General features: G+C 33.9%; 3 protein-coding genes across 3 annotated transcripts; 1 reads left to right on the top strand and 2 right to left on the bottom strand.

Annotated features, from left to right (window-relative positions):
- Positions 1–16,001: 16,001 nt before the first annotated feature.
- On the bottom strand, positions 16,002–43,278 carry LOC147068266 (pickpocket protein 28-like). The gene is made up of 15 exons (XM_085952684.1): positions 43,095–43,278; positions 36,365–36,574; positions 34,609–34,738; positions 32,124–32,236; positions 29,613–29,721; positions 28,933–29,084; positions 27,597–27,708; positions 27,339–27,429; positions 26,225–26,366; positions 25,719–25,849; positions 25,195–25,254; positions 22,565–22,796; positions 19,072–19,158; positions 17,219–17,392; positions 16,002–16,584 (listed from the first exon to the last, which is right to left on the bottom strand). The coding sequence occupies exons 1-15, from the start codon at positions 43,112–43,114 to the stop codon at positions 16,503–16,505; spliced, it is 1,845 nt and encodes a 614-aa protein (XP_085808810.1). The 5' UTR covers positions 43,115–43,278; the 3' UTR covers positions 16,002–16,502.
- Positions 43,279–63,984: 20,706 nt separating this feature from the next.
- Positions 63,985–143,841, top strand: LOC147068264 (maltase A1-like). Its single transcript, XM_085952683.1, has 11 exons — positions 63,985–64,119; positions 135,244–135,513; positions 137,735–137,914; positions 138,162–138,325; positions 139,076–139,201; positions 140,262–140,714; positions 141,992–142,099; positions 142,188–142,436; positions 142,525–142,622; positions 143,156–143,296; positions 143,669–143,841. The coding sequence occupies exons 3-11, from the start codon at positions 137,812–137,814 to the stop codon at positions 143,736–143,738; spliced, it is 1,512 nt and encodes a 503-aa protein (XP_085808809.1). The 5' UTR covers positions 63,985–64,119; positions 135,244–135,513; positions 137,735–137,811; the 3' UTR covers positions 143,739–143,841.
- Positions 70,602–121,012, bottom strand: LOC147068265 (pickpocket protein 28-like). The gene is made up of 15 exons (XM_085952681.1): positions 120,405–121,012; positions 101,291–101,488; positions 95,478–95,607; positions 94,065–94,168; positions 92,278–92,374; positions 90,647–90,798; positions 87,603–87,714; positions 85,214–85,306; positions 83,624–83,763; positions 81,860–81,990; positions 79,587–79,646; positions 78,056–78,293; positions 74,271–74,378; positions 73,231–73,404; positions 70,602–71,837 (listed from the first exon to the last, which is right to left on the bottom strand). Exons 1-15 carry the CDS (start codon positions 120,422–120,424, stop codon positions 71,771–71,773), a joined length of 1,824 nt encoding a protein of 607 aa, XP_085808807.1. The 5' UTR covers positions 120,425–121,012; the 3' UTR covers positions 70,602–71,770.
- Positions 143,842–144,179: the final 338 nt, after the last annotated feature.

Here is a 144,179-nt window from a genome sequence, read left to right as displayed (position 1 = left end):
CTGGCGAGGAAGTTTCTTAACATTTTTATTTTATGAGACATGGATGAATACCAGCTACTTGTTCAATCTATTGGATCAATGCTCTAGGTCCAAACACGGGAATGGGACGATTTGGCACCGCGAACTGGCCTCCGCCGATTGGCCTCCGGTAATTGGCCGCCGGTACAATCGGACGCCGGCCCAATTGGACGCCGACCCAATTCGACGCCGACCCAATTGACCTCCGGGAGGATTGGACGCCGCACAGTTGAATTAAATGCGCAAAGGAATAGACGTACGTTACGATTTGTTGGAGTAAATAAGCAAGTCAGTTTAATATGCTTCTATCTTCTCAGTAGTTGTACCTTATACATTTTGCGCTTGACACATTTTTAATATAGATTGAGAATAATTATTATGCTTTATGATGTTAATTAAAAGAAAACAATTCTTCACTCGCTAAAACTTAAAGATGTGCATAAACAATTAATTTATAGTCTATACATGGGTAGTTATTTATATTTACAACAAATATTAAAAATAATGTTAGATGTTAGAATGAAAATAACATTATATTTCAGCGTTTTATCGACTTAATATTATAATAAAGCTTAAACATGTATATTATTATGCATAAATGCGTATTTTAAGATAGTATGATTGATAAACTACTTAGATACTGGGTGCCGGACGAAATCCCGAAGGCCGAAATCCCGAATGCTGAAATCCCGAATGGCCGAAATCCCAAAAAATAAAAAAAATACAAACATCAATAATTGCGCAATTTTTGCAAGAGAGACAAAACCCATTTTTGCGGAAAATGGGTTTTTCCGATTGCGCAATTTTTTTTCAGGAGAGACCGTTTTGTAGAACGAATGGATTTTGTGTCTCTTGTAAAAATTGCGCAATTCACAATTGCGCAATTATTGGTGTTTGCATTTTACATTTTTTTTTATTTCCACAAAAAATGGGTTTTTGTGTCTCTTGCAAAAATTGCGCAATTATTGATGTTTGTATTTTTTTTTATTTTTCGGGATTTCGGCCTTCGGGATTTCGTCCGGCACCCAGTACCTAAGTAGTTTATCAATCGAACTACTGAAACATTTATACATTTATACATAATAATATACATGTTTAAGCTTTATTATAATATTTAGTCGATAAAACGCTGAAATATGATGTAATTTTCATTCTAACATCTAACATTATTTTTAATATTTGTTGTAAATATAAATAAGTACCCAAGTATAGACAATAAATAAATTGATTATGCACATCTTTAAGTTTTATCGAGGGAAGAATTTTTTCTTTTAATAAACATCATAAAGCATAATAATTATTCTCAATCTATATTAAAAATGTGTCAAGCGCGAAATGTATAAGGTACGACTACTGAGAAGATAGAAGCATATTAAACTAACTTGCTTATTTACTCCAACAAATAGTAACGTACGTCTATTCCTTTGCGCATTTAATTCAACTGTGCGGCGTCCAATCCTCTCGGAGGCCAATTGGGTCGGCGTCGAATTGGGTCAGCGTCCAATTGGGCCGGCGTCCGATTGTACCGGCGGCCAATTACCGGAGGCCAATCGGCGGAGGCCAGTTCGCGGTGCCAAATCGTCCTAGACCCCCAAACACACCTTTCAACCCGGAATTCAAACTCAAGTTCCACACTAATTTTAAAACATTACCGTTCGACTACCGCGGAATCTGTATTAATATTAAGTTTCTGTCTATTGTATATATTAGTTACCTAAGCACAAGATATTGTGTTTTTCGGATGTTTGTTTGTTATGTTATTTAAGAACTACTGAACTTCACATGCAATATGTCATCTTCATAGATGTAGCAGTTCAATGGCTTGGGACGTAACACGTTTGTTACATCGAAGCGAATTATTTCTTGCCTTGCACAATAATTCTTTTACTAATTTCAATGTTATAAGCTTCTTTCTAATTAATTAATTATTCTTTATTTTATTATTAATTCTTAATAGAGAAAACTTATTGCTGTGCACCCTGAAATTGTCGCACATACTGTACGGTCCTCTGGATACAACCAGGCCCACCCAAGGAACTCTGCCGCCTCCAGCTCGAAATCAACAAAAAGCCGCCCTACTATTACTACTTATACAGAAGTACATATACTTTTTTTTACTATCACTACTACTACAGAAGTATATAGACTTTTTTTACTATTACTACTACTACGGAAGTATATACGCTTTTTTTACAGTAACTACTACTACAGAAGTACATAGACTTTTGTTTACTATTACTACTACTACAGAAGTATAAAGACTTTTTTTTACTATTACTACTTCTACAGAAGTACATAAACTTTTTTTACTATTACTACTACTACAGAAGTATATCCGCTATTTTTTACAGTTACTACTACTACAGAAGTACACAGACTTTTGTTTACTATTACTACTACTACGGAAGTATATACGCTTTTTTTTACTATTACTACTACTACAGAAGTACATAGACTTTTTTTACGATTACTACTACTACAGAAGTACATAGACTTTTGTTTACTATTACTACTACTACAGAAGTATACAGATTTTTTTTTACTATTACTACTACTACAGAAGTATTACAACTACTACGAAAGTATATACGCTTTTTTACTATTACTAATACTACAGAAGTACATAGACTTTTGTTTACTCTTACTACTACTACAGAAGTACATATACTTTTTTTTACTATTACTACTACTACAGAAGTATATAGACTTTATTTTACTATTACTACTACTACAGAAGTACATAGACTTTTTTTACGATTACTACTACTACAGAAGTACATAGACTTTTGTTTACTATTACTACTACTACAGAAGTATATAGACTTTTTTTACTATTACTACTACTACGGAAGTATATACGCTTTTTTTACAGTAACTACTACTACAGAAGTACATAGACTTTTGTTTACTATTACTACTACTACAGAAGTATAAAGACTTTTTTTTACTATTACTACTTCTACAGAAGTACATAAACTTTTTTTACTATTACTACTACTACAGAAGTATATCCGCTATTTTTTACAGTTACTACTACTACAGAAGTACACAGACTTTTGTTTACTATTACTACTACTACGGAAGTATATACGCTTTTTTTTACTATTACTACTACTACAGAAGTACATAGACTTTTTTTACGATTACTACTACTACAGAAGTACATAGACTTTTGTTTACTATTACTACTACTACAGAAGTATACAGATTTTTTTTTACTATTACTACTACTACAGAAGTATTACAACTACTACGAAAGTATATACGCTTTTTTACTATTACTAATACTACAGAAGTACATAGACTTTTGTTTACTCTTACTACTACTACAGAAGTACATATACTTTTTTTTACTATTACTACTACTACAGAAGTATATAGACTTTATTTTACTATTACTACTACTACAGAAGTACATAGACTTTTTTTACGATTACTACTACTACAGAAGTATACAGATTTTTTTTTACTATTACTACTACTACAGAAGTATTACAACTACTACGAAAGTATATACGCTTTTTTACTATTACTAATACTACAGAAGTACATAGACTTTTGTTTACTCTTACTACTACTACAGAAGTACATATACTTTTTTTTACTATTACTACTACTACAGAAGTATATAGACTTTTTTTTACTTTTACTAATTCTACAGAAGTACATAAACTTTGTTTACTATTAGTACTACTACATAAGTATATAGACTTTTTTTTTACTATTACTACTACTACGGAAGTATATACGCTTTTTTTACTATTACTACTACTACAGAAGTACATAGACTTTTGTTTACTATGACTACTACTACAGAAGTATATAGACTTTTTTTTACTATTACTACTTCTACAGAAGTACATAAACTTTGTTTACTATTACTAATACTACAGAAGTACATAGACTTTTGTTTACTATTACGACTACTACAGAAGTACATAGACTTTTGTTTACTATTACTACTACTACAGTAGTACATATACTTTTGTTTACTATTACTACTACTACAGAAGTATATAGACTTTTTTTTACTATTACTACTATTACGGAAGTACATAGACTTTCGTTTACTATTACTACTACTACAGAAGTATATAGACTTTTTTTACTATTACTACTTCTACAGAAGTACATAAACTTTGTTTACTATTAGTTACTATGTTGTATGTTGTATTTGTTATGTTTTATATTGTATGATGTATGTTGTTTGTTGTATGATGTATGATGTATGTTGTATGTTGTATGTTGGATGTTGTATGTTGGATGTTGGATATTCTATGTAGGATGTAGGATGCAGGATGTATGATGTTGGATGTTATTTGTTGTATGATGTATGTTGTTTGTCGGATGTTGGATGTTATTTGTTGTATGATGTATGTTGTATGTCGGATGTTGGATGTTGTATGTTGGATGTTAGATGTTCGATGTATGATGTTGTATGATGTATATTGTATGATGTATGTTGTATGTTGTATGATTTATGTTGTATGTTGTATGTAGAAAGTTGTATGATGTATGTTGTATTATGTATGTTGTATTTAGAATGTTGTATGTTGTATATTGTTTGTTGTATGAAGTATGTTGCATGTTGTATGATGTGTGTTTTATGTTGTGTTTTGTATGTTGGATGTTGTATGATGTATGTGGTATGTTGTATGTTGTATGTTGGATGTATGATGTTGGATGTTCGATGTATGATGTTTGATATTAGATATTATAAGCCCGAAAAGGGTTCAGCGTCACCAACAACACCTACCGACTCATGTAGTGAAATGCTTGCCTTTTGTTATCTCGGAAATCAGATCGACGGCTCTTTATATTATATTTTTTTGCCTAGAAATCGACTAGAAAGAATCGATTGACTAAATTTTTTGATCGATAGAACCAATAATTAAAAAGATATTCGCCGATTAAGCACACGCCTCTAACGGCGTATGCTGGGTGGACTGCTTGCGCCTGCCATATTAGTGGGCTCTGCACATTGATATACTACTAGATGAGCAGTTCCCATACAAGTGTCATTTTAAAAATGTACCACAAACGAATATCGTCTTATAATATTTCCTTGTAGGTATAATGCGTTAAGACCATTAACATGGATTCCCGAATTTCACCCGTATTGCCCTGGCTGTAAAACTAAATTTGCGTTCTTGGAATAGTGAACCTAAGGGTGGCTGCAACGCAAAACAGACAGAGCAAGTCGTCATGCGCTGACTATTAGTTAGAGTAAGATGCAAGCTAGACCGGGCTTAGTCAGTAAGTTTTAACAAAGGCCGACTCGCTGAAAATCGGGCGTCATTTTAAGAAGCATATGATTCATCCAGTAGTATATCAATGGCTCTGCAGTATTGCGTATTTACTCTAACTTGTCCTGCCCCACCATTGGGGCATAAGGTAAGCACAAGGTCGCGCTACTTCTTTCTTTCGCCATCTAGCGTGTGATACTTGTAACGCGTAGATCGCTTTTGTAGCATCCCTGATTAGTCAGAGGGGGGTGGTGGTCACGACGTCGGAGCCCTGAAGTTTGTCCCAGAAGGGTATAAGTGTCGCAAACTCTGGCGACATCCGGAGCACATGTCCCAGCCACGTGAAGCGTTTTTTTTCTATTACGACACATTATCTCTATATATATAAAAATCTCGTGTCACGGTGTTTGTGGTCGCACTCCTCCGAAACGGCTCGACCGATTATTATGAACTTTTTTATGTATATTTTTTAGGTATGAGAATAGGCCAACAAGTATATTTCATACCGCTAGGTGATTAGGGTATCTCTATTCAGATTTTTTTTTTTTCTATTTGGCATCAAAAAATACTTATAACCCTAAATTTTCACCCTCGTACCCTTACCCTCCCATTTTTTAATCGCGATTTTAATATTTTTGTATGAACAAATTTAACCGTCGTTCGTATTTCAAACAGAACGAAATTATTTATGTTGTTGAATGACAGATGGCGCTACATCTGAAAAGAATTCAAGAGAAGCGTCGTGTAATTCTGACATTTTTTTCGGCATATCAGAACGCAGTGCGTGCAAAATTTTGTACGATTTATTTGAATTTATCTATTTGTGTGCGTGTATTACTGTGAATAAAGCCAGCAAGACGCAAGGGGGCCCATTTGGGCCATCGAACGAATAAAGCAACAAACTTGTGAAATAGTAGAACAGAAAGAACAGATGAACAAATCCAACAAGATAACAAAAATGTGCGTGTGAGCATGTCGCAATTGCGTGCATCTCAATCACAAGAGGCACGAGCTGAACGAAATCAACAACGACAATTGGAACGGAGCCAAGCGCGCCGGTTCGTAGTTAACACACGCAGAGCAAATGACCGACAACGCCAACAAGTACATCGAACATTTACATCCGCTTCGTTCCTTTGTCTCGCATTCGAGTACGAGCCAGATATTGAATATTCCGCTCATCCGAAACTGCTGATTGGTGCTATGGACAAAGAATGTCCCCATTGTCATGCGCTCAAATTCAAACATTAGTCAGCCGGGATGTGTTTCGCATCAGGAAAAGTGCAACTACCAGAAATTGAGACACCACCAGAACCATTGAACGGCTTGCTGATCGGCACGGTTCCAGATTCAAACCTGTTCCTGAAGTCCATTCGCATATTCAATTCATGTTTCCAAATGACTTCGTTTGGAGCAACAGAAATAGTTCATAATACTGCGGCACTGGTCACCAATTCCATTCAACGTTCAAAACCAAAGGCCAAAAGTATACCACAAAGTAGGCTCATTGCTGCCAATGCTAAACGAACCACATATTTTTTTACAAATCTACTTCATGGGCGGTGAGGACATCAATCGTGTGGATGCACGTTGCGGCTACAATAACCTCAATTCGCCTAATGCCAGGCGCATCGTCGGCAAACTGGACGCCCTATTGAATGAGCACAATGAATTATTGAAATTCTTCAAATCACACATGCACGAATTGCAAAGTGACAATCACGCTTTTGTCATCAATCCTGATAAAACACCAGCTGGAAATCACGTGCGTCGCTTCGATGCGCCTATTGTTGACGACGTTGCTGGAATCATGGTTGGCGACCGCACATCGACGCGAGAAATCGTGATTCGAAGACGAAAAAATAATCTGGAGTTCATCGCTGACACACACCTTTCATATGACGCTCTCCAATACCCGCTAATTTTCTGGAAGGGACAAGACGGATATTGCATAAACATTAAACAACGAGATCCCGCCACAGCTAATTCATTCATTATGAACATCATTACTCATTTTGAATTGAGAAAATGAATGGTTGGTGTTTTTTTGTTTTTATCAGCCGTCATCGTCTACAGCGCTCCATTCCTCTTTCTGTCATAGATCCCATCCCCACACACTTACAATACATTCGTTATTATTTATTTAACAACCAAAATATTCACTAGAAATAATTTATATGGCAGAACAACGTTTGCCGGGTCAGCTAGTAATAATATAATTATTTGAGTGGTTGCGCGCCGGCAAAACTACAGTGTTTTACTCATTATATTAAGTATACGATTTTTATAATAGAGTTAGTTTGATCACGTAAATGCTAGTTCATTAGTCAATTAATTACTTGCCTACTTTATCCTATTATGAGTATAGTGTTTTTAATTACCGGGAATATCGTAAAATAAACTTCGATATTATATTACATGTTTGTAGTAATGTGCTTTGGTTTATGATCCCGCTACCCTTAACGCAATACAGAAACTGCTTCCAAACTCTAGAAAGACGCCAAACAACTGTGAAAATTAATTGAATGGATTGTATTAATGAATATTATTTAAATATTATACTACTCTTTTTTAAATGTATTTGCATCGAGGCATTAAATCGCTAGATAAATCTTGAAAAAATATTTCTGTGGAATATTTAAAATGAGTTTTCAGCACACAATATTTCTTTTACATAACACAGACAATTGACAAATTACTTTTGACTTGTCGACATAATTTTTAAAACTCTTTTATAACTCCTAGACGCGTGTCACTGTATGCCTAAATGTTTACTATGTTTATAGATAGTAAAATTATCATACCTTTGATAATAGGTACAATCACCGATTTGGATTTAGTGCGTTTTAAAGCCAAGGATACGTTAGGGAGCGTTGGAAAATGCTTGAGGATACTAATGCTCAAAAAGGGCATACTAATAAGTAATAATACAACTCGGCACTTTTTCACAAATGTATAAACCATTTTATGTAAACGTTCATGAATAAACAGCATTCAAATTTGTTTTTCATGGCATATATATCACTTTAAGTGGGTTGAATATAAACAATATCTGTTTTTCATGAGTTTAAGGGATATGATAAATTCTGCTTTCTTCTTCTCGTATATTCCCTATCGTATGTCAGACAACATCGGGTAGATCTTTTCTTTGTCGTCTGCTAGCGTTAATAGTTTAGTGGAGTTACACTCGTTGAAGAGAGGAGAGAGAGAGAAGCTACTGTTACCGTTGATCTCTACCGGTACATAATTATATAACAAAACTCGAACTAAGAGCGCGATGCAGAACCATACTCAGGCACGTAAGCTCCAAAGACATGCGTCTATCTTTAAGAGGCCATTATCGGCAACCTAGATTGCCATCGTTTACGGTATCGAAACATAATAATACGTCATATAGCAGGTCAGGCCTACATATAGCATATCTACGGTAAAAATGCAGCGGCCAAGAACAAAACCATTTAAAATACAGTTAAGACAAGCTTAACTAAGTCGAGATAAATTAGCAACTCTAGATGATGTTTATTGCCAGGTTAATCCAGATGGAAGTCAAAATTATTTTTCAATCTATCATTTTTGACTGTATTTATTTAGGGGTAATAAAATATATTTTATAAATTGTGGTTGTAGAGCAGATATTTTTGGAAAACTATTTACATTTGTGGTTAGGAAATTCGGATGCACAGTAATTAAATATCAATCAAATGTTTTTTTAAATAAAATGGTAAAATACTTAATGAGAAGGATACTTATTTCAATTCCGTACATTAAAATTTTGATTTTCTTACAATGAAGTGACATTGAAGCGCTCTGCTAAAAATGATACGCCCACAGCTGAAATACTTTTTAATAAGTTTTAGCTGCTGAAAATAAACCAAAGAGACCTATTAATTTAAAATTGCATTCCTATCGACTTTAGCGTGATGAAGAGCGATGTTTTTTAAGCTCAGGAGAAAAGAACGATTTTAATAGAGCTTCGATCGCCAAGAAAAGTTATTTAAAGCTTTATATAATGCAGTTATATAATCATATTTACTGTTTGGATTTATTGAAACTTATGTAAAGAAGCTTATCTGTACTATAGTAAAATGTATTGGTGTGACTGTACAGGGTTGCCAATTTAGAAAGCGGTTTAATATCAAATTAAGATTCAACAAAATTATTGATAGAACCCTTCTGCCAGACAGACTTCCCTATCGATATTACCCCACTATTACTTGATAAATGAGGCTGCGCAGCCTTTGGGAAAAGTTTCAGTCTACTACAGAGGTTGGGATAACCTGCCCCGAAGGGTAGGCGATGACTGTTCTGACTCAGAATTTCGTATCTCTTGCGCAGTTGAGTCAATCTTTGATCGTATCTCTTCGTAATTTCTTACAAAATGAGTCTTATTTTTTAGTCTTTAGATTTTAGGATAATAAGCCACGCTTGTCTAAGGAAAATGTGACGATGGAAGTTCTTCTTTTAATCGCGAGTGAATGTTATTGGATTTGGTTAAAGAGTTTCGTGTTGCACAAATAACTCCATCTCAGCTTCTTCGAACAATCCGTTTTAATTCATCCATTTAGCTTAATGCCAGCAATTTTATTACTTTTATGTTATAATGATGTTATTAAAAATCGATTTATATCAGATATCTCTATATATATAAAAATCTCGTGTCACGATGTTTGTGGTCGAACTCCTCCGAAATGGCTCGACCGATTTTTATGATTTTTTTTATGTATATTTGTTAGGTATGACAATAGGTCAACAAGTATATTTCATACCGCTAGGTGATTAGAGTATCTCTATCCAGAAAATTTTTTCTTTTTTTTTTTTGAAAATTTCTTTTTGTATTTTTTTTTATTATTTTTCATCAAAAAATACCTATAACCCCAAAGTTTCACCTTCCTACCCTCACCCTCCCATTTTTTAATCGCGATTTTATTATTTTTGTATGAACAAATTTAACCGTCGTTCGTATTTCAAACAGAACGAAAATATTTATGTTGTTGAATGACAGATGGCGCTACGTCCGAGAAGAATTCAAGAGAAGCGTCGCGTCATTTTGACATTTCATTCAGCATATCACAACGCAGTGCGTGCAAAATTTTGTACGATTTATTTTAATTTATCTATTTTTATGTGCGTGTATTACAGTGCACAATGCCATCAAGACGCAAGGGGGGCCATTTGGGCCGTCGAACGAATAAAGCAACACACATGCAAAATAGTAGAGCAGAAAGAACAGACGAACAAATCCAACAAGATAACAAAAACGTGCGTGTAAGCATGTCGCAATTGCGTGCATCCCAATCACAAGAGGCACGAGCTGAATGAAATCAACAACGACAATTGGAACGGAGCCAAGCGCGCCGGTTCGTAGTTAACACACGCAGAGCAAATGACCGACAACGCCAACAAGTACATCGAACATTTACATCCGCTTCGTTCCTTCGTCTCGCATTCGAGTACGAGCCAGATATTGAATATTCCGCTCATCCGAAACTGCTGATTGGTGCTATGGACAAAGAATGTCCCCATTGTCATGCGCTCAAATTCAAACATGAGTCAGCCGGGATGTGTTGCGCATCAGGAAAAGTGCAACTACCAGAAATTGAGATACCACCAGAACCATTGAACGGCATGCTCATCGGCACGGTTCCAGATTCAAACCTGCTCCTGAAGTCCATTCGCACATTCAATTCATGCTTCCAAATGACTTCGTTCGGAGCAACAGAAATAGTTCACAATACTGCGGCAAATGGTCAACAATTCCATTCTACTTTCAAAATCAAAGGCCAAGTATACCAATGTAGGCTCATTGCTGCCAATGCCAAATGAACCACATAAATTTTTACAAATCTACTTCATAGGCGGTGAGGACATCAATCATGTGGATGCACGTTGCGGCTACAATAGCCTCAATTCGCCTAATGCCAGGCGCATCGTCGGCGAACTGGACGCCCTGTTGAATGAGCACAATGAATTATTGAAATTCTTCAAAGCACACATTTACGAATTGCAAAGTGACAATCACGGTATTGTCATCAATCCTGATAAAACACCAGCTGGAGAGCACGTGCTTCGATTCAATGCGCCTGTTGTTGACGACATTCCTGGAATCATGGTTGGCGACCGCACATCGACGCGAGAAATCGTGATTCGAAGAAGAAACAATAATCTAGAGTTCATCGCTGACACTCTCCAATATCCGCTAATTTTTTGGAAGGGACAAAACGGATATTGCATAAACATTAAACAACGAGATCCTGTCACAGGTAATTCATTCATTATGAACATCATTACTCATTTTGAATTGAGAAAATGAATGGTTGATATTTTTTTGTTTTTATCGGCGGTCATCGTCTACAGCGCTCTATTCCTCTTTCCGTCATATATCCCATCCCCACACACTTACGATATATTCGTTATTTTTTATTTAACAACCAAAATATTCACTAGAAATAATTTATATGGCAGAACAACGTTTGCCGGGTCAGCTAGTTATCTGATAAATTGCACAGATTTTTAATACACGTGTAAAACATTAAATATAATTTAATTGCCAGCTATTTATATGTTCGTTCAATATAAAATCAGTAATTCAACAGACCATATCTTCATAGAATCTATCGCCTTTTGTATTTGTGTAACCCGATATTCAGAAAAAATGGCGGACTACCTAGTCACAGCTAATCATGAACCGCCATAATAATATAAAAATATTATTTACATTTCATATATTGTGTAACAGTCTATTAATTGTGCTAGACCTCTATTATGTAATACAATGCATGTTTTTATATGTCCTGGATTTATTTTGGATATTTTATACATTTTTAAACTGAAAATCAATGAAGTCACACGAATATTATTTGAAAGTTTTAATTCCTCCACCATCTTGTTTCATCTGTCATTTAATTTAAAAACCGTATCTGCGCAAAAACCTAGTACAAATTTCTTACTTTTTGTGTAATGTAAAATTATATTATAATAATTTATGTACCCAGGTATGCAAAGTTTTCGTAACTTAACGGCCCACGTGCTCGTCATAGGTCAAAATTGAGTTTTTATTGTATTTTCAAACCATGATCCTGGACACTCCTTAAACGTTGTAGATAATCTATTTATATAATTTTGAAGCCTTATTATCCTTTATAGTTATTTTAAACATTTGATGACTGCATAAAGTATTTTTGTTACATAAAATAGTATTCTTTTAAACCTCTCGCTTTAATGTTTTAGAATATAGTCATATTTCGGTACATAACTGTGCAGTGGTGTTAAGATTTTTTACGTTTATTAATTTTTAAACGCATTTATGAAACCATTAGTATAATTTATTACGAGATAATTTTTGTAAAATATTCACGATAAAAAATTATATTGATAATCTCTGTGATCCCAAATTTGACAAGAATTAGGCATTTTATTATTCAAAAAATCGGCAAGATTAACACATTTGAAGATGATTCTAAAGATACTTATTATAAGCTATGTCTTTGACCATTCAAGTGTGATAAACATCTTATGAATAATGATTGCTTTATAATAATTATTGACCTAAGAATAAGGTAGTGTTTTTTTGAAATACGCCATTTCTTTTGTCATTCCCCAGTGGTTAAGCTACAACATACGACCGTAGCCATAAATTGACAAACTATAATTAAAGTAGGGAGTAAAATGATATTGACGCGCGTGTTTGAAGCTAAAAATTGCGGGAAAACCGCTAGGACGGAATGTTAATAATATCTCTCAACTTTAATTCTAGACGGAAATTTTTTGTTGCGGAAAAACCGGTCAAACGAAAATAAATCTTGCGTTGCGAAACCAAACCATCACGTTAATCTGGATCGCTGCTCAAAAAGTTGTAGAAACCCTATAATATTCTAATATATCTTAATTAACTAGATTTTGTAGATATTTATTATACCTACAATGGAACATTATATTGAAATGTATCTACTTTTATTGTAGCGTTGGATAAGTATAACTTGTAAATAGAATCATGGTTACTAACTAGTAGGTAGGTATAACAAATAATGTTACAAGTAAATTCTAAAATGGACGAAAATATACTTAGTTGTTTTTTAAGCATAGTGTGTAAAATGTAAAAATGTAATGAAAACCGTTACGCGGCGGTGTCACGACTTTTGTTAATATAATGTATTTGTTGGGAGGCTGGTCAGACATACTTTCCCTTCTTCTTTCACCTTCGGCTAAGTAAAAGAGCGCCTGCTTTCTGCTGGTCCGTCAGTCACCCTTGTGGCATCATCAAGGCGGCACGCAAGGAAATTGTTTGTGACTACGAATCATCCTACAAACAACAACTGATTTTTGTCACTTTATTTTGTGTTACTTCGCTGAACGGATTGTATACGACATTATCTGAGAAGATAGTACCAACATAATATATTAATTATTTCAGCATATCTATTGTATACACAAGACTTCTATCGTCCGCTATTAGCGGTTATCGAGAGTAGTTTTTCATATTTTTGTATTTAAGTATTATAATTTTTACAATAAGGTAGTTGTAATTGTTACAATAAGTGCTATATTTTGACAGCTCCTCTCTTGGCTGTGCTAACTTTTAAAGATAGATAGATAATTTTGACTGTGTAGATGCCTAACTTATTGCAACAATTATAAAACCTTAATACAACCACAACACCTACGGTGGCTGCGCGGCTTAAGCGATGGACTATCACGCTGTGGGTCCTAGGCTCGAATCCTGGGTCTCGCAAGTACACATATTGTTTTTCAATTTGTGTGTGAGTCAGCGTATGGACCTAATAGGTTGAGCAAGTGGCTGACTTCCATTTCTCGTAAAAAACAAAATCTGTTAATTCAAACCTCAACTCTGTGGAGGCCCATATGATCATATTAGGATCGGACATAGTCGAAAAAAAAATTCAAACATATGATATACTACCCTTGATAACCGCTGATAGCGGCCGATAGCAGTGTTATGTATAAATAGAATATATGCGCAGCTATCATAAACCCCACTTTAAAATGTGATTTTTTGTATTTTTTTAATTTGCATGTTTGTCTCATTTTATTGTTAAAAACAAAAAAAAACATATTCTTCGTATGATGTTTTTCTGAAAAGTATATAGGTACATCATATTATTCTTATTTTTATATACCAATGTGTAAGATATTATATTTTTAATACCTACTCAGGTACCTCATTTCAAAGTGGCATTTTTTTATTATAATTTTCATGAGTACTTATATATTTTTATTATTTTCTAAAGCATGGTTCTTATTTTCACGTAGTGTATCGAAGTGGTCATTATGAAATAATTATTGTATATCTACGCTTCGAAATGTTAGAGACAACTACCTGCCACTTTCCTCAGTGTTCTGCTTGTTTGACACAAACATAAAAATAATAATAGTTGTCGTAAATGTTGGACACTAAAATCAGAAAGAAAACGTGTCGACATATTAACTACCTACTACATAACATCTAGATCAAAGAAAATGGTTTTCTTTTTCTCAAAGCCAAGAACATATTACAAGAAGATTTCATTGTTTTAGTTTCATGATCCGCTACAAACAACTAATTAAATTTAATACCTACATACACTACTAATAATATATTATTAGTTTTAAAAACGAATTCATTAAGTTATATCATCATCATCAGCAGCAGCAGAGGTCGATCCGCTGCTGGAGGAAGGCCGCCCCTAGCTTACTCACTCCACTCTTCTCGGTCCCTACTTCTTTGCAGCCACGTATATCCACTGAACTTTATGAGTTCATCTATCCGTCGAGTTTTAGGGAGTCCCTGTGGGCGTTTAGTACCCATTGGGTACCACTGTATGACGGCATTTGTCCAGCGGTTGTCCACTTGCCGAGCGACATGCCAGCCCATTACTAGCCAATTATTTCCGCACCATACCGTATATTTTGCAATTGTATATACTTTATTATAAACAATACAATACATAATATAAAATTCAAATAATAGAAAAGCTTTCATGATCTGAAACTATTACCGTCTTCATGACATCTTTAAAGAAAATTTAATTAAACTGTACCTAGAAAAGTAATATCACCCACAATCGTATTTAAAAAAATATCTACTTACTGAAATATTGAATAAAATTAATAATCACTTGATATTACACTTATATCAAAACAATAAAATGTGTATGGTTCACGTTCTTCTTTCACTCACCGCAAATGTTTAATAATATGGATTTAAGTGTCTCATATAGACTTTTACTTAGAGCCAATTTAATCAGTTACACCATAAAATCGTCCATTGTATACGTTCCTAAGTAAAATACCAATCGTAAAATGATCAAAAAAATGGTAAAAGGTCTTGAAATTAATATGCAAATAGTGTTTTTGTCTGCGCTCTATAATCCATGGAGGGAAATTAATTTACTGATTAATTAATTAACCGTCAGTCTCAGATAGAATATATTATTATCACCCCTTTTCTGATTTGTAATCTGGAAGAATACTTTGTTCATGACATCAGTTGCTATAAATGTGTATGGCTTCGGTTTCTCTTCAGTAAGCATTATCCTAATATATATGTTATCAATCGATTTACTTTGCTACCTACTCAGAAATTATGCTATACTGAGTAATATCACGCCATAATATATTTATTTTAAAATTAATAAATCGGACAGACAATATTTTATTATTTGAGTGAGATATATATTTTAACATGCTCAATATTTTGTCATTTGATAAAAATGAACGTTAATAGACCATAAAGATGTTGGAAAGAATAAAACAAATAATATAATTGTATTGACATTTTAACGATAATTTACAGAATCAGATATAATATATTAGGAGCTAGCAACCTATCTAGCATCAAATATATATTTTAATAATTGAAAAGCCAGAGTCCCATAATATTATTGGAAGATCGCATAAAATGATTACTTGATAGTTTCATATTATTTACATAATAGGTTGAGCAAGTGACTGACATCCATTTCTCATAAAAACAAAATCTGTTAATACAAACCTCCACTCTGTGGAGGCCCATATGATCTTATTAGGATCGGACATGGCCGAAAAAAATATCTTTTCGTTTTACATGTCTTATTTTAGTAACATTCGTGTATTTAGATGCGTGCGATTAGAAATATTTAAAATTACATTGTGTTGTATACAAATTAAAGTTGATTTATAAAACTTATGTACATAATTTAAATTATTGTATATTTTTCAAATGTGTATAACAACGTGGAAAATTGTGTAACCATACACAAATATTCAGTCGAAATCATTTGTTGTTCCATCCGTTTCTTTTGTCCTTGTTTTTCGGGAGAACCGCTTGTGAAGATTGCAGCAAGCTCTGAAAATATAAACAATTTAAAATTTAGATGTATGTATAAAACTATAAAATCGCCTTACGGAGGAGTATAATGATACTAGAAACATCTAGACTAATCTAGAGGAAGAATACAAGTCGTGCAATTGAATTCAATTTACTAATCAACACGTATCTAAAAACATTATAAAGTACCTAAAATTGATATTTTAAAATTCAAAGATTAATTTACAATTAATTAATAATCCTTATAAAATATGCGTTTGTTGATTAGCCTCCTCTTTTTACATAATACTATTTCATCTATATTTTTTTCATTAAAATATAGTTTAATTAGTTAATCTTATTAATCTTAATTTGGAGTTGTCACAACTCTACTCAATTCACAGATTTCAAACCACCAAAATTAATTTGTAGACTAATTTCACTTGACCGATACGAAATTTGATTTCTTTTTTCTTTAACGATAGCTACATTTTTTCTATTTGAACAAATATTTGGATTAATTTATTTAAAAATACATGGTGATTTCAAAGATTGATTAAATCTTTTCAACGCCGTTATAGATTTTTGTCTATTTTTTTTTTACATTTTCTCCAACACATTACAAATATCAATACAATGTCATTATGATTCAAATACATTTGAACATACTTACCGCAATGTTAAAAAGTAAATAATTTCGATCAAACTGAGCACGGAAAATCCAAGACAAAGTCCCAGTAAACCTCCGCAATTCGCAAGAAAGTCGAACCGTCCATACAATTCAGAGCGGATGGACATTGTGAACTCAGATTCTTTGAAGAAAATCGACACCGAAGATATCTGCACTCTGGATTTTTTTAAACATATAAAAAAATATTAGTACAGTCATGTCAACAGCATGCGTCATGCACAAAATCAACCCTTGCCTTATTCTTAGGCGCCTTTTATACGGAACCCATAAATTATACACGAAATATTGTCATTATAGAAAAAATGGTAACCTGTGAATAATAATTAAGTGTACGCGTAAAAATGATACGTAAGTATGTAAAAAATATGCTTCACCTAGACCAGTGTTTCCCAAAGTGTGGTACGGGAAGAGTTTGGTGTGGGTACGTGCTGCACCGGGATTTGGCTGCGCCTGGTGTAATAACCATTAATACGACATCAATACAACATCCATGCTAGAAGATTTATCGCATGCGGAATAAGAGCAATTATTGTTGGAATTAGCTTCAGACGGATTCTTGAAATATAAATATAAGGAGTGTACTTTAACATCATTTTGGTTTGCAAATGCAACATGTGTATCCAGTTTTAACAGAGAAAGTCCTGAAAACATCTTGCCAACTTCATATCGAAGTCGCCTTTTCAGCATTTGTAGACATTAAGCAAAAAAATAAAAGGAACAGGCTTTTGGATATGAAACCGCATCTCAAATTAAAATTAACAACCAGGGAATCAAATTATGATGATCTGTCTCAACATAAACAAATTCATCCTTCTCATTAATTATAATGAATTTTAATTGTAATTTAACTATTATTTACTTTATTATGAATGAATTTAATTTTTCGTTTATCATTATTTTGTTTATGTACTAAAAAGGGAAAAAATAAATATATTTTGATTGTTATTTAGGTATGTATATCCCATTTTTTTCGGAGGGGTATTAAGTGTTACGAAAATTATAAAAGGCGTAAAACACAGATGTCGAAAGTTTGGGAAACACTGCTAGACTATGAGACTGAGGGGTAAGTTTCAGGGGGTTTATTTTAACTTAAAATAAAACCATGGATTCGGGGAAATTGAATATTGGGTATAATATATTTTTTCTTTTTACACAAGATGTAGACGATTATGGAAGCAACAAAAACACAGGCGAAAGTTTATTAATAATTGTCACTATTTATTGTATTTACACACTAGGACTTTCCGTTGCAAATTAAAGAATGGATATAGATTTATTCAGATGTTTTAGAAGACATTCTGGCCATTTGGATGACTTCATTATTATTGATTGTGGAAATTATACTTTTATAAAATCGATATACATACGATTACATTCGCATGATATTTTCCTTGGCAGAGTTAAAACATGATAATGGGATTAGGTATTAACTATATCGGGAGACTTTAGGCAATCTTTATCTGTTAATTTACATGAGGTACGCTTCTAAATTATAGATGCCAGTATAAAATAATTACTTATAATTATTAACAAGAATTTAGATATTTTTCGTTCATCCTTGGATGAGCCACCTAGTTGTTAATACTGTGACAATAAATATATATATTTTTTGTACTTATTGTAAATGGTTTCTAATGGAGATTTTCTTTAAAACTATTTAGAAATTTACTATACATAAGAGGAGATAATTTTAAGGAGGGTAGGCAGAATTAGTTCCACTCCTGGCCAATATAGTATATAATTATTTAGTATCTACTATCTAATATACTAGATATAATATAGTAGATATGTTATAATATAATAATGTATTGTATAAGATAATATATTGTACATACTTATTTCCATCTCGCAGCGAAGCTACTGTGCACGTAAGATTGTTTTTTTTGCAGTAGTTATTTTTTTGTATCAAGTACGGGCCATGCCTAGAATAAATAAATCAGTTTAAAGAAAATTACTTAAGTATGCTAATATCTCAAATACCTATTATTTTTTATATATGCAAAATAAAATGTGTATGATCGTTATTGGTATTTGGGCTACAATGACTGATTTGAAGGCTCCCCACAATAATAAATAAAATAAAAATAATAAATGTGAATCGCCTTAATATGTTCAATAATATAAAGTGCAGACCCATTATTGAAGATGACCATAATACTATATTTATTTTACAACACTTTTTTGTTTTAGTAGTGATGTTATGGTCCTTAGTATAATGTCTGTCGAAGTCTGTGTAATATATTTGTAATAAGATGGAAAATTTTTGACTCATTCATTCACTGCTGACCAGTTAATTATCACAACTCGGTCAATGCTAAAGACATGTCTGGCGTATTATAGCAATTAGCATGATAATTAAATGTGGTATTTGGTCAGTAGTGAATGAGCAACTTAAACGTACTTTTGTTATAGTATAAAATACAAACATGTAAGAAAATACGAGTATCTTTGACGCTCGGGTTAAACTGCATACTAAAATAAATCCATTTTTGCTTAAATATGATTTGAAAACCATATTATGATAGTCATTTTAAGCCGTTAAAGTTTCATTCCTATAGTAACCTACAACTAATTTCACGTTGGGCGACTTCCATATTATTAAATAAATCAAGTATAACTAGGGTTTTATTTAGGAATGGATTTAAGTATTGATAAAACAAAACACAAAATGTAATAGGTACCTACTAGTCCACATATTTTAATATTAGTCAGGACCGGTTTCGTCCGTTTCAAATTGATATCGTCAAGCAAAATCGCTTCTTCTGTAACATAGTATTACATTTTTGTAATATTATTGACTTGGGTATACAAACCAATGCATCATTTTTATCGTCATCAGTCTGAATCTGTCCACAGCTTGATCGTATGATATCAATTGATAGGTCCTGCGCTCTACGTTGAGTTCTATATTTGCTATAAGGCTTATTCTTTCACATTAAAAAAATGCTAAAATAATCACGGCAAAAACATAACACAAAAAAATTCCAATACAAATTTTACGGAATCTGTTTTCTTTTTCTTCTTTCACCCTGCCACGTCCCAACATTGGGGCATAGGGCAAGCACAAGTTGGCGCCACTTCCCTCGGTCCATCGCCAACTCCTGCGCCTCCTGCCATGTCAGACCTGCAGCACGTAGGTCGCTTTTGTAGCATCGCTGCAGGGTGAGGGAGGGCCGGCCACGGCGACGGAACCCTTGAGGCTGTGCCACAAGGGTACGAAGTGCCGCACTCTTTGGCGGCATCCGGAATACGTGTCCCAGCCACGTAAATCGTCTCTTCGTGATAACTTCAATCACCGAAGGCTGTTGTGTCTGCTCACGAACTCGAGTGTTTGTAACGCGGTCGTACCAATGTACCCCTAAGATTCGGCGGAGACATCGATTCTGAAAGCTCAAAAGCCGAGACTCTTGAAGCTTAGTAAGGTGCCATGTCTCACAGCTATACAGGAGCACAGGTAGCACGCATGCGTTAAACAAACAACATTTGGTCCTCACAGAATACAGCCTTGACCTCCATGCGACTCCAAGCTGGGTGAACGCAGAGCCCGCCACACCCATGCCGATTCCAAGCTCACTAGAAATACCACCATCATCGGCAACCGTGGCACCCAAGTATTTGAATCTGGACACCAGCTCGACGGGCAGACCAGAAACCCGAAAAGGAGTTTCGGCGTCGATGCATGCAGCACTGCACATGAATTTGGTCTTAGCGGCATTAAGATGAAGACTCACACGCATCGAGTTCGCGGCTAGCCTATTCACGGTTACCTCCAACCTTTCGATCGTCGAGTCAAACACGACTGCGTCGTCTGCATACTCCAAGTCGCACAGTCTTTCTTCGCATAGATCGCTTGTGTCATCATGATGTAGGCGTATCCCACTGTCGGGGCAAACCGTCTTACGCATTATGAAATCCATCATGATGATAAAAAGAAAGGGCACAACTACACATCCTTGCTTGACTCCTGACGTGATTTCAAAGAGGTCTGAGGATGTTCCGGCTGCTCTCACGCAACACTCTGTATTGGTGTAGAGAGCACTTATCACGGCGACCAGTTTTCGTGGGACACCATAGCCTAGCAGAATTTGCCACAGAGATTCACGATGAGGACTGTCAAATGCCTTTTCATAGTCCACGAAGCAGCAGTCGACAGGTATATTCATCTCTTGGTACTGTTGCAAGAGGTATCGGAGAGTTGAAATATGCTCTGAGCAGGACTTCCCCGGGACAAATCCACTCTGCTGCGCACGCAAAACGTCCAGCATGGTACTTCTAATCCTGTACAGGAGAATCTAAGCAAACACCTTCCCGGGAACGCTGAGGAGAGTGATTCCTCTGTTATTATTACAGTCTTGTGGGTTACCCTTTTTGTGCAGAGTAACAACGGTACCATCCCTCCAGGCTTTGGGGCACTGCTCCTTTTCCCACACCTCGTGCAGAAGGTCACACAAGGACGGCAATACTGCGCTTAGTCAATTCTGCATGGATGCCATTATCTGCAGGAGCTTTCCTGCGCTTCAGTCTTTTGACAGCCTCTTTAACTTCAGCAGCTTCCGAGGGCGGTGATCTCCAACGGAATATCGAAGGGATGCAATGGGGGTGGGCGATTCAGGACATCACTGAAATGTTGGCGCCATAGCTCCTGGACCTTTGCAGGTTCAGTGACTGTCACTCCGTCAGAGTTGCGTAATGCAGTGAACACTGGACGTTTCCTACCGCAAATTGCTCTGGTGATGCGGAAGAGAGCACTTGAATTATTCTTGCAGGTAGCAGATTCCGCATCCCGAATGAGGTCATCCAGGCGTCGGCGCTTATCGCGGTGCGCAGAACGCTTTATCACGCGGTCCATTGTCTGGTATTCCGCGCTGCGCTGTGGGTCGTATGTAATAGACGTTTTATTTTTTTTTTTCAAAAAGTGCTATAACAACGGATATGTACCTAATACAGCGTTTTCCTTCGTTTTAACACGACGACATTTACAATAATAGGTAGTCGTTTATGGTAATAATACATTTTATTTTGGTCATTAAATGTAAATTTATAAGATAGGAAAAGACAAGGTAGCATAATGACAAATAAAAGAAAATAGCCTAAGCTCGCAAATATACTCAAAAAATATATTTTTAACCTCAACAACTGCACCTTGGCCCTTAATATATTTCCGTACCTATATATTTTTAATGTTCTTCGTAAAAATACCACAGGATACTATAAACTATAAAAGACAAAGATCGCGAAACTATTTTTCGTCTAAAAAATTCGCCAACCTCTGTTTTTAGAGTATTCATTACCAAAATTCAAAGAGTTGTAATGAAAATGCTGGCTTACATATCCAGTGATGCAGGTTGATCCGACATCAACATTGCGGCAAGAAATTCTTTCCAGGCAAATTCACTCTGAGACGTCTCAACGTCGTAGGCCATCGATGTACAACCAGGAGAACAATTGCACTCGTTTGAGAGTTTATCACCTGCTTCTGTGGTTAGACTTTCTTCTTCTGTATATATGTAACCTTTTTTCAATTTCATCTCTCTCCTAATGTCGTTCATGAGCATTTCCTCTAAAATGTTTAAAATATTAGTCAGCATCTAACACAAGCTTACGCGGCGTAACTATTATAGTCCGACAACATAAACCAGGGGTTCACAAACTTTTTCGTCAAAGGGACAATTGAAGGGGTTAATGCAAGACAATGAATGATATGCCACAGAAACATAGTTTGGAGATATGAGCAATTTAATGTTCTTGTTCGTTCACTATTGTAACAGGAAAAAATACTATCCTCATTAAAATGTTCGATATATCTCACATATAATTATTCTGTTTGGAGCAGAAGGCGTGGATAACTGACCGATATCAATTTTGACCGTCATGGTATATCATATTATTGTTATAACCATTGTTATAGCAGAATTTGAATTTGTAAGAACTACATATTGATCATAATTATTGAAACATCTGTGTATTTTTTTAAAAAAAAATTCTTAAGTAAAACGTGAGTGTATGCCCTGGGAATTGGTTTTGTTCAAAATCAACAAATTCGTAATTATGTGGCATATCATTGTCTTGCGATAACCCCTTCAATTTTGAAATCAAAAATATTTGGCGGGACGCCCTTTCTTTTGTAAATATTTTCTGTTTTTAAACGCAAAAAAAATAAAAAATATTCCATTGTGTAAACTTATATTTTCAACTAAATATACATTATTATTACTTTTATGAATATACTAAAAAATAATATTTAAATTTTTCACTACGTGTTTTTTGCAATTGTTTGTTTGAAACTAAATCCTACAATCAAGGCTCAATTTTTGTGGTGTCAATACTCAAAACAAATGCAATATGGTTGTATGTTAATTTTGATCTTAATTTTGATTTGCTAATGCTCGTGGTAAAAAAAAGGGTTTTTTTACAAATATATCGATGGCCCTTTATTGAACAGTAACAACTCAAAAAACGTAGCTTTGAGATAATAATGTTTTAATATTTAAATATTTTATAATACACAAAATTTGACGTTTTTTTGACGAGAAGTTTTAAAATGAAACATGTCAGAATGTATCTATTCGAAATTAAAACGTATGTTCAATCGCCAGTTTTAAATGGAAACAATTCGAAATGGACCTGTACAAGGCTAGCTTTGTTTGAAAGTTTGTAAAATGTCATATGGATTTTTTGGCTCTCAAGGTATCTAAATTATTTTTTTCGAATTGTTTCTGTACAAAACTGTACAAAACTCATTTTTACGAATATTTTGATACCAATATCGCGAAATGTCGAAGTTCAATACTGGGTCATCGATATGTACTTCCAAATAAAGAAGCCATTTGATGAGCATGGTTCACTATATTCGGATATACCTCAACCGAAAGTCCTCATTCTTGCCAGAAGATATTTAATTTAAAATGTATTTTCTAATATTTGATAATATGAAGAATACAACATAATACAGATTCAACATAAATCTCGCGGGACACATCCAAAAGGTCACGGTGGACATAATTGGCCCGCGGGACACACTTTGTGAACCTTGACGTCATAAACGTTAAATTTTTCAACAGAAGATTTCTGTGTTCGTAATTTGTTCAGTAAACAAATCCGACGAAGTTGGGTTTTTAATTTATAACAGTTCTATTTTCAGTAATTTACTTAGAAGTCTAATTTAATTATAATTCGATAAATTAACAATATAAAAAATAATTTCACCTCTTAATTACTATTATTATGATAGTTAGGTTAATTAACACTGGGTAATTATTGAGTTTCAAAGGAAATAAATCAGTAAACCTACATTATAATATGATTATATTGTTGCAGGTATTTATTTATTAATAAAATAATAAGGAAAACACAAACTATGACTCAATAAGTAGAAGTGAACAGTAGATATACATACTAAATAATGTATTATATCGATTACCCAATCACATTTTTTATAATGTACAAAATAAATAATGTATTGTAATTGGTATTTTAGTAAAGTTGTTGTAAAAACACATACTGTAAAAATCATTTTCTATAAAAATATATGTCTACCTATCATTAGATTGATAGCCATATAAAAATATCAAATTAATAAATACAATTTGAGATTTTAAAAAGTAATAGGTTATATTTTCAATCTGCTTTAGGGTGACATTTGGCGTATGTATGTTACTGCTTTCGTTATAATAGCTCTTGTCATAAGATAATATTATCACAATTAAAAATGTCCAAAAAGAGTAAAATAACAATAACGCTTATTTTATATTATTACCGTAACAAGCAGGCTTGATTTTATTATGGATTGTGATATAGTATCAGCGATACTTTGCCCACGATTTTAATAACTGGTAAGTTTGCGAATTTTCACTTACACCTACATTTTTTACTCAAATTTCACTTACACCAACGAAATAATAAAATTAGCAAATATTAAGGTAGTTAAATATTAATATTATAATTATTATGGCACTCACCTTCCACACCTCTAACACATTCATCTTTTCCAAACGCGCAGATGGGTGTCTGAGAATCGCCTAAAAATATATACATTGTACCTAAATAACATGTTTAAATAAAGCAATTACATATAAGCTTTTAAATAAATTATTTAAAGTTCCTTTGAAAAAAAAAATCTCGGAGAGATTCTAGAGAAGAACAAAGAAGTGAGGGGGAGCCTAGATAACATGACGAAGAGCTCCATAATGTATAGGTACAATGCACACAGGCCCCCAGGTGGGTACCAGGGTACGTTTTCCATCAGTGGAGAATGGTGGAGGTAGGCGGTTAAGATTCGACATAAATAGTGCACACTAAACTTTGTCAGTCAGACGAATTTATTTTCATTGAACTAAGACTTCAATTTTCAGATAGTGTTGCTTAGTTTTTAAAATTAAATTAAACCCAGCGTAAACTAAGCCAAGGATACCGGATAAGGAAAAATAAGAAAACCATAGCTCTATTTAGATTTTGGATGATGGTGAAATCAGAATTTACTTACGTGGCATATAAAAAGATACACAACCACATACGCGGGCAGTGTAGTTAGTAACACATTCAAGGAGACAATTATCTTTTGTGTAATGACTAAAATATTTTAGTTTTCGTTCATATGGATAAAAACAGACTCTCCTGTAATCAAATACATAGAAAACATATAATCAAGTACACTCTTTTACATAGCACAATTATTCAATTTTATATTCCAAGCTCATATAGTTTTAAAACATCTCAGAAACATACATATTACAAAAAATCTTGAAAATGTCATTTAACGTAAGTTGATTTCAGCGATTGACTCCAGGCCTAGAATTGTAACCGATGATAGGCATGCTCACCTACTCTCTAATAGTCTCTACGAACTGTCACACCCACAAGCGGTTACGTATGCGCCAGCATCAAATTCCAAAGATGACAGAATAATAATTAGGTATACTCGGAGCTGAGAAGGGTGGTAGTAATGAATCCATAAATAAAAATAAACTATAATTTATTAAGAATTCGTACTTTTCTGGATCATAGTCTACCAACGTTTCTGATGTGGAGATCATATTGGGTTTTACGGACATTTGTACATTTTGTCCATGAGGGACAAGGACGAAGTTTTGTAATACCCTTGGTATCTCCGTTGGCGTATGCAGTGACACCTATTGAAATAAAATAAAAACGAATACTATGAAAAATCAATACGGCCAACATCAAAATTATATAGGTACCAAGAATCAGTGTATTTTCCGTGTTTGATAAATTGTATATAGACAGTTAGTTGTACGTATACATAAAGATCGTGAACATTTATTCAAATAACAGATCGCAGAATAGAATTGAGACCGGATGACAATGTCATTTTCTTCATCCAGCATTTCACTCAGGCTGTCTATATATTTTTTTATTATTTGTTTCTTTATTAAACACCATAACAGGCCGTGAAGCAAAATAATAGTGGTAAAAGTCCCAGGTTTGAGGAATTTACATATTAGATTATGTAAATATATTTTGACCTCACCGGGAATCGAACCCAGAATTCCGGGATGGAAGGCCAGCGCGTCACGCACTGCACCATAGAACACTAATTTGTAAATAAGTCATTTTAATTCGTTCTATAACTGTGTATCTATTTCTGTAGCCAAAATGATATATTGTGGTGGCTCTAAAATGAGAAACATTTTTCAATGATATAAAAGATTTATTGGAAAGTTTTAATAGATATTCTGAATATTCGGATGACTTCGTGAAATATGTATTGTGGAAACTGTGGAAATAATGATTTAACATACTAGGTAGGTACGCAAGACATTTTCCTTGACAGTAGTGATAAAATTATTAAGAATTAAGTACATACCAATTTTATAGAGGGACTCTAGGTAATCTTTCTATGTAAATTTACATGATGTACGGTCCTAAACAAAGTTATAGATGGCAACATTAAGCTCCTAAAAATAAAATGAATTTAGATATTTTAAATCTATTCTATAAAAATACCATATAAAACCTAAATATGCCTATAAAAATGATAATAATAATAAAAAGGTTTTGTCAGTAGGTATAGCAGACCACAGTTTACGAACGTGTTTTGACTTTTTTTCGAGTAACAAGTAATACTTAGTATAGGTACTTAACTTAAATCCTTGATATGGCCCTTGGCATACGTAGTCAAGATCATCTATATGAGACTCAAGTAATATTGTGAGACCATCAGTTGCACCAAACCCCTATAACAAAATATAAAAATAATCTCAATTTTGTGACCTAGTAACGAACCTACGTTTAAGAAAAACGTATCACTGGGTCTCCATATATGGCTTGAATCTTCACAAAACTCGATGTATACAGTCGTCAAAGTAATATTTAAAAAAAAAAAGAGAAAAAAAGTCCTTACGGGGCCTCTCCGTGGGTATGTTTCGAAGGGTTGATTTGGAGAATACCCTTCATGTAAGTTCCATCCAGTGGACAAGTTCCCATGCTCGACAAACGGATAATCTTCATGCAACCTGAAAAAAAAATATTTCAATATCGAAACTATAACTACCCTTAAATATCAAATGTTGAAATCATCTTAGCCAGGATAAATCTTATCTCTTTGAATTGATAAATACGATTTGATCGCATAATAAGCTAAATCAAGATTAAGATAATAGATAACATATTTTAATTATTCGTGGTAAAATAATGATAAACTCTGAAGTGGTGATTTTACTTAAGCGATCATCGCACTCACTTCTTCATTTCGTGCATGTTACTGTGATTTTTGGCTGCTTTATTGAAATTTGATCAATAAATTGAACGATTTGTTTATATGCTATGATCGCATTCTATAGCTGATGGTATCTGAAATAATCTCATTTAACCGAATTGAATGTATACATTTAAATGGTTGTGATTTTACTAGCGCGATGATCTCATAGCAGGTGCACATGCATTGTAATGAAATGACTAATGAAACTGCTCATAGAATCATTTTGACTTTTTATTATCTTACAAATTTATTTTTATTCAGCAATCGCGCTGAACGAATAACAAAACAAAAAAAACGTTAGAAACAAAATCGGCAGTGTCCATTCTTGTTAATGTCCTTAGATGCGCATTGATTGTTTAACATAAAATTCATCCGTAAAATAGTTTAAGCAATGCCTTAAAGTGAGACATTGCATAATTGTCGATTAATAACAATTACGATCTTTTAAAGCATTTATAATCAATTCTGAATTTAATTTATCATTTTTGTATTGTAATAGCGCCTGTACATGTACCAATAGTGTGTATTTTAAACTATCGCGATAATAACTATTTACGGATAAAAGTCGTGAATATCTCTCCAATGTTGTTCTTCAAACGTGAGCAAGACGTGATGTTGTCATTGCATGGTGCTATTTGACCGGTTATAAAAATTGGTAAACGTCAAAAATGTTTTGCGCGGTGTAGTTCGTTTTTTTCGGCAGGTTCGCCTCTATCGTTACTACGCACGCGCATTGCCATGCAAGTACCAACGGTCGCGTGAAAATTCAAAAGTTTCTGAAAATTTTTGATCCATGCATGCAATCTTGCAACTTATACGATAATATGTATTACCAAGTACATTTTGTAGCAGTAAATCCCTACACGTGTAAACGGGGTATAATATAAATAGTATAATCATTGATATGATATAATTATTAAGTAATAAAATCGACTATTTTGCACATATAAAATATGCAGATATTATTTGCTTCACTTACATTTCTTTATTAAGCATTTCTTTTGCATCCATTATATTAAATGTATAACAAACTCCGTTTTCCGTTATAATTTTGTGGAAGTAATCTCGACACTGAAATGGTTTGGACTTCCATTGGCAAGATTGAATCATGTCATCTAATTCGTATCCAACCTAAAAATATACAACATTAATACTGCAAAGTATCCACAGGTTATGGTTATACCAAGATAGAGGGTCTATTCTATCAGCCGTATTAACATTCAAATCGCAATTTAGAACATGTGCTGTGACTAGTAAAGTTTTCGTCTATTCTTTATTACTAGAGATTCTATATGCGCGTAGATAGTAATTTCTGCTTAAATTAAAACCTAACTGGTGATTAATAAAATCAAAATAAAATGACTGAATGGCCGATCCTCTCTTACCCTGTAATGATGCTACAAGAATGATCCACTCAACTCATATTTGACTTGGATGCATAGTACGTGCTTGCCATATTTTCCGAGATGGTAGCGTAATACTCGTAGTATGAAGTTATCACAATCGCTGCTGAACTTATAATTACTATATTTAAATAACACGTTTATTATATCTAATGGCCAAGTACTCCAAATGCACCAGTCGCGGTGTGAGCACTAATGAGTTAAATTATTAGTTGGTGAGAAATCCATTAGTATAACAGATATTGCAGATACTTACTTCGCTCATCATGTCAAGAGTAGTTCTGTCAGTAAAGTTTTTCCAGTTGCCATCGAATTGGATGGCATGGTAATTGCATAGCAACGCAATTGCATCAAAATATTTTATTCTGCAAATATGTCGTTTTAATTAAATTCGTGCAATATAAATTTATTATGCCTTACGAAAATCTATGGAAAACCTACCTACTGTTATAAAAAAACAATGGTGACAGGGGATGGCTTAGTTTTTGTAACAGCGACTTCACGAAAATACAACAAATAGCAATATAATATTATATTCTGCCATGCTAAGTAAAAGGACAGTGTTTTATATTATATTACACACGATTTTATAGACACGTAAAACAATCCAATAATTTCCAATCCAGTAATTTAATACATACATACTCTCGTATACAATACAATAATACTATAAGAGAAAAGGCAGTTTAAAATTTGGGTTCTCTGACTTCATTAAAATCAAAACGTTGTCTTTTTTACTTAGCAGGACTATATTATCATTCATATGAAATATTTGCTTATTTAATAAATTAATTATTATTGTAACATATTCAGATTTCTGTAAAAAAACAACGGTTTATTAGATAGTGGTTTATAATTAAATGAACTGGCGCTTACGTGATAAAACTCCATTAAAATGGTTTTGAAACAGAGTTTTATGTAAAGTTAACAAACATAACTTTGTTTCGAATAACCTTATACTGGTACTATACTTATACTGGTTCTGTACTTATACTTATACTAACCCTTTAAAACTTTTAAAAAAAATAGTTCTTGATTAATATGAAATGCATTAAAAAAAATAATTTGTTGTATGCAAAATGTTAAATAATTTTTACTATCTACCTATGTATTACTTTTATTTATTTTTAATAATAATATGTATTTAGTAATTAGTGCAGTTCCTCTATTAGTAGTATATAATACAATTAAATCGTACATTAAAAATCAATGAATAGAATCTAATATACCTACATTAAAAATAATTTACCTAGTCACACTTCAAGCAACGTTCCCAATTGGGTGTCAAGTTTAACTAGTGTATAAGTTTAACAAAACTATTATAGCGAAATCAAAACTGTTTAAGATATTTGTTCGTAAATAACTTAACTATCGTCGTGGTAATGAACTTTTAAAGTGTCACGTTCGACTTAAGTGAAACCCCGAAACGTTTGTAATCAAAAATTTCAATATACTATTATAGCCTTACTTCGATATTCAATAATCGAAATCTAGGTTAATGATTTACCTAAATACTAACTGGGTACATGTTGTTTCGTTAATTCGCTAATAATTTTCAATTCTCTAATTCATAAAATCGTGATCGAGAATTTTATTAATCTGAAAAAATAATCATATATATGTAACACTTTTTTAGGAAATCTATGTGTAGTCACTGTAAAAATACAAAAGTAATGAAACCGTAATTGGCACACCAAAGGTGTAGTCGTGCCAAAGATACGATCAAATAATATGACGTAAAGAGTAGTTGCGTGTATCCTGGCAACCACGGTGGTCTAATTAATAAAGCGCCCATCTCAAAAGCTGTGGATCGCAAGTTTAAGCTACGACTGGTAAAAAATATTCATCTAGTTTTTTTTTCAATGCATGGCTATTACCTACTCGTAAAACAAATTTGTTAATATAATTTTCAATCTGTACCAAATGGTATATTTACATTATATATTAGTGTTTATATGTATATGCTATAATATACCATTGAAAACAAAGATGTCTGTCATCACATTTGATTGAAAGCATTATTTTTTATATGATTTTATATTGTATATTTTCCGGAATATTCACATCGACTTATGTGGTTAATTTTATTTATAATACACCCGATCCTCTTTTTGCACGGGGGATACGTACTAAAGACTACCGTGCAAAACGAAACCGTGTAAAAAAAGATAAGGTGCCCATACAAAAATGGGAGATATGTTCCATTACTTAAAATCAACTCAAAATACAAAATTCTTGAACTCAAAATAAATTAAATTTATTTAATATTTATAAGTACTTACATAAAAATACACAGTTTTCGATTTACATTAAAAATTTAGCGTAGATAAATACATATATTCATTCAGTGTCGCCACTTCACAATAAATGTGCCCGTTGCTTGCTGGAAATATATAATGACGCTGACGTTGAAGCACTCGGCACGTCTCTCGTATCGAACCCGAAGTGACTGACTAGTGGCGCCATGTATGTACGTATGTATGCCTGGGTGGCATCCGGTGACAACATATGTATTCACCAGTGGCATCCGGTCCATTGCAACGCATTTTTTTGATAAATATGTACACACATACGTATTTTTATTCTTTTTAGTTTTTTTAACCCGTGTTAAAGCAAAAAAATCAGTCTAAATAAAAAATAATCGGTACTTTTTTAAGCCGTGCTATATCGAAACCGTGCAAAAAAAAATCTGTTGCAAAAAGAGGATCGGGTGTATAAATCATGCACACTGCTTAATACGATAAAATTGTTTATTTCGAGTTCTTACTCTGCTTCTGTCACAAACTTCCCTTGACTACGTCTGTGAAAAACATCAGTATAATTAAAAATACTTTGAAGTGACTTGGTTTGCGCACATATTGACACAGCTGGAAACGCTACCTGGAATAAAAATAATAGAGTTAATAACAACCTGCTGAATGATGTACTTTTGTCGTCTTGTAATGTGACCGAAGTAGGTGCTCAAGTTTTCTAGTTTTTATACTACGCATAACATCTCGGTCCTCTCCTAATGATTTGAGAACGTCAACATTTGTCACCAGATCGGTTCAAGTAAATTTGAGGATGCGTCAATATAGTCACAGCTTGGGTATCCCAAATAGTCTGAATTCCACTACTCATCCTCAATCCGGTTCAGAATTATTGTATATCTCTCGGGCACGAACACAATCTTCTCACCAGGATCCTTCCATTTTGTAATGAAATATCAGTATCCTGCTATAACCCTTTTTTCTTTTCAGTTAACCTATTCAAGTTTTTATGTACGAGTATCTTTGCATTTTATCACATATGAAAATTATTATTACGACATAGGTAGGTACCAGTTTTCTAAAATATTTTTGTTCTATTTTTTAAGTTATACTTCTTTTGGCACATTTATTAGATGGTAAAATTGAGAGCTGCGCGCACACACCGTTACGAAACTGCGACATGATGAAGTTAGCCGTAATCGGGGTATACCCAACGCGCATGTGCAAATCAGTCAGCTGTATACAAACGCAAGGTAACACGTGGTCATTGTTTATTTTATGTTGTTTAATTGTGTAAAAATAATTTAACTGTGCATAAATAAATATCATTTTAATTTGATTATGCTTTTTAATCAAAACTTTATTCATTGCATTAAGGTGACGCATCAGTGAAACGCCAAATAATTCTCAACTGTACGCGCGACGAAATTTTGTACTCGCTTCGCATTCATAGAGAGAACGTTGAGTCAGATATACGTCACTTTGCTGCGTGATGGCGACGGGCCAATTAATTCTAAAATCGTGTAAAGATGACTAAAAACGTTACCCATTTACTTTAAAAAGAAAACATGTCAATGAATATATTATTATTGTTACTAATAGAATAATAAACAGAACGTAAAATGGACGTATGTTGGATTTATATGAGAAATAATATTTCGTTTGACAGGCGTCTTTTGCACCCGCGACCCGCAATCCGCACATCGCCTAGCAACGATCTTTTTAGACCGTGCCTCAACTAATGCATGGCCTTAAATATCTTTCTTCAATTATTTTATCCAATTTTCTACTTGTTTGGTTTTTTTTCCATATTTTTATACTATAACAAACCATGTGGCCCAATTAAAGAAATGTAATAGTACAATATGTTATTAACAGTGAAACAAAGCATCACCCAAGCTTTGAGATTATCACATAAATGTATTGTGACCTCATCGGTAATCGAATCCGGAGCCCCCGAATGAGAAACCAGCGCCTTACGCACTTCTCTTTACTACCCAAGAAAGAACAAAAATGTTTTCTGCGTGTCTTGCTGGATACGACGTACCCCTCTTACTAAACACACATCGTGATGTGTTGCACTATTGTGGACACGGTTATCCTAATTTAGGTGAATTCAATTTGCTGTAACAACAATATTATATCACCCACCAACGCATTCCTATCCTTGTCTATCTAGTGTATTATGGCACCATGTACCTCTATAATATTGTCTAATAAGTCTAATAGTCGAAAAATCAGTAATGACGTACATGACAATGCATAGATTGACGTTCTTTTATTCGACGTTATCGAGACGTTATTTATTATGTTAGTTTGTCCTATTAGAGCAGGGGTTCTTAACTTTTTTTCGGTAGCGGGCGCATTTGAGATTTGGGATAATGGTGTGGGCGCACATCGGATTTCAAAATATTAGATAATAAGTATTAGAGGATCTACGGATTGAATAAATGGTATCACATACTGCCAGAGTCGGAGTCACCCATAAATGCGAGATGCCTATTCCTCGAGGGCGATTAAAATTCTCTTCGCTATGTTTTCATGTTATGCCTAAGTGTTATTTTTTAACATTAGTTCCTATCACTCTTCATCCTCTTTATTTAAGCACTAAGGTGCATGGTTGCTACATCAGTCCGAGCAGCATCGCTTTGAGGAAAGGAAGTGTGGCACTAAAACCTTTACATTCTGACACGTTTATAGCGACATGAAAGGCGGCCGTGCACAAACCGCAGCTGGAGCCGGCACAAACATGGCGGGTGGAGATGGGGTAACTCAAATCATAGGTCGAACAAAAATCGACATATAGAAAAGAATGCACCACATATAAAATACAGTAGAAGAGGTAGGACCAATCGTTGTCGGAAAGTTTTCGTAAGTATTGGCTTGTATCTCTAGAAGGCAGTGGGCGGGCTGGGAGTATTGTAAGTGTTTTGCTTTAGTTATTACGACAGGTTTATTGATCTCAACGACCACAATTTTTTTTTAAAAGAAATGGAAATATACCTGCCAAATTGGGGTAGACGATTCAGCAAAATTGACAATCACGGGGGTGTTCTGCCATTTGTTCCAGATTTGCAAAATTAAATATACGCAGGCTGTCAGACTTAAAGTGAACATCACTACCCACCATACCCTAGAACAGTAAATTATATATTGTATCTGTGATTATGCGGTTATAACATTCCATCAACATGAGTCAGCTCCATGCTCAGGACTGTTTCACCATGCTTAGTATTTTTTTTACTTGAATGTGTTACCAATTTTAATAGGTTTACTATAAAATTGTTTAGATGAACGATCACCAAAAGTACAAAAGTAAGCAAAGAAAAACATACTGCTATTTTCTTTATTTAGAAATAATTCATAGAATCAGGCCCATAAACCATTACATATAATGTAGAATTGTGGATCAAAAATACCCAACTAAAAAGATATCATTTTTAATCATACCTACTCTTCATGATTTTCGTTAAAAAGTCACTTATGGCCCGAACACATTACCATCACGGCACGTTAATCACAATCTGTATCAACGATTCTATCTCTATCTCAGGGTCACACCACGTGACAGGACGTGATCGTTATCTGTTTGAGTCATTATGATCAAAATCTAGTAATTTTAACATTTGAGATTCTATTGACAATAGATGAAGTCCATATTGCGAGTTTTGACCGACGTTAACTTAATGATGCTAGTAGGTATTGGTACAATCAGCAAAATTATAATTTTTTTTTCCATCCCGGGGGTTATGACCTATTTACACATTACATTAAATCACCATATTCAATCCTAAGAGGATCAAAATATTATGGGCTTCCATAAAACGGAGTTTTTATTAAGAGATTGTTTGTTTTTACGAGAAATGGATATTAGTCACTTTATCAAACTATTACGTCCATACTTTGGGTCCAAACACACATTGAAAAAACTATATCTCAATTTTACAGACCCGAGAATCGAACCCGGTGGTATTAAAAACACACCTTACCAAGCAGGCACGAGAAATCATTGTTTTTAACGTGACTGTATATTTAAAAGTGATGAAAAAATAGTACAATTATAATGATAGGTAGATATATTGATACATTATTATTTAAATTAAAATTAAAATACATTATTATATTTGTAAAGTATAAAAAAAAATGTGATTGGGTCATCGATATATTTATTATGTATACTATACACTTCTACTTATTACGTCTTAATTTGTGTTATCCTTAATATTTAATTAATAAATACCTGCAGCAATATGTTTAATGATTTATTTCCTTCCAAACTCAATAATTAATTTATTTTTCTATAGTTAATTATCGAATAATAATTATAGGACTTAAAAACCTAATTTTGCCGGATTCGTTTTCTCAAAAATAGACAAAACAGAAATCTTCTTCTACACGCGACTACAGTGACTTTCTGTTATCGCAGAGATCTTGTTGTGGACAGTGGTTTAATTATTATTCATATTGAAAGTAACTTTGATGATTTGCTACGTGTAATACGGGCTGTTCCTTTCCTAGTCGCTCCCGAGTACTGGCCGAAAACAGCCGAATCCAACCGAACATCGAAAAGTGATAAACTAGGTTCGTATCGAATATTTGTTATATTGGTACCAATTTAAGGAAACTAAACATATTCTGGTATCACTACGAACGTGGCTATCTTAAAAATTGCTTCTAGAGTATTAGTCTAATCTTTTTGACTACATTACATACTTTAATTATTATTCTGCAATGCATATATTTTTTAGATAAAATATACCTTTCTGTCATTGGACGTCCATCTTCTCCTATGTATTGGAGGCCATGAAGACTTGTGCTCGAAGTGAACTCCTTAAAATAATTAAGACATGTTTTTTTCTTCGTCTCTTTTCTCGGAGGTTTAGATCCTTGGTTAAGTTTCTCTCCGTCCGTCATGGCCAAATTTTCTTTATTTTTAAGACAGTCGTCTTCTGTTGTGTCGCCATTGTGCCTTAAAAGAAAATAATAACGCATCATTACACATGCATCGTATATTTATATATAATTTTAAATTATCTCCATTTTTAGCCTGAAAAACGCACATATCGTACAATCTTGCGTAGTTCAAGTTTGAAAAAGATTATTTTCAAGTCAAATAATGACATAATAGATGGAAAAAAAATGAAAAGAAATTACCGTTGAATAGTTACCAATTCAATTATACGTGCATTATATTGCGGTGGTTTTAACAATAGGGAACATTTTTCAAATAATGAAAAGGATTTATTGGAAGGTTTGATAAAATACTCCGACGTTTTGGATGACTTTATTAATTATTATTAATTGCAAAAATAATACTTTTACATACATAAGATATTTTCTTTAGCGGTGATGGTGTTGGGATTAGGTACTAACCAAATTTGTATAAGGACTTTTGTCATTCTTTTTATATTATTTTATAAGAAGCACATTTCTAAATCATTGATGCCAGCATACAGTTTCTAATGATAAACAATAAAATTAATTTCTTTTATTGTGTTAATTGTCAATTATTCATGGCGGAACTGCTTTGTATTATTCATTAATTTAATAAAACGCAAAAAGTACTATTTACTTATTCCACTTTTAATAAATAAACCTGGACTGGTTTCGTCTGCCTCAGAGGGACATTGTTTTTCAAACAATGTCTTAATGCCCAGGTTTATTTATTAAAAGTGGAATAAGTACTAAAAAAATGCGTTTTATTAAATTAATCAATAATAATTTTAATATTTTTTCGTACATTCTTGGGCTTTCCAACTAGTATTTTAGAAATACACGGAACTATAATATGACGGTTTCCTTTGGCATATTATGAAAAACTACTAAACTTGTATTTTTACATCGATATTTTTATAAGTGTTATGTTTATTAAGTATGCATGAAAGTAATGTCTCTTGGGTGGTATTAATGTATATACATTAACTATTTATCTTTGAACCATTATGTCAGTTATATTTTATAGGAGTGGTATGCTAATGTAATATTTATTAGAAAATTTTCGTTTTTGCTTAAGGGAATAAATTAGCTAATTATTATCTAATACTTTTTAAATACCTACTGTTATAACTAGTGAATTACCCAGTAAATACTATTGCCGACCTATATATGGGTACTTAATTGATAAAAAATAAAAATATATGAATTTGGTCGATATTTACAGGTAGTAAATATTACGCCAATTTCTAAGTGTAGAAATGTTAGGGATACAAAATAAGTAGTGACAATTCGATACTTCGATACTTCAGTTCCAATGCAATCACTAAACTTTATTGAACATTGTATTTGGAATGATTACTTAATTAAACTATCCATTCAAGATTTAATAATCGGGAATTTGTTATGTATTGAACTTACATAAATTTGGTACACCTCATTAAACACCTATTGATAAAAATATATTTGAACCTGCTTGCCTCGCGATGAACGAACGCAAAGTTATTTATATTCCAGCTGAATCTATTGTCTACAGAGTAATTGGTTAGTCAATAATTATCTACGTGGTCAAGTTCGAAAGGACTCGTGTCAAGTTTATCAGGCACTATTAACGAGGAATGCAAGACTAGTCAATGCGCTCCCCAAAGCATAGACATGTTCAATGATGTGCTGTGTATTTTGTTTTTGATTTTTTTTTTTATTGTATGACATTCTTTATGTCTCTTTTGAGAGTACTATTTTCTTTCTATTATATAAGTATGTAGGTATCTTTATACAACTCTATATACAGCTCGAAATGGACCGAAACGCAATTCCGGTTCATGAAATCGGTAAAATCTCGTGGAAAAAATAATTTTACCATCTGAGCTAAATAGGCCATTTATAACAAAAAATCTAAGACATTTTTTTTTATAAAATACACATAAAATTAATTTGATAACTGTGTAAATATCAGAAAACATCAAATTCAGAAAATTGTCGAGCGCTCCGGTTCGTAAGCTTTTTCAATTTTCAGGTTAATTTTTTAAAGCCAACTTCTGCAATCATTATTTAATACGGTGGATGCAATACACCCCCTCCCCCGTTCAGGCACTCATGCACTGCAGTAAATGACTTTTTGTTGTCGTGTACCAATGACATTGATATGGACGAATCATCTGGGAATAAAAATGACACTCACTTTTTTGTCGGGTCTGCCGAATGGCATAATCTGTTCTAACGCCATTACAATAAAGGTGATATTGCTATAAATTTCCGATGCTTTTAGCCGGGTTTGCCGAACGGTTCGGTTCGAACGGGTTCGCTCAAATGAACATTGACACTAGAAACACTATTCTAACGCCATTACAATAAAGGTGATATTGCTATAAATTCCCGATGCGTGATATCGCATAATGGAAATTGCGTGACGTCTACCTATACATGTGCGAATATCGCTGTGCGTGAATTTAATTGCTAGCTACTATATTGAGTGCGTTGTCCATTAATAATGTCATTGTCGTGTACCCACTCAACTTATTTTCATGATACTATATTATGCTCATTTAATTATAATTTAATTTTTATTTGATTTCATTTTTCTCAATTTAATGATAACTATCTATTTTTATATAATATATTATTATTACTATAAGCATATTATTGTTCGGAATGCCATAGATGCAGATTTAAGTCTCGCTCTACACAAATATGTATTTTTTAAATGTACCTACTTATATTTTTTTGCATTCTGGAGGGATGCTATTACGTATCTAACCTAACATGGTCTCATTTTTTTGTAATTGTCATAGAAAAGAATTAAATCTCTACATATTCGGCAGTTTGTTGGATGCTACGCAAAGATATATCGTTGTTTTTGATAATGCCCAGGAATGCTAACAATGATCGTTGTTTTGCTTTTGATGCCTGAAATATTTAGTTAATTTGCGAACATAGTACTGCCCCAGTGGTACGAAACATTTTTTTTTATCTATTTAGTTTTATTGTTGTGTAAAACCCGATTGATTTTTGTGACTGGGCAGGTTAATGATGGTTATGATAACTATTGTATTTTTTTTTATCGCATCAGCATTTTTATAATAACAACATTTATTCCAAATATAAATTTTATCCGAGCACATATTGTTAGCTAAAGCAATCGTAATCTTAAAATAATATTTTTTGAGTTTCAAGCTTTTTAATACTCGCAGATATGTGGGAATAATGAGTGCTAATAACAGCTATGTTTTTTTCTACTACTAGAATCGTTAAATGCTTCCTTGAACTGACAAACTGCCATAGACTCAGACGAAGTCATTTACTACACCTTAGATGGGCCCGAAATATAAAATATAGTTAAAATATGTAGCATCATTAGATTTTAGGTAAAATATGCAACATCACTAGATTTTAGGTAAAATGTGCAATAACCGGTGATAATGGGCTAAATATGCAAATGCATAATATAATCCGGTTTCTACATATAACAATACATGCATCGAAGGATATAGAATTGCCTCATCATTCAAAACGATAAATTAATAACGAAACTTGTTTTCATAATATTCCGATTTTGCAGAGTCAATTAGAGTGGGTGACTAAAAGTAATACAATATTTTCATTTATAGACAATAATAAAATTGCCAGCAATCCTCGTCTGGGTTTTAAAAATCATCGTTTAAAAGAACAAGTGAATTTTGTTTTAGACATTTGAAAAATCGCGGACGAATAATTATTATTATTCGATATTATACAATACGAAATTGATATATTGTCTTTCGACATAATATCGGTGTGATTAAATGTTATTTTGGCTATCGTTCAGCAAGCCAATGTAACATAAAATTCATTGATAAATTTAATTCTAGACTGGCCACAAAAATGTTTTATCACTATTTTATTTTTAGTGTTATGTAGCTATTTTTGATAAACATAAATTACATAGATTATACTCAAGGACATAACACTCATATCAGCATACACCATCTCTCACACTAAGTTTATATGCCACAATATTTTTATGAACACACTTGCCCGATAATATTCATGTCAACTATGACAATGTTATTAAAGGTGTTTAATAAAATTTTAAAAAATCGGTGTGTGTACTTATGTACCCGCGTTAAAAGTTATACTTCTTTTTCGTAACAAAACAAAAACAAAACTTGTGATTAACTAGATTCTTTGACTAGGTCTTAATTAACTTGTTAAATTACACACTCAAGAAAAGGGACCGCTTATTGGAACGCCGTTGGTTTATATCTATACACTTTAACTTATATTACTAACTGACGTTTAATCATTTGTTTACGTAATGAATTGCAAATGGCTGACAATAATAAATTCGCTGCCTAGGCAACGGAACAATTCTAAACTATAATATTATACTGTATAATCGTCACGATTGCAGTATCATAATGTGGCGTAAAGGTTGTGCGTTCGGCTGATAACCGAACAATCGGTGGTTCGAATCCAATCGAGTGCGTTATTTTTCGTGTGAAAAAAAAATTATGTGTTACATGTCACATGCCAAAAATACACTCTGAACTGATTTCTCAAATGCGCCAAAAGAAGTATAACTTCAAAAATATTAAAAATTAAATTTATTGCATACTACCAATTCTTATAATAATGTATAAAATCTAAAGATCTATCAACTTTTAGAATTTATTGTATAAGTTTGTCATAGCCGAAAAACATTTCACTACCTATGGGTACGACTTTTAAAGTTAATACGTGTTAAAATGAAGCATCATAAATTCTGAAATCAAATTGAATGTAATAATGACGTTAAAACAAGACATTTCAAGATATATCGTTGTCTCTAACCTTTATAAGTAAACTATGATGTACCTACCTACTGAAAGTTTACAAAGAAACTAGTTTAAATGCAATAAACGATCAAAACGAATTAACATTGCATCACTTCATAATATATGATATTCTAAAATAAAGTACCTACTTTTTATTGTAGGTTTACTATCTATTACTACAGTTGTTTCCGGGTACCATTATGATTATATTGCATCGAGTCCGGTTTCAGCGAAAATGAGTCAATCACAATTTTTTTTGGGTACCTAATAATGAGATGCGATTCATTTTACAACGTTTTTTTTAGCTCGTATTCTTGTTTGTCCAGTACAAATCTTTAAATCGATTTTCAACTAACTTCCCGACTAGCTGACATTTGAAACTTATAGAATAAATATATCAGAACACGATGCCAATGCATTCCTTTAAATAAATTAATATTTTAGCCATCTTTAAGCAGAATTTTCAGTTAATTCTGTTTTGTATGGAAAGTTATTTCAGAAAAATCTGTTAGAAGTAAAAGACTATTATTGGTTTGCTAATGGGATGGTCCTAGCAACAAACAACATTAAATTATTAATATATACGTGCCTTACTATGGAAATCAAAATGAAATGTCAAAATGACATTTCAGTATTCTATATAATTGTGTTTGTTTTTTTTTTATTTACTTCATACAACAAGTTCGTACAAGTTTGAGCATATTGAGCATATTGAGCATAATAATTCAACAGAAAATTTAAAAACGTTGTAAAAAAGTTCTTTTTATCTTGTAATTATTTTGAGTCTATTCATAATATAAACCCAACATTCTCAAAACCATATAACAGAAATTATGTACGTTTAAAATATTTAAATTAACTTTTTCCGCAATGCTACTTTTGAACTTAACGTATACTATTCATTAAAACAATACTTTAAAGTGTTTTATGAATGATAGATAGATTTTGATTTTAATAATTTTTTAACTCCCCTATGGTATATTATATTATGGGAAGAATGATTCGAATCTACGTCTCTGTCTTAGGAATTTATTGAAATCTTTATTTAGATGTACCACCAAACTTTCGGCTAGTATGTTCTCAAGATACGTACACATTTTTCAATTAAAAAATATAGGTACCTACCTGTTATGTGTAGGTCTTGTGTAGGTATATTATGCTAAAGATTTTATTTCTGTAATTCCAGTTTGGTAATGTTATCAATATTTTTATGGCTGGTGTTAAAGCCAAAGAATATATTTAAATAGATAAAGCTAGTAGAACAGAGTGTTACAGTAAGTTGTCAGTGATTCGTGCAGTTTTAAAATGTTGTGAAGCCAAACACACTTCGTAAACGATTAGAGAGAGCGTTGATCTTGAATATAAATATTACGAATTCCGCAGGTGTTATACAGTAGACAAACATAACCTAAAATAGCTACATATTACATTAACTTAGGTATAACAAACCCAAAATTAATAAAGATACCAAGATTTAAAGAAAAAACAGTGTTACAGTTCATCATATTGAAAATAAAAATTTTAAAGTGCCTATAGTAATATGTAAACAACTTCTGAACTACAAAATTTAATATATTCAGGCATCTTTCTTTACCTGAGTTTAATGTTGGCATTATAAATTTTATTAAAAAAAATGAATAAATGCTGTAAAAATACACCGTAAATGATACAAATATTTTTTGTGTTAAGTTTACAATTTTAAAACTCAAAAATTTGTAAAAAAAAAAGTGAGTACTTAAGTAATTATTGTTAAAATCCACTCACCGTCCATATCTTCCACTCATATTTGAGCCTTAATAATTTAAATATTAAATTATTATTAATTAATAATTAACAATATGGAACTTTGGATTAACTGTTGCACCACACAAACATAATATTATAGGTTAATTAATTTTCACTTTCTATCATAGAAAACTCCTGCCGTGGAGACGACTCGCGGTAAAATGAATATAATATACAAATATGAAGTCATCAACTCGATAGGAATTCGTATCTGTGGCAATGTTTTTCACAAAAAAAAAAAAATAAGCGTATTTTAAAAGATATCCTTTCAATGTTGCATCAATTTATTTAACATATTGCTATCCAATGGTACCCAAAGGGATTATTATTTATAGCATAATATAAACTTCACTGTCTTATTCGGAGAACTCACTATTCTGTAGTTTTACTACAACATCAATCAATTACTTATAAGTAACTTTGAAGTTTTGTTGTACGTAACTACATTGGTAATTAAAATTTAGTAGTAATTACTATGACGTGACTAGGGAATCCAATCCCACGCTAAAATTTTGACCCCGGGATTTCGGGGTTACAATTTGACGGTACCGGGATTGGCATTTTTTTCGATAGTTAATATAAAATTTTTATATTATATATGTACAAATAACATGGGTCAAATCGTTCAAAAATAAATCTAGTATAATTAATTTATACTATTTAAGACATTGTATTGTTAATATTGTGTACGTTCAATCTTGGAAATACATAGGTTTAATGGAGTACATAATATTCACTTCACGAATGTAACTTGCATAGTATATATTTTGTGGAATTTTTATTTATTTCTTTATTTCGTAGAATCAATATTGTGTTTAGTGCTTACATTTATATTATATAAGACTGCTGTTTCTAATAGGTTAGCGAGATCTAAAATAGTGAAGTAATTCATGATTTTTTATGGCCTTTCCGCTTCACAAATCTAATTATTCAAGCCAAATATTAAACTGTCCTAAAACGTATGAGGTCATGGTGGAATCACTTTGTTAAAAATGCTAAGCATTTTTTTTTTCCGGAATCAATTTTATTTTTATTAATTTATGTGAAGAAATAAAATGAATATGCAAGTAATCAATCAAACTTCATACAAACTCAGTTTATTTTTAATGTAGTTACATGTTATTAAAAGTATGTTTTCGTTTTTATTTTATTTTCCATAAAAATTGATAAAAAAGTCAATCCCGAAAGTTATGTGTTATATATTATGTTTACTAATCCCGGGATTCATAGGTATCGAAAATAGTTCGTGATCCCGGGAATGGAATCCCTAGACGTGACCAAAGACACTGTTTAGTAAGTTAAAATGTATGCAGAGAGTACGTTTACTACTCGGATTGGTTACCCACATTAATTTTATTACTTTACTAATAGTCCGCGATTTCGTCTGCATGAAATACGGAAATAAAGATATATAAACATAAAAAAAGTATTGATTCGATTTGTTAATTTTTTTAAATCAGTGAGACTACAATTGGATTTAAGTGCCCATATTATATCCATTTCTTTTAATACCCAGTTCGTGCCTTTAGACGCGTGCGTCAGTATAACACTCGAGTGAGACCGCGCAATACACAACGATTGGAAATGGGCGTGTGCCACTCTACCCGCACACCATCTCACCACTTCGCCGCTACTCTCTGACCACTTTACCAACTCATGAAATTTTGTAGATGCGCTATTTTCGAAAATAAAATATCTTGTAATTTCGTAACTTATTGAGATATCAAAATTAAACTATACAAATTTTGTGTCAGGAACGTCAAAAACATTTTTTCAGTTGTGACAGAACAAACAGACAGAGAAACAAAAATAAAAATAATATGTTAGTTATAATGACGTAGTTTGAAAATAGTCGAAACGCTTATCACAGGGCAAATATTTTGAAATCACAGGCCTAGGCATCAATTTTATTATTTCACTACGCGATCGTCTCGAGCCAGATGTGCGACGGGTGACAAGATAGAATTAATTGTAAATTCAGCTAACGTATTTCCTAGTACCTAATCGTTACGTCACTTTAATAAATGGGAGCCATACTATAAAATAAAGCTTATGTTTATATCTCTTAACACGTTTATAACTAGTAGCAACGGACCCACCAGCAGATTTTTCAATGCGAACCATCATAAAATACATCCGAAACCATCATTTATTCCGTCGTCATTACAGTATTTGAATTAAAAATATATTTAAAAATATTATTCAATTGAAGGTATAAGAAAATTAATACTATCGACTGAGGGTAGTTGATGGAATTTCAAGTTAAATTCAAATTGATTTAAGTGGTGTACTATTTATTCCATTTGAGTCATTTTTGTACCTACCTATGTATATAAACTAATAATAAATTATACCTTCTTAAAGACTGACATATCAATACCACGGCTGATCCATTCAGATTACTGTTATGGGTTATACTTTAACATTATTTATTTGTTTTTTTAGTAGGGAAGTAGGTACGTATATTTAGTGACATTTTCCATATTAGCTAATTTTATCAATTTCCCAATACGTCACCCAGTTCCATTGTCAATTTAATATACTTACTGATGTATTAACAGTGGGTATATTCACAAGTATCTACTACGGGTTTTTACAAACACTTCAAATTTTGCTTTTTACTTTTCTTTGTAGATAATAAGATTTTGACGTTCTTTTATTGTATTAGTTTGTTAAATAAACGAGAATTAAATGTATTCTTTGTGAATGTGCATTTACTATCGGCAAGTGCGCACATTGTCTGGAGATGCCAAAAGGTGAAACCCATGTCGCAAAAACGACTTAAATGGAATAGTAAATAACTTAAATATACTTAAGTATATATTATACGAAAAGAAAAATATATTATAAAACAATACAACAAAAATTAAAGTACATAACAAGTCACAGTCGCAGTGCGCAAAGGCATCAATTCACCCAACAGCGTCCGATTTGGCTTAGTCCTGGTGTATGGCTGAAGTATCAGCGAAGGCATACGTGCTGCATGACTCCCCGATGTGCTCCGTGGTGTGAAACTCACTACGCTCACAAAGTGGGTACTCTTTCAAGCCCCACGTATGTCTCAGGTAAAATGCTGTACATGATTTTATAGAATACAGTACAGATATGGGATTTGATCATTAATATGATGCACTTTATGACGTTTTGGTCTTAAATGCAGTTTAGATATACATTATTTTCTACTGTAATATTATTTATTCGTACATGATGTAGATCTTGCTTGTGGACGGTGATGAAACTTTCTAACATGTTTAACATGTTTTGTAACAATTCGGTCAATCCACAATATTAAGTTTATGGTGTAGATTCTAACCAGCAACCCATTGTTTCAGAAAAAAACAATTTTTCTACTCGTATATAATATGGTAATAAAATAATATTATAGATGAACATTTAGAGATGACCATCATCATCATCATCATCAGGGGCGCGACAACCCGGTGTGAGTCCTGGCCTCCTCCAACAGCTCCCTCCACCTGTCCCTATCCAGTGTGGCCGCTTTCCAATTTGGTACCCCCAGAATACGGCAGTCACTGGCAGCTCCATCTAACCAGCGAATCTTTGGCCTCCCTCTTCTTCTACGTCCTATTGGATTGCTGGACATCACTCTCTTTGCCCGTTCATTGTCATTCATACGGTGCACATGACCTAGCCATCGCAGTCTCCCAATCTTAATTGATTGAACTGTGCTGCAATCTTCGTACAGTCTGTAGAGCTCAGCATTATATCTTCTCCTCTAATTGGTGCCATCCCTGATCGGTCCATATATACGGCGGAGAATTTTTCTTTCAAAGATGTTCAGGGCTCGTTCATTTCGCAGAGTTAATGTCCAGGTTTCCGATACGTAGGTGAGCACTGGCTTTACAAGTGTTTTGTAAAGAGTGCTTTTAGTTCGACGAGATAGTAAGCGGGACTTATATGGTAATAAAATAATATTATAGATGAACATTTAGAGATGACCAGTAAGTTATAAACGAGATGCCCAATTCTTCCATATGTCTCTTAATAGTCATAATATGTATGTACATAATATGTGGACAGAGGGAGAAAAGCAACTTAGATTGTAAGCCCAAAACTCCACTAATAAAATTAGTAATTTTAGTTTTAGTACGGGCAGCGGCTTGCCAAATGGATAGTTACCCAGTTAAAATTCCATTGTTAATGTGTATTTATCTCTCTAGTGAGCAAATGGTAAAGATACAAAGTTATTTTTGAACTTCAAGGAACATCGAAGGCTATTTCAAAATATTCATATTCAGCCGGACTGGATCTATACCATATATTTAGTGCTAAAAATACTTAATAAATATTTTTTTAAAACCGTAAAAACATAGTCATATTATTACAAAAAATCCAAGGGAAAAAAATTAACGCAGTGAAAGTTGCTCACATTTTTCATTTTCTGTGTGAGTACTCTCTCTTATAACGTACTATTTCTTATAACGTTTTTAATTGAGGTACTTTAAATTCCTCCAATCAGGAGGCAATCTGCTTTATGATCATTTTAAGGTAAATGACATTACTAACTTAATCGTAACAGACGTCCAGCGGAAGCCAAGTTTATAATTGACGTTTTTTACTTATTAATAATGAAATTATTATTTTTTATTTACTATACACAAGGCTTATGAATCTTTAATTCTTTATTATTAAAAATATCCTAGATAAAAAGCTGGACCGAGCGCGGCTCGAACTCACGCCATTCACTTTCAGGGTGAGTGATTTCGCCATAGAACTATCGAACCTTCTATGATGCATGATCATTTCTTATAACTACGTTTTAACCTTATGTATAATATTCTGTATTGTATTTAAAAAATGGTTGTTGTCGCACTCGTGAAAAACTTTCCATAAATTTGAATTTTTAGATCAGTCATATTTATCCAAGAAAACCTGAATAATTGTCTCACTTCTTTTTACAGAGAGGAGTTTTATAATTTTCTAAGGAAACCTAAAAAAGAAAAATATTGGATATCTCTTTAACTTTTACAGTGTATGCAAAAAGAAAATCATACATTTTTAGCATAGAAATTTTAGGGAACACGTGCGCCACGCAGGTCAAAATGGAGATTTTATGGTATATTCAGAGCATTACCCTGGACATTCCTTAAACGTTGTAGATAATCTATTTATATAATTTTAAAGCCTTATTATCCTTTATATTTATTTTAAACATTTGATGACCGCATAAAGTATTTTTATTACATAAAATACTCGTAGTATCCTTTTAAACCTCTCAATCTAATGTTTTAGAATATAGTCATATTTCAGTACATCCATGTGCAATGGTGTTAAGATTTAATAATTTTTAAGAATTAGGCATTTTATTATTCAAAAAATGGGCACGATTAACACATTTGAAGATAATTCTAAAGATACTGATTATAAGCTATGTCTTTGACCATTCAAATGTGATACTCATCTTACGAATAATGATTGTTTTGTAATATATATTTACCTAAGAATAAGGTAGTATTTTTTTGAAATACGCCATTTCTATTGGCATTTCCCAGTTGTTAAGCTACAACATACGGCCGTAGCCATAAATTGACAAACGATTAATGAATCAGGGAGTAAGATCATGTTAACGCACGTGTTTGAACCGTTATGTACCGTTAAAAAAAACGTTTTTTTTTCGGTTAGGTATATGTTAGGGGATATTGGACCCATTGGATTTAGATTTAACGAATGACCAAAAAAAATGAGTTTCACTTAATGGATTTTTCTGCCCGTCAAATGAAGTCTTCATAACATTTTTAGCAAGGCGTTTTTACCTTTTTTTTAAAATGTCAAATAATGTATCATAGTCTATGGGGGGGGGCTACTGTACTTTTTCCATTTTATGATACTTTAGTTTTTCATTTATAACTTTTATTAAGGGCTTAGAAAACCAGGTGGGATAACGATGACTTTGAGTTATGCATCTTTTCGGTACGTTAGTATTATTAACTCTCAAACTCTCAACAATTAACTCCCAAAGTTTAGCATAGAAATAAGTATAATTATATTAACTAAAAATAAAAGTCTCTGAATGTTCAAAATTAAATGTTATTTTATGTGTATTTATATTACTCGAGACAATAATCTAGCTTTTCTACAGTATAATCCCATGATCTAATTAATATAAAATAACTTTCCTTAATAAATTATTATAAAATATTAACATACTTAGTAAATTTTTGCTTGTCTCGTTTTTGTTTTTCTGTGTAGCGTTCATAGTTCTATAATTATATATAAATCATTCACTATTTTTAAATTGGGTTGCTATCATTTTGGGATGGTCAAGATTCAAGAGCTTTGATCTGTTATTTGTGAAAAAATTCAAGTGTTGATAAACTCGAAGTCTTTCCAACAGCAAAAATCTAATTTTATGATGACAGATTAATGGAGATTTATGGTATAGTTCTAAGAAATCGAACGTAACACGAAAATAATAGTAAGCGGTTAAAGCGCGAGCCAAACTGAGGTGCATGTCACGGTGCTTGTCGCCTACTATCACGGGCTGCCGCTACGGGAAAAACGTGTATAATGTCGTTGTTCTTGGTGTTTAAAATGTTATCAGACTGATGCTCCCATCCCGTAGCATATTTTGAACCTTTAAACGAACATTGTAAGTTGGAAAAATCTGCCGTAATCACTAAAACAACAATGAGGTCACTTCACGTTGAACTGCACTGCATCAGCACCTGCATGACATTTTTAACGTTTTTATCATGTCCACATGCCTGCACTTTTAGAATGTCATGTCAAAATCACTTATATTTGTTTTTAGCGGTTGGCACTATGTATTTTCGATAAGAACGTTGTATATTATCTATGGTCTGCAGGTTGGGTTATATTGTCTATGGACGTCATACCGCATGTATTTTAACGTTCGCACACGTAGAAACTGTTAAAATAATTGAAATTAGCATGAATAATTAATAATAATTCAAATTACTAATACATTATAGTAGGCACTATTCATCAGTGCCATTCTTCAGTGAATTTACGAGATGGTACACGTTCAAAATATTCTACAAAATGACGAAACCATAGACTAAATTTTCGCCGCGACAGCGTGACAGTAGGCGACATGCTCCTCAATGTGGTTCCCGCTTAATTGAATTTTTTGGTGAAATCATTTCAAAATAAAATTATACGACTTACCTACTATAAATTTATTAAGTATTTATCTTGTTGTATTTTTATGTTTTTTCAGTGTTAATCTTAGTTACTGGTCAAACAACGATATAAATGTTGTTGTAAGTTATAAAAAAAAGCTATTTGTGATATCTAATGATGTCGCGCACAGAAAAGTGGTAATGGGATGCCATTTAAAACAAAAAATATTTCTAATACGTCTACGATGGACGGGGCAGAGATTATAAATATATTGGTATATATGATTATTGTGTATCTTTTTATATTTGGATGCGGCGAGCTCGCTACGGAGTTTGGAAACTTTAAGACTTGCCATAGCCATTGAGTACCGCTTTTATCCCGCCTTCCACTTACCGTGTATTGTCACTTCCACCATAGACCCACGCACTTACCCGCGTATATCCTCATACACAGACACCTGTGTTTTTACTCTAGTAATGGACATTTAGCCTCCAGCTATAACCACCGTTGATATACTCATCTTCGAGTCGCTGCGAGTAGTATCGAACATCTAGTCTAACGGTACTAATTATTTGTACCTATCGTTTGTGTCCGTTGAAATTGTCTGTGCCACGTTGTCCCATCTTTTAGACAGTTAGCTCTACAGCCTGGCGAGAATCTCGGCGCTTGGCCGCAGTGGTCGCGCGAGTACGGGCGTGGGCTACATGTCTACATAGATTACAAATATGGATAAAAATCGATTATAAAAAAGATATCGCGACCAGCCAAGTTTCCATATAAAAATTATAACATAGTCAAGCCTAAAAAAATAGAAAGTAAGAGTGTAGGAAGAACATAAAATATAGAGAAATTACATAAGATAAATGAGAAAGGCTATTGAATACTTAATTATAGACAAAAAAAATAATTTAAATAATATATAAGTAAGTATATAGTATTAATATTGTGTGTTAAGAATTATTGAAATTTAAACATATTATTTTTACATATGTTATATATTTATTTATTTAGTACTACATATTATATTAATACAAGTGAATATCATTTGATCTAATTTTAAATTTTAAAAGCGTATAAGTGTAGTAAAAGTGCAAAGTTGTTGAAATGATTATATTAATAAGTCACAGTGGCGCACCCAGGATTTATTATTGGGGGGGGCCGAAGGAGGAGAATGGAAATTAGTCCCATAGGCTCTTTTTCTTCTCCATATAAATATTTTTACATAATTTCACAATACAAGGCGATATATTTGTACAGTTTCTGCTAGTTTTTATTAAATTGGAGACATAGTGGCGGTAACCGTTGAGAATGTCATCAGCGACTGGCGGATTGGAAGTGAACAGCGACCACGCTGGACATGTGTACCTAGTATGCTTAAACATTACTTAAATAATATCGGCTGTGCTACCCGCTTGGTCTAGAGCAGTGTTTCCCAAAGTGTGGTACGCATATCCCCTGGGGTACGGGAAGAGTTTTGTGGGGGTACGCGCTGCACCAGGTTATGGCTACGCCTGGTGCAACAAGCATTAATACAACATCCATGCTAGGAGGTTTATCGCATGCGGAAGAAGAGCAACTGTTGGAATTATTAGCTTCAGACGGATTCTTGCAAAATAAATATAAGGAGTGCACTTAAATAAACATCATTTAGGTTGCAAATGCAACATGTGTATCCAGTTTTAACAGAGAAATTCCTGAAATACATTGCCTTTTTCAACTTCATATCTATGTGAAGTTGCCTTTTCAGCATTTGTAGACATTAAGTCAAAAAAAGGAACAGCCTTTGGGTGTGGAACCGCATCTCAGATTTAAATTAATAACCAGGGAACCAAATTATGATGATCTGTCGTTTCGACATAAATAATTTCATCCTTCTCATGGTTTATAATGAATGCTATTTTTTATAATATAACTTTTATTTATATTTTATTATGAATGAATTTTATTTTTCGTTTATTATTATTTTGTTTATGTACTACAAAAGGAATATATTTTGATTGCTATTAAAGTACTTATATGCATTTTTCTTTGACGAGGAGTACTCAGTGTTACGAAAATTATAGAAGGGGTACACAGATGTCGAAAGTTTGGGGAACACTGGTCTAGAGAGCTACAATATTTATGCCGAATTCCACCGAAAAAAATGTTCTTTTGATTTACACCACCGTAGTGGGTGTAGTCGTTCTTTTCGCCGAATGTTTATCGCAGATTTTTAGTTTTTTAATATTGAGGTTTCTATTAATTGAAAATGGACAAAAAAAGTATTATTGCTTTTAAATTATACACAACCTACTCAATACAACACAACCTAATATCTCGTTTATCGGTCTTTTGTCTATTGCACTCGGTGTACCTACACCATGGCCCCCACATCCTGAAACGGGCCCTCAGGCTAGGGCAGTGGTCGGCAAACTGCGGCTCTTTGGCCCCTTGAGTGCGGCTCTGCCACAGATGCTCTCCGCTATATTTGACATGGCTACAAAGAAGAAGCAAAGAAAATGGAAGAAGATAACCGTAAATTTAATGTTGAATAGACCGAGACTTCGCGTTTATTCAAAACTTAAATGGCTTACCGATCTTTATTTATGTGTTGGGAAAAATTAGCGCATTCAAATTTAGAGAGATACTACAACTAAAAACTCGTAATTTTGCGCTAAATATTCTGTCGATGATGCAAGGAAGAAAGCAGCTGAGGAGAAGAGTCAAGAAAAATAAAGTTCTGTATTTAATTAGGTACTGAATAAAATCTTTCAACAATGTTAATATTGCAAGTTTTGTGGTTAGTAAAAAGATTTCCAAGAGAGGAAATCAAGAGTAAATTGAGAAATCGATTTATTGATGAGAACCTGGAATCGTGCTTAAAATTAAATCAACAACATACGAACATGACTTAACCAAACTTTACAAGGAGATGCAAGGCCATTATTCACATTGAGTTTGTCAGTCATTGTCATGATTCAATTTTATGGATACCTGACTTACAATTTAATTTTTATTAATAAATAAGATCATTATTGCGTATGATATTCAGTTTTATTTAGTGTACCTACCTATAATTTAATTAGGACTTAAAACTTTAACTAAAGTTTATTAAGTAAATTAGCTACTTACTACCTACGCATATAGTTTCAGTTTAAGAAATTTGGCTCTCAAAAGAAATCTCAATCGTTGTACTGTTGATATTTGGCTCTATTGACTAATGAGTTTGCCGTTTGACGGGCCCCTATCCACCGCTTAGACAGTGTGAAACACCACATTAACGTTTTTCAAATTGTGTTTTAGTTCAAATTGAGGGTACTTATACAGTGAATTATTGGCGATTTTCAATACATCTACTTTAAAAATGGAGCTGTCGAGTATCGACACATAATAATTGATATATTAATATTTTGTAGTTGTGATCCTTATCGTCACAACTACAAAATAAAAGAGAGATAGTGGTTTTTAAAATGGGATTTAGAATAGAGTTAAAGAGCAAAGAGAGCATGAGACATAAGCAAGCAAAGACATGGGTTACGTGCATCCTTTTCAAGCTGAACAATAATTACTTCCGTAACCTCGCAACTGACAACTGTAAAAATTAAATAAGAATACAAAAAGGAATTGCACGGCTGAAGGCACGTGCAATCTATGATTAAAGATGTACTTATTAAAGTCCTGGACGCCACACGGTCTTGATACCGTGAAAGATTATAATTATATAGCAGTGTGGAATAAAGGGGAAATAATAAATGAAAGAGCAATTTATGTACTTGACCGAAACTATATTATAGCAAAAAACAAGAATATTACATTAAAAGGTTATTAAGGAAATACTATAATAAAGGCAAGCAGCTAAGTTTTAAAAGAAACATTGGAAGATAAGTGAATCAAATAATAATAGTTTTAAAATACCAAACTTGGAACGAACAGAGGCTTGTAGCACTGCGGCTGCAATCGTGCTCTTTAAGTAACGTCCATTATAATGTTGGGTAAAACCAAAGCAGAGCACGACTATACCGGATGACAGACAGAATCAAAAAGCCTGGTTGCTGCGTTCGCACCTTGCGACCTCCGTTGCGGCCGGAAATTCCAACAGCGACATCTGTTATTAATCGCGTTGCTCCATCGACGTTACCATAGATCATCGTTGGGGTTGCCAGCGGTATGAAATGTTGGTTATGTTCATTTTGAACATAGCATAATCTGAAAATATATTGGACAATTATATAATTTAAAATGATCATAGTCATGAAGTGTAATAGCGACTTTTTTTTCTATTAAAGATAATTTATGATGTGTGTTTATCTCACTTATCTGGTCAACCCGACACGCCGGCCCCCCACAGCCCGGGCCCGCAGGCTAGAGCCCTGTCAACCCTCCCCAGCCATCACCTATACCACTCCAGAATTCGGGTGGACACAGAGAATTTCATTAGGAAACGGGTTTCTAAAAAAACCTGACATCAGTGTTTCGAAATTTTTGTGTTAGAAATTAAAATCTAAGAAATTTTACTAAAAAGGGTGCTGGAGAATTACGAATCAATTTTTGCCGTGTTGTTTGTCTAAGCCCAAGGTATAGTTTATTGGCTTTCGATTTCAATGTGTAAAATCATTCTGATGATTTTCATATTTTGGGGGGGGGCAAAGCCCCCTGTCCCCCCCCCCCCCTGGGTGCGCCACTGATAAGTCAAGTACGCATACCATCAAGTCAATATTTCTAATAAAAATCATAAAAACTATGATCAATTCAATATTATGTCACATAGATTGTTTACATAAAATAGTGTTATACATAATCATTATGACAAATATATAACGTATAGGTACTTTACATCACTTCGCACCTAAACACACATTGAAGAGATCGAACCCAAGACGCTACGCTTCTTATGCGGACATTCTGTCTCTAATCCAATGTGGTGGGGGGAGTTGCAATGGTGGTGTACGCCAATTACAAAATAGCATATTGATGATTAAAGCTAAAAACTTTTTTTACATGTAGGTATATAGATACATGGTTAGAATAATATATAGATTAGGTTCTCATAGTATAATATAGATTGCAGCATTCGTAGGGCCAAATTCAAATGCTTATTTTTGTAGAGCAAATAGTTAACGACCAATTATATAAAAAATAAAAGTTAAAATTGTTGGTAAGTAGATTCATCAACCTATATCGATATAGTTATAATATATAGTAATTAACCATCTGTAAAACATGTTTTCCTAATAACTAGAATGCGTTACATTATCTCTATATATATATAAATCTCGTGTCACGATGTTTGTGGTCGAACTCCTCCGAAATGGCTCGACCAAATTTTATGAATTATTTTATGTATATTTATTAGGTATGAGAATAGATTAACAAGTATATTTCATACCGCTAGGTGATTAGGGTATCTCTATCCAGAAAAAAATTTCTTTTATTTTTTTGACAATTTTTTTTTGTATTTTTTTTATTATTTGGCATAAAAAATATATATATAACCCCAAATTTTCATTCTCCTACTCCCACCCTCCCATTTTTTAATCGCGATTTTATTATTTTTGTATGAACAAATTTAACCGTCGTTCGTATTTCAAACAGAACGAAATTATTTATGTTGTTGAATGACAGATGGCGCTACGTGCGAGAAGAATTCAAGAGAAGCGTCACGTCATTTTGACATTTCATTCGGCATATTACAACGCAGTGCGTGCAAAATTGTATACGATTTATTTTAATTTATCTATTTTTATGTGCGTGTATCAAAGTCACAATGCCAGCAAGACGCAAGGGGGGCCATTTGAGCCGTCGAACGAATAAAGCAACAAACATGCAAAATAGTAGAGCAGAAAGAACAGACGAACAAATCCAACAAGATAACAAAAAAGTGCGTGTAAGCATGTCGCAATTGCGTGCATCTCAATCACAAGAGGTACGAGCTGAACGAAATCAACAACGACAATTGGAACGGAGCCAAGCGCGCCGGTTCGTAGTTAACACACGCAGAGCAAATGACCGACGGCGCCAACAAGTCGTCGCTATAGGATTTGTTTCCCGAATATCCATTTTTGTCGAAATCGACATTTTAATGCAGTTCAATTTCTTTTATCGAACTCTACCGAAATCATTCATAAAAACAATATATTTTTATCTAGGAACAGAGATATTTTTTTAAAAAACCCGAATACGCCATGTTAAGTTACAATTACTCCGTGGTGTTCTCCCGAATGTCCAACTATTCGTACCTGAATATCCAAGTTAATTTCGGTCGAAATAAATCTCTGGCTGAGTTTTTATTTCCCGAATATGACTTTTAGCCAATCAAACCGCGCTGACGCCGTGCATCTCGCTCCCACATTCACGCTGTCTAGCTCTAAAACAATCACGCCCACTTTCATATTTTTCGGCTGTCCGGAGTCCTCTTTCAAATTTCGTCTTATTGATATTGTTTTTAAAGTTACTATTGTTTTAATAGTGAATTCATCAAATTTGACGAGATCATTCATAGCTGATACATCACCAGTTCGCCCTGAACGTACAGTAAAGTTATGGAAGTGAGTATTTTAACCTAAATAACTGCATTTTGTTTTGATAAATGACACAAAATCCCAACGGTTATATGAATTCTACAGTGTGACCCGGAAACTACTATGACGTAAAAAATAATTATTATTTCAAATTATTATTAATCAAACATTGTTTGTCTTTATTTTACTTTTAATCTAGGTATTTTTATGAAAATAAAGGCGATGCTATTATTTATTTTTGAATGCGCTGATAGTTAATTTAATTTATTATGTATGTGAGTAACTATTTATTTGGTGAATATTATATACTTAGGATATTGGTACCTACCTAATTTTAGCAGCCAATGGTAATTAATTTATACATGCTATTATTTTGTGTTGTCATTCCTTACAATAGTAAATATATAATATTTATTTGGTGGTTTGTAATAAGTTTACTTATTAATTATAGAAATATATAGATATAATAATATACAGATATAATATACATAGATTTTTTTTTTTTGAAAAAGTATTAATACAAAATTGTTAGCAAGTACGAGTAAGTACCATCATAAAATATTGGAGAAATCCGTGACGTCAGTTAGTAATTGAAGTAGTAGATGCCTACTTTTATTTAATAAACAAAAACCGATCGCCGATAGTCGCTTGATTTTGAAGAATACTGATGAGCAGGTATTAAAAGGCCAATAGTTAAAGTTTGTCGTCATAAGTATGTCACCTCGTAGCATAGTGGATAATTCGTGGACTGGGTCGTAAACCCAGGAGATGCAGGGACGCTCCCTGCTCTTACTTTTTTCATAAAGATTTTTTCTATTGGTTATAATATATTTTCTCAGAAGTGATTTTAAAAAATATGTATGTTCAATTATTAGAATGGTACATTCTTAAATCTTGTGAATTATTCGTTCAATAAAAAAATAGTTAATTACTTAAAAACTATTTTATTAGGTACTTAATTCGAAAAAAACAGAAAAAGCTATTGCCGCATGTTACTATTACATACGAACTTCGGTGATTACGATTATTAAGTATTTAAATAGTAGAAGTTATTATTAACAATTATCGTGTAAATAAATATAACATTTGAGGCGCGTACTTTTTAACCACTCAGTAATCCGTGAGCCGTGCAGCAATACGCCACGGTCTTAAATCCCGAACGTCCTTGTTTTGTCCCGAATATCCATTATTCTGAGATAGCGCTAAAAATTTCCCGAATATCCACAGTGAGTACTTGTAAATAAAACGCATTTTCTGTGCATTTAATGATTTATACCAGTATATTAATCTTGGAATCTATTCTGAGATAATGTTGCAATCATACAGTGTAGAAAGAATGATTGATACATCTACTGATATTTAAATATACGACAATGAAATTTGTTTTTCGTCTCCTGTAAAATTGACATTTGGTCTATTCGGGAAACAAATCCTATAGCGACGAAGTACATCGAACATTTACATCCGCTTCGTTCCTTCGTCTCGCAATCGAGTACGAGCCAGATATTGAATATTCCGCTCATCCGAAAGTGCTGATTGGTGCTAAGGATAAAGAATGTCCCCATTGTCATGCGCTCAAATTCAAACATGAGTCAGCCGGGATGTGTTGCGCATCAGGAAAAGTGCAACTACCAGAAATTGAGACACCACCAGAACCATTGAACGGCTTGCTCATCGGCACGGTTCCAGATTCAAACCTGTTCCTGAAGTCCATTCGCACATTCAATTTATGCTTCCAAATGACTTCGTTCGGAGCAGCAGAAATGGTTCACAATACTGCGGCAAATGGTCAACAATTCCATTCTACGTTCAAAATCAAAGGCCAAGTGCCAATGCCAAACGAACCACATAAATTTTTACAAATCTACTTCATGGGCGGTGAGGATATCAATCATGTGGATGCACGTTGCGGCTACAATAGCCTCAATTCGCCTAATGCCAGGCGCATCGTCGGCGAACTGGACGCCCTGTTGAATGAGCACAATGAATTATTAAAATTCTTCAAAGCACACATGCACGAATTGCAAAGTGACAATCACGCTATTGTCATAAATACTGATAAAACACCAGCTGGAGAGCACGTGCGTCGATTCAATGTGCCTGTTGTTGACGACATTGCTGGAATCATGGTTGGCGACCGCACATCGACGCGAGAAATCGTGATTCAAAGAAGAAACAATAATCTGGAGTTCATCGCTGACACACACCATTCATACGACGCTCTCGAATATCCGCTAATTTTCTGGAAGGGACAAGACGGATATTGCATAAACATTAAACGAGATCCTGTCACAGGTAATTCATTCATTATGAACATCATTACTCATTTTGAATTGAGAAAATGAATGGTTGATGTTTTTTTGTTTTTATCGGCAGTCATCGTCTACAGCGCTCTATTCATCTTTCTGTCATAGATCCCATCCCCACACACTTACGATACATTCGTTATTTTTTAGGTCAGCTAGTATTATTATATTTCTCTTTTCACATTAATTATTAATATTGTAGTTACAACAAATCTTCTATTTGCATCCGTCCATATGGCATATGGACATCAATGGCTATTTGTTTTTGTAAATATTATCTCAGAATAAAAGTATAATAATATACGAATACCTGACTTTACGTCTAGTACCATAATTTCTGTAATAATGAGCGGTGTAATTTGATAAACATTCTGCCATACAGTTATCCCTTGTACATTGCTTAAAATAATATCTGAGCTTTCGTTCGTAAGAAAACAAGCAATTTCTCCTGTAAACTATTATTAAATATCTTTCCAGCCTCTTTTTCACGTTTTTCTCTGTAAATATATCACTTTTTTTTGTATTTAATAATACGTATTTATGTTATCGTAGGTATTCATAAAAAATATTGAAAAAATCCTTATATAGAGCTAAAATATTTATATACTTCTTATTACATCAAAAATTCAGTTGAATGGCGGTTACTTAGCGACATAATTAAAATTACGAATTCTAAATTTATGTAGGTACCTATATTAAGATTCACACTTATAACAACGCCTTATTTTATTACAAAGTTGTTTTTTACAACTATTAATTATCGCCATTAGCAAGCCGATGTTTTCTTTTTTATTTACAAACAATACAACCAACGAAAAGATTTTTTTTTTCAATGACGTACCAATTCAACCATTCTAAAAACATTGAAATTGATTACAAAATGTTGGTATTACCTACTCCCAATACAATAGTAAAGTTGTTTCAATATCTCTGTATCCACTTTTTATAATTGTTTTTTGTTCATTTGATTTATTTTTATTGCATTTTTTTATAATAATTTTGTTGAGCTTAATGCTTATTATGTGCGCCGTACGGATAGTGGCGTAGCAAAAATATTTATCTCCAATGAAATAATAATTATGTAAGGATCACTCAGTGTTACTTAAAAAAATCGTCTGGAATCAAAGTTGAGGCTTTTTCTAAGCTTCTTCTTCCAAACTATTCTGTAATTCAATTGCTCCTTTCGCCATTTTTTTTTTATTTAAAATCAATGTGGAAAGTGTTTTTCTTACCATTTTTTCAGATTTAAGTACGATATATCGTCGGTATAGTGGCAAAAGGCGTTAAGTCAAAAAACCTTGTTTTGAGATAATCGTCTTTTTCTAAATTCAAGAAATTGAAACCTTTCTATTTAAATAGTTTAAACATTTTTACCTAAACTTGCTACTTTATGATATTCGGTAATCATTTATGAATTCGATTTGAGTATTGTCAAGTCTTTTTTATAGTAATAATAATTAGTTTTTTGAGTTTATTTACAAAAAGGTGAATTAACGTTTTTTGCCACAACGATTTTTGAGTTAATAGAATAGTCAAACATAAAATGTTGTAGTTGAGTAGTAATAAATTGGACTCTAATAATAATAGAAACTGGCCAATTTAAAATAAAATTAAAATTAAAACAGAAATAATATTAGATAGGTGGATACTATTAGGTAATAATATTAGGTAGGTATAGAAGTAATTTGATATTTTTGTATGTAAGATTAGTAATAATCTTGTTTCAAACTATGATACTTTTCATCTTTATTAAATTATTAAACATAAAATTTGTGTAGCTAAGTACTAGGTAAAAATAATAAAAAAATATATATTTTTATATAATTTATTTATCAGAACATTGGATTAGAGGTGGATAAACGGTATGGGGATGATGATTACACAAAAATAATTTATGAAAACAATTAAAATTAACAATCACTCTATAAAATTAATTAAGAAAACTTATAATATAATTAAGAGATCATTTCCGCTTCATCATAGCAAACCTCGAAGGGTTCGAGAACAGTATTTAATTTATTTATTAGAAACATCGGATAACAGGTGGGTAAACGGTATGGAGATTTAAGAAAGAAATTTGGCAAATACTTTCTTTTAATTCATTTTGATAAAATTGGTAAGATTTTGAGTCCTTGCGCAGTTTGCCGTCAGCAATTCGTACCCTTTGGGTTTTTGGAGCAGCACTGTCTGCATTCCTTGAAATAAAATCCCCTTTGCGCTCGAAGCTCTTTCTTCGTCTTCTTTGGCCATATCCGCCCCTTAATTGGAGCATATGGACACCACGCGGCGCCTCCAAGAATCCTTGTCGCTCGCCAGTCTTTTTGCTCCATTCCAGATCAAACCAGCATCCAGTAGCTCCGCCATAAACACTCTATAGATAGTATTTAGCGGCCTTCCAGGACGCCGGAGTCAGGTCGGCTTGAAGAACAGGCAAGCCAAGTTGAGGTTCTCTTCTGGCATCCGCAGCACGTGGCCGAGCCAGGTCCAACGTCGCCTCTTCACTCTCAGCGTGATGAGAAGCTGTTTGGTGCATTCTCTTATCTCCTCGATCCTAAAGTCATACCACCGCACACCCAGTATTCATCGCAAACATCTGTTTTCGAAGCTCAGTATACGGTTGCTCTGAGCCTTCGTAAGGTGCCATGATTCGCTACCGTAAAGCAACACCGTAAGAATGCAAGCGTCAAATAGGCGGCATTTGGTTTTGACCGAGTACAATTGTGAGTCCCAGACATTATTAATATTGTCTCCATCCAGTATCCACAACATCACTTTGGTGTGCATCATCTAAAATATAAATAAAACATATGCGTTAGTAAGGATGTCTTTCCGATTACATAAAAATACGCCATAGAAACGTGATATCAGTACACAAATAATCAATAATTGTAGAACAAACTTCAATTTGAGGTTATCTTGAATTAAGTTGCTTACCTTTTACATGCTCCCTTATTTTATTCTGTTGCCCATACAGAAACATAATATTTTCCAATCTTAAATTATACTCGTCGATAAAAACGATTATACAATAGATTACAAGCACAATTGTAGAAAATATGAGATATATAAATACGCGCAAAATGTCAACATTCAGAACCAACTGTCAAATGGTTGCAAGCTGTATGTGGCATAGACAATAAGTCAATATAAATGACGGACAAGTGACGAGAAGCTTGAAGCCAAATAACGTTAAGTCATCTTATTGTTATTTGCCACTATGAAGTATGAAAGAAAGTGACTTAATACGTATTGAATTCTTTAAATTATGTCAAAACTACATGGACTTTGGCGGAGCTTGTTTTTTCAGACGATAGAGCGTGTTAAGCTTTATCGTTCTGCATTCATAACTCAAATCAGCCAATTTTTGACTTATCGTCTTCTGCCACTATACCGACGATATCTTTGATTTATATTTTTTGTGAATGATATAAAATAAAAATAAATTAACAACTAACGTCCTGGTTTTAGGCCGCCTTGCCCGACTGGACTCTAATGCTTTGCGTACTATCTTGCGATGAGAAAACTGTTACAATGTGCACTGATAGCAATACTGTCGTATTTATCTTTTGATTGCTTGATTACATCTTCCAAAGTCATGGTAAATAGTTTGGGTGAGAACGTGCCGCCTTGCCTTAAACCTTTGGCTAATAGAAAATCTGCAAGATTACACTTATAAAGTTATATTTTTCTTTCGTTAACTATACTTATCGTAAAAACTTCAATGTTCACAATCATATTTTTAAATTGATTGTAAAACGTAGGTTTAAATTGGTGCATTGTTTATTACCTTTGTCTCATTTCCTAAATAAACATAATATAAAACAAAATTAACATAATATCAAGTTGACAATTTATGTACGATATTTTATTAAGAAAGAGATAAAAAAATATGGATCTATGACGCAAATATCCCGAGATTGAAAAATACTAATCTTCAAATTCTGAGATTGAAATTTCGATACTAAATTGCAATACCTACTTTGTGGTTCATAATTATTTATAAGTGCATCTGACGCAGTCATCATGTTAGACTAATATACCTAATAGACGAATATACCTTTCTGTTCTCGGTCTATCATCTTCTCTTAAGTACTGCAGACCGTGAAGACGTTTTTTGTTTGAAGAATATTCCTTGAAATAATTGTACAACATTTTTCTTCTTGCCCTTTTCGTATAGGATCCAGTCCCACATTCTCTACATCTAAGTGGCCCTTTATTTTCTTTTTATCCATTTCTCCATCATCATTTTCCCTTGCGAAAAAATAGTTAATTATTAAATATATTTGATTTAACTGGTCGTTATTATCATGAGCATGCAGTTGTAGTTTTTTCGTATATATATACGAGGTAAATTACACAGAAGAAAAACAAATAATAATAATAAAAGATAACTAGAAAAATATGAACCACAATGAAATCATCATATATCTAGAATGTATTATTCACTGTACAATTTAATATTTGGAGAAAATAAATAAAGTATATAGTATATTTATATCGATATATTTTTCAATGTCCGTTTGTACCCAATGTATTGGCATAATGGGTTTAACAAATAACTAAGCCGGCTCTCACGTCAAAACTCGCCTCACCTGAAACGTGTCGAATACGTTAATGTGACTTCATCGCTATTCTCAAAACACACGTTGACAAATGGAGCTCTGCAGATTGGTCGAATGCGACTTTTTAGTTTGAAAAAAACATCTACTGTTGCAATCGACAAGTTGCATGCTTCTCGGACTATGAGTCGAAGACGCCAGGACGCATACAAACGCCTACAAATTGGTCATTCCTATACAGGCTCGCCGATCGCCGCATCTAAATATCTATACGTTTCTAAGTTTACGTAAGACTGTCGCTAGGTAGATCTGCTCGGTTTTCATATAATGCAACACCCGCAGAACAGATAATAATTATTTCTGAGTTCCCTGGCAACACCGTATCGACGTTCATTGAAGGTTTGATTTATAGTTGTGCGGCAAACGAGGCGAGTTTAGATGTTAGAGCCGGTTAAAGTTCATTTCTAGTAACATCAAAAATTTTCTAATTCAACCTACACCCAGAGAGGCCCATATGCTCAACTTAGAACTGAACATGGTAATCTATGTTATTTTTATTTTAATGTTACATCAATTGAAAGAATTTTAAGAGTATAAAAAGGTAAAACCGTTTTTCTCCTAAGCGGGTTATATTTATAACGAATACTGATTATAATATAAAGTTATCAAAATTTTTATTTGAAATTCTGGCCTAGCCGGTTTCAAAACTTTATTTTTGCTCTCCTGTGAAACACGTTCCAGTCAGATCACCGTTTGATGCTATTGTTGTGTGAAGCATTCCAATAATTCGGTCAATTTCGGTAACTCGCCAAGGCATCACTTACCACATTATAGAGTCTAGACTCTAGACGATGTATCTTAAATGAAAATTGCTTGTTGCCCATTCGGCCAACAAAATAGGTATATGCCTTCCAGGACACGAAATGGGCCGGAACGCACCTGAGCGCCGTTCCGGTTCATAAAATCTCCAAAAATTTTGCTCTGTCTCGTGGAAAAATAATTTGACCATCTGAGCTAGATAAGCCATATAACAAAAAAATCTAACACACTTATTTTTATAAAATACACATAAAATTAGATATGTATGTTAATATTTTCGTAAAATTATCAAGCGCTCCCGTTTGTAAAATTTTCCATTTCAAGCGCGGATGCCTAGATGCCTTCATTCTAAATAATATATATATTTGTTTTAGAAACAACATGTGAATTGTTCGCAGCTATGGAATAACAACCGACTCTTTCTTCACTTCTATTTCATATTTTCTACAGACATATTTTATATCCATTCATTTTGCTGGAAACAGCTGCAATTGTAATAAATTTTCATTAATTCGCCTTTATAATATTAAATTTGAAGATTGTTGTATTAGTAATCATAAAACTAATTAATATAATCATATATATTATTCGAGATGCAGTTGGGTGGCACTATAATTATTATTAATAATAGTGATTCGTAAATAAAAACCGGAATACCGAAAAAAATGGGAATTGTGTGATAAAATATTCATAAATAAAAATAAATGAACTTTTTTTTAACTAAATTTACTAAACCTGATATTCAATTGACGTAATGTTAATATTATGTTAATTAACATGGTCGGTTATAATAGATCACGAATTTTCCAGTACCTATACAAAGAAGAACAAATTAACAATCTTCGTCAAATGTAAATAAAATAGTAACCATTGGAGATTCTCAAAATATGCTAGAGATAATAAATTCTTATTTTATCATCTGAAAATTCAGATAGAGACGGATATAATTAATAAGTCGGGAGTCACGACAAAAATATTATAAAATGAATTCCGTTTGATGTTGAATTAAATTATGAGTATGAAAAATTATGAAATTATCTTTCAAATATTCTCTCTTTTAAAACTCATAAATCTCATTCTGGTCAAAAATGAGACTTTTATAAATACGCCAGTGTACCTACTAGTACTAATTATATTCCAAAAATACTTCCTAAGTTATATTCATACAACGAAAAAATCTGTTAACCTCTAAATACCTACCAATCCTTGTCATTCTGTATGGAGAAATTATTTTCCTTCTCATCTTTTGAATGTTTAATTATTTAAAATAAAAATTAGACGGTTTTTACAGTATCTTGAACATAAAGTTGTTATGGATGTATGAGGTTTGTTTACAAAATAAAACGACGCATGGATTTTGAATGGCTAACGATATTATAAAATAGTTTTAGTAGTTTTATCATACCGCCTAATAATGTATAACTTCATTTTGAAAACATGATAAGAAACTTATTGAAAATTAACATAAACAATGGACTTTTTCAAAACAGAATAAACTTTTAATATGGCATAGTCACACACTTTATGACACGATTCATTTTATGGAGTAAAAGTTATAAATTATAATAATATATAACAGAGAGATATTTTGTTATAATGAATTGTAAACATTTAATCAGTATTTCAAAAATGTACCTAATGAGCTATCCGTATGGTTTTTATCACTGACCTAATATTATACTAATTGGCGGTTTCAATTACAATTTTAATAACATTTTAGGTAAGTTATTTATCCTCGATTCACTCATTTTTCCCTGTTTCTGTTAATTCACACCGGTGGCTCTGCAAGTGCGCATTCGAAGACTCAAGGAGAGCACTGGAAAAGAGGTAATGAATATAAATCGATGCGTTTTACCCTCACCTGTCATTCATGATATAAATTTTGGACTAACGGGCTTTGCATATTTTATAGAAAAAATATTAAGTAATTATTTATTTTTGTTTACATTAACGGGAAAAAATCATGTAGTCAATTACCATTTTTTTCCGACCATGTCCGATCCTAATAGGATCATATGCGCCTCCACATAGTGAAGGTTTGTATTTTTTACGAGAAATGGATGTCAGCCATTTGCTCAACCTAGTAGGTCCATATTCTGGCTCATACACAAATTGAAAAACAATATGTGTACTTACCCAGGATTCGAAACTGGGGCCCACGACGCCAAAGGCCAACGCTTAAGCATCGCGGCCATCGTTACCATTTTTACTATGTAGGTATTTATACTTACTTCTTTCGTCTGGCTTGTATTGATCGTGGTGTCCAGTTTAATCTATGATGTAGGTTTACCCCGGGATATTTAAGGGGAATATATATTCGCACAATTGAATAGACTGTTTTCACAAAGCGCTGACAACAATTAAAAAGATTTTCGTCATATCCTGTCATTTGTCAAATGATCGATTTGCACTATGGAAAAACTAGTATTCACGTATCTATAATACTACTGTAAATAATTAATCGTAAATGAATACAAACACTAAGAAAAATAGGTTTAATGATTTCAAACAATATTTTGCCATAATAGGCAATTAGTTTTTGAGCATGGATTAGAGCGTCTGTGGCTTTTGAAATATTTCTTATTTTTTTTTTGTGTCTTATTTTTTGTCTTTTGTTGATATTTAGCATACTTAACTTAAATGAAAAAACATAACTTAAATGGAAATGGGCGGGTCATGTAGCGCGACTACAAGATGAGAGATGGACAAAAATAATTACTTCATGGAACGGCCCAAAAGGGAAACGCTATAGAGGAAGACCCCATGCGAGATGGTAAGAGGACATCATAAAAACAGCAGGCCACGAAATTGGCTACAAATAGCCAAAAACAGAGTCCAGTGGGACTCTTTGGAGGAGGACTGAAATGAACCCTAGTTTACATATATTTTCTTTGTCCCTAATCATATAATATGGCCTTCTCATTACAATGGTATTGCCGCTACAATTATTACTTTGATACTTGTGATTTTATGTCTTTTTTTTTGTGCGATATATTATTTATCGGTGAAAACAATTTTACCAATGTGTGCAGTTGTCAAAATTTAGTCAACTTAAATTTTCAATGAGGATTTATGATTTTTGTTTGTGAAACAAACTATTTTATGTGATTTCATTTATTTATTTGTGAAATCATTTAATATAATTATGTGAAAACTAATAAGTTATTTTTTTTTGTGAATTTTGATTATTTCAATGTTCGATTAATTCCCACCCGATATTTAACAGTTTTACTGAAGGAACAGTGTTTATCACAAACGGTAATCACGGAATCTATTCTTTAGTTTTAAGGGCTTCCATGTCATATCTTTGTGTTGTTGGTATAGCGAATTTCTCACTAGTTTTAGTGAAGTTGCTTCATGTTGGCGTCTTTGGCGGATTAAAATGTGTAATAGCGGATATTGGATTTTTCATTGAAAAGATTTGTATCAAATTCACTGTCAAACAAAACGATCGTATATTTCCACTACTTAACGTGGTGCGTAATAAGTGTCATTATATGGCACGAGGTGGTGTATTTAAAGAATTTGATGAGTGACGTCTAAATTAATATTATAATTGTCCAATGATACTCAAGTTACCGTTAAAATGTAACCAAATGTAGAAGATATCAGCTCCTGATTTCGGCAGGGTTAATAGGTAATACTTGACTGAATATTTTGATGCTGTCACCGGCATCTTGCAGGTGAACGATAGTGGAAAAAGTGAATACAAATCTATTTTTGAAGTTATACTTCTTTTGGTGCATTTGGGAAAACAGATCAGAGTGTATTTTTGGCGTGTGACGAGTTGCGCGCGCCGATGCAACACAATTTATTAATTTAATTATATTCATTTCGGGTTCGAGGGTACATGCGCATGCGCCTAGTGTCATTTAGTTAGTCGTTCAATACACCCAAGTAAACAGCACGTGTTGTAAACATTACCAATATTTCTACACTGCTAATTTATATTCATAAAACTTTATTTATATTGGAGTGTATATTTTTTTTCATTGTAAAGATTGTGTATCAAGATTTGAGGCTATGTTTATGTAAGTATTATTTATGAGTAAAATTATATATCAATAAATAAATAAATTTTGTGAATGTGATTAATAGACTCAGGTAACGGCTTATTTTGTTTTGTTATGCCAAAGAAGTATAACTTCTAACGCGCGTGCATAAGTACACACACCGATGTTTTTCAATATTTTTATAATGGAAGAATAATTTAACTTGTATGTGTTCAAAGGTTCAAGACATATAGATATGCATTTTCTTGTGTGCGGAAATTAGGCTGGGGGAATGTGATAATTTTTACGGAACTGCAAATGGTTACTTCAAGACCATTGTACCATTTTCTCTTACTCAGCACCGCTCCGACTATATTGTGTACTTAGCGTAAGGCCTCAGTGGCAACGTTTGGCGGTGCGGGGTGTGCAGCGTGCATGTTAAACTAGTGAACACAATAATATGCTCGCTGCACGCTCTTTACTGCAAAACTATGGAACTTCACACTGAAATAGTATATTTTTATAACATTTTACATATTATAACATTGAAGTTATGAAATATGGACGTAGAAAAAATATTCAGTAAGTACATATTAGTAGGTACCTACTTATTCTAGGGTATCTGATAGAAAAGTATAATAAAGTCAATAAATATCAAAGTTGGAATAAAACAATATAATCTAAATTCTAGATAATATTGATGTTTATTTTAAAATATTATTTTGAATTGCATAAAATATAGTAATTATCACTTAAATTATGTTTATTTTCCGGGTTATTATTTTTTTTTAATGAAACAACTAAAAAGGTAGTTTGAAAAGTTGACTAAAAATCAAGTAAAAAAACATATTTTTGGTATATAACAATTTTATTTTCGGAGCAGCAGAGTGTTTTACTATTAGAAAAAAAACTACAAGTATTTTTAATTATTATATATTTTTTTACATATAGATAACGGATAAAATAGATACATTCAGTAAAAAATAAAATATTTAAGTTTAATCTTCATGTTCAGTGAAATTGATATCAAGGGGGGTGTTCGATATTGGCCTACAAGCCGCCTCGTCTGCCGCAAACCTGAACATTGTTTCGATGTTGCATATGAAGACCGCGCACATCTACCTAGCGACAGTCGCTTGCAACTTCTCGAAACGTATATGTATTTGGATTCGATGACCGGCGATCCGGTATAGGAATGAACAATTCGTAGATATGCGTGTGCGTTTTAGCGTCTTCGACTCGTAGCCAGAGACGCATGCGATTTGTTGCTAGCAGCACTATTTTTTTTTCAAACTAAAAAGTCGCATTCGACCAATGTGCCAACGTGTGTTTTGTGAATAATGATGACGTCACATCGACGTATTCGACACATTTCAGACGAGCCGGCTAAAATGGCGCCCCCCCCCCCCCCACCAACGCCATCCATTCCGAGGATTACACCCTCTCAATTCTGTTATAGATCCTAAATTTTTCACCAAATATCAGTTTAATGTTTGTTCCCAGATCAGGAGCAAGCGAAAAAAGTTTGAAGGAAATTTCATCATGAAATACTCGTATGATTATAATAAAAACTGATGGGTTCATAAAAAAAATCGAAATCTCTTAACTTTAAAAAAATGTGCAAACGCAATGCAATTTATTATTATGTTATCGATTTATTTAATCTGCTAATGGCAACCGAACACAGTTGAACTTTATATTTATAGGTAGTACGTTTGTATTACGATTTTTACGAGATTGTATTTACATTATGATTTTTGTTACTCCCCCCTGGTGCTAAAACATTGTATTATGCCCCCTGTCGCCATTCGTAATTTTACTGAATTATGGCATCATATCATATGATTATAAAAATACTTTTCATCCTGCAGTAGATCGACTACAGGCTGATTACTATAATGTCATATTCTCGACATTGTTGTAAAATTCCTACCGAATCATGAACCAATATATACCTGCATATAATATTATAGATTTGCATCATTTCATAAATAATAATGTAAACATATAACTAGGAATTTTTAAATATCACAAACTTCATATTTTTAGCTGTTTTCTTGCTTTTTTGCCATGTAACGCGGTAACTGCGTTCCAGCACCTTTTTTCACGCAAAAGCAATTAAGTATAAAAAACAATGTTCCCGCTTTCATAATAACAATTCATATTTATATAATCCGTCAAAATAATAAAATATGGTATGGTTACGTACCGGGTGAAATGTGGATGAATTCAAAACTGGCGCTCTCATGTGGCGACAAGTGAGAAGTAGACTCGTCCTCGTTCCCATTTAATTAGTCAATCACGGTCAACGACTGATAAAAGCAACCCGTGCGTTTTATTTTTTAGTGTAACAGTTTAACCCAAACTTATAAAATGAAAAAATACCCTGTTACTTCTCAACCGCCGGTCCCGTTAATAAAAAGTTCAAAACAATAACTGAAACGATGACACAAATATAGAAATATCAGTATAAGTTGATGTTCCTGAATCTCAAAATGATTGGCCGTATTGCTGGTCATCAGATAAAAACGACTAAACTATTATTGTCAATTGAAAAAAGATGCTAGATATCAAAGATGTTAAGTTTGTACTTTGTACTTTAACCTGAAGATATTGATAATCGGTTGACATTAAATTTGGATGGATGGAAATTAGAAACATGTCAATCAAATTACAACTAGACGAACAAGAATTGATTCGTGGATTTCGGGAATACTCGAAAAGACATATCCTGAAAAACTATTACGTTTGATATATTCTCTAAATTATATTCCCATTTCTTCAAGTGAATGTGAACGCGAGTTTTTGCAAATGAATCTAATTATTACCCCAATAAGAGCTTCGGTGTAGACCAAAACAGTTTCGCACTTTTGTTCTTCAAACTAGTCCAAGGCACCTTTGACACTTGTCGATCCTTGAAAATACTTTGATCGCTGGTTACTTAGAGGAAGACATTCGGCCATAGACACTACACTAAGAAAAAAACTCGAGACGATTTTTCATACGAGAACTTTGGAAATCACTATAAACTTTTGTTCAAATATATATGTTTTTACAACTTTAAATGTATATTTGTATTTGTTTGTTTATTTAATTTTAGATTTTACATGTTTAAAAAAAAAATTTCTATGCGCTTTGCGGCATAAAAAAAGCTGCTTGAAATTTCATTTAAATGATATTTAAATATAATTTTCTTTAGTAAAAAGCTTGGCAAGAAGTGAGTTCCGGCACCTTTTTCTTTAAAAAAAACCCTTATAGTAATCATTATTAATCCAAAAACTAGTCAGATATAAACAACAATACATTTTTAATTTTGTTACATTAATATGAATGACAATAGAGTACTTATTTTATTAGAGCTATTTACTATAATTATAATCACATTTCGTTCACGCGAATGTCGTTGGAGTTTCTGGAGACTAGTCGTTTATAATTAGAGCAGGCCCTGAAAATTAATAATTCAGTATCAATAACATAAACATCATAATATGTTATTAAATAATAGTCCGTGTGATTTTTAACGATGATTTTGAATGACTATTTAAAATATATTCCTTATGCACCTCAGGTAATTTTAATTTAGGCAATTTAACATAAGTAACTACATTTACCTGTTTATTGATTTTAAACAAGCTTTCTGCGAAGCTTAAGAAAACTGCAAATCCTAAAAATACTGGGAATTCCCTTAAAACTAGTAAGGCTAATAAAGACCACACTGACGGATACTCAAGCAGTTGTCACTGTGCAAAATGAGCAAACTGAAAGCTTCGAAATCGAATCAGGTGTGAGACAAGGGGATGCGCTATCCACTATGGTATTTAACCTTGTAGTGGAATCCATAGCTCGTGAAACCAACATAAGAGGATGGGTAGATAACAGTACAGCGCAGATGTGCGTTTATGCTGACGACATAGTAATTACAAGCAGATCCAAACAGAGGATGATCGACGATGGTGGCACTATGAAAATAAAAGCAGAAAACGCTGGGCTGCAAATAAACCAGTCAAAAACTAAATATATGGTCAGCACACGCGATCAGGTACCGCTGTAGAATATAGACATAAGACAGCATGCATATGAAGGGGTGGACAAGTTCACGTATCTCGGATCCAGCCTAAATACCCGAAATAAGTCAGCAGAGGAGATAAAAATCCGCCTTATTTCCGGAAATAAATGCTGGCATGCCTGCAAGCGACTGGTGGGGTCGAAAAATCTAGGCCGAAGAAGTAAACTTCTAATTTATAAAACAATTATAAGGCCAGTGGTCACATATGGCTGTGAGACTTGGTGCTTAACTCAAAACGAGGAAAACAAATTAGCTGTCTTCGAGCGCAAAATACTCTGCAAAATCTTTGGACCCACGTTGGAAAATGGGAACTACAGAATAAAAATGAACCACGAGTTGGAAGAGCTGATTGAACAGCAAACAATCATAAGATACTGTAAGTCCCAAAGACTACGATGGGCAGGACATGTGGAGAGAATGCCTGAAGTTAGAGCACCAAGGATCTACCCTAGTGGCTACCCCAACGGAAGAGACCCAGAGGCCGTCCAAGAAGGAGATGGGCTCACGCCGTAGAAGTGGACTGGCTTCATATAGGAAGACCCGGTAACTGGAGAAGTGTGGCGAGAGACCGGAGTGAGTGGAGAGCGGTTGTGGAGGAGGCCAAATCCCACCCCGGGATGTAGCACCGTGGAAGAAGAAGAAGAAGAACTACATTTAATTAGTATTATTATCTTTTTTCGTGGTGGATAAATTCAAACAAAAATATAGTTACAAACTGTCATTAAAATTCGCTGTATTATAAATAGGTCAAAATACAAATTGTATAACTTACCTCAATGTCAAAAAGTATATTATTTCAATTAAACTGAGTACGGAAAATCCACAACAAAGACCAAGCAGTCCACCGCAATTGGCAAGGAAATCAGTCCGTCCATACAATTCAGATCTAACGGACATTATAAACTCAGGCTCTTTGAAGAAAATAACCGCAGCAGATAGCTGAATGCTGAAAACGAATAAATTTTATTACATGACAATAAATGAGCAGGCCTAGGTTGAATCTGATAAATATAAAAAATATTAGCGTAGGTTAGAAGTATGTGTAACTTGTACCTACTGATGGTAGTGTACAAAATGCCTAAAACTTGTCCCACATCATATATAAGAATTCATAATATTATATTATAAACTACTGGGAGCCCTTATGATAATAATATGTCATAATATTTATATATTATGCATGTATCCATTTCATACAATAAGAAATTATTATAAGTTAACTCAATTTTAAATACTCGCAAAATAGCAACTGGTATGTATATCCAAGAGTAATAAGTATAATGATAATATTTTTTTTTGTTAAATATATTTAAATAATAACTTTCTACAACTACTTAATTGTCAGTTTTCAAAACTCTTCTAGCAATCTCGCAGCTTTGTGAAATAATATTTCAAATTAAATAGTAGGTACCTACTTATTATAAATTTTTTAAATATTATATTGCCGGGGTAGGATTTACACTTGAAAGGCCCATAAAAACATCTTATTATATATTTTTAATACAATGTTTTTTTTTGTTGTAAAATGATTTTAATGAAAACCAGGGCAGGTGAACTGAACTTATTATTCGGAAATATATTTTTATTTCATGTTAGGCGGCTCTCGTGATGCAGTGCGTAAGGCGCTGGCCTGCCGCCCGAGATTTCTAGGTTAGATTCTCGGCGAGGGAATTATATTCAACTCATCAAAAATCGACAAGCTTTGACACATCGTCTGGAGCCACCTTCCTGTATTACTAAGATATTCCTAGGTGCTATTCTATTGGGAGAAAATTAAAAAAAAATAGTATAGGTATATTGAAATTATTTTACTTTTTATTTTTTCTGGTCTTATTTGTGTGTGTCCCAAGATCGTTTTGTAATAGTGTGAGATCATTTTTTTCCAAAAATGATGTTTTCTGATCTTCGTATGATGTATAGCTAAAAGAAATAAAACAATAACAATATTATAGGCATAAAGTTCGTAGGTACTAGGTTTTTCAATTCCGGAATTCCAATCAATTTCATAATCACAGAATACCTAGAATCTAGATCGTAAATAATGAAACCCCAGGGTTTGAAATGGACCGGAGCACAACACAGCACATCTCCGGTTCATGGAATCCCCGAGATTATCGCTATTTTTAAAGTACTAACTATCTGACGTTTAATCATTTGTTTACGTAAGGAATTGCAAACGGCCGACAATAATAAATTCGCTGCCTAGGCAACGGAACAATTCTAAACTATAAAGTATACAGAATGATAAAAGAGATTATTAAGTACTTCCAAAAATACATATTATCCTTTCTATTATCGTAAAATTTTCAAAATCACCTACCCATCAGTATTTATCACTTTTTCAGGCATACTAGAAATTTACATAGGTACCTACCAATTATCAATTAGTGGAATAATATTTTCATAAAGATACCGATCTAAAATAAACTTTGAGCTTGCAGTGAAAAAATCTGCTCTAAATATGTTAAAGCGAGGGCTAGACGCTCATGCTTTACCATAAGCTTACCTGCACGAACCGGTTTGTATCGTAAAGCCCGTGTATATGGACCGGAGAACTGTAGAGCGGTGTAAAGCGGTGTAAAAGTAGTTTGCACAAACTATACAGTGCAGGCAAGTCGCTGCCGTCTAGCCAGCGCTTAAATGATAATATGATTTTCTCATATTAATAGCAATTTCGGTGTCATTTTCCTTTTAGTCCAATATTCTATAAAAATCTGTAGTTTTGTCGTTCATTTATAACATATTTGAAAACTTCATCATATTAATATGAATTTCAATTGGTGATTACACTAAGTTGTATAATTATATATATACTACAAAATAATTACAAGATAAAAAGATCTTTTTATATACCACGTTTATAAATTTTCTGTTGAATCATATAAACTTGACAATTCTATGTATCTATTTATAATTTAGGACAAATAAGGCAATTGTCAACAAATCATTTTTTTGCTATTTTGCAACATTAGAATACTGAAATTTCATTTTGATTTCCATAGTATATATTAATAATTTAGTTACTAGGACCACCCCCTTAGCAACCATAGTGGATTGGATTACGGATTTCTTCCGAAATAACTTTTCATACAAAACAGAATTAACTGAAAATGAATTCAATTCTACTTAAAGATGGCTAAAAGTATTTTTAAAAAAATGCATTGGCATCGTGTTCTGATATATTCTAGAAGTTTCAAATGTCTAGCTAGTCGGGAAATTAGTTAAAAATCGATTGCAAGATTTGTACTGGATAAACAACCAACGGACAAACAAGAATACGAGCTAAGAAAAACGTGGTAAAATGACACCTCTTAAAAAAATAATGTACTTTATGGATGTTTAATTCATAAATTATTACACAATTTTATGCAGAGAGATAAAAATAGTATTATTTTACACCACTCGCTCTAATGTTTAAAAAAAATCGGTTAGGTACATGTTCAAACACGCGCGTTAACGGCCCACATGCTCAGCGTAGGTCAAAATTGAGTTTTTATTGTATTTTCAAACCATGATCCTGGACACTCCTTAAACGTTGTAGATTATCTATTTATATAATTTTGAAGCCTTATTATCTTTTATATTTATTTTAAACATTTGATGGCTGCATAAAGTATTTTTGTTACATAAAATAGTATTCTTTTAAACCTCTCGCTCTAATGTTTTAGAATATAGTCATATTTCGGTACATGAATGTGCAGTGGTGTTAAGATTTTTTACATTTATTAATTTTTAAACGCATTTATAAAATCATTAGTATAATTTATGACGAGATAATTTTAGTAAAATATTCACGATAAAAAATTATATTGATAATCTCTGTGATCCCAAATTTGACAAGAATTAGGCATTTTATTATTCAAAACATCGGCAAGATTAACACATTTGAAGATGATTCTAAAGATACTTATTATAAGCTATGTCTTTGACCATTCAAGTTTGATAAACATCATACGGATATTGATTGCTTTATAATAATTATTGACCTAAGAATAAGGTAGTGTTTTTTTTTAAATACGCCATTTCTTTTGGCATTCCCCAGTGGTTAAACTACAACATACGGCAGTAGCCATAAATTGACAAACTATAATTAAAGTAGGGAGTAAATTATGTTAACGCGCGTGTTTGAACATGTACCTAACCGATTTATTTTTTATTTTTTTTTAAACGGTACATGTTCAAATACGCGTGTCAATATCATTTTACTCCCTACTTCAATTATAGTTTGTCAATTTATGGCTACTTAATAAATAGATTATCTACAACGTTTAAGGAGTGTCCAGGATCATGGTTTGAAAATACAATGAAAACTCAATTATGACCTACGCCGAGCCTGTCCCCCCTTAACATGATCTTACTCCCTACTTACGGCTATTTATGTTGTAGCTTAGCCACTAGAAAATGCCAATAGAAATGGCGTATTTCAAAAAAATACTACCTTATTCTTAGGTCAATAATTATTATAAAGCAAACATTATTCGTAGGATGTTTATCACATTTGAATGTTCAAAGACATAGCTTATAATCAGTATCTTTGGAATTATCTTCAAATGTGTTAATCGTGCCCATTTTTTGAATAATAAAATGCCTAATTCTTGTCAAATCTGGGATCACGAAAATTATAAAATATATTTTTTTGTCGTAAATACGTCACTATATAATGTTAACATTAATTTTACAAATGATTTTGTAAATGCGTTTAAAAATTAATAAATCCAAAAAATCTTAACACCACTGCACACGGATGTATTGAAATATGACTATATTCTAAAACATTAGAGCGAGGGGTTTAAACGAATACTATTTGTATGTAATAAAAATACTTTATGCAGTCATCAAAATGTTTAAAAAGGATAATAAGGCTTCAAAATTATATAAATAGATTATCTACAACGTTTAAGGAATCTCCAGGGTTATGCTCTGAAAAACCATAAAAGCTCCATTTTGACCTACGCTGAGCATGTGGGCCCTTAAGACTTAAAGCCAATTTTAAATTCTTTAAAATAAAATTTCCTGAATTGTCAAATTAATTAAAAAAAAATGGTACAAGGAAAAACATGCAAATTTTCAATCCCGAAATAAAAAAAATGATAATTAAATTTGAACGTTCGATTTTAATTTTTAGTAGGTGCATATATATATCTGACTGTGGCTAAGAGTGGAGGTAGGCTTTTAAGATTTGACATACTTAAATAGTCCATATTAAACTTTATCAGTCATACTCATTAGTTTTTTATTGAACTAATAATAGAATTTTCAGATGGTGCTGGCTAGTTTTCAAAATTGTATTCAACCCTGCTTAAACCACTACGAAAACAAATACGTTTGATTGAAAATGTGTAGTCACTATTTATGTCGGATCTGAACAGCCTACATCCATCCTTCGCCACTGATTTCTAATCATAGAATTAATTTTTGTAAAATAAGTAGCATTCCAGATATGCGTGTATTTAATTATTTTTAACCATTTTCTATTATTTGTTGTACATTAATTATATGTTAATAACAACAAATATAATTAAATATCGCCTTCTAATATATTATGTTTGCGGAGTATTAGGAATTATAATATAAAGGGAATATTGAAGAGACGTCACTTGTTTTTTGCCGATTCCACATCCGTATGACTAGTTGCACGTAGATATTCCAGCAGGTTAATAGTATTTATTGATGTCTCTACATCATATGCGATGGATGTACAACCAGGAAGGCATTGGCACATTTTGGCGACTTTATTTTTTTCAAGGCGGGCTAGTCTTTCTTCAACAGTCTCTTCACCGTTCTTCATTCTTTTGAGTTGCAGGCCTTTCCTAATATCTCTCATCAGCAATTCATCTGAAACAGTGGAACAAATTATGATTATATTACTTACAAACTTTTAAAAATCCAATTTTAATCGCAGGTATGTACCTACAGTCATTTCTCGTTCACTCAAAACAGTCGTTACCTCAACACGAATGTATCAAACTATTTTTCTCAAATTTTCCTTACATTAACAAACCAGCGAATTATCGCTGACATCAGCTTAGACCAGTATCGGGTCAGTTGTACCGTGTACATGGTTTACAGTGTACAAATGACATTAAATGTGACATTATATAGTATTTTTTTTAAATCTTGAATAAAAAGACTATCAGAATAATACTTTTTAAATTTTATATAATAGTAGCGAGTACCAGGCATGCATTGCAATGCCACTCAAAGAAAGAAAGTGTTTATGTTTTAATTCTATTTATTGAAGTGCTTTTGGATACACAATATTTTTTGTTTTTCCGTCTGGTGCGTACACGAATAAATCAGAAGGTTTTCCAACGCGTAAGCAGGCCACATACATTTGTCAATGTGAGAAGCATGGATTTTCCAACTTTGGTATAGAAACGCATACGAATAGAAGAAAATAGAATAGAAGAAGAAGAAGATAGTTGTAGTAATTTAGAAACCTTCACGGGCGTGCGTACAACAACTGACCAAAGTTTCATTACAATCGGATGAATGGTAAAGGAACGCACACGAATAGAAGAAGAAGAAGAAGAAGAAGAAGAAGATGGTTGTACCTACTAATTCAAAAAACTTTGCGGGTGAACGCACAACATCTGACTAAAGTTTCATTGCAATCGGATGAATGGTATAGGGACACATACAAATAGAAGGAGATAGAATAGAAGAAGAAGATGGTTGTACTAATTCAGAAACCACCGTGGGTGTGCACACAACAATTCACCAAAGTTTCATCGCATTCGGATGAATGGTATAGGAACGCATACGGGACAGACAGACAAACAAACATTAATTTGTATATTATTAGATATAGATATAAATATTGAAAACTACCCTTAACGATTTTAATATATATGATAATGAAAAGACACCAGTAATAGTTATATGTGGAATAGAGAAATACGCCTGAATAAAAATAGTTAGGTATATAAATGCAAAATTAATCATAATATATTTTGGATAAAGACGAAAGAGGATGAGTCAGATCGATCCGCATGAATTGCACAGAGAGACATACACGTTCTCATACAAAATTGTCAAAAACTAAATTTCTTCTTTTGACTCTCCATACTATTAATGTTTTAGACATATCTCCCTTTTGCTCACAGATAATTATGAAAGAATAAGTACCTTCTATATGATTAACACATTCATGATGTCCAGGCCCACAAATCGGTGTTTCGGAAGCTCCTATAAAAAATGGTTAAATAATGGATACATAATTTTGAAATACCTCAGAAAATACACTATTAGAAAAAAAAATCCGAGAAAGGGTCTACGTCAGATGGGACTAGAATTACACCGTGTCCGGAAACTTGTACGTATGCAGTTCGCCGTATCACAATTCGCCGTGAAATGTTGTATCGGAAATATATGGCCGTACATTAAAGGCCGTCCAACCTCTCTGGGTCGTATAATAATGATATAAAATTCATCTCTAAATAAAACACGGTTCCAGTCGGTTTACACTTTACAGGAAGCCAGCAGCAAAACAAATTTTGAAAATAGCCGATATATTAGGTTGTTATGTTAGGTTAGGTTTTCATTCTTGAATGCATTAATGTTGCCAAAATCAGCTAAGAAAATTGAATCTAATAAAATTGGAGACCGTATAGTATACGATCATCTCTATCCGATAAGAAACCTCACGGCGAACTGTGACACATTGAAATGTTTTACGTACAATTTACATGTAACCGAACTACACATCCTTTCCCTTTTCGGGTAAATGCACTTGTTACTTAAACTATCGACCGCATATAAGTCAATATATGATATTTTTTACACCCGGTATAACTTTAAATTGTAAAAAATAACACAAAAAATTTATCTTTATTCGATGTTTTTTATTCGAAAGATAAATAAATGACAATTACATTTGAAAATGATTTCGGGCATATTGCCACTGCGACTATTCTTGACGTCGCGCATTAAGGCCGTCCGATTTGGGTTACCTTTAAGAGCACTGCTGACCGTATATCACGAATAATACGAACAATGTTGACTTCGAAAGTGTCAATTGTTGCTGGTTTATCATCATAAACCAGTGACTTTATGTATACCCACAGTAAATAATCCGGAGGTGTCAAATCGCAAGACCTTGGAGGCCAAATTGACATTTCCATTTCTCGAAATTAACTTATCGCCAAATTTTGATGTCAACGATTGCGGTTATCGTAATGATGAGTAGCGCTATACTGTTGAAACCACATCTCAAAATAGAAAGGTTCGTATTATCTATCACAAATACACAATGATACATTTCGAGCTGAAACCGAAAATAAAATGCTAGGGGGTCTTTCATTTCGGTTTTGTGTTGAAAGACGATTTGCATATACTTTGTGCAAATTCAAAAAAAAAAAAAAAATAGGATAGGAGTAGAAATGGTATATTTCCACGCAGAGTTGGGCATATTATTATGATTAACAGAAAAATATTAAGAGCATTAAATAAATTATTACCGACTTCAAGTTATAGAGAGAAAGAGAGTTCGGTTTTCTATCCGTTCGTCATTTCTGATTAATGACAATATCGTTAGGGCACAGTTAGTAGGTATTACACTCGGATATTATTACACATTATCATTTATTAATTTTATTGTACATAGTACTGTATTATAGTAAATTCAGCTTAAATGACAATTATTTTGGCAGTGCTCCGCCCGCCTGCGCGAGGTGTCGACCCAACTATGCTTCTCAGAGTGGAACATGATTGCTGTACGAATTTTCACGATCAACAAAAATGAAAAGAAATTTAACCAAATGCATCCAACATCATGCATAAAATAAAAGTAAGATGGCTGTCATATGTTCTGATTATACGCGCGTTAGGCCCGTTTCAGACGGGATATCGGTGTCGCGCTCGATATAGGAGGCCTTCGTATTCGAATAAAGGGGCCTTTATATTTTGTTTATAAACGCCCCAGAGCTAATGAGTCAACGCATTTCCGGAACACTTTTCCATCGGCCGCTACATCCTCAAGCCGCCGATATACTTGTTTTTATTACCGCAGCTACTCTGACTCATACACAAATTTAAAAACAATATGTGTACTTGCCAGACCCAGGATTCGAACATGGGACCCTCGACACTATAGACCGCCGCTTAAGCCACGCGGCCATCGTGGGTGCTATATTATCAAAGACAATGTTTATTAAGAAATTTGAATGTAAATTGAAATTTCCTAAGAAATTATTTATGGCAAAATAATGCAAAAGGTCACCATTGCTTATAAAAAAGGTGTTTACGACATGTAATATGCATTCAACAAGCTTTGAGATAAACTTTATGAAAAAATTTGTAAATAAATTTTATTTTAATGATTTTCTTAATACACGACCCTGAATGCAATTTTGAAATGAAAGTAACAGAGGTGTATTCCAATTTGTGCAATAAATACTTACTTGGCATGAAAAACTGTGCACATCCACATACGTGGACGGTGTAATTTGATATACACTCTGAAAGACAGTTATCCCTTGAGTAATGCTTAAAATATCTGAGCTGTCGTTCATACGGGAAAAAGCAGTTTCTCCTGTAAACAATACATTGAGTAAGAAAACCACAGAACAGATTAATAAATAGAATTCCGATAGGCTATATCCCAATATAGTACATTTTGACGCAGGGTTTTGAATGTGCGAGTGTCCTACGAAAATAAACCACGCATAGTGGACGTGCAATAGTTGCAACCTTCAATACACTAATATTAAATGAGCGTCATTGCATAAACCGAGAGCAGTTGTCACTTGTCAGTATTCGACGCATGACGCATTCTTGACACGTGCTTAAGTTTATCCCGTATTCTTCCGCACTCGAGATCGGTTGTCTGCTTCTCCACACCCGTTAGGTATTTCAGTTCCCTCTGTTATCTTTGAGTTCCCTGAATAAAATATTATTATCAATAACACTTTTTCCACCATTTCCTACTGTCGTTCGTTGTACATTATATTAGGTATAATGTACAACAAGAGTTTTTTTGTAAATAAATTATATATTATCTTTTATATCTAGCAAGCCATAAAACGCAATAAATACAAACCCCCCTGAATGTTCTCAAATATTACCAATATTTAATACGCGTTGCATTTATATGACAAATAGGTATTAATCATTAATGCATAATATCATGATACAGACATGCATATTGAAAATAATATCATCATTTATACGTGTTTAAGTATTCCTACCCCATATTTCCCACACTTAAGAATCGTACTTTTTCAAAACCACACCCAGATGGTATCGCAGTTCTCATTATTTTTGTGTTACTCATTTTGATACTGTAGCTTTACTATATAATGTAATGTGCAATCTTTTGTTATTTTTATCTCAAAAAGTATATACATATCGGTAAGTTTACTAAATAAATGTAATACATAGTATACAATATAACCAAAATAATATAAATCTCATAATTGTGCATGATTCGTCAAGATAATTATATATATATATTGATATAAATTAGCGTAATATAAGTCTAAATCCCCCATCAAAAACCCTGTAATCAACAGAATTAGGGAATAAATCTGTAACTCTTATAAAATAACAAGTATTAATATTTGTAACTTTGAAACAAAACGACCAAAGAATGCGGAACCGTCAGGTAAATTTTTATCTACCTAACTGTTGTGTAACACAACAAGAAAAAATGTAATAATTCAATGCTTTTGCAACCGACAAGTTGCATTCTTTTCGGACCGCGAGTCGAAGATGCCAGGACGCATACAAACACCTACAAATTGATCATTCCTATACCGGCTCGCCGATCGCAGCATCCAAATATCTATACGTTTCGAAGGTTACGTGCGAATGTCGATAGGTAGATCTGCGCGGTCATCATATGCAACCCCGAATCGACGTTCTTGGAAGGATTGATTTATGGCTGTGCGGCAGACGAGGCGAGTTTCGATGTGAGAGCCGGCTAAAGGAGCCCCAGGAATCGACGTAGAAGCGAGTCTCTAAACCGAGACACTACATAGTAGGTACCAAGCATAGTCTTATTAACTAGTGCATAAAAAATAAAACACTATGTCATCCGTAATATGCCCCGAATCTGTGGTTTTAACTAAAGTCAAAACAACCCCTCCGACTTAGACCCCTCTCTCTATATCAATATATATCTGCCCCGAATCACAATCCCGAATAAGAATACCATATATACATACTTCTTTGGGTCATAATCTATTAATACATCCGATGCAGTCAACATGTTAGGCTTCATACCAATTATAACATATTGGCTAAGAGGAACTACAACGTAATTCTGTGACAATCTTGGCACATCTCCTGGTGTATGTAATGCGACCTGTTGAAATACAAAACAAGCTTATCTTAAAAACGAGTTTTCCAATATATTATAATATAGTTTCATAACATTCGCATAATATATCCGCAGTAATCATTATTTAGAAAACTGACCTTAAGTAGGTAGATAGTTCATAAAATTCCTAAGATTATCGCTCCGTCTCGTGGAAAAAATAATTTGAGCATCTAACTTAAGTACCTAAGCCATCTATAAAAAAATCCAACAGGTGTGTGTATTAAATACACACACACGCAGGATCCATTGACCATCTTAATTCAAAGACGAACAAGAGGTAGAAATTTTGAGCAAATTGTTTTACCTGTTGCAGCACATGCTGCAATATATATAGCGAGAAACAAAAGATTGATAGGGCTAAATTGAAAGATTTCTTATCGTTATACGAACACTCTCATTCCGAAAGCTTATCATAATTTTTATCGGTCACTTACTTCAAACGATACTTTTCTTGAACATTCTCATAAGGTAAGAGATGACGCATCAGATGAGTTAGAAAGTGATTAAACGATATTTTGTATTAATTTCACTATCGTTTCCATGGTATCCTTTGAAGTAAGTGACCGTATATTAATTCAACAACTTGGTATTGATATTGTTCTTCATAATAATTTTGTATTGATATCCAAATTCTACGGCGGCTTGTTCTGAGGATGTGATGGCTACACGAAACAGCCGTCACCAACATCGTTCTTTACCATTATTTTGTTTTGTCTTTTTAATTGATTTGTTTGCGCTAATTGTGTATTGTGTTAATTAATGTGGAAAAAATACTTGATTGTTTATGGTATTCTGGACTTTTTGCATGTATACATTAAGTATATTAATTGCCTTAATGCTTTCTTCTCATATTTTTTTGATAAATGTGTCAATTTATTGATATTTTCTTTAATACATATTTTTTTTCAATTCGTTTACCTTTATTTAAAAATTATCAGGGAATAAGGAAGTAACTCAACATACTGCCTTGATATTTTTTATTATTTTCGAGGAAAATGGCAGTAAGTCATAATGTACCACGAAAGAGTGTCGATGGAAACAAAACAGTGAATTAAGAAATTTAACAATTAAAAAGTAGGCTGCAATCAATAAAAAAATTTGAAATTTCCATACAGAGAATTAGAATATTTTTTCAAAAATGAAATTAATTTTCCTGCAAAATGCCAAATTTTGACTTACTTCCGTCTTACTTGAAGCAGTCGATATGGACCTCTACAGAGTGGAAACTTGTATTAACAGTTTTTGTTTTTACGAGAAATGGATGTTAGCCACTTTCTCAAGCTATTAGGTTCATACCCTGACTCAAACACAAATTAAAAACATTATGTGTATTTGTCAGACCCATGATTCGAACCTGGGACCCACGGCACTATAGGACAACGCTTAAGCCACGCGGCTATCGTATAATATATTATTTAACTCACATATAAATTACCTTAAATCCCTGACTCAGGCCGGAACACGCGTAATCAAGATCCTCAGAGTGTGACTTCAACACTAATACTAATGAGTGTCGTGATCCAGAACCCTATTTAGCAAAATACAGATATATTATCATATACATAGCTGATATTTACACACAATTGAGAATAAAAACACTAGATAAATAAGAATAATATACTTAGGCATTTATTTATTATTAACTAAAAATCCAATAAACTACAGTACTACCTGACAATCAAGTTTCAGTAACTCTGAAGCATACATCAAAAAATGCAATGTATATTCGATAGGAATTCCTTAAAATTGAATGTAATTAGTTGTGTGAGTAATCACTAATCAGAGTGAATAATAATCATTTTAATTGTTTCTAGCTGGTTCAAACATTCCAATTGTTCTTGTTCAAATCTTGGCGTTTTTTTTTATAATTTCATCCCGGCTCTGACTACGTCCTACTGTCATCGCCTTTTTCTTCTCTGAGTGAGGATCCGTTGTTCAATTCTGTTAAAAAAAAACTTTTCAGTAAGCTCTTCCGTCTCCCCAAATACCAGGGCACTTTTGAATTACCCGAATATCTGCAAGTCGCAACTTTTCTCTATGCCACTAGAATTTAGTAGGGATTGCAATACCGCTATTTATCAATACCGAAATACCAGTTTTTAAATCCAAAATACCGGAAGGTTTGGTATTAAGAAAGCACACTCGTTTACTTTTTTTTTTAAATGAATTTTAAGTTAAGTGCTGCTAGAGTGCAAATATATAGAGTGAATCCACCAGAAGTGAAAAAATAATAAAACAAATTTAGTCAAATATATTTATATAAGTAATTGTCGCGATGAATTATCATAAAATTATTTCGAAATAGAAAACATCCGTGACAAAAATGTTCAATTATTCTATAATTAATTATTATTGATGACGGTACAAGCGTTGAATTTAAGAAGCTTTTCCTGCAGCCGGACTTATTATTTGCACTTGATAAACTTTTGAGGGCTTTTGTTAAAATTATCAATATTTTCAAATATTTGTAAAAATCACTAGTTCTACAATCATGATCACAAAATTTAAATGTCAACATAATAAATGTAGGTATGTAGGTTTTAGCTATAAAATGATATTTTTAAAAGATTTTAATAGCTATATTTTTATTGATAAGCACCTTCTTCTGTTTTTTTTAATGTTTAAGAAATACCGTTATTCAATAAGAAATACCGAAAAACCGGTATTGACATTTTCATTCGGTATTGCAATCCCTAGAATTTAGGGCATTGTGCCACAATGTGTCCAATACTTCCAGAGCATTACATTAATTGCAGGACTGCAAATCGCTTTATCCCATGAGAACATCACATCTTTTTCTGTCTGATCTTAAGTCACACTATCAACTCTATCTCATTTCATAGTCACTCAACAAACCAGGACACCGGGCATGGAGAAGGTGGTATGGACTTACTTCATTTTTCTTTATCTTTATCTCATTCTTACTCCAGTGCGAGCATTCTGGGCTTCATTGATAATACGTGCCTGATAGGCTAGTTTCTTTTGTCAGGACATCCGATTTTTCATTATTCTATCCATATTATATTATAGTATAAAGAATAATGACAATATTACATTCATTTCAAGAAAAAAAAAATTAAATAATATGTACCTAACTAGTAAATATCTATTTTGACAGATAACAATACTTATAATACAACGCATGTCCGATCTCAAAAGTCACCAAATTGGGTATTTAGCAACTTAGGCATTCTGCGTAGGTGATTAGTCTAAAATATTTACTTTTTCAAAGCTAGGTACAGACCTACAAACTTATCTGGAGAATGATATGGGGGAGCCACTGTCGAAAACTACCCAATCACGACTCGTACCTGGCAAAATCTGACATTCGGATGACGTTTTTCAATATGGCGTCCTATGGTAGTTCGTAGTTCAATTTTTGGCCATTCTCCAGATAAGTTTGTAGGCCTGTATGTATATTTATAAAAAAGTATTACATTTTGCGTTTGAACAACATATGCACTGCAAAAAAAATACTGATACGTAATACTTTAAGATGTCCCTATTACTTTTATAGTATAGTACTATAATAATCGTCCTTTGTAATATTCTAAACTTTTTTAAAAAAAAAAATCACTTAGTGATAGTTATAAGACATTTAGTGATAGTTATAACAATATGATTTTGAACACCATTTCGTAAATCAGTGGTTCGGAACTAATTTTTCACTGTTTGTCGACATAAGAAAATTGTCATTTAATGGTTATCATATTCAACGAAGATTTATTAAATTTTTACAATCAAACACAGACTGCACCCAGTAGGTACTCTGCCCCGCGCACACTTCCCCTGTTTCGCCCCTGGGTAAAAAATATAACACTCACTGATCCTCGAAATGGGTATGTGTCGATAGGGTCATTCTTTGGATATCCGTCATGTAAATTCCACCCTGTAGATAAGTTCCCATGGTTGACAAAATGATAATCCTTGGGAAATCTGTTAAAAGTCAATTTGCCATTAATAAAACATTAAATAATATTAGGTGTTTATAAAAACAGTTCGCTAGTATTAAAACAGGGTACCAGGTATGTATTTGAACTACAATCTAAAAAAACATATTTTTTAACCATTTCAATTTAATAAAATAAAAATGCTCCATACAATTATAGCTACGCATATTACAAAAAAATGAATTATCTAGGCATATGTACGACCAAAGGCGTTGAAGAAAGCCATTTATATAATAGACGAATCCGAAGTACATAATAAATGAAAGTTTGATTACACTACAATATCTATATTGACAGTGATAGTTCAGTATGAGATATTCATGAAAATCCTGGCAGTTCGTACTTAGTCAATATTATTATTACGATATTTCTTTCTAATTTATAAATTAACCCTTATAAAACCTATATTGTATAAATACCTAGCATAGTTCGATTTTAATCAGTCCGGATTTTTAGAATTAAGTTGTTTTCTTCCATGTCCGGTAAATTATATGTAATCAGTAGTAGTAATACTATGTATTGCCGTGAACATTTATTTAAATAGCAGAATAGATGGTCTTTATTAAGTAGTAAATTATAATCACCCATTATTATAAACAAATGGGAAGCGAAAAAAGAATATGTGAAAATGTTTCCGTGATGTATGTCAACGTATGTGGCTAATTCCAAAGTAAACACTTTTTCACCTAAGCAACATTTATTAATTTAATTATATTAAAAATGGTGGCCCATGATGGCCAAGTGGCTTAAACATCGGCCTATAGTGTCGTGGGTCCCAGGTTCGAAACCTGGGTCTGGCAAATACATATATTGTTTTTCAATGTTTTCTTTATAATAATTATTGACCTAAGAATAAGGTGGTATTTTTTTGAAATACGCCATTTATATTGGCATTTCCCAGTGGTTAAGCTACAACATACGGCCATAAGTTGACAAACGATAACTGAAGTAGAGAGTAAGATCATGTTAACGCGCGTGTTACCTAAATATGTAGGTACCTAACCGAAAAAACGATTTTTTTTCGGCTCGGTGGGTTTTATGGTGATTAGACTTTTTTATCATTTTATCTAGACTTCAGTATATTAGATTAGGACGCCAAGCAACCTGCAAGATCTAGCGAGGCAGCTGGCTCTGCTAGTACAAATAAATAACGCCAAATGGACTCATGTTGAATGTTATGACAAATAATGTTCCGTCCGGCACATGTTATTAACCCATTCCGGAAATCGCATAGTTACGATCTTTTACCGGTATTTTGAGACCATCGCTCAGCTGAAGTAGCATTCCTCATTTTATCTCAATTGTGTAACTATCACTCCGCCTTGGACTATGTTATATCATTTAATATTGTCTGTATGTACCTATGTAAACTGTAACTTTCAATTCGCAAATAAACTCGCCATCGCCGCCAGCAACTACCAGTCTTCATACTTCACACATCACTCTCCTCGTCCACCTTACATACCGACAAATTAGCAAGATTTCTATAATTTGTATACCAATAAAAAAATGGTGATCCTTGAAAATCTTGTTCAGTTTTCATTCAGGGCCATACATTTAAAAAATATATAATATGTTATTAGTCATCCAATATATTATTATATCCATATTTGTTTATTGATTTTTGAGTTAATTGATATGTTAGAATAGCCCTACATGTCTAATCAGTCTGGCAAAGGTGTTCTTGTCTTGCGCTGCCTGAAAACTTTGCCAAATCAATAACAATATTCACCTACACAAATACATTACAATATTTCAGTTTTCATTTCGCTTATGAGATCGTTTTTCGCTATGCTGACAACTTAAAATAAGAATTAGGTATATACAATAGCTTCCGAGTACAGCCAGGGCTCTAAATGGACCGGAACGCACCGGAGCGCCGTTCCGGTTCATAAAATCCACAAAATTATCGCTCCGTCTCGTGGAAATATTAATTTGACCGTCTGAGCTAGATATTTCATATAATAAAAAAAAATAACACACCTATTTTTATAAATCACATTTACAATTAATGTAGTTATAGTATTATATAGTTGATATTTTCGTAAAATTATCGAGCGCTCCGGTTCGTAAAATTTTCCATTTACAGCTTAAATAGTACAGGTGACAGTAGGTATACATCCCTGTCGTACACCGCGGCGAATTTCTATATCTCCACTGATCAACCTAAATAATTGCTGTATGTTTCCAATCAATATAAATTAGCTACCACGTGAATGTCTTTTGCATCGATAACTTTCTCTTGTAAGAGTTTAAGAAGTTTAGGGCGGTGATTAGGCGTCCACGTTCTTTTATTGTATTTATTTCGACTGTGTTTAGGAAAGAGGGCGTAACCCTCGATTTTTCTAAAAGTGTTTTTATTAGATAACAATGTATACAACTAAACTAAACTAACAATGTATACAGCTAAATACGCGTTCTGTAAAAAGGAAGTAAGCCGCAAATGCCGATTTATTATCTAAATTCAGGTTTTAATTCAACTTTAATTAAGTTTTAATTTAAGGAAAAAAGCATTTACCCTCAATCATGATTTTTCGGTAATAACTCTTTAATTATTATTATTAGATCGAAAAGATATTACACCAAATCATCAATCGTCTGTGCTTATTTTTTTATTAATATTGAACCAAAAACTTTCAAAAACGTTTTTTGCCTCTCCCGTAAAATTTGTTCTGTGTGGGTTACGCCCTTTTTCCTAAACACGGTCGTTTGTCATATAAATGATAATTAACTGTATTGCGTGTCAGTGTGCATTTACCATTGGTGAGAGGACACAGTACCTGAAGATGTCGAAAGGTGAAACCCGAGTAGCAAAAAATAAGTTAAATGAGATGGTATAAAACTTAAATCCATTAGAATTTTAAGCCTTTTTTGACTGCATATAATTCATTTATGTATGTACTTTCATCCATACTCACGATTCTTTTTTGTACATTTCTTCAGCATCCAACATATTAAAAGTGTAGCAAACTCCGTCTTCCGTTATTGTTTGACTAAAGATTTTGTCGCAGTCTATAGGAGCATTTTTCCACATACATGCGAAAAACAAATCGTTCAATGTTGGCGCAACCTAAAAACACACAACATGATAATGTTAAATACGGATTTATGACATGGCTAATACATCGTAACAACACAATAAACCCATTATTAACAAACAATAAGCAAGCACTTTAAAGAAAACCTCCCCAATAAAAAGTGGGCTAAACATATGAAAGAGAACCTGAAAAAATATTGCTAACTAACAATGAAATTTATTACAAATCATTTCACATTACTGATTGAATTTTAACAAACTTCACTTCAGTATTAATTGTCCACATCTGTCAAAAGCCGCAAATGTTTCAATATGTACAATTATATTTTAGACGCACTGAAACAGTCAATGTCATTAATTAATTATTCAATGTGTAAATCTTCCCAAAATAACCGCTGAAGCAAAACTTTGGATGGATGAATATATGGTATTGTTGGTATACCAAGGCCACCAAGGACTAAAAGAATTAGGTAGGTACTGCATTGCTACAAATAGTATGGTTAATTGTAATTGTTACAATAAGTGCAATGTTTTAACAGCATCTATCTTGGCTGTGTTAACTTTTAGAGCAAGATAGGCAGTTTTGACAGGTTAGACGGCTAAATTAGTGTAACAATTATAACACCTCAATACATAAATATGATAAACTACCCTCGATAGCCGCCGATAGCGGCCGATAGCAGTCCTGTGTATAGAATAGATACGCAGAGAGGTGGATAAGAGTGATTTTAAAATTAAGTAATTATTCAAATCACAAAAAAATAACTTACACTTTTGGGATACATTTACCTTTTTTTATAAATAAACGAAATCAAATTCATTCAGTTATTTAAAAAATATCAACGGAACCAATAAAAAAATATATTTCTTTTTGCTGCGATCCATGTAAGTAGGATTTCTCATTACATTCTATAGAAGTGCTTTAGAAGCGTGGAAGTCTTGCCAGAGACTATAGTGACTATAGTCGATAAGTTGGGTTTGGCACTGCAGTATGTATGGCGACAGTGAAATGTGTCTGCCAAAAGCTGCATACATTACGGAAGCGCAAAAACTGCCTCTACCCGCTTTTTTGATAGGAAGGGTTTGGCACAAGGCCGACTATATTCGGCTGTGACATAAAGCTGTCAATTTCGATCATAGTGCTAGTTATTGTTTAGTCTTCGAATGCAATATACGATATAATGATAGACTGTTTGTATAAAATGATGATTGTTATAAAATGCTAATACACTAATTAATATGAAGGAAATATTCAATCGAAGACAATCAATAACTAACACTACAATCGTTACTCGCAATTCAGTACCCCGGTCTATTCGGCCATACAGTCAGCCATGGTTTGGCAATGCGCCGTCTAGTCTAGAACGATAACAACACAAAGGTGGGCTGGTTTCAAAAAGCACCAGATAGAACGACAACCTAGACATATTTAATTTTTTCGAACATTCTTGTGACATATCCCCGCAGATTTTTAAATAAATTTAAAAAAACGTAATTGTTTGTAGTGCTTACATCTTTCATCATCTCTATAATAGATCGGTTTGATAAATGATCAAGTTCGACCACTTCGGTTTTGCATACCAATGAAATTGCTTCGTAATATTCAGATCTGAAAAAATCAAAATAATATAGGTAAGTACCTATTATATTAACTACCTAAAAAGAGGGAGGCCATTTAAGTGTGCCATAAACAAAATGAAAATTTTAACGTTTTGACAGAAATGTTTCGGTTGAGCTCACCTCTCGAAATGGACAATTTTACGAAACGGAGCGCTCAATAATTTTCCGAAAATATTAACATAGTTATCAATGTTATGTACATTTTTCTAAAAATAAAATGTGTGTTATATTTTTTGTTATATGACCTATCTAGTTCAGATGGTCAAATTATTTTTTCCACGAGACAAAGCAATAATGTTGAGGATTGCATGAACCGGAACGGCGCACCAGTGTGCTCCGGTCCATTTTGCGCCCTGGTTGATCTGGACAACTTTAACTGAGTTAGTAAAAATCAATAAATCAAAAATCAACACTTGCTGGATGTACATGCTGTGTTGTTTCGATACAAGGGATGCCATGTTGAAAAACAGTAAAATTTTTATTTTTTAACTACACTTCTCAAAATTGTTGTCATATCTGTAGCAGTTCCTGTACTGTATTTTCTCAATTTACGTTCAGGTTGCCAGAGAAGATACCGTTATTCTGTAAAACTTTACATTTATTTTATTTAAGAATAAAAACTTTAAAAGCCAGGGCTCGAAATCGACCGGAGCGCCGTTCCAGTTCATAAAATGCCCAAAACAATCGCTCCGTCTCGTGGAAATATTAATTTGACCGTATGAGTTAAAATGTGCACATATTATATCCATATAATATAAATTTTAGCACACTTATTTTTATAAAATACACATTCAATTAGATAACGTTCCGGTTCGTAAAAATTTCCTTTTCGAGCGCTGAGTAAAATCAATTGAAATATTATCCAAAACCACGTCAAATTATTGTCAGGTCGGGGCACTGAATTGCGAATGATGACAGTAGTGCTAGTTATTGATTATTTACGAATGCCATACGTAATCTGTTCGCAGTAAATGGAGATTTTCGATTGAATATTTTGTTCAAATTAATTAATGTATTAGCATATTACAATAATCATCATTTTCTACAAACATTGAAGTTAATGGCCCCACCAAACCACACCCGTCTCGCATCATATCACGAGACCCTACATTTGGATGTGAAGCATCATTTTTTATGACTGGGAATGTCTTAGGAGCACCCAAGACTAAGGTCGCCATGCACTCAAATGTGCTTTGACTGAATTTACATGACTTTAAGTTACCCATGAGATGAGCATGTAGTGGCAATATTAAAAATTCTAGTAAGTAAAAATTAAAGCCAATACAAAATTCCCAAATATTCTAAGTGAAGAGATCTTCACGTTGGCAACATGACGCCGCAAATTTTCTAAATGCAATAAAATTGGCCTCGACCAAGTCGGACGGTCCGATGGGCGCAACAGCTGATTGAACCAACTTGAGCAGCTCTTCCCTTTCTGTACACATTTAGGACATTCCCGTGGTTTGCATCCTGTATTTCTCCGCCACATGGACATGTTGAACGGGTAACAAAACCAAGCTCAATTCTCTACCAACAGTTTACCATATAGCATTCGGAGTATAAGCAACAACTAGCACTACGATCGAGATTCTCAACTTCGTGACCCAACCTGAATATAGTTGGCCTGATAAATATTTAAAATAAAATATTCAAATAAATAAATATTTAAAAAGTCTTACTCCCAATCTTTAATATCAGGTCTTCTTAAAGTAACGTCAGTATAGTTAAAAATGGTCGCAAGGGTCTTTGTTTCTGAACACACTGTCACTGCAGGGTGGGAAATCTGAAATAATAAAATCTATTTATTCAAAATAAAATAATTTTTGACAATGGAATGCGCGTTTGCGGTCTGGAACAATATTCTCGCAAAGCCAAACACTAATCAAGCTTGACCAACTGTTTGGAAACGATCGATGATCGCTTCATAATATTCTGCTTCTTACACTTCCTTCAAATACCTGTCCTATGACATCGTTATGTTTAATGTTATGTATTTAAAGATTACCTAATCGCAACCATTTAAATGAGAAAACATATCATTAATACAGTTTTTCACCAGTAGTAAAAATGTGTTATTCAATTTGGAGAAAATCAGAGACTTTTTTCAAGAAATATATTTTAGATTTAAAACTGCTTTAAAAGAGAAACGTTCTAATTAATATTTTATTTTTTTATCTAGCAACATCCTCCATAACGTTCCTAATTTCTATTGTTTTTTAAAATGATATTTGGTTTTTTGTAATATAATTCTATCGAGACTTACTATGACGCGCTATCCGTTTCTCCGTGGACCGTCCTCCTCAATTAACAGTACGTCACATTTCAGTTCCTCGGAGTTCTCAACGACAGTTATGCCTCTCAAAGTTCCTTACAGTGACGTCCCTAAACAAAGTTCCGCTTTTAAGCAGACTTAGAATGCCATCCGTTTTTATTTTTAGTTTTAAATCGTCAGAAAATTTGCTAGGTACCTACCTATTTTATTATTTATTTTGAGTTATTTTGAAAGACAAATACACCGTCTATTGATAATAATTAGAGCATTTTCACGAAGCTTAGATTCAAAAAATTGTGGTTTTAGGTGGGGGACTGTTGCGCTGTCAGGCTTGGAGGCACCCTTATGATATTTTGGCCTGTGCGGTAACCCGCCTTAACAACATGTATTACAATGAGTATTACAATACAATAATGGCTATGTTTTCAGGTTTTCTATGATTCGATAATTTTTAAACTAATGTGTACATTAGTAAGTAGGTATACATCACAGAAAGTATTACCTTCTAATTTAAAAACCGCCACTATTCTCAAAAGTTGTCGCAGCCATGTATAATGTGCCGCCCCCTATGCGATGCATGACCTACCACGAGACATCACTGGTTACTTACGTCTCATTCATTTTTTTCTTTTGTATGTAAATCTAAATTTGTTGCAAACATTGATCACAGAGCATATAAAAATTACAAACAATGCCGCGACCAAAAATTGCTTCGAAATCGAACAATAGCCGGAATGCATCTATATAATATTATGCAATCCATTCATGAATCATTTTTTAAATTTATTTGTGTACTTATAACAGAAAATATATTTTTCACCTTCCAAATTGGAGTAGGAGTTTCAGATAAGGTGACTATCACAGGTATAGTCTGCCATTTGATCCATACTTGCATTATCAAATACACGCAGGCCGCCATGGAGAGACTAAACATTATGACCCACCATACTCTGTAACAAAAAAAAAATGAGATAATAATTGTTATTGTGTGATTATTCAAATATGTTGAACCTCTAAAGGAGATGAGGGAACAACATCAGGAGGGATCCAGAAAGGTTAGATATGGCCGACCTATAATATACCACACAAGCGTGAAGTCCGATAGTTTTGACGTAAAATATGACGAAAGCGACGTAATAGGATCCATGTAAGAGCAGTCGGAAATAATAGCGGTAACCATAATTATTAAATTTACACTAATTCGTGCACAGTAGACGAAATTGCAATCTGCGCAATTTCAAGGTTACGTTGTCCCACTAGTACGCTTGGTGCGTGGACCTGACTTTTGTGTTAGACCAACTTTACTTTTGAGATAGATTAGCTGATGTGAATAAGACAACGATGTAGAATTATTTCCAAGTCATACATGTATATTATTACAAGAAGATATGACGAAGATTTATATCATAATAAATACTTAAGTACCTAATATAAAAACTTAAAATAATCTATTAATTAATACTTGCTTTAAAAATGCACGCCGGTTTATAAGTTTTCAGTATTAAACTAAAGTAAATTGATGTAGAAAATTGAAATTTTTTCAATATTTTCGGGCAACGACCACAATATCAATCCTTAAAACTAATGTTAAAAGCCATTCATTGCGGTCCTTTTAATTAATATTTAATTACCACATTTAAATAACATGCTAAGTATATCATTAACACCAGTTGCGTTGGACGCAGCGAATGGGTCAATGACTGCATTTAGTTTGAAAGTTTTGATATGAACAAAGGCGGTTCTGAATACGAGGCCCATAGTATAAGGCGCGAACATTATATTCCCTAAGGATACAAACTTATTCAACGCCGTTGGCGTAGACCAAAAAAATCATATCCACGAGAGATAATCTGGAAAGTTGTGATCTGTACATGTCCTTCCACTTCCGATCTATGGAATGTGTCACTCCTAAGCAACGCGCGATCTTCTTGCAGTGCAATGTATGTACAAGCTTTCCTCGGTACTGCCCGCTTTACCGTAATAAATTTTATGAACCGTTCATTCACGCCGATTATTATGCCTAGTTCAGCCGAAGATCTGTACCTACGTGAACAATGTTTTCTATCCGAGGTGGAATACAAAATACATGAACAATTGACTATTCTTCCTTATCATGTCCACTCCTTAGCTGTTGCATATGGCACCTCGTTCCGAGTCATCCAGAATTAGGTTAAAATTCATTTTTGACATCCGCATACGAGGCTGAGTCAGATCCAACGTCTCTTCTTCGTGTGTATAGTTGGATATTTCCCGAGAAATCTCAATCTCGAAATTCGGGATTTCCAGAAAAGAATTCTCGAGAGTTCACGAGAAATCGGGAAATTTAAAAAAACCTGTAAAAACCTAAAATCAATGTAAAAACAGACAAATTCCAAAAAAAATATGATTTTTTATTTATGTAAGAAGACAAACAAAATAGAAGTAGGAAAACAAAAAAAATTCAAAACATTACTTATTAAAATAGAATTTCAAAAATTTTCAATTTCAATCGCTGCGTCTGACAATCGCGTACGCTTTTGAGACACAAAATTGCTCTCATTTTGAGTCGACATTGGCTTAATTGTGTTAAATGCTTCGATCATTCCTTGAACGTTTTATGTTTTCTGTCCACTTTTTTCATATAGAAAATCGTTTTTTTTGTCAATTAAAATTTGATAATAAAGAAATCCCAAATCCCGAGAAAAGATTCGCGAAATCCGGAATTTCCCGTTATGTTATGTTGTTAAATGAATTTGAGTGTATGGGCTATTTTATAGACACGTAAATTTATTTTGACAGCAGCTGTCAGTGGTAAATGGTAATACAGAAGGGGGCGAGTTCATAACAAAAGTAGTATATGGTTAAGGATTCCTTAACTCTATAATCTATAGTTACCAGATGGATTTCGGCTATTTACCAATTTTACTGTAAGTACGAATTGAGCATTACACCCATAGCTTATAATTATCTTCAAATGAGAATAAATTATACTGATGGTTTTATAAGTGCGTTTAAAAATTAATAAATACAAAAAATCTTAACACCACTGCACATATGTACTGAAATATGACTATATTCTAAAACATTAGAGCGAGAGGTTTAAAAGAATACTATTCTATGTAATAAAAATACTTTTTGCAGTCATCAAATGTTTAAAATAATTATAAAGAATAATAAGGCTTCAAAATTATATAAATAGATTATCTACAACGTTTAAGGTATGTCCAGGATCATGCTTTGAAAATAGAACAAAAGCTCCATTTTGACCTACGCTGACCATGTCCCCCCTTAAATTATTAGCAAGTGCAAGTACGTTCCTACTCCAAGACATGTACTGTTTAAAAAAATCGGTTAAGCGTCAATTACATTGAGCTTTTTTACGAGCTGATTATTGGCAAATTTATAATCTGCCTGTAAATTCGCCCAGTGTAATCATCGAACAAGCTAATAAGCAGGTTGTAAACACTCCACCGAGAAAAGTTGAAAGCCGGTCAACTTTATAAGCTACACGCCGGCTTGTGGGCGTATCGCGTCTGCGCAGTAGAGCGTGGTGGTGGAAAAACGAACTACTCATTTTGAAATTTACCTTTTTGACGTTTAATGGAAACATTATTATGGAGCGTAGCGACTTCCCGGCAAAAAAACGAACTACGTTCCGTCAAAATCGCTCGCTGGCTTGTGGCTTATCAGCGAATGGAAAATTTTGTGTGTAATCATGAAATCGCAGTAGCTGAACCGCCCGCTTTTAAATTTGCCAATAATCAGCTCATAAAAAAGCTCAATGTAATTGACGCTTTAGGTACATGTTTAAACACGCGCGACATGATCTTACTCCCTACTTCAGTTTAAGTTTGTCAATTTATGGCTACGGCCGTATGTTGTAGCTTAACTACTGGGGAATGCCAAAAGAAATGGCGTATTTCAAAAAAACACTACCTTATTCTTAGGTCAATAATTATTATAAAGCAATCATTATTCGTAGGATGTTTATCACACTTGAATGGTCAAAGACATAACTTATAATTAGTATCTTTAGAATTATCTTCAAATGTGTTAATCTTGCCGATTTTTGAATAATAAAATACCCAATTCTTGTCAAATTTGGGATCACAGAGATTATCAATATAATTTTTTATCGTAAATATTTCACTATAATAATGTCGATATAAATTATATTGATGGTTTTATAAATTCGTTTAAAAATTAATAAATGCTAAAAATCTTAACACCACTGCACATGCACGTACTGAAATATGACTATATTCTTAAACATTAAAGAATATTATTTTATGTAATAAAAATACTTTATGCAGTCATCAAATGTTTAAAATAAATTTAAAGGATAATAAGGCTTCAAATTATGTAAATAGATTATCTACAACGTTTAAGGAATGTCCAGGATCATGCTTTGAAAATATAATAAAAGCTCCATTTGACCTACGCTGAGCATGTTCCCCCTTAATAAACCTTTATAAAAATACTTAATTGAATGAAAAAATATTTTCTCGCTTGTAGTATGATTAAAATAACATGGAAAGGCACGATAAAAATAGACACAGCCAAATGTATTTGTTGCACGCAATAAAGCGTAGAAAACTGGGACATTTGGGACACATACAATGTGTGGTAAAAAATACAACTTATCACACCGAAGAGAACTCCATAAAAGGATGTATTGGCAGAGTGCTGAAGGCATCGTTGCTGAGGAATCTTGAGTGCATGACCTCGTTATTCTGGCCAGTGGTCTCAAAGGTGAGGATCGCGTTGGTGATTGCTAAACTTTGTAGAGAAGACGGCACTTAAAAATAGTTTATTCCAAGTTGAGTCATCTCACTCATCTCTGTGATAATAGTATGTCATATCTCAAACATCTGATCGGCTTAATTAGTCATATTAAAGAAATGTCAATGGTCAATGATACTTCAAATCAAAATGCGCAAACCAAAAATACTAATACAACTTGTCCCCCGTCATGGTAATTTAGTTTGCCAATTTATTTCCACCTATGGCCCCCACAGAGGGGGACTGACAGAGCTCTAACCTGGGGACCCAGGATCAGAAAGTTCCGGCGTGATGGGTCAACCAAATATTATGTGATATAAATGCATATTATAAATTTGCTCTAATAACAAAAAAATCCATAATTCAAATGGTGTATTCAAAGATCCTGGTCTGGGGACCCGCTTCCATGCCCATGCCCCCACGACCATGTTGACACCCACTGGATTTTTTTCTAAATATTCGAAATAATAATGTAGACCAGTGTATTTGAGATATTTTTATTCGTTAATATATTATTATTATGTATGAGCATAGCAGTAGCGAAGGGTGGAGGCAGGCTGTTAAGATAAGCCATAAATAGTGCACATTAAACTTTGTTAGTCATACGTTTTTGTTTTTATTATACTAATACTACAATTTACAAATGGAGTTGGTTAGTTTTTAAACATCAATTAAACCCTCTCTAAATCAAACCATTAAAGTTTTGATGTATTTTGGGCGATATGACAAAATTGTGCACACTTTTCAATTCATACTTATTTGTTTTTGTTGGATTAACAATATGTACATATTATTAAACACATTGTTAGTTCATTTGTTAAATTCGTTAAGCCCTGCCTAAACTAAACTACAATAGATAAAAAATACTATTATATCTATAAAATAATCAAAGTTATGAATGATTTAATTGAATCATTTTAGTTATTTTATAGATAGCTGAAGATTGTTTGACTATTATCTATTAAGGCTTGGTTTCGCTGGGTTTAATTGGATTTAAAAACTACCCAACACCATATATAAATTGTAGTCTTATTTCAATGAAGACAAATAAGTATGACTGATAAAGTTCAGTTATGGCGGATCTTAACAGCCTACCTCCACCCTTCACCATTGGAGCATAGTAGTCATAGACATAGTCATGTATAAATTATAGTCTGCTCGCCAGTGGGGGAAATAACTTTTATATACGATAAAATGAAATCAGTAAGAGAACATCAAGATTTTTATGCGTTTGTGACCTTCGAGAGCCATTATATTTTTCACACACGGCATCCATTAGTATTTCAATGATTCGATATCACCTATGGGTTGAATTTTAACTATCTACCTAATTATTTGGAGCCATGCTCCGAAAATGTGTCACCCAAAATATGTACGTTTGCAAAATAGTTATTAATAAGCAGTCTCACCATTTTTTTACAGGAGAGCAAAAACAAAGTTTGGAAATCAGTTTGTAAAGTTCGTTTATACAATAAGATATTTTGAAGTATTATACATCAAAATAAGCGGATTTAGCATCCCAACACAAACCTTTCATCATTTCTTTTAAAAAGTTGAAGTTTAAATTGTTATCTTGCATTTTAGTATATATAATATGTATTTGCCAGTTCAATCTTTTTTTCACATTTGGTCAGATGCAGATATCTTTTAACATTACTTTGTAACCAATAAAGTTACAGCTCTAATATTTTTCCACATCAAAGAATGTACAATATGGAACATTATGGAATAAAACCGTCCGCCATACGTACTGTAATAAACTGCCGACGCCAACGATAAAGTTTTGCATTTTAATTTTGCTAGAAGTAAAGTATTATTTACCTAGTAACTAGTTAATAAATATATATAATTTATCAAAAAATATGTATATACCTTTCTATTATCGGTCTTCCATCCTCTCCTAAGTATTGCAAGCCATGAAGACTTGTGCTTGAAGTGTATTCCTTGAAATACTTGTGACATACTTTTCCCTTCGACTCGTTTTGTAAAGGATCAAGTCCCCCATTTTCTTCGACAGCTAAGGGGGCTTTTTTTCTAAGCAAATCTTCCTCTGTCGGTTCGTTATTTTCCCTACAAGAAAAAAGATAATTATTGGTAAGTATACTTTTCAAGGCATTAAATTTACATTTGATATGGATCTTGTACAAAAAACTAATAAAACCAGTCGTCATGTATGGCTCGAAGACTTGGTGTATGACTAAAGAAGAAAGAGTGTTGAGCTCATTTGATCTCACCGTGGTGTGTGGCATCTTGGGATCCATCAATGACACACAGTTTGGGAGTTGGGGTGGAGACAAATATGTAACTACGTATGGTTTATGTCTGCACATCGTACAGTCCATCAAATTGGGTTGAATTAGATCAGAGGTGGCGAACCTATGGCACGTGTGTCACTAGTGGCACGCACCAACAGCTCATTTAAGCGACATTTTATTGTTATTTTTACATCTTCACTTCGAAATATGCGCTACCGATTGAATTGAACACATTTCAGAAATTTTCCATGATTTCACAGGTACGTGACGTTTATATCCGATATATTCTTACATACCGTATACCATAGACTAATATACTATCCGTATACGATCGCCATATTTACTGTTGACGCCTAACAAAATTACATGTTCGTCGCTTAATACCATATAATCCTTTATTGACAGATAGAACTAATTATTTTTATTCAAATGTCACCATCTACACATTGGCGCACTTAATTTTTTTGCGGTGAAAAAACTATAATTTTGGAACGATTCGAAATCCTCCCATCGTCTGAAAACGCTCGCACTGGAATTATTCCATAGATAACGTAATTGTATTCCAAATTTGATTTTTTTTAAATACTTCTTGTGGCTGTTCATGCACTCTTTTTTATTGAATAATTACCTAGGCTACTAATTTCCATAGATTACAATATAGTCATATTAAACTAACAAAGTTGCCATTGCGAACAATGGAAGAAATAAATACGAATTGTTATAGTTGCTGCTGATATTATATTTATCCATTCATAATATCGTCATTATCATCATCAACCAAGATCAATTCACAGCTGGATGAAGGTTATCCCTTAGGTTACTCTTCTTGGACATATAAACTGCTATATTTTTTTAAATTTGTGATTTTATATACCTACCCATTTGTATCGTCATTATCGTCATCAACCTGTATCAATCCACTGCTGGATGAAGGCCTCTTTAAGCTGATCCCACATCTTTAGGTCTTAGAAATTCCTATTCTTATCAGAATTGATCTATAATAGACTCAGATATAATATGTAGGGTAAGGTAAGGTAATTTGACAGTATTTTGAGTAAATGTAAAAAATGAGCACTTAAAAATAAAAAGTTTTATTCTTTTTAAGGAATGACATAAAGATTATAATGTTAAAAATGTATGAATAGAAGAAAATATTGATAAAGTTATTTGTTTAAACGTAATATTAAACTTATTAATGTATCATCAATGGCTAGGTAATTTGGCAATAGGATATTTAATTTGGCAATAGGGGGTTAGGTAATTTGGCACTATGATAAAATATACAAATAATTAAAATATTATTTCGTTTATAACTAGGTACTATTCATCATTATCCGAATTCATGGATCCATTACACTTATCACACATGAAAATATCATCTTCTGTGTACTCGTCTTGGCAGCGTACATCATAAGGAACATAGCAAAACGAACACTGAAACCATGATGTAATACTTTTCTTTCTGACATCTGAGAGATACTCGGTATGAAAAATCTCAAATAATAAGTTCAGCATTTTATTAGAATTAGGCAAAAAAAAATTGTTATGCTGAAAAAAATAGCAAATGTATGTAATATAAACATGATAGGTAATTTGGCAATAGTCTTATTTAACTCAATTGTCATGAAATATCATTAAATATGTCGTAATACATATAACAGTATTTTATACTATCTAGAAATTAAATAAAATCGATAAAATTTTACCTTTGAAAAATTATTATAACGGGCGCTTATAATTTTGAAGTTAAAAAGTTAATATTTTCACACTATTAGCTAAGCAATCACAGCAAAACACTAAATGGTACATTCAAAATAATTTCACAACAAAAAACTACGTTTATTTCTTAATTGTACTATTATAAATTGATTTTAGTTGTAAAAGTCATGACATTACAGTAAATTAAATAAAACAGGTCTCCTTGAAATCAACAAAATACGTACGTTTCAACAAGACAAACGCTTTACTGTTTTGTACCAGCGAAGACGCGAGTGATAATCGTCGTCTGTAAATTATTTTAATATTATTAGATATTTTTCCATCTATCAGTGAGTCTTTGAAGCATATATAGCGATAGGTTATTTAGCAGTCATTTTTTCAAAAACTACTGCCGAATTACCTATACTGCCAAAATACCTTACCTTACCCTATTGCTTTATTATTTATCAACATTTGTCTCGATATGAATGTCCCGCACTGGGAAACTATATTGTTTATGGTTAATTTTGAATTCAAAATTTGATTTTTTAAATATTATTCTATGGCTGCAAGCCTTTATTTTTTATAGACAATGAAACAAAATAATGTTTAAATTTATTTTTTATGCTTCTAACCCTTTTCTTTTATGTAAATGGGACCCGAAAGAGATTAATATTTACGTCTGCAAGCATTTATTTCTTATAGACAATGAAACAAAACTAGCTGAGCCAGCTGGCTCTCGCCAGTCTGTCTCGCTAGGTCTTGCAGACAGCTTTTCGTCATAGTGACTTGGTGTTGGATTTTAATATAAAAATTGTAAAGCGTGTATAGACGGCGCCGTAGTTTTCCCTTCGGGATGGATTTTCATTCACGTCAGACAATTGAAAATTTAGCTGATTTGTCAGTTTTACGATCTGCATGTCGTCACTGCCAATACAAATTTGGAGTCATGTGCGTAGTCTATTGTGGAGTCTGGCCTTCTCAATATCTTCTGACACCATTTCAGGCTGCTAGGCCTAGCAGAACAGCTGGCAATCGCCGATTACTACCACTGTCATTTTAATTTTAATACAATATATGTGTAGGTATGTGCATTTAAATATGATAAATAATTATACATCTCAATCGTGATTATCATAAATAGCGATCCAATATAACGCGAATATTAATCTCTTTCGGGTCCCATTTACATAATAGAAAAAGGTTAGCAGCATAAAAAATAAATTTAAACATTATTTTTTTTCATTGTCTATAAAAAATAAATGCTCGGAGCCATAGAATAATATTTTAAAAATCATATTTTGATTTAAAAATTAACCTTAAACAATATAGTTTCCCGGTGCGGGACATTCATATCGAGACAAATGTTGATAAATAATGAAGCAATACATATTATATCTGATAAAAATAGGAATTTATAAGACCTAAAGATGTGGAATCAGCTTAAAGAGGCCTTCATACAGCAGTGGATTGATACAGGTTGATGACGATAATGACGATATAAATGGGTAGGTATATAAAATCACAAATTTTAAAAAATATTGCAGTTTATATGACCAAGAAGAGTAGAATTAGGTTGGGATAACCTTCATCCAGCAGTGGATTAATCTTGGATGATGATGATAATGACGATATTATGAATGGGTAAATATAATATCAGCAATTTTGATAAATATAGCAATTCATATGACCGACAGAAATTCAAACAACTTAGAGAGGCCTTCATCCACCGGTGGATTGATTCAGGCTCATAATGATAATGGAAATATAAATAGATATAATATAATATCACCGATTTTGATAAATACAGCAATTCAAATGACAGAAAGGAGTAGAATCAGGCTTGGGAGGCCATTATCTAGCAGTAGATGGGTTCAGGTCAATGATGATAAGGACGATAGAAATAGGTATAATATAGTAGTAGAATCAGGTTGCGGAACCCTTCATCCAGCAGTGGATTGATCCTGGTTGATGATGATGACGATATGAATATGTAGATAAATGAAATATCACCGATTTTGATAAATACAGAAATTCATATCACAGAAAGGAGTAGAATCAGGCTAAGAAGGTCTTTATTAAGCAGTGGATTGGTTCAGGTCGATAATGATGATGATGACGATATAAATATGTAAATAAATATAATATCACCGATTTTGATAAATACAGAAATTCATATGACAGAAAGGAGTAGAATCAGGCTAGGGAGGTCTTTAATGAGCAGTGGATTGGTTCAGGTCAATGATGACGATGATGATAATGACGATATGAATATGTAGATAAATATAATATCACCGATTTTGATAAATACAGAAATTCATATGACAGAAAGGAGTAGAATCAGGCTAGGGAGGTCTTTATTAAGCAGTGGATTAATCCTGGTTGATGATGATGATGATGATATGAATATTCAGATAAAATATATAATATCACCGATTTTTATAAATACAGGGATTCATATGACATAACGGAGTAAAATCAGGCTAGGGAGGTCTTTATTAAGCAGTGTATTGGTTCAGGTCGATGTGATGATGATGATGATGATGACGATATGAAAATGTAGATAAATATAATATAACCGATTTTGATAAATACAGAAATTCATTTGACAAAAAGGAGTAGAATCAGTCTATGGAGGTCTTTATTAAGCAGAGGATTGATCCTGGTTGATGATGATGATGATGACAATATGAATATGTAGATAAATATAGTATCACCGATTTTGTTAAATACAGCAATTCATATGACAGAAAGGAGTAGATTCGGGCTAGGGAGGCCATTATCCAGCAGTGGATTGGTTCAAGTTGATGATGATAAGATGGATAGAAATATGTATAATATCACAAATTCGTTAAACCAATAGTAGTAGAATCAGGTTGCGGAACTCTTCATCCAGCAGTGGATTGATCCTGGTTGATGATGATGATGATTATGATGACGATATGAATATGTAGATAAATAACATTAGAAATTCAATACTGTCAATAATACAATCAACATAGAGAGGCCTTCATCCAGCAGTGGATTTATTGAGGCTCGTGATAATAATGGCATTATATATAGATAGGTAGATAATAATATAATATCACTGATTTTGATAAATATAACAATTCATGTGTAAGTAAGGAGTCGAATAAGGCTGAGGAGGCTTTCATCCAGCAGTGGATAGGTCAAGATTGATGATGATAGGGACGATAAAAATAGGTAGATAATATACAATATGACTCATTTTGATAACTATAACAATTCGTATTAATTTCTTTCATTGTTTGCAATGGCAACTTTGTTAGTTTAATATGACTATATTGTGATCTATGGAAATTAGTAGCCTAGGTAATTATTCAATAAAAAAAATAGTGCGTAACAGCCACAAAGAAGTATTTAAAAAAATCAAATTTGGAATATCATGTTATCTATGAAATGGCGGACAGTGGCGCACGCTCCTGTCAAACGATATTATACGTAGTGAATTGTACCAGGATTATGGTTTTTTCACCGGAAAAATGTGCGCCAATGCCTACATTCAGCGCTCGAAATGGAAAAGTTTACGAACCGGAGCGCACGACAGTTTTATGAAGAAAAGTACATAGTTAGATAGTTAGAAGACATAGTTATCAATTTTTTTGTGTATTTCATAAAAATAAGTATGTTAGATTTTTTATTATATGGCCTATCTAGCTCAGACGGTCAAATTATTTTTTTCCACGAGACGGAGCGATAATTTTACCCATTTCAGGAACAGGAACGGCGCTCCGGTGCGCTCCGGTCCATTTCGAGCCCTGCCTACTGACACGGCCCCAAAATGCAGGCCATCAGCCGGCATTTTTTCTTAATAAATTAGTGACGTCACAACTTTTCGATCCGACCGTGAATGTCGATTTTACTTGAAAATACGTGCCCTATCTCTAAACAAAGCTATAAGTAATTGTGTATTGAGTCCCGTAGTACAATCTGAGTGACTTATAGCCCCTCAGAATGAATTACGGATGAATTTTCTTTCAAGGGGACCAAATGGTCTTATAAGGTGGAATGTAAGTAATTGAAATGTATAGGATTAAGGTTAAAAATAGATAATAAATTGTAAACGACTTGTGGGATATCATTTGCTAAACATTGTAAATAAATGTCCATTTCTATTTAATCTGATTTTGAATTATATAAAAATAAATTTTATTTTTCCAAATTTAGTCGCGATGTTTTCGCCGCGGCCAAAGTCGAATACCTTAAATAAATAAATTATGATATCAAATATTGTCGTAATTAAAAAGTACTGATTACACACACTCAATTTAAATAATAAATTAATATTTCGAATTGTAATAAAAAGGGTACCAATTTAAGTACCTACTTTTGTAAAAGTTAAATGAAGGAATTTCGAAAATGGAAATTCTGATAATGTAAGTCTAAGGACTCGGTTGCTCTCTTAATTTACAAATAAAAATTATTCTTTAGATCTGTCAATTAACCCCGACAGATCAATATTAAATTACCCGAAATAGGTAATTTTCAAACTCAATAAATGAAGACTTGTCATGGAAATTTAGATTGAAACTAATGTAATAACTTTAAGTTAAAGTGTTCTATAAATATAATTGAATAAATTTTAATCGCAACCCTTTCCGGCTATCCGTAATTAGCCCGCAAAAGTTCTGCATAAAAGAAACGGACAAGTTTGTTTTCTACCACACACTTCTCGTCTGACATACGTACCGACAACACCTCTCTGCAGCCGCTCCGATCTCAGCCTTCACTATTGAATTAATTCTGCAAAGATTATTCAGTACTGTTATCGCACCGGACTCCAGATACCATCGAATCGCCGCTATCATCGCCAGCCTGAGGATTTCTAGCAGACATTTACCTGCCGCTGAACAGTCTTTTTAAAGATAATCGCCGACAGCCGACTAACCTAGAATCTTCGCCCGGGCCTTCATAGTGGAGAATCGACCCGTCAATCGTGTCCAGACCTGAACTGCGCCCCATTCGCCAACCCGCCCAACCAATCACATATACCTACCTACTATCCACCTCCCAGTGAAGTGCTAAGCCGCGAGCCACTGCTTTCGTGTGCTCCAAAGTGTTGTGCTTCGAGTGTATCCGTGGAGTGCAACGCTGTCAGTTCCGGGCAGTTCTGTGTTTTTGTCGTGTGCGATCCGAGTTTACCTTCATCCCACCGGAGTTGTCGTTGTCCCGGATTGCATAAATCGACGGCGGCCCCGTTCAGCTCGGTCCAGCCAGTAACAGTGCCCCAGGGAGACCACCGGACCACCGCGCCTCAGGAGCCGAGGCTACAGCTAAGCTATCTCTCACTCTGTTTATCCTATTCATTTAAATTTCACTCTTGTCCGTACATTTTTACTATAAATTCATCAACTCGCATAGAATAAATTAAATACCTATAAACTTTAAATTCTTTCAAACTTACAAAAAGCACAGAGGCTTCACCTACCTGCTTTTGTAACAATAGATTCGCTCGGTCCGTCTGACCCTTTTTACGCCGCGCACCCGTATACCGATAAAATTCCGAAAACCTCAGCTCGCCGACGAGACCCTTTCTCAGCCCCTTTTCCAGCCCCTAAACTAATACCTAAAACTTCCATCATACCTACCAAACAACCCATCCAACCCTCCCCCCCTACCTACACCAACCCCCTTACCCACCGCGCAACAACATTGCGCAATATTTTCAAATTAATTTTCGCGCCCTTTAATTAATTAATATTTGTTTTCTACTTATTGCACAAACTTGGATTGCGCATTACCAACCCTCCCCCCTTACCTACCGCGCATTAACCAATTGCGCAATATTTTTACTTGTAAATTTTTAAATTAATTTTCGCGCCACTTAATAATCTTAATTCCTACAATATTGCACAGATTGAATTGCGCAATATCATTATCAACCCTCCCCCCCTACCTACTCCGACCCCCTACCTACCGCGCACTAAAATTGCGCAATAGCATTAAACTCATTTTCGCGCCGTTTATCAACAATTCTATTTTCTACAACATTGCACAAACTTGGATTGCGCAATATCTTATCTCACAATATTGCACAACCTAATTGCGCAATTTTTTAATTTTTAATTTTTAATTTCTAATCTTTAATTTCCTTCTTTTTTTTTTTATTATTATTCTAATTTCTAATTTCTAATCTTTACAAATTTTATCTCCTTTAAACTCCATAAATTAAATTAAAATACGATGGCACCATCAAATAAAAATAAAAAAACCACCAATAAAACGGAATCACTCCTGCAAATGTTCACAACGATGATGGCCACCCTCATGGCCCTGGAGCCGAACGAGGTACCGCCCGAGTGTCAGTTCCTATATCAAATGAAGACAACCGAACTAAACACTAAACCAACTTCTCCCCCAGGTACACCAACAACAACAGGACGCCAGACCAGGAGCACCTCCAGGAATAAACAACCCGCCCCCCCCCCCCAGCTCCCTGACTCCCAAGCTACCATCACCCCAGATGAAATACACAACTTGGACTCAGAAGAGGAGGACAGCCTTATTAACTCCTCCAATTCCACAACCTCCCCCCTCACGAAGGAGATCTGCAAAAACAGGACTCCCAAAGGATTGGAAACTATCATTGAGAACGAAGCAACTTCCCCGCTCAACCACTCCACCCCTATACCTCTGGGAAAAAAAGCGCGTGCAAGAATGGAGCACAACGAAAGCAGGAAAAACGCCTCGAGCTCCTCAACCAGCTCGCCCTCGCCCCAAGGCCCCAATAACCAAATGACTCCCCCCACGAAGAAGACCACAACTGACCCACCACCTATCTCACCATCACTTCCTTCCAGCGCTTCATCAAGCACAAATTCAAGCCCAAAAACCCCCGTCCCAACCACGATCTCGTCTGCACCTGTCAACAAGACGATCAAAATCCCGCCCATTGTCCTCCATGACAAAGCCACCTACCGGAAATTTCAAACATACATGTTCCGCATAGGCAAGCCAATAGCCGATGCTGTTGACACCCAAAAAGGAATCAAAGTCACCCTCCCGTCAATGGATACCTACAGAAAAGCCCAAGACCACCTCCAATCAGAAAAGATCTCGTACAACACGTACGATCTCCAGACTCAAAAACCCTACAAAATCGGGATCCAAAATTCACCGAGGAAGAGATCCTAGAGGAACTTACGCAAGTCCTCGACTACCCAGTCCTCAAAGTCCAGAGGATGAACAAAGGACCAAACAGGACCCCCATGCCCCTGGTCTTATTAGATGTCGAGAAGACTGAGCGTGGAAAGGAAGTTTACAACCTAACCGCGATCTGGCAGCTCCGCATCCAGGCCGAGCCACCGAGACGAAAAACCTCCGCCGGGCAATGCCATAAATGCCAAGGATACAACCACTCAGCCATGAACTGCTTCGCCCCCCCCAGATGCGTTAAATGCGGAGAACAACACATCTCCTCCTCCTGCGCACACACGAGGGAGATGGGCCCCGCGACATGTGCAAACTGCCAAGGACCGCATCCTGCGAACTTCAAGGGTTGCCCAAGACGACCCGGCAATCAAGGATTTGCCAGACGCCTGCCCCCGCAACCACTGATGAGCCGGCCAGTCCAACGCCCAAACACCTGGGCCACGATAGCGGCCTCTCAGATGAACAGCGCCCCCCGAACCCAGGACATCCCATCCACCACCACCAAAGCCCCCGTAGCCCACCCATCCACTTCCACCTCCACCTTTATCACCCTCCCACAGGATCATCCACAGGTACAACATATATTGATGCTGTCCCAAAGGATGAAGGCCCTGTCGGAAGAAGTCAACGCCTCGCTAGAGCTAATCTGCCCAACCCTCTATGGCCGGTAAAATAAAACCAACATCACTTCAGACCGCGATCTGGAATACTCGAGGTTCACTCCTCAAAGACAAACACGAAGTCCGACACTTCCTGCGTGAGCACGACATTGACATACTTCTTGTCAATGAAACATGGCTCAAACCCTCGCACCATATTAATATACCGAACTACACTATCCACAGAACCGAAAGACTCACTAAAGGTGGCGGAACAGCCATCATCGTAAAATCACATATCGAGCACTGTTCAATACACTCTCAGCCACCCGCGCGCGTCTCACGTCCGGCTATAGAATCTACCTCGATATTAGTAACCACTAAGAATTACGGCTTAGTTAAATTCACAGCTATCTACTGTCCTCCGAAACAGAAACCCACCAGGTCAGATTTTGATAACTTATTGGACACCAACAATACTCCCACAGTCATTGCCGGAGACTTCAACGCCAAGCATTCCGCTTGGAACAACCGTAAGTCAACGGCTCGTGGAGTAGTGTTATACGATTTCATTCAAGCTAGCCAATCAGTGATAGTCGCACCTCTGACGCCCACCAACTTCCCAAACAGAGGCATGCCTAGTATTCTCGATTTCGCTATCATCCGTAATACCAACTACATCCCCATCATTCGTACGGTAGATGAACTAAACTCCGATCATAAACCGGTCCTAATGTTCCTCGGGGATGCATTGGACCCACTAGCTACGACACCAGACTCCCAAAGATATAAAGTATCCTGGGAAGACTTTGCCATTCATCTGGAGGAATACCACACGATTCCATTAGATCTCTCGTCAACACCTAAAATAGATTCCGCAATAGGGGAACTGACAGCCTCTATAAACGAGGCAATCAAGTCAACTTTGATCAGTCAGACTGATACCCACAGAATGGATATGCCTAAATCCACCAGACTTAAAATCACGGCGAGAAACCGCGCCAGGAAAATCTCCCAAATCCTGGGGGACCAACCCTCTTTCCTCAAGTTTAAGAAACTAAGGAAAGAGGTTCGCAAACTAAACGCCACACACGCTAGTGAGACCTGGAACTCCAAACTCACAGAGTTACTTAAGGGCAGTGACCCCTTCTGGAAACTCTCTAAAGCCCTGAGGATAAAGAAATGTCCTATCACTCCTCTGAAAGCCCATAACAAAATGGTCTTCACGACTGGAGAAAAACTCGAGGTATTTGCGGACAGCCTCCAAAATCAATTTAGACCAAACGAATTAGACACATCTAAAAGGTCCACCAGAAGACACCTAAAATCAATTGAAGACAGGGCCAGCGCAATCATACATGATAGAATAGATCCTCCACCACCTCCGATCACGCCAACCTCCACTCAGGAAGTTGAACATCGTTCAGCGCCAGGCAACGACGGAGTGAGCAACCTCTCCCTCAAGAATTTACCAGAAAAAGGCATCCTTGCCTTAACAGGGATCTTCAATGCCTGTCTAGAACTGCAATACTTTCCAGATTTCTGGAAACTTGCTGACATCATCCTCCTGCCAAAACCGGGCAAGGATCACACTCTCCCCGAAAGTCACCGGCCAATCAGCCTCTTCCCTACGATGAGCAAACTCTTAGAAAGACTCATAAATGCCAGACTTCAAATCATTATCCATGAGAAGAAACTCATACCAGACGTTCAGCATGGGTTCAGAGCCGGTCACGCCACGAACCATCAACTGCTGCGCGTAACAGAATACATAACAGACGGTTTCAATCACCATAAATCTACAGTTGGCTTGTTCTTAGATATTGCTAAGGCCTTCGACAAAGTTTGGATCGAAGGCCTCATTGTTAAACTCTCAGAGGCCGAAATTGATCAGCCAATTATTCAAATCCTTCACTCGTTCATCACCGACAGACACTTCGCAGTCAAAATGTTCGGAGAAAGATCCTCAATCAGACCTGCAAGCGCCGGAGTCCCACAAGGCTCCGTTCTCGCTCCGTCTCTGTATAACCTCTATACAAGAGACATTCCGATCCCATCAGACACCCCATTAGCCTCATGCATAATAGCACAATATGCAGACTATACAGCGATCCTCTCCCGATCGATGAATCAAGACAGAGCTACAGAACTAGTCCAAAGGGCGGCCGACCAGGTTTCCGCCTGGTGCGACAAATGGCGCATAAAGATAAACGCAGACAAGAGTAACGCCATTTGCTTCAGGCGCAACTTTAGGAAGAAACCACCTCCTAAACGTAAGCGCAAATTTCCACACCTGATAATGCACAAAACTAAAATCCCTTGGACCAATACGGTCAAATATCTTGGTCTAACGCTAGACACAGCACTCAACTTTTCAAAACACATTAGCGATAAAAGACGCCAAGCCGACATAGTCTTAGCTAAGCTCAAACCCATGATAGGACATAGGAGCAAACTTGCCTATCGCAGCAAGTTGCTATTATACACAGCTATCATTCGCCCCATTATGACCTACGCATGCCCCGTCTGGGCATTTGCCGGCTTAAAATTCATCAACAGATTACAAATCGTACAGAACAAAACTCTCAGAGCAATCACCAATGCTCCCTGGTTCGTCAGGAACACCACACTCCACAGCGATCTTAACTTGGAAACCCTCCAAACCCACATCCTCAAGCTCACGAAGCAATTCTACAGCTCCATCAACAACCATCCCAACACGACAATTAAAGACCTATTACATTACGACATACACGCTCACTATCAATTTGACCGACCAAGAAGGGTACTTCTACTAATGCCCCCCTCCCCTAAATAAATATCCTTTTTTCCTATATTCTTCTCTTTTGTATACTCTTTTCTTCTTGTACTTTTTTTATATGATTACAGATCCCTTGCCACTCAACCTAGACCGATCAACACCCAGGATGTCCGGATGACCCAGGAGGGTACTTCTATTAATTCCCCCCTCCCCTAATAAAATATCCTTTTTCCTTATATACTTCTCTCTCTGTTTATTCTTTACTTCTTGTACTTATCTATATGATTACAGATCCCTTGACACTCAACCTAGACCGACCACCACCCAAGATGACCGGATGACCCAGGAGGGTACTTCTAATAAATCCCCCCTCCCCTAAATAAATATCCTTTTTCCTTATATTATTTTCTCTTCCTACAGATTAAAACCACAGCGGAGGGGTTTTTGGCGGGTTGTGGGCTTGCTCACCTCCGGAGTTTTTCCCCCCTCTGCGGCTCAAATTTTGATGAGCAAACGGGCTAAGACCCGAAGTAACACACGATAAAGATGCGATTATGGATGCCAATCTTGCCTTTGGCCTTCTCTCGGTCTTCGTGGGAGCACCGGCTGGTGCGGAAGAAGATGACCCCGGCTCTGGATTTGGACTGGACGAACGCCAGACCCCACAGGCTGAACGCTGGACTCTGCAAAGCCGGACAGAAGCGAGATGCGGGGTGGGGAGAGGTTGGGGGCCTGTGACGGCGGCGGTCTTTGTTGTTGTTTGTTCAGAGGAAACACTTTTTAAATATACTTACTAGAGATTCCTTCACCCAGATCCTAAACCTGGTCTCGGTCGGTCGCGAAGCCGCCGAAGCCAGGTCCTCTCACTCCAATCATGCTTCACTCCAGATAGATACTTCATATAAAGGGGATAGACGCTAAAAACCGTCTAGGTGGCCCAAATGAATAAGCACATACCCTAAGTAAGTAAGTAGTTTTCTACCATTCTCTTTGCGAATACGTAGCCAGTCGGTAGTTTTAATGACTCACGTCTCTGTTACGTATTATTTTTAGCGAAAATATTTTCATTTTTCTTTTCCGTTAGCTCGATAAACGAACTAACAGATATTTGGACAATTTGTGTCGAAAGCACTATAAGCACTTTCACGATTGTTATCAAACTTGTACCGCCTATAGGTATTAATTAATTATATATTTTTATTCTATTGAATGATCATAATTTTCCGGAAAAGCCGGGAAATAAACGGCTTTTCTATGATTGGTCCAAAACTTTGGCCATTAGCTCTGTGGAGGAGGTAGAACGATCTCCCATTGGTCCATATTTCGAATGACGTCAAAATCTCGGGTTTTTCCCGCTGTGAGCCTATATAACGTCCTGCATTTCATGTACCGTCAGTCGACGATTTTTCCATATTCCCGGAAGGTTGTGCCCGGAGGCGATCCGAATTCGCTTAGTTTTGGATATTTCTCCGATATTCATTCGGGAGATATTTCGGTCGCGCCGTAGTCTGACGTCACGGTGGATGACGTGTGATTCGAGTTGTCAATCGATAACGTAAATAATACTGCGTCGTATCATCGTTAGCGAGGTTATTTCCGCGATATATTTTTTTTGAAAGAGCATAGCTCCTCAAAGTTTACTATCGGCGACTCATAGTTATAAGTGTGTGATCGTACATAAATTAAATATAAAATAATTATAATTAATTAACTTTACTTAATAATTAATTTAAATAAGATTTATAAAATAATTATGCTATTATTTGAAATTAAACTAAAGTGTATAATTGTCGATTATAATTAATTAAAAAAGAAATTAAATTTATTTATCGAGAATAATTTAACAAATAATTTGAACTGAATTACCAAAAGGAGTTTTTTTTTATTTTGAAAAATAATCAACGAAACATTTTATGAAAAACATCTGATACTAAGGAAAGTGACAGATAGTCAGCTGTCTTTGACATTTACGTGAATATTTACGAAAATAAGTTCGATTTGAAAGGCAATCAGATAATTAATGATCTAGGCACTAACCTATCGCTAGGTAGTGGTCCTAAATAATATAAAGTTAAATAATATTGATTAAGTGTATTCCAAAAGTGTCAATCAAGAACTTTAGTTGATCACCCTCTCCCCGAATAGTATCGAGCTAGCCAAACAAAGGTTCTTAATCGGTCCGAGGGCAGGACTGGTTGTAGATAAAGTACCTTTGAGACTGTTCCAGGACCGGGGTGAACGTCACTACATTACGATATTTGAATAAAAATAATCGAATTCGTTTGTCAAACAAAGGATTAGAAGGTCTTAAGGCCATGCATTAGTTGAGGCACGGTCTAAAAAGATCGTCGCTAGGCGATGCGCGGATTGCGGGTGGCGGGTGAAAATGACGCCTGTCAAACGAAATATTAATTGTCATATAAATCCAACATACGTCCATTTTATGTTCTGTTTATTGTTCTATTAGTAACAATAATAATAATATATTCATTGACATGTTTTCTTTTTAAAGTAAATGGGTAACGTTTTTAGTCATCTTTACACGATTTTAGAATTAATTGACCCGTCGCCATCACGCAGCAAAGTGACGTGTTCCCGGGTCAACATTCTCTCAGTGAATGGCAGCGAGTCCAAAATTTCGTCGCCCGTACAGTTGAAAATTATTTGGCGTTTCACTGATGCGTCACCTTAAGCGACGAAGGCGTCATTCTGTTGTGCGTTAAAAGAAGTATGGCGAATTGTATACGCTATATGAGAAAATATCGGTTATAAACGTCATGTTTCTGGAAAATCATCGGATATTTCTCAAATTTGGTCAATTCAATCGGTAGATAATTCGGTAGCGCACATTTCGAAGTGAAGATGTAAAAATAACAATAAAATGTCGCTTAAATGAGCTGTTGGTGTATTTTCCAAAATCTCTTAGGATAATAATATATAGGAGATAATGTTGAAATTTATTTTTTATGCTTCTAACCCTTTTCTATTATGTAAATGGGACCCGAAAGAGATTAATATTTACGTTATATTGGATCGCTTTTTATGATAATCACATATATTGCTGTATATTCGAATGATTGAGATGTGTAATTATGTATAATATTTAAATGCACATACCTACACATAATATACTGTATTAAAATTAAAATGTCATTGGTAGCAATCGGCGATTGCCAGCTGTTCTGCTAGGCCTAGCACCCTGAAGTGGTGTCAGACGATATTGTGAAGGCCAGACTCCACAATAGACTACGCATATGACTCCAAATTGGTATTGGCAGTGACGACATGCAAATAGTAAAACTGACAAATCAGCGAAATGTCAAACTGTCTGACGTGAATGAAAATCCATCTCGAATGGAAAACAATGGCGCCGTCTATACATACTTTACAATTATATTAAAATCCAACACCATGTCATTATGATGAAAAGCTGTCTGCAAGACCCAGTGGTTCACCCAGGGGGGGGGGGCAAGGGGCCCTGGCACCCCCCAAACATGAAAATTATCAGAATGATTTTAAACATCGAAATTGAAAGCCAATAAACTATACCTTTGGGCTTAGACAAATAAAAACACCGCAAAAAAATGATTTGTAATAATTCTCCAGCATCCTTTTTAGAAAAATTTCTTAGCTTTTAATTTCTAACACAAAAATTTCGAACACTAATCTCAGATTTTTTTAGAAACGCAATCCCTAATGGAACTGTCAAAAAATTCTCGGTGTCCACCCGAATTCCGGAGTGGTGTAGGTCATGGCTGGGGAGGGCTAACAGGGCTCTAGCCTGGGGGCCCTGGCTGTGGCGGGCCCGGCGTGTCGGGTTGAATAGATAAGTGAGATAAACACACATCGTAAATTGGCTTTCATAGTAAAAAAAGTCGCCTGCAGCGCTATTATACTTCATGACCATGAACATTTTCAATTACTTATATAATTGTGAAATATATTTTTTGTTTGTTATGTGTCATTATTAAAATAGATGTATTGAAAATCGCCAATAATTCACCGTATAAGTACCTTTAATTTGAACTAAAACACAATTTGAAAAACGTTAATGTAGTGTTTTACACTGCCTTTAATCTTAGCGGTACGTAGGGGGCCTGCCAAATATCCTAGCCTGAGGGCCCGTTTCAGGATGTGGGGATCATGGTATAGGTACACCGAGTGCAATAGACAAAAGACCGATAAACGAGAAATTAGGCTGTGAAGAAGAAAAAGAGCCTCCTTGCCCCCCCCCCAATCTGAAATCCTGGGTGCGCCACTGGCAAGACCTAGCTACACAGACTGGCGACAGCCAGCTGGCTCAGCTAGTAAAAATAAATGACAGATCGTATTGTATAAAAAATAACAGGTAAATACTTTTGATGAATAACTATTAAGTTTAATGTAACTATATAATTGGATAGGTCAGTCCTTAGGCTTTATGTGTCACGTATAATAATATCGCACTAACCCCATCAGGCGGCGGGGGACGCCGCGCCGCGGACCTCCGATTTTGATCGATTTACAATGCTTGAGACCCACTGTAGCAAGGGAATGCCACATCTGATTATGTTGTCAATTTGTGCGTACAGAATAAAACTAAGTAATAAATTAACTTTTACCCGCAAAAATGGTTGTACCAAATAAGAAACAAAAACTTGATGGAGTTTGTAGTTGTAATTCTAGTAGTTTCATAATTATTAGTGTACCGAAACGTATGGCGTAATTGAAAAAAGTGATAAAGCTATACAGTATGTGATATGAGTAATATCTAGATTCTAGAACATCATATTTTTAATAGAATTATTAAAAACCCTTTTTTCTCCATGAAAAACTGCTTGGCACGTCAAACAGTCGAAAAATAATATTTGAGAAATTTTGGCACGCGTACTTAATAAGCTTCGCCAACCCTTCCTTAGATGGATTAGCCATGTACACAGGGTGGATGGAGTCACGCATGATAAAGATGTTGATATTCGGGAAATAAAGTAAAAAGTAAGAAAAAAATGAAGACGTTTACAACATAACATAATACTCGCGAGGCTCTAGTAATTATTAGATTCAATAAGAACAATAATTTGATAGATATGACTTGATTTACGAGCACTTATTTGCTAACCTATGTTTGAAATTTATTTATACACGATCTTATTGTATTTATAATTTACGTATCTACCTATTTTCATCTGTCCTTCCCTTGTATTTCGGTGGTTTATACGTGTTTTAAGTGTTTTATTTAGACATGCATTTGATCTTGAATGCTATACGGCCATCGGTTTCCGATACAACAATACTGTCAGACGGGCAAATACATATATATTCAAATTTCCGGACACGCTGTTTCACACCGTCCGGGATGAAGGTGGGGCGGAACCAATTAGCATAACCCCCCCCCCCCCCCCCCATCCATACATATCGTGGAGGACAGCGTGATACTTTACAGTAGCGTTTCCCAACTTATATTCTACATAACTACAAAACCGTAAGGTTCGCGGAAGGTAAAATGAAGGGTACCTATTCTATCTATTTTTAGAGATTTTATATGTTTTTAAATAAACTCACTTCAATTATTTTATTTGAACGCAATCCCCTTTTATAGTAGACAAGTAACCTGCCTCATATTTTACATTATAGACATAATTAGTATGATGATCCAGTATGATAACGTGAAAATTCTACAAAAAAACAAAGAGCAAGGGAACATAGAAAAAATATTTCACGATGTAATAGATGTCGTCAAACCGGTCTTCTCAAATATATTATATTGAATTTTTTACACAAAGACCTAAAATTTCCTGTTTATATCAAAAATGACTAAAGCCCACAATTATTACTGCCGTGTAATTAACGACATACTACAACCAAAAATTGAAAAATACATGGTAAATATAAAGTAAAATATGTCGTGCTTTAGTAGTTATTAAACAAAAAACTGTTGTCTTCTGTTAATTTGGCCACACCGGGCCTACAGTCCTGTCAGCTCCACCCTTGTGGGGGCCAAGATTATAATGCTCGTCGAATGCAAATTTCTTCATAGATTTTATTATTCTATAGTATCGGTATTTTAATTGGCTTGCATTAATCATAATATTATGACTTCTTGAATAAATAATATGAATAAAACTAAAATTTAATTAGTGTGAATATGCAAATGCACAAACCTAACACAATTTAAACCTAAGTACATACATACCCACGTGTGGATACTACAATATTATCGAAATAATACTTTGGTAATTGTGCCGCAGAGGTGGACACGAGCTTTTATAAGAAAAAATACGAAATAAATACCTTTTTCTGTCGGCGTATCGGCTTTTCGATCCAACAATCGTTAATTGAAAATTTTAAATTTTCATACATTTTGATACACCATTATCACAAACTAAGATTATAATATGATGTAATTTTAGGTTGGAGTAGGTTAGATTAGGTTAGGTTAGGTTTGGTTTGTTCTAAAAAGAAAGTTGTAAAATCTCAATTCCACCTCTGCGGCACATTTACCAATACTTTTTATAACTTACCAATTTTTACTTCGGTTCATGTTGACTTTCTATTACTATTATATATATAACATACTTCATTAAGTACGAGTAACTATCGTTAATAATATTACGATTGGCAACACAAACACAAAATTCAATTAACTTTATCGTAGATTTTCCGGGGGCCAACCGCAAATAAAAATAACTTCCAGCCTAAGCGAAACCTCGAAATTAAATGAAAATCAGTTTCGGTGGCATTGAATCTCTATCTCCAAAAACATTCACATGTATCCACACACTTTTCGTCAACTTTCGCACCACAAAATGTGTTCACAAGACTATCGTCATTTGTGTTCCATGTCATAAAATTGCCGCGAAAAAACTAACAAGTATGACATAAAATATTTGTACACAGGTCGTATTTCATTCTTTGATAAAAACGAATATATGAATGAACACGTATTTACACTATTACATACTACCAAACGCCAAATAAAATTTGGTTGCTTAGTGATTTTTAAATGATAAATAAAGCCGCCACTATCATTATTAGTAAGTCACTAAGTTAGTTTAAAAGACGAGTCTCATTCATTTTGACTGTCAACGTAACCGTTCTGCCATGCGACCATGACTTTTCAGACAATGTGGCGAGAATAAAAAGGTCGCCGTAAAATAAAACCTAGTCCAGGGTTAGTGAACCTTTTTACGTATGCGTGCCAAAATTTCCCAAATAATATTTTTTGACTGTCTGGCTTGCCGGCTGGGGAAAAATTGAAAAAATAGTTTTTAACACAATCGCTGCGTACCTTTTAATTAATTTTCAATTACCGCATTTAAATATCATGCTAATTGGACCGATCGGCCACCGAGTTAAAAAGGTGTAAAAAAATTACAATTGAGCTCTTGATATTCTATCTTTCACCGTCTTTCTAGTTGAAGACATATCTTTTAATATTTAAATATTTTTTCACTTGTTTTCAAAATTTTCAAGGAGGTCGTGGGACTATTTTAACCACGTCTGTTTCATAATAATATTCCTTATAATTTTTGAAAGTCTCTGCTGCTTGATTTTAATATATTTTTTAATTTCCACTAGCGGTGTTAAATAGAATGTATTAAATTAATCAAAATGCATGCACTCTTCTTCATTGAACAAGTATCACTGCGGCCAACATCAGCTGAATCTAATAATTATTGTAACATAACAATAAACAATAATAAACATAATCTCCATAATATAATAATAAACATAACCTCCAGTAATAACATTTCGTTTAGCTACATTGACATCTAAAATGTCATTTTTGTAGGTCACTTGAAAACATTTATACCTATTTCATCAAAACACTCAACAATACGCTGAAGTTTGTCGCGACCAAGCCAACGAGTGTTGTTATACATTGTTAGTCCGTTGTATACAGAATTTACCTCTTTTAATAATGATTAAGTATATCGTAATTATTAAAAAAAAAAAAAAACTTGTATTTTTTTTATTATTAAGTAAGTATATGTATTTTTTTCTCTTCGGTATAAAATGTTCGCGTGCCATGCAAAATTATGTCGCGTGCCATAGGTACGCTATCACTGACGTAGGCGATCTAGTATTACGTCACTCCAAAAAAAACCTATGTAGCATCAGTGTTTATATGCATCGAGACACTGGCACTAGTGGTAAATTAAAGGATTGTATAATTTGATTTCTTAAGATCATTCCAATATTAATTAGTATTTTCAATGTCACAATAATGTTTTTTTTACACAATTAAGTTAAGAAACCCATCCTACTTTTTTATTTTTTGTAATTTACATAATATTCATATTATACTACCCAGGGAACTCAGAAATAATCTTTTCTGTGATACTACCAACCTAATAGTATTGTTTTCAGCCAAGTAAGATTCCCCGAGATTTTAGAAAATGTCTCTCTAAAAACTCTCTAACCCAGGGGAGGGCAAACTTTTTGGATGGAGGGCCAAATTCAAGAATTCAAAATGAGCGGCGGGCCGCAAGTAAAATACCATTTTTAGATATACACTATTTATTATCACGAAAAATAAACATTACAAAAAAATGAATGAGAAGAATGAAACTGTTGTACATTTTTTAAAATTCAGGTGTTAATGTTGTAGTTGATATTCTCAAAACTGCTTGTAAATGGGGATCGGAGATATTTGATCGTAAAGAATTTTTATTGAGGTTCATGATCGAAAATGTTTGTTTACATATATAGGTTGATCCAAAAATAATGAAAATTTTTCGTGCATAATCTTTAAGTCGGTCGAATTTGTCTGAATTAAGGGCATTGTAAAATTTGGAGATTTCTTCACGACGATGCAATTCTCTTAAATCAGTGTCACACTGCAGATCAATAATCTCAAGTTGTAGCTCTGTCGGTACACTATCAATATCTATTGAAAATGGATCGCGTACTATTGCTAAACTAGTCTCAATTTTTCAGAAGTCACCAAATTTTTGTGAAAAGTCGTCATTCAGAGCTTTAATAATTTTACCATATTCTTCAAATTTATATTCTGATATATTCAGCAACTTCAAAGTTGCAAAGTGGTCCACGTTGTTATTCGATATTTGTTGAAGGAATAACTTGAGTTTTAATTGAAATCCATTCAAACTTTTTACCATATCATGGGCATATATTTTTTTGCCTTGCAACGCAACGCAAATTTGTATTTAAATGTGTCACGATGTTCAACGTAGAAAATAGTGGTTACATAGTGTGAGACGAGACGCAAGGAAGACGTACTGAGATAATACATTTACGAAACAACAAATTCTTCAAATTTTAATATATTATCAATATTTTTATAAAAAATATATAAAGAAGTTATTCGTAATCAGAAGTACAATTAATAATGATGGCGGGCCGCAAAAAAATACCCGGCGGGTGTAGGCCTCCGAATCCTCGGCTAGCTCCGGGCCTGGAGTGGAGGTACATCAATTTCTTGGAGAGCAGGTAGGCACTTATTATAGTCATTAAAACACAAGGTTACCATATTATATTCTAATTTATTAGAACCGTAACCACAATAAAGTTCACAATATTTATTAAACGTCTAATTTAATTAATTAAGATAAAGTCAGAAAACACTTATTATAATAAACTTAAGATTTAATTTCTTATCGTTATCGCTACACTAACACCAGCGAGATTGCGCGAGCGCGGGACCTTGTTATGAAAGGTTGAGGACCGGGTCCAATAATCAAAAGATAAAAAATGTGCGAAAAACGGCTAAGTCGATGGTTGACACTTCGCTCGCGATCTGTCAGAGTGACAGTAGGTATTTGAACCTCCGAGAATATTCCTAAGAGATGATTCCAGTACTGCTGGATCTATCTCACAAGTTTTCGATAAACTTGTATGAAAAATGCGAACAAAATCACGCCACTGACCATCGCAGGTTCAGGGTCGTGTAGGCGGAAGAGGACTGATATAGAAATTAATAATTGGGGGTTTATATGCAAATCTGCCCGATTTCATCCCTTAGTCCAACGTTTTGAGGGTGACAAAATTAATTAACGGTTTCCTTACGAGATTGGCGGAAATTGTACAATGACTAATTAACCGCGACATCTACGCAAGGGCCGACTAAGTAAAATTATAGGCGTAAGGCGACGCTCGCCGATGGGCGGCGTCGCTCTCGCGTCACTTACGTACTTCAAGCACTTGCTAGTACTGAGAGTGCGCAATTGCTGTAGCAGTAGCACCTTGTTTCTGGGCCAGCCCCACGAAAAACGCACCTACGAAGGCGCGCGCGGCATCGACGGATTCGTGGTTGAATTGCCTATCGATACAGCATACCCCCTGCGCGGTGGCGTTCTCCATGACTGAGGGAGGGGTGTTCCCGCGGCGGCCGGCTTTACGGGCGCTAGCGGCGCGAAGGTACCTCTCACTCAAAAACAAGAGTACTACAAAGTTAGCCTGGATGATAAGGCGTCATATGCCAGTGGTTAATTTGGCATATTTGTGGCACCAGGCCTACGACAGCGCATACCAATCCTTCGGCCAACTACCGTTGGGGGGTCCAACTTTGAGGCGCCCCGACGGCCTGAATACCTACTTGACGTTAGTCTAAGAACATGAAATCGGTAGATTGTTAATTGATCTACAAAATGAATACTTAATATTAAATAATATCAAGCGGGAAAGTTACTTTACTCGAATATATAATTGTACTGGTCGCGCAATCTTTCTTACTTTAACAACTAATATAGCTCGGTGTCGCCACAGGCACATACTTACGCCTAGTTGATGGATGTTATTCCGTCAACCAAACATATAGGCAGTAATAATTGCTTAGTACATACTCATACCTCGCCGATCAAAGATTTCCCGCACTTTATTCCAGTACGTGGTCTCCTTGATCGACCAAAATCATTGATCCGATTCTCCCGTCGCGCGTGAGCGTGACGCCGTCATACACGCGAGCGAGAGGGACTCTGTCACTGCAGAGGGGGAAATTCGGATCGCGAAATCGGTTTCAAACACATACGACAGAGACGCCGTCGTATGTCAGAGCAGGAAAGCTGCCAGAATACCGATTCGGAAACGCCGCGCGCGGAACAGCCGTGGCTATTTGAAATCGAATTTAGTATGAAAATTAATTACGCGGGATCGTGATTGAAATCGGATCGATGATTGCCCTACGTGTTGCTATACTTTGTGATTGCACATATGTACAAATGGAAGTTTTCGCAACAGGCCTATGAGCATATGTTAACAATTATTGTGCCGTGTACGCGCGACGCGTAGCGACATCGATCTATATACCCTTAACATTACATACACCTTAACTACCTTAATTATTATGTACCATTAACGCCCATCCATAAGTCCCCCTTTATTACTTTGTTATCCTTTGCATTACATTTTAAATTTACCTATTATATTACAATTTACATTACATATTATCTTACATCCAAATCATATTTTATATCTAATTTAATTTAATTACCCTTTACCTAAGCATATTATATTTGATCCAAAATTTTTAACCCTATACCATATTACCTGTTACCTATATTTACATGGTCTGTGACCGACTTAACCATCCACAGTTCACTCTGAGAAGTCGTGGGACCTGTTAGAGCAAACCGCGGGACTTATACATATGAAATATTTTTGTGCGGCCTTGCCAAGGGTCGTCATCATTCCATCGGTGGCACATTGACTACCAGGGTCAGACCGAGCGGCTGGGGAGCACTACTCCTTATGGGAGCGCCCCCCACAGGGGCGAAAAATCAGTTTGTGACACGGGCCACATGCGGCCCGCGGGCCGCAGTTTGCCCCCCCCTGCTCTAACCCCTCTGGTTCGAAAAAAAAGGTAAAAATAAACTATATCAACAAACACAAAATGGAAACATTTACTATTAATACTTAATAAGGTATTATTTGTCATTCTTTTTATTTTAAGATAAATAATATTATAATGATAATGGTCAATTGTATTACTGTAGACTGTCTTCGTCAAGTAATCCTACGCCGCTCACTCATCGTGTATAAACGAGGTTGATCTATATTCTATACAAAACTAGGTCGCAAAGAAATTATTATATCCCAAGGTCATGCACGAGGGAGAGCTATTAAAAGGAGTTCGCACACTCTAATTTATTTGCGGTAGGCACGGCATACCATAACAGCCACCGTAGGGTAAACAATCGATATTCATTAATGCCAATTGCCAATAACACAATTTAACCAGCTACAATAAAATTAATGTTTATAATCAAGCATAGTTATTGTTTTCTAGTGGGTAATAAATAAAAATGATTTCTCCATTCGGTTTTTTTGTTTTTTGTAAGTACAGTGTACGTGTAGTGGAAACATTCATCTCGAAATGGAAAAATACGCTGTAAGAGTTGGTATAGGAAACCAGTAGATATGTGTAAGGAATATAAGATGATGTATATAATGGTATAAGTAATATAATTGTTTTAGGCAATGTACCAGTTATCCACTTAAGGCTTACAAGAAATAGTTACAGGTTGAAGACAGTTGATCCAGAACTCTGTAATAGGTACCTCTTCCAGAATGATCACGTCCTTGGTCACCAAGATGACGACGAAGAAGGAATACTGATACATAATAATATAAATTATTTATTAAATAATAAGTACCAATTGCATACCAATCCAGGAATTTGGCTCACCATCAAGACCAGTTCGTCGGTTTTATGTTTTTTAATTGTATTTTTATTGAAATAATATCAAGAGCGTATGCGTGTGTACGTAATATAGGAAACTCATAAAAAATATGTTGTTATCACTGTGCTATTTATTAAATCAGAAACATGATATTTTTAGAAAAACGATTCTACTATGCCCAGTTTCAATAAGCCGTATCTCCGGCCTTGGAATTCGATAAACGTGATAAGTTTTAAAAATAGATAGGAATAGACGAGTCGTTCAATATAATTATTATGATATTTTTTTAGTGTATTTCGGCCTGCTCTGCGATTATTTGTTCTCAATATTTTTCAGGTCAAATTATAATGGAAAGATTAAGAATTTGAATGGTAATTAAAACACAAATGAAAACCGTACGCACATATAATAATTTTTATAATATTTTCTAATAGTTTGGCTGCATGTGGGCCCCAGCGACCGCATCAAGACACAGGCAGGAGCAGTGTTGCCATCTTTTCAAAGTGGGATTATAGTACAGAGCCTCCAAAATTATAGTATTTGGGGAAAAAATATAGTACGCGTTGTCATCTATTGAAAATATATGGGTTTTTTGTTTCTCAGAAAAAAAATAACAGAGAATTTGAGAAACTCCGAGACCCCTTTTTATTTAGGTACCTCTTGCCACCAAAAATGATTACCGAAGAATTCAAGAAATGTCATTTTAAACCAAAGTCAATGGATTTTTTTACGTTTTTCGAGCAATTTTTTTTCCAAGTTCTCCTAGTATTTTGGGCGTACTATACCTGTTTTATATCGTACATAGTACACGGACCAAAATTATAGTGCAAATACTATAATTATAGTATGGTTGGCAACACTGGGCAGGAGTCCGATCAGTGTTGCCAACTCGCATTCACAAAAATATGCCAAATTGAGAAATAAAATAAGCTACTCGTATATCACAGAAAACAAATCTAGATTTTCTCAAAATAAAAAAAAATGTATAAGGATGATATTTTTATCTCGTAGTCGTATCGAAACTCTATTTAATTTAATGCAATTTTAATATAATGTATCAAAACTATAGACATCCTACTCATGGCATGCTAAATCGGGGGCGCATAATAAATACATAATAATACACTTTACTTTAAGGTGATGCCTTTACTGAGCCTTTTTTAGAGAGGCAGTAAAGCAAGTAAAGGCTCAGTAAAGGCTTCACCTTGAAAATCCCAATAGAACTTAAAATCTTGATATAACCACGAAAATTACAGAAATGTCCATTAATAATAAATATGGAGTTCTATAAATTAAACGTCATGTATTTTAAAATGGGTGTTCATATATTTATACACATGCTATGCAAAAAATATCAATGCGGCAGATGGTACTGTAAATCTTCAGCTAACTTATTATAGTCAGGTAGGTACATGTTTAGAATTACCTGTCCTTAAGACGATACATCAGTGAAACGGCAAATAACTTTCTACTATAGGCGCGATGAAATTTTGGACTCGCTGGCATTCGGAGAGCGAACGTCGAGGTGTGAATACGTCAATCTGTTTCGTGATGGCGACGGGGGTATTAATTCTTAAATCGTGTAAAGATAACTAAAAACGTTACCCATTTACTTGACAAAGAAAACATGTCAATGAATATATTATTATTGTTACTAATAGAACAATAAACAGAACATTAAATGGACGCATGTTATTTATATGACAAATTATATTTCGTTCGGCATGCGTCATTTGCACCGGCGACCCGCAATCCGCGCATCGCCTAGCCACGATCATTTTAGACCATGCCTCAACTGTGGTATAGCCTGAGAGTCGGTGAGTCTTGATCGATATTTTGATTTTAAATATTTCATATTAGAAAACAGAGACTCCCAAGAATAAGTCGTAGCACAGTATGAAGATACTTCTTAATGCACATTGTCACTAGAATAACTATTCTCTTTGACATAATTCCAAAACATTTATTAGATATAATGTGCTTTTAATATAGTATCATTTTGTATATTTATTATTTCTAATTTTTGGTATTCGGTATAACTGATTTCAAAATATAATGAAATCATAATATTCAGTAATATTAAATGGATTTATAAAAAATCTCACCACTGGTTCTAATAACACAAATTCCTCAAATCTAGAAGAAAACTTTTCTATGAGAGTATCCATAATCTTTATAGGTACATGATGTACAAAATATAGAGTTTTCTTCTCCCAATTTCTCAATAATGTTTTAGATTTAGGAAATGTGATGATGATTTTTTTATTATTATTATGGATTAATTTAATAAAACGCAAATTTTTATGGTACTTTTTTCACTTTTATTAATTAAATCTGGACCGGTTTCGTCCGCTCAGAGGGACATTTTCAACTATATAGTTATGATTCAAGCAGGACTTTCGAGTGTAATATTTGTCACGGGACCACCCATTGAATCATGAATGACAAACCCATTTTTCTCTCGCGGACATAATCATTTTTTTTCATGAAATTTTTGTTTGCTTTAGGGGTACCTAAAAACTTGCGTAAATTGCAACTACATGCACTAGACCAGCGATGGTAAATACGTGGCACGCGTGCCCAACTTGGCACACTAAAGGTTTTCGACAGCATACCAAAAAAATCTTTTTTTTTATATTTAAAACGTTTATAGCGGAAAATATAAAATCAAAGCGAAATCATGTTGATGTATATGTATACTGTGGCAACACTGGACAGTTAATGTTACAGCAGTGATGCCAACCGTACTATAATTATAGTACAATACTATAATTTTAATTCTGCGAAAAATGTAAAATACTACAATTTTCCGCCAAATATACCAAAATACTATAATTTTAAAGGGTTCAAGACGAAAAATGTTCCTGTATTCTATTCCTGTATCCTGTATTTTTCAGAAATACTATAATTTTTACGCCTTTGTACTATAATCAGCATAGAAAAATATGGCAACACTATGTTACAGTAAGCCACCAGTGTGCCACACTCGAATTCTGTGAAAGTCCCTTTTGTACAGTCAATCCTGTTCAATGTTGCCAACCCTACTATAAGTATAGTATTTGTACTATAATTTTTGTCTGCGTACTTGTACTATGTACGTTGTACGTTGTACGTTGTAAAACAGCTACTATAGTATGCTATAATTACTTATATAATTTTGAATGTCGGAGAAAAATACGCAAAAAGTACTAAAATTTTGATAATAATTCACTATAAATTCGTGCAAAGTACTATAATTTCGCAATATAAGAAAATTTAGAGAACCTGAAAAAATGCTCTAAAAAGTAAAAAAGGCCTTGACTTTGGTTTTAAATGAAATTTCTTGAAATCGCCAGTCAGTCGGAAGAGGTACCTGGAAAAAAAGGGTCGAGGAATTTCTCTAATACTCCGTAATTTTTATGGTGAGAAACAAAAAACCTATACATTTTCAACATAATATGACATTACGTACTATAATATTTGCCGAAATACTATAATTTCATGGACCGCGAACTATAATTTGATGACAAAAACAACAAAATCAACACTGATTCTGTTGATATTACCGGCGTGCGTAGAGTTGGGCATTTCCCGCGAAAATCTCAATCCCGAGATTCGGGATTTCCCGAAATGATGAAATTTTGAATGATGAGATTCGGGATTAGCAGAAAAGAATTCTCGGAAATTTAAAAAAAACCTGTAAAAATCCTTAAATCAGTGTAAAAACAGACAAATTCCAACAAAATATGATTTTTTTAATTATGTAAGAAGACAAATAAAATCGAAATAGGAAATCAAAAATAATTCAAAACATTACTTATTAAAAGAGAATTTCAAAAAACACAGACTGTCAATCGCGTACGCTATTGAGACATAAATTTATCTGATGTGGCAAAAATTGCGCTCATTTTAAGTCGATGTTGGCTTTTGTGTTAAATGCTCCGATCAGTCTCTGAAAGTCTTGTGTTTTTTGTCCATTTTTTTCATATAGAAAATCGTTTTTTCAATTAATATTTGATAATAAAGAAATCCCGAGAAAAGATTCTCGAGATCCGGGATTTCCCGAAATGTTAAAAATTTCAATTCTCGAGTTCGGGATGGAAAATCTCGAAAAAATCCTGAAACCCAACTCTAGGCGTGCGTTCAATTGCGAGTGTTCGTTGTATGAATTCAATTCTCTTATCTTACGTATTTTTTTAGTAAGTATGTAAAGTATTACTTTTAACTTATTAGGCATGTTAATTACTTCGAATAAAATAGCGTGTTGATTTTAATATCAAAATCATTTTTTATTGAAGAAAGTTGAAGGTCGTATTGTTACCCTATTAAATTAATGTTACCGGAGAAAAGACAAAAACTACCAGAGTCACATTTTTTTTACCATCTTGGATCATAGATTATGGTTTTATTAAACATGGCGATAAAAGTCGCTGTGGTTTGTGCTCTGAAATAATTATATCTCGAACATCTTAAATTAAGCGGCATTTTAAAACTCATTATAAAGAAATGTCTAATAAAAACATTAACAAAAGAAAAGAACTAATATCTTCAATGCTCAAGGATGACTAAAAATCAATCAAATGTATTATCAAAATATATGAAAACCCCAAAGGTTATAGAAGCTAGTTTTGAACTTTCTTATTTAGTTGCCGAACATTCGAAATGATTTTCTGATGGAGATCAGCTCTAGCAGTTCTGTTAAGAATTTCGCCAACCTTGTTCCAGATTTCAACGATAAAGAAAAGGTGGTTAAAAGAATTCAAGCTCAGCAGAAATACTGTAAAAGATAGAATATTAAAAATAAGTGATACTATTTCTGACCAACTTCAAGCTGACATAAATAGTTGTGATTTTTTCTCAATTTGTCTGGATGAAACAACTGACTACATTAAGTGCTCGGTTAGCAATTTTTTCACGCTATTCAAAAGATAATGAAACAATGCATGAGTAACTTACAGCAAACATACCAGTGGGACGAGAGGTGAAGATATTTATGAAGTTGTAATCAATGAATTAGAGAAGCTCAAGATTGATTTCAATAAAATTGTTTCCATTACGACAGACGGAGCACCTAATAATATTATGATGGATCTGCGATAGGTTTTGTTATTCTTTTTCAAAACCACACTAATCATCCAATAATAGGATTTCTTTGCATTATTTATCAACAAATGCTATGTTCGAAAGTTGGTAGGTACTACATATTTAAAAGAGATTTCTGAAAAAGTCGACAAGATTATAAATTTTATAGTTGCACGCGACTTGCACAAAAGGCAGTAATGACGTGAATTGTCAATACGGTACTCTTTTAATGTATAGTATAACAGTGTATGTTGGTTAACGGCCCACGTGCGCCACGTAGGTCAAAATGGAGGTTTTATGGTATTTTCAGAGCATAAGCCTGGACATTCCTTAAGCGTTGTAGAATGTAGATAATCTATTTATATAATTTTGAAGCCTTATTATCCTTTATTTATTGTAATAGGACAATAAATTGGGAACAGGACCACTGGGAGGGAAATAGCTGCCAATGTGCGTGAAAATCTACCCTAAGTTAAAAATAGTCTCATAATAAAAAAAATCTTTATCATCATCAACCCCATAGATTCAATCATAAATTACGTCGCTTACTTTAATAATTCAAATATTATTAAATACAATATGTAAGTTAAGAACAAAATAATATTTTAAACTAATAGGTATACATATTCACTTTTATTAGGGAACTTGTAGATGAGAATGTACCTGAAAGTAAGTAAGAAGTATCTGAAATTAATGAATCACTCATGAAAACCATCGAATCAAACGGTGGCCGGTGCAGAGTTACCCAGTGTCCACCGCTTTGTTCGTCTACCTATGTATAACGTATAATAAATTATTGATCCAACATACCAATAATTATAAAAAAACATACGAACAATTTGTAATACGCCATATGTATTAAAAATTAAACTTACGGATAATTTAGGACACTTATATTGTGAAAACATATTTTTATGAAAATCATAAATTTATTACTTATAAGTATCACATAGTACAAAATTATACATGATTTCTGTTTATGGTTGGGAAATTAGAATGTCACTGCCACTTATAATACGTACCTACCTATATGTCGTAATTTAACTGTCAGCACTTTACTATGTCAGCCAGGTATGCATTCCTCGAAATTTACAGTCAAAGGTGTCCCCAGGCAAAAAACGTTGGATATCACTGATTTACACAATAAATAAATTAACAATAATTAATATGATTTCATTATTTGTAATATATGTCATCACTCACCTATTCAATGTTTGGACTCTTTTGTGATAGAAAAGTGCATAAAACTACCTTTCTGCGTTTATTTGTTAGATTGTGATTTGTAGATCGCGAATATCATCTGTAAGGGATCTTGGGATTACGTTTGACAGTAAACTGACGTTTAGTGGTCATATAGATACCATTTGTAAAAAGGCGCTAAAAATGTTGAGCTTTGTCTTGCGTACTTCCCGGGTCTTTTCGGATGTTACGGTACTAAAAATTCTCTATAACTCCTTAGTTAGAAGCAGGCTTGAGAGTGGGTTTATCGTTTGGGCCCCGCATCAGTTGAAGTACGGCCTTATGGTGGAGGTCCAGAAGAAATTTTTGAGACTCTTTACTTTCGGCTGTATGGATATTATCCGTGGCTCTATCCGAATGACTTTCTTTTAGGTATGCTTACACATTGTAGCTTAAAATTTAGAGGGGATCTTTATTTAGCTACATATTTTTTCAGACTTATATGCGGCGTCAATGTGAACTCTGCCATTCTTGGTGGTGTTGGCTTGTGTGTCTGATAATTACCTTAGGAATCGAGGGCATCCGTTGCTTGTTCTCCCAAGGTGCAGAACTAACCTGCATTAGTGATGCCAATTGGGAGGGCAATCACCATGTTTAATGAATTCGCTTCGGATATTTATATATTCCACTTACGTGAGGTGAATTTAGGTGGACGTTGTTTCATAAGTTTTTAAGATAGGGTCTATCAATAGTTCACCTGTGTGTTTCCATCTACTTTTATTTTTGTTGCTTTATTTTATTTCTTTTCTTATTTTGTTTCTTATTTTATTACTTATTGTATTATTAAGTCACATCTCTCTGTATTTTTATTTTAAAAATTGTTAACACTTATTTTATGTCATGTCGTGAATGCTTTGAATTTGTAATTTGTTACGTTCATTTTATGTAAAATAAATAAATTTGATTTGATTTTGATTTGATTGTTTGTATAGTACAATACTTGGGTGACAACTACTTATAAATTCTTCAAGTAAGTATCTAATCTGTAAATAATGACTAAAATTTTTATACCAATTATCTTCAATAAGCATCAAGAGGTTATTGAAGAGATTAAATAAATTGCATTGCATTGTATCAGAGTACTTGAATACTAAGGTCATACCATTATTTTTTTGCATTATGTTTACATATTATACATAATTGTGATCTAATCTAAATGATATAACTGACATAATTGTTTTAATTTATAAATTTTCTACAATGTGTTATAAAGTGGTGCATTTCTTAATTTTATGAATTATTAATGATAAAATTATCCCAGACTCAGGAAGGGCCCAGCGTGGCGAGTCGACCAGATAAGTGAGATAAACACAATGATATTAATATTTAAACATATTTGGTTGTACGATGCATTTTTAACTGTGTGCCGATACTCGACAACTCCATAATTCAAATGGATGTACATATTAAAAATACAAAAAATCGCTAAAAATACACCTTAATTTTACATCATTAACCACTTGGAAAACGCTACTGCAGCGCGTCACACGTCCTTTACCCTTGGCAATAGGTAGGGGGGCCCGCTTCAGGATGTGGGGCTCATGATTACCATAATATCCATTACAGAAATAATAAAATGCAGAACTCTGCATAGGTATGTCACTACTTACTGATTTAAATTTTGTAGTTTACCCCTCCGAATCATAATATATGTGTTGGCAGACAGGGGTTGCCCGAGATTTTATGCAATGCCCCAATGGATCCACCAACCAAAAAAGGTTTAAAACCACTGAAATAACTAATTAATATACAAAAAAATTAACATAAAGTTTTTCCCTATTTACTCTTAACAAAGAATTAACATTCATCAATATTAAAATTCTCTACTAACATTTTAAACCTTTACTATGTATATATACAGAGAGCTTCCATCCTTTATACCACGTTTACACGTGCATGGATTTACTACTGACAGTACTTACATATTATAATAAGAAAATGCAGTTGTAAGATTGCATTCATGGATCAAAAAAGTTCAGAAGCACCTGAAATTTCACGCGACAGTTGGAATTTGTGAGATATCTCAGTAGTAGTGAACCTGCCGAAAATAAACGAACTACACACTGCGCAAGACATTTTTGACGTATACCAATTTTTACAACCAGTCAAATAGCACCATATAATGACAACATAGCGTCTTGCTTATGCTTGATGAATGAGGTTGGCGAGACAGACAGCAATTTTAAGTAACAGTTATTATTGCGATTGTTTAAAATACACACTATTAATGCCAGTGAATCCATGCACGTGTACAACAGGCATTATTACTCTACATAGACCAGTATGACAGAATGATATTTTTATGCCACAATACGGAACATCTGTCATGATATCTCAATAATAACAGGTGTCCCATAACTCATCATTCCATTTGCTTTTATTATAAATTATAACATTTCATTCCTTTATTTCCTTCCAGATTATTGTTGAGCGTATAATCGCTACACTCCACAATAGAGCGTCACAACAGTAACGATTTGTTTTGGAAATAATTCGTCAAAGTAATGTCACAACACAACGAACAGTTCTATGGTGACCGCTACAGAGTAATGACTCTTTGATACCCAAGAAGAATTGGATAACCCTGCAGAACTCCTAGTTTCAACAGGACAGTACCACGGGCCCACACACCTTTCATGACAATATTATAATAAAAACAAGTCGGGTGATTAATTATTATGGGATATCGGTAAGTATAGACCAGTGGTATACAAGCTTTTTGAAAGGGCCAATTAATTTATCCATTTTCTAATTTTTCACCGGCCGCAAAGGGTAAAAGTATTGAAAAATAATGATATATTATAACTAGATGAGATATAGGTTTTATGTTTTATTTTTAATTTAATAGTTAAGTACCTAAATAATTTTATCAGTAACTTCAATCACTCTCCACTCCGTATTACGTGCATATTTGCACGAAGAAATTTAGTTCGGACACGATTAATTTGTTAGAAAACAATAAAAGTACACAAAGAACTTTGTACATGCACTATACATACATATGTACACAAACAAATGGTTCATAATTGAACTGTATTTTTCCTGTTCAGACAAGCAATTTTTTAATATCGATTCACAAACGTCGTGCACTGACAAAATTCCTGGAGAACTATCACTAAAAAGATAAATTTCGGTCGCAAAATACACGTGAAAATATATCATAATAAAAAATAGCATTAAATTTTCCATCAGTGGACAATTCAGATTATATACCGTTGCTACTGCATAATTTGTTCACATATCGAACACAGATTTTTATCATATTCAATAAAAAATTTGGTGATGAAGTACCTGTTATTTTGGGCCGCAACAAATGCCATTTCGGGCCGCGTTTGTGCACCACTGGTGACTAACATAAAAAATAATTGAAGTTGGAAAATTGCTAAATGAGTTAAAAATAATGTTTATTTGGCACCCATTCTATGTGTTTAACATGGCCCCAATATTTTGCAGTTTCAATAATAGCCAATTCATCGTGCTTAATTCCGTATCCGTGAGGACTTATATTTTAAATAGTGAAATTATTTTATTACAAAAATAATATATGTCTGAAATACACCACTATGTACTTCATTTCCATAGAAATAAATGATACATCTTTGATAGATAAATGAAATGAGTAAACACTTCAAACATTATTCATAAAAATATAAATGATACGTGTATAAATACTAACCGATCCGTCGATACTACATCCACAATGCGGGTAGTTTTGTGTCTATTAGTTTCTCTGGCTATAGCCATACCATTTGCCGCATCAGAGGTAAAATGGTGGCAAAAGACTGTTGTTTATCAAATATACCCAAGATCGTTTAAAGATACAAATGGTGACGGCATCGGAGATTTAAATGGTAATATCTATTCTGTACAATCATTTTGTTCCTTACATTTTTTTATACAAAAGAATGTCTTATATTTTAACATATTCTATTATTCATGTGATAGTATAATGTTACTAGCTGCCTGGTTTATGGGGTGAGACTACAAGTTGGTAGTGAATTTAATATTAAGCAAAAGTAGAAAATTATTATCATATATAATATATTGAGTATATTATATTCAATATCAATAATTAATTTGTAATTAAATAAACAAAATATACCTTACGCACTCTACACCAGTGAGTAATACGAACAACAGTCAATGTTATAATAATCATTTGTTTTAAACATCTAGTATGTATTGAAGGACCTACCTTCTAATTTATTTTTAAATTAGTATTATGGTATTATAAAACTAATAACACTAGCGGGGCGCCACTCTCCAGTGGGTCGATTCTATACTTATCGACCGCTAAAGTGATAAAGTGATAAATATTATCAAACTTAGGGTAGGTTTGTATCAAAGTATTAGCACTTATATTGTAACAATTAAAATAAGTTGGTTGTAATTCTTGCAATAAGTGCTATATTTTAACAGCACCTCTCTTGGCTGTGATAAAATTTTGAGCAAAATAGACAGTTTTGACTGTTTAGACACTTATTGTAACAATTATAATTATTACCTCAATACAAATATGTAATAAATACTATCACTTTATCACTTTAGCGGTCGATTGTCACATTGTGTATAGAATAGACCCGCAGTACGTCCTTATCCTCCCTTTGCAACATACCCAAAATCATTGATGATAATGAAATTTAATGTATAAGTTCCATTTTCTCAAAAACTAGATCGATGACACACTTTAACATTTATATTTGGGAATCGTCCATGATATCACAACGTCCATTACATAGTGAAGATTCCAGATCAATAATGTTGTTAACAAAGAAGTTTAGTCTTTTGTAAGAAAATTGTATATACTATGTACTTTTACCGTTCTTATTAAATAATATCCAAAATGCAAATTTCCCTCTATCATTCCTAAATACATAAACATTATTTAAACAATTATTTACAAATTTCAGGAATTACCGAGGGGTTGGCGCATGTGAAGGATGCAGGAATTGGAGCTATCTGGCTATCGCCAATATTTAAGTCTCCAATGTATGACTTTGGATATGACATCGCTAACTTTAAAGAAATCCAGCCCGAATATGGAACAATGAAAGACTTTGAAAATCTTATGGCAACAGCAACAAAATTAGGTAACAAATTTTATGTTTATCTAGTTGTTTTGACAGTTTCAACGTATTTTTAGCTAGAATAGGTTTTCTAACATAATTAGTCCACGAGTCCATTTCTTAGTCATTTTTTAGTTTCACATTCATTATATCTTTAGGCTTCATGTGGTGGATAAGGTTTTCTTCATTGTCTTTTAGATAATGAGACAAAATTTTCAAAACGATTTGATTGAATAATTAGTATAGTAATATTTTTATTTTGGATCAACAGGAATCAAGGTAATATTGGATTTCGTTCCCAACCACAGCAGCAATGAGAGTGATTGGTTCAATTTATCTGCCAACAGAACTAAAGGATATGAAGATTATTTTATTTGGGCTGACGGTAAACCAGACCCCAACAATCCCGGCAAAACTCTTCCGCCTAATAACTGGGTAAAAATCTCAATTTATATTCAAATATTTCATTCATTTTTGTGTCCTTCATTATGGAGCCTTTCAAATGTCATAAGTATGTCTCTCTAGCAATCTCTGCATTCTTCCATCTGCATAGGTGAGGTATTGATAGATAGATTGCAATAATCTTCACTCAGTCAGACCACTGTATAGGTGACCTCACCTTTTTGCATAAACCCTTGATGTTTCAACTGATATTATTTTAATTATATGACCAAAAAACTACAAGACTCATTGAAGATCTATTCGTTAGCATGCTCCTCCAACACCGTATTTCAAATGTATCAATTATACGTCTTTAGAGCAGTAAAATAAGTGATTTTAATTCTACCACGATTTTAGGAAGCTTAGGAGTTGAGATTAAATCTTGAAAACGATTGAAAAACATTAATTACAATCAAAGATGTTGGTGAAAACCTTCTTCTTTAGAGATTGAGCTTAAGCATATAAGTCAGGTGAAAAAATTACTTCTGGTCTACTAATTTTCATACAAACTCTGATGATCAATCACTCTGTCCATTGTGTTCTTTTAAATCTGTCGTCAATGGGCAAAGTCAAACTGAAACTTGCATCAGCGATTTCGTTAGAGAAACCATAAAACGCTTAAGATGATTCAACATTTTTGATTACAATATAGATTATCATTCAATATGAATATTGTGAAATGTGATAAACAAGATCTATAATAAATTACTAATGCGTTATTTATTTTGAATTGTTTCCTTAAAGTTAAGCGTCTTCCGTAAGAGTGCATGGGAATACAATAAAGTGAGAGGACAATATTTCTTCCATCAGTTCGCAATCGGCCAACCCGACTTAAATTACCGAGACCCTCGTATTGTGGAAGAGATGAAAGTAAGTTTTGACATTTTCTTATTATTTATTATTATTTTCAGTAAAGTTACAACAGAATCACAACACATAACAAAATTCCTCAAAATAATGAGACATATATTTATAAAAACGTTATCTATTTAAACGAAGCTTAAATATAACATGAAATTGAAGCTGAAAATAAATATTAAAACTAATGATCAACAGCTTATAGTGGAATATTTTAACCTTGAACGTGTACAGATGCGATTTCTTTGAGTGCACTGCAATTAGGTAGGATAAATATGATTATTGTTATGGTTACTACATTGCACTGTATTTACGTCAACAATATAGCATCGCTTTCTCTAACTTAGTCCCCCTTTAACTATGGGTAGTTTTATATCAATACTATCGAACCTCATGCTAATATGGTATATTTATAGTTGCTGGCCATTTTAAATTCCAGGAAATTCTGCATTATTATTTACCGCATCTGTCATTTCAAAAAAATGTCAGATTCACTCAATCATTCAAGTACATAAATAATTATTGCAGAGATAAATGGTGCAACTTGAATTTGTTATGAATAGTACTATTATTTTAATAATTACTACATGGATGAACTATTTCGGACATGAAAAATGTTTGGCCTGTACCGGAACCAAAGCATTCACATTATTATACAAATACGTAGCTGTAACTGCTTATGAAAGGGCAGACCACATGTATATCCGATAGTCAGCCAAATACAACAAGCCGTAATTATTTAGAATATTAAGATGAACAGTCGCAAAGAATCATTATTGTTATAGGTTTGTACATAATAACGAATCGTCAAAACAGCCATCGTCTTTGAATGCACCGACGTACAGATCATTAATAATTAATCTATGAAAAATCACCATTAAGTGCTGTGTGTACTTCAAAATTTTTATAAGACTTCCTTCCCTCTAGTTATAGTTCAAATTCCTTGGAAATATACTACTACACCAATAATATTATATTAAAAAATTGAACTCTTCTTCGATAAATATGATTTAAAATATTACAATTCAATGCAATGTGTATAATGGTATTTCATATATTTATTTGTTTACAGAGTGTACTTAGATTTTGGTTGGATAAGGGTGTCGGTGGATTTAGAGTAGACGCTGTTCCTCACCTCTTTGAAGTGGACCCCAAAGACTTCGGCGGCAAGTTCCCTGATGAACCACGAAGTAATATTGCAAATGCAAACAAAGATGATTGGAATTTCCTCGATCATATTTACACTGTGGGACAAGAGCCGACATATGACATGATCTATCAATGGAGGGCTGTTTTGGATGCTTATGAAAACAAAGACGGTATACCAAGAGTCATGCTTACGGAAGCGTACGCTGATATTAAACTAACAATGAGATATTATGGCAATTCAACAACCAACGGCTCGCATCTACCTTTCAATTTTGAATTTTTAAGTATTAATAAGAATTCAGACGCCAGAGATATTAAATTCATTGTCGATAAATGGGAAACGTATATGCCGACTGGTAAAACAGCTAATTGGGTGGTAAGTATTCTTCATTTTGTATACGCACTAACTCAATATGTATTCTTTGGCATTTGGGTACCGCAGTATAATATTTTAAAATAATAATAATCCCAGGAAATCTTAATTTAATGTGCTGATCACGTTACATCGCATTTAGACCAAGCCAGTGAATGTTTGTTCCTCCCCCACTCCAGTGAAATTCTACGCATTTTGTTGAGCGAGCATAAGAATTTCGCTGGAGTGGGGGAAGAACAAACATTCACTGACTTGGTCTAAATGTGGCTTTAGATGTGTATGCTTCGGTGACTGTATTCTTTAGGACAGACACATCCAATTTAAAATAGACTGATCCACTATCCAGTATGAAAACTGATAGTGATCACGGCCTCCCGTTGTAATTCTTCAATATTATATTTGGGTGATCTTATGGTAAAAATAATAACTTGATAGATGCTTCCACAAAACCTGAAAAGTTCTAGATCAACGTATCCGGAATATTGTAAATTTTCTATAGATAGTTTGCGCTATAAGTAATTTTCAATAATAATCTTTTTAATGCCCAAATCAGATTCTAAATAGCAATGACATATACTTTGTAATTGATTTAATTCTTTAGAAGTCATCGTATCTCTTTTTAAACTTCTGAATAACAAAACCGTTCAATATTTCGACCATAAACTACTCTGTTTGACACGCTTTTTACATTTTCTTCTTCTAATTCTTATGGTGCGATCGATACGTTAGACATGCCTACTTCAGGAGATAACAAATTTTCAACATGGATTACTGCTTGTACCTTATCGCAAATATTACACACGAAGTCGAAATTAAACATAACATCATTTTCTTTTGTCTGTAAAATGGTCAATAAATGGTCGCTACCTTTTGTCATGCAGAAGAAAACAACTGTCTTTTCTTTCGTGATATAAAATGTGTTATTAGGAAGCACCTATCTCAGTTTAACAACTGGTTTAAAGAAAATATAAAACTGGAGAAGGTTGACCCAGAATTCCGCAGTACCTATTCCAGAGTGATCACAATCCTCAGTCAAGAAGGTTACGAGGCGGGGAGGTTTGGAACTCTGGGTTGTCAGCGGTAACCTTAAAAAAATTGAAAATCGCTTAGAACTTAATTTGGAATGTTTGGTTTGATTACAGAAAGAAAATTTGTGGTGAACAACCCAAATCGGTAATTTTATTAGATCGCCGTAAAATGAAAAACTCTGAAAAAAATAAATACCTATGATATCTCTTGATATATTGTACAAAACATTATCTCATTGTTTATTGTTTCAGAATGGTAATCATGATAATAGTAGAATGGCAACTCGACAGGGCATTGAGAGAGCCGATACTATGAACATGTTGGCTTTGATTCTTCCCGGAGTGGCATTAACTTACCAAGTTAGTAAAACCAACGTTTAGTCTAAACAATCATTATATTTGGCTCATTCTTTGATGCGAAAAATCATGTGTTATTTATTATCTTTAGGGGGAAGAGCTTGCTATGACCGATGGTGAAATCACCTGGGAGGAAACGAAAGATCCACAGGCATGCAACACCGATGATCCAATAAACTACTACAAAGTGTCTCGAGATCCGGCTAGAACTCCATACCATTGGGACGATTCCAAGTTTGCTGGGTTCACAACAGGAAGCTCGACATGGTTGCCTGTTGCCAAAAATTATAAAGAAGTCAATCTGAAAGCTCAAATCGCTGCCAACAGAAGCCATTACAAGGTATAAATTCAATAATACTAAAACACCTAATATTGTGGACATTTTCTATTTTAAATGCTTCAAAACAATAATATTATCTCATTTACAGTTTTACAAGGATATGGTTGCATTAAGAAACAAGACTGTTTTAATAGAAGGGGACCTAGAATTGAAGGCGTTGTCTGAAAATGTCTTAGGAGTCATGAGGTAATAATGATTTGTGTAATTTAAGAGAATTAACAAAATATACCTACAGAATAAATTATTAATATTTTAAAATATAATAAATAGTAAAGTATGAAAAAATAATGCAGATCATGTTGCAATAAAGTAGTGACAAATAAACCTATGAAAAGGTAGATTATGAAGGTCCGGGATAAAAAAATGTTAACTTTCATGTTGAGTTGGCCATCTATAAAAATCATCTCTTAGCTGTTTAAAAAAATGATTTAAAAATCAGGCAAAAAGTGTGTTAGAATAAAATTATGGCATCTTTTATTCAAAAAGGTTTCAATAAATATCTCCTGGTAAAATAGTGACAACTGAAAATTATTGGTGGCATGTGAAATGCCAGATAATGGACACAGGTGACCAAATATTGATATACAATTTATGCAGAGGATTCCTATTGAACATAGTTTACTTGATATTTTATGAATATGAGGGTTGACATTGTTTTTATCCGGGCCCTTTGATTATAAAATTGAACAATTTTCTGAAAAATGTCAAAATTCTTACAGGTCTTTGCCAACAGAGCCATCTGTAATTGCTGTAGCAAATTTATCACCAAATAATCAAGTTGTGGATCTACGACCATTCAGAACTTTACCACCAGAAATGGTTGTGTATACATCAAGCATTAATTCCAAGCTTCAAAAAGGGTCAGTTTTATACTTCTTAAATATAATAATTATCTATTAATTAGGCAAAAATCAACTTGGTGAGGAGTTTAGAGAGAGATAAAGTGGATTTTTTTTTCTAGCCAGGGGCTTACGTGGCACGCTTAAGCACACGTATAAGACCGCCCACTGTACTTTGTTAGTTTAGTCTCAATTTGATTATAAGAGGAGTAATTTTCTCAAATATTTGTCATTAATTATCGTAGAAAGTAGATTGACAGCATATACATTTTAACATTAAAAAAATTAATCATGATGGTGAGAGCGATTGGTAAAGATTTCATAAAATAAATAGATGCAATCATAAATTCTTCTCCAAGTAATATTATTAAACGTATATTTAATTATTTTCAGAGTTTGTGTGAAGACAGCTGAATTTACTCTATCTCCTTATGATGCAGTAGTATTGATAACTTCAATGTAAAACAATATGTATAAAGATGCACAGCTGATCCCAAAACTCAAGAAATAATGACTACGACGTACCGGACGGACCTGATTGATAAAATAAAAATATCTTTGAAATGAAGTGCATGTTTATTTTAAATTAACCAAAAAAATACTGCCCACCATTTATAGTAAGGCTCTTAGAGTCAAAAAAACATCTTTTCTATTTTACAGGAGACCCAAAACATAATAATTAAATTTACATTCCACCGATATTAACAAGGGAGTGTTTTCAGGACATACGCATTGAACAAACTTATCACTTGAATTTTTTCATAAATCTTTGTCATTTCCATGTTATTTTGTGTCTACTGTACGACAACATTATTTAGGCGACAACAGGAAGTCGCCCTTGTCGCGCATAGAATATTTCTCAGTGTTGTCATTTTTTGAGAAAACAAATCCCGCGAAATTAGGT

Source organism: Rhyacophila brunnea, unplaced genomic scaffold, assembly GCF_057557595.1.
Source record: "Rhyacophila brunnea isolate RB1 unplaced genomic scaffold, BYU_Rbru_1.0 scaffold_3, whole genome shotgun sequence".
NCBI classification, from domain to species: domain Eukaryota; kingdom Metazoa; phylum Arthropoda; class Insecta; order Trichoptera; family Rhyacophilidae; genus Rhyacophila; species Rhyacophila brunnea.
The sequence above is the reverse complement of the archived record's forward strand: the minus strand, read 5'-3'. Positions and strand labels throughout refer to the sequence as shown.

Bases quoted from the DNA above. Each gene is read 5' to 3' on its own strand.
- LOC147068266 (XM_085952684.1), bottom strand. From the start codon at position 43,114: ATGAGTGGAAGATATGGACG. The intron at 29,722-32,123 runs GTAAGAACTCGA...ACATATTTGCAG, and splicing joins AAGTTTGTGACAGAAGCAGA to AATAAAATATTTTGATGCAA. The intron at 27,709-28,932 runs GTAAGTGAAGCA...TTTTTTTTTCAG, and splicing joins GAAATGCTTAATAAAGAAAT to GTTGCATGAAGATTATCCGT.
- LOC147068265 (XM_085952681.1), bottom strand. From the start codon at position 120,424: ATGAACCGAAGTAAAAATTG. The intron at 87,715-90,646 runs GTGAGTATGGAT...GACTTTTAACAG, and splicing joins GAAATGTACAAAAAAGAATC to ATTTCCCAAGGATTATCATT. The intron at 71,838-73,230 runs GTAAGTTATACA...ATTAATTTTCAG, and splicing joins ATATACTTTTTGACATTGAG to GGCCTGCTCTAATTATAAAC.
- LOC147068264 (XM_085952683.1), top strand. From the start codon at position 137,812: ATGTATGACTTTGGATATGACATCGCTAACTTTAAAGAAATCCAGCCC. The intron at 139,202-140,261 runs GTAAGTTTTGAC...ATTTGTTTACAG, and splicing joins GTATTGTGGAAGAGATGAAA to AGTGTACTTAGATTTTGGTT. The intron at 142,623-143,155 runs GTAATAATGATT...AAATTCTTACAG, and splicing joins AATGTCTTAGGAGTCATGAG to GTCTTTGCCAACAGAGCCAT.